We start from the raw sequence: 144,179 nt of genomic DNA on the forward strand, positions 1-144,179 counted from the left end.
ACCCTTCCGTGGCCAGCTTGAGCACTCGCTTCTCCAACTCCCGCCTGGGTCTTTTCTAGAACTTACTATGTATCTGGCATTGTTCTAAGAGCTTTAAAAAAGTCAATTCATGTAATCCTCACACAGGAAGTGCTATTATTTAAATAGAAGAACAGACATTATCCACTATATCTATTCGTGTACTCTATGTTTACCTGCAGGGCCAAAGTCGTTTACTTGGGTGTGGGCCCTCTGATTCAGTTCTGCCTCCAATTTCTTCTACACTGGTGATCTATCCTCAATGACTACTAATTTGGGTTTGTTAAAATAAAGCAGGAACGAGACATTTTAAAAGCAAACTGAGTGTAGAATCATGCTGAGTTTTTGAATCTCTTACACCTGCCATTTGATGGCTTCTTTTTTTTTCTAACTTGCTTTTGTCGAGTCTTTCCAAAGCATTTAATTTCATTTCTGTAAACACAACTCCTTCCGCCCCCAACACTTATACTGTATTACTTTGTAATGTCTAATCAGATTTTATCATTTCAAAGACAAGACAACTACTTGGGGATCAAACACAACAGTTGGGGCTGAGGAACAAGAAGAAAATATACAAGGAAACAAACAGGTGAAAGAGGTAATATAAAGAAAATAGAACTTACTCGGTATATAGAGTAAGTTGTAGATATGTTCTAAGAGCTTTACAAAAGTCAATTCATGTAATCCTCACACAGGACGTGCTATTATTATCCCCTACTTTACTGCCGAGAAACCGAGGCACACAGAGGTCAATTTATTTATTTTTTGCCAAAAGTCTTTTAAAACAACAAATGTTTAAAACCTTTTTCTTACTGAGATATATCTAAGATGTATTACCAATACCTGCTTTTCTTTTAAAAAGTCTATTGAATGTAGTGTTACCTGTCTCTGAAGTGATTTAACTAATAAAAATAGGCCAATGAAAATTTAATGTGGATTCCCTTTTGGGTTTCACAAGAAGGATTCCTCTTCGTTCTCAGGGAAGCCAGAGAAGTAAATTTAGCTAAAGCAGGAAGAGATCCTTCTGGGGAGAGAGAGGACTTAATTGTTGTTGTTTCCATCCCCTTTTTTTTTTTTTTTTTTTTTTTGCTGGTGAGGGTAACCATAGCAAAGAGGGTAACCATAGCAAAGAACCAAAGTCTGACAACTGAGCAGTCTTTGTGGAAGATTTTTCTTTAAAAGTGGCTACTGCTGTAGGAGGAGATACCCAAGGCAGCAGTGGAACTGGGGCAAGCCTGCAAGCAGCCAGCAATCTGCTCTCAGTAGGTAGAGTCCGAGCTACAGCCCTGCTGAGCCCAACTCCCTTCCACCTTGTTATCCTCTCCCCTGCCCGGTTCTCCTTTCTCCTCTTTTTCTGACTACCACTCTGGAAGCTTCCCTCCAGTTCTTGAGCAGGGGCAGCAGCTGCCATAAGAGGAGCTGCATTTGACCTGGGTCTTGCTTTAATTGCTCCTTTGCTCCAGGCTGGAAAACTGTGACTGCAAGGGCCCAGCCACTAGGGGACACCATAACCCTCCGGTGAAGTGGAGTCTGTGAACTCCAAGAAATCAGATACAGTAAGACCCCTACATAAGAATGAGTTCCCTTCCGAGAGCGCGTTCGTAAGTCCCACGAAATTAGCCTAGGTACCCAACTAACACAACCGACTATATAGTACTGTACTGTAATAGGTTTATAATACTTTTCACACAAATCATACATAAAAAACAAACACAGAAAATAAAGAAAACATTTTTAATCTTACAGTACACTACCTTGAAAATACAGCAGTCCAGTACAACAGCTGGCATACAGGGGCTGGCATCGAGTGAACAGGCAAGAAGAGTTACTGACTGGAGGAGGGAGAGGAGGTGCGAGATGGTAGAGCTGAAGGATCGTCAGCAACAGGAGACGGAGGGCAAGCTGCAATTTCACCCACGCCTGACGTTGATGGCACAGGTCTGGTTCCTTGCCGGATTCAATTCCACCCTCCTGAAAAAAACGACCCCGTGATGTTTGGGAAGTAGCTCTTTTATTCTCGTCGTAGATGACATGGTAGCACTGGATTGCATTCTGAATGGCTGCTGCAACCTTTGTGTACCGTTCTACGGTCGGGTGCTGTGCCTCAAAAACATTGCCTCCTCAAGTAAAGAATATCCCCTTGCCATTTCCTGTGTCATGAATCTCTTCGGTTCTTCAGTTACTTCTTCTTCCTCTTGTCTCTCTTCGTCCATTCTCTGGCCCTCCAATCTCATCAGGTCTTCATTAGTAAGCCCCTCGTGTTGCACAGCAAGGAGTTCAGTGAAGTCGTCGTCTTGCAGATCTAGCTAGGGCTTCTCGCTGAGGGTCACTAAGTGGCTGAAGACCTCTTTGGATTCCTCATCCACCTTCTCAAATCCACAAAAATCACGAACAAATTGCGGGCAAAGCTTCTTCCAAACCCCATTCATGGTGACGGCTGTAACCTCACGCCAAGCAAAGTCAATGATTTTATAGCCTTGTAGATGTTATAGTCCTTCCAAAATTGTCACAAGGTTGTTCCTGATTCGTCACTTGCCTTAACTGCCTGACGAAAAGTGTAACGTAAATAATATTTCTTGGAAGTCGCTGTAACTCCCTGGTCCATAGGTTGGCTGAGTGACATAGTATTCGGTGGAAGATACACTACTTTGACGTTGGGATGAAAGTTGTCCATGAATGGGGAGTGGCCCGGAGCACTGTCGAGCAGCAAAAAAACACTGAATGGGATGTCTGTCTCCAAGCAACATTTCTCTACTTCCGGGATAAAGTGGTGGAAAAACCCGTCCTGGAAAATGGCTTGGGTAACCCAGGCTTTGGGGTTACTCTTCCACACAACAGGAAAAGAGCCCTTGGCTATGTTTTAAGGGCTCTTGGGTTCTCTGAATGATAAACTAAGAGAGACTTCAGTTTCATATCACCGGAAGCATTTCCACCAAACAACAGAGTTAGCCTGTCCTTTGCTGGTTTATAGCCTGGCATCAACTTTTCCTCCTTACGGATGTAACTTTGGTCTGGCATCCTCTTCCAGTACAGTCCTGTCTCATCCACATTAAAAACCTGCTTGGGTGAATACGTGCCTTCATCAATAATTTCTCAAAGCAATTCAGGAAATTCCCTGGCAGCTACTGAATCTGCACTCGCTGCCTTGCCACTTAATTTTACATTGTGAAGGCTGGCTCTAGCCTTGAACTGATGAAACCAGCCATGGCTGACATTAAAAGATGTGCCCTCTGATTCTTTGCTGTGTTCCTTCTTCAAGTCTTCAGAAAGGCTTTTAGCTTTCTCTTGAATCAGCATTAAGCTGAGCGGGACTCGACGCTGATGCTGATCTTGCATCCGCACACTGAGAAGTTTCTCCATCTCCTCCATCACTTTTATTTTCCCCCCCACACATGAACATTTATTAAACATTTTTGAGTATTACACACAATTTGTTTCTTTTACTTAGCAATTTTTGGCATTTTTCTGTCAGTACTTCATGCTTTTGAACTGCTGCAGCTGTTACATTTTATAGACATATTGGTTAGTTATTTCTTATTAATCAACATTTGGGCCGTTTCCAAGTTTGAAAAAGAAAGTTGCAACAGATACTCTTGGGTCCATTTCTTTGTTCAGGATTAATTTCTAGAAGTGGAAGTTCTGTGTCCAAACCCAGAACATTTTGAATTTTAATTCATATTGCTAACTTACACTCTAAAAAGGTTGTACCAATTTATAAGCCAGAAAATGCTTTTTTTTTTTTTTTTTGGATACTTAGTCTAAATCGTTGCTAACGTGATGGGTAAAACATGTTTTAATTTTTATTTTTTAATTCTGTGAAGTTTAGTTTCTAACTTACTAATTTTGGTTTCTAGCAATATTCATTCTCAATTTATTACCTCTGAATTTTTTAGTTTAGCCATTATGCTTGATATTAGATTATTCTTTTTTGTAAAGAGCAGCCGATTCTTGTTCTATCATTGTAACATCCCATGCAATCTCACTGAAGATCAGAAACAAAGTTTTTTAAGGTCTCAGACCTTCTCCTTTAACCACTGAAATGTAGACTCGTACCTGCCTCTTTACTATCCCTGCGGAATATCCTGGAGTTTACCCCCCACCCCCCACTCCCCTTTATTTATTTATTTATTTATTAACATCCTTATTGGAGTATAATTGCTTTACAATGGTGTGTTAGTTTCTGCTGTATAACAAAGTGAATCAGCTATACATATACATATAGCCCCATATCTCCTCCCTCTTGCGTCTCCCTCCCACCCTCCCTATCCCACCCCTCTAGGTGGTCACAAAGCACCAAGCTGATCTCCCTGTGCCATGCGGCTGCTTCCCACTAGCTATCTATTTTACATTTGGTAGTGTGTATGTGTCCATGCCACTCTCTCACTTCATCCCAGTTTACCCTTCCCCCTCCCTGTGTCCTCAAGTCCCTTCTCAACGTCTGTGTCTTTATTCCTGTCCTGCCCCTAGGTTCTTCAGAACCAATTTTTTTTTGGATTCCATATATATGTGTTAGCATACGGTATTTGTTTTTCTTTTTCTGACTTATTTCACTCTGTATAACAGACTCTAGGTCCACCCACTTCACTACAAATAACTCAATTTCATTTCTTTTTATGGCTGAGTAATATATTCCATATATTCTATATATGTGCCACATCTTCTTTAACCATTCATCTGTCGATGGACATTTAGGCTGCTTCCTTGTCCTGGCTATTGTAAATAGAGCTGCAATGAACAATGTGGTACATGACTCTTTGAATTGTGGTTTTCTCAGGGTGCATGCCCAGTAGTGGGATTGCTGGGTTGTATGGTACTTCTATTTTTAGTTTTTTAAGGAACCTCCATACTGTTCTCCATAGTGACTGTATCAATTTACATTCCCACCAACAGTGCAAGAGGGTTCCCTTTTCTCCACACCCTCTCCAGCATTTATTGTTTGCAGAGTTTTTGATGATGGCCATTCTGACTGGTGTGAGGTAATACTTCATTGTATTTTGATTTGCATTTCTCTAATGATTAGTGATTTTGAGCATCCTTTCATGTGTTTGTTGGCAATCTGTGTATCTTCTTTGGAGAAATGTCTGTTTAGGTCTTCTGCCCATTTTTGGATTGGGTTGTTTGTTTTTTTGATATTGAGCTGCATGAGCTGCTATATCCTGGAGTTTTCAACTTATTGACTCCTGGTCTGAGTGAACAGAATTTTTTTCAGAAGTGTGATATAAAGTAATTCACAGTCCCTCTTTTGATCTAATTTTAATAATTGAATGCTAGCTCTTCTGTTTATAATCCATTTCTGACCTTTGGACCCATTTGCCTAGCTCCTAGCTCTATGGGCTCTGGTTGTTTCAATACATGCTACCAGGGGACTCTCCCACTTTGGGCTGTCTTGGTAGATATTCTGCCCTAGGCAGGTGCTGGTCACCTATTCTTGACTCCTGATGGGTATTCAGGCAGTTACAGCAAGAAATGTTTCACAAATGGTATCTTATGGAGTCTAGTTAAGATTAATGGGGAATAAAAGTGCTTTGTTTAGAAATAATTATCCATGGATCTAAAATCAACAAAAGTCTCTATAACAAAAAATACATATTTTTTGGGGGGTGGGGAGGGAAGAGGAGGCTTGAAATAGATCAGAAAACATTTTCACATTAATTGTTCTCTTCATATACTTCAAATATTTACTTAATGCCTTTCTCCTCCTGGACATCAGAAAGAACACCTCGATATTCTGGGATAAGTTTATATTTTTCCAAATCAATTTTTGGAAAAAATGTGTCACTTTCAAATTCCTGCATGATTCTTGTCACAAATAGTCTAAGATGGCCTGGCTTGTTCGTGGCTTCCTTATAAACAGAACTGCCTGTCACTATCCAAACCATGTCCACTTTATCTGTTAATTCTGGTTGCTCAATAAGTTTTAAGGCATCATTCAGACTTTTGGCAAGAAAATGAGCTCCCTGTGGAGGTTCCTTGAGTTCTCTAATGAGAACTATATTAATTCTGTCCCTTAAAGGTCGATTCTTCTCTGGAATGAATGGCGAAGCAGGGTTTCCTACCCATAATCACCAAATTCTGTTTACCTTCTACTGAAGAGGTTGTGGTCATTCTTTGGAAATACCTGTATTCATTCCTGACCAGGGCCCAGGGCAGGTCCCTGTTCTTGCCGATGCCCATGCTCTGCCCATGTACACAGCGACCATGCAGTTTAGTGGACGAACCACGACAGCGGCAGAAAACACTTCCGAGCTAGCATGTCACACTGACGCGGGGATTACCCGCCAGCTTGGCGCGAAATTCCTCCATCACTTTTCCACGCTTCTTCTGTATTATTGTTGACATCATCGGCATGGCAGACTTCACACATTCCATGATCTTGTTCTTTAGAATCATGCCGGTGGTTGAACGATTCATGTTATAAGAATGAACGACGTCTACCATCTTTTCACCCCACTCCACTCTCAATTATTTTCACTTTTGTTTCCATTGTTATCCCTTTGTACTTCTTAGCAGTACCAGCTGCAACATCGCTGTTTTTACGCTTGCTTCTGGACATCCTGCGCTTAAAATAAAGGTACTGTACTCTATACAGTACTGTACAGTAAAGTACATAAAAGCACAACCACTTGTAGAGGATGCACACATGTGACAGTGTGCTCCAGACACGTGAACTAACTTATGTGATTGGACATGCGAATGCATGTTCACATTTTGAAAGTTCACAACTTGAAGGTTTGTATGTAGGGGACTTACTGTATCTTATTTATTTACTTGGCATTGTAGACTCAGTGCCGAGTAGAGTGTCTGATACCTAACAGATGCTTAACACATATTTATCGAATATATGAATGGATGAATGAATGAATGACTTGTGGGTTCCAATCCAATTTATTTACTTAGTTCACCAACGTCCTCGATACTTGTGGATCAGTCTAATGAAAATTAATTTCTGTAATAAGGCCATTTTTCTGAAGAGTCTTGGCATGTTTTTTTTTAACCCAGTTCTACACGCCACCTTTTTCATTTCTGTGTGTTTGTTTCCAGCTAAAATTTCCAGTCTTCCTCCTCTTTCATGTAAAAAAGTCTTACCCATTCGTCACTAACCACCTCAATGGCTCAGTCTCCACCAACCCTCCTCTGATGACCCTGGTTAAAAATGGCCGCTCCCTCCCAGAAACACCAATCAAATTGTGGTGGTAACTCTCTTCTTAAGTGTATTGTACAAATTACTTCCATATTCCTTTTTTTCCTTTTTTCATTTTTTTTTTTTTTTTTTTTTTGGTACGCGGGCCTCTCATTGTTGTGACCTCTCTTGTTGCGGAGCACAGGCTCTGGATGTGCAGGCTCAGTGGCCATGGCTCACGGGCCCAGCTGCTCCACGGCACGTGGGATCTTCCCGGACCGGGGCACGAACCCATATCCCCTGCATCGGCAGGCGGACGCTCAACCACTGCGCCACCAGGGAAGCCCCCTTTTTTCATTTTATCCTTACAATTTCCCTGAGTCAGAATGTTGGACAAATGTTACTCCCCTTCCACAAGTAAGGAGAGATTTGAAGCAGTTAATGGGTATATTCAGGAACACAAGCCTAGAAAACGAAGGAACATGCACCAGAACTCAGATCTCTTCTATCCTCCTAGTCCCTTCCTCTTTATACTGCTGTATGATGCATATAGTCTCATGCTCTGGAATACATTATAATCACTTGGTATTAGTTTTATCTTCCCTACTGGATTGTAAAATTCCTCCAGGCCCTAACTTCTTGGGCTTGCTAATAATATTAACTAAATCAATAAATTAGTAGATCCTCAAAACTTTTAAATCAGGAATTAAGAAAAAAAAAAGAAAAGATTTGTAAGCTGCTTTTGCAATGGGTATAAAAGGCAAAAGAGCTGCCAAGTTGGTACAGGAGTTGGAAAGCACTACACTGGCTTCATTTGTTGGTTAATTTTTACTCCAAAAGGCTTTACTTAAAAAATTACTAATAATAGGGCTTCCCGGGTGGCGCAGTGGTTGAGAGTGCGCCTGCCGATGCAGGGGACACGGGTTCGTGCCCCGGTCCGGGAGGATCCACATGCCGCAGAGCAGCTGGGCCCGTGAGCCATGGCCGCTGAGCCTGCGCGTCCGGAGCCTGTGCTCCGCAATGGGAGAGGCCACAACAGTGAGAGGCCCGCGTACCGCAAAAAAATAAATAAATAAAATAATAATAATAATAATAAATCAGAAAAATAAAATAAACAAAAAAGAAAAAAACGAATAACGAAGTGGGTCTTTCTATATCCAAGTCAGTACAAAACCATTTGTGGGGTGGAAGGTTACAAGTTTCTTTGTAATTTCATCTTACATATAGCCAATCATATGGCGGGAAGGGGTGGAGTAAGCAGATTGCCACTTCTGTTGCCCTCATGGATGGGAGAACCGTGGTCTTATGAAGTATGATCAGTGGTTGGGCGGGGTGTGTGTGGGAGGGCAGGTTTAGAAAGGTCTGGTGTGGGTCTCAGGGAACGTCAGGGAACTTCGGCACTGCACTTAGACTCTCTGGGTCTCTCCTGGTCCGGCATCTGATGAAACCAACATCAGATCTAACATCAGACTGCAGGGCTTAAACCCAGGCTCTCAGGTCGGGATAGGGGAAGGAAGACAGGCCCCATCACGCTTTGCCCCACGAGTCCCAACGTTGGCTTTAGGCCTGTAAATCTGAAACAAAGAAAAAACTCCTCCACAGCCTAGGGGCCCCAGCTAGGATCTGACCTTTGGCTTGAGGGGACAAGTTGGTCTGAGCCTGGGTGAGAACGAGATCCCCTGGGGCCCCGCCCTCCACTAGCGCAGCGGGAGAGGCATAGGTAAAACCCGCGAACGGACCGCCCTAACTAGTTTGTCCCTGAGGCCGCCTCGTAGGCAGCGGGGCGTTCCAAGTGCCCCGCGCCGCACTGCTATGGCTGCCCGTGGCGGCGTCGCCACTGCCGGCGAGGGCCTTCGCTACGCTGAGTACTCGCCGCCCCCGACCAAGCGGTCGGACGCCGACATTGACCGGAGACTGGTGAGTCTGCCGGCTCTCCTGCCGTTCTCCCGCTCCAACCTGCCCGAGCCTACCTGCTAGCGCTCCCCAAACCATCCCCCTCCCCCGCCCAGTCCCTGCCTCACCTCTCTGCACCCTTACCTCCGAACCGGGGTCGTCCCGGTGTTCATCCACTATCTTTGTCCCACCCCTCATTTATTCAGAGTTGATGCTCCTCGGTGCCCGGCGTTGACGAGTAGGCGTGTTCGGAGAATCTCTGGTCCCTCAAGGAGCTTTCATTCTTGTCGGGAAGACAGACCAGAGAACAGGCAATTGCAGATGCAGTGTGATAAGTGCTGTAGGATGGGTGTTCCCATCATGTAGGAGGAGACCCCAGTCGAGTCTTTCGGGGCTAGGGCGTGAGGCCAGGGGAGGCTTCTAGGAGAAAGCGCTGTAACCATCGTTGTAAAACTAAGGCCTGAAGAACGAGTAGCGGCAGACTCGGTGAAGAGGAAAAAGCGTTTCAGGCGCCAGTAGTATCATCTACAGAGTCGTAGGCCAGGTAAACAGGGCCCAGGCAGACATAGTAAGGGGTCTCTTCAGGCAGAAATGTAGAGCTGGGAAAAGAAACTGTCCAGTGGAAACATAATGCGAGCCGCATACGTGTTTTTAGATTTTCAGTAGCCATATTTAAGAAGTGAAAAAAATAGGTGGATTTAATTTTAACAATGCATTTTTATTTAATCCAGTATGTCCACAGTGATATTTTGACGTGAAATCAATATAAACATTATTTTTTAAAAAAATAAATTTATCTGTTTATTTTTGGCCGCGTTAGGTCTTTGTTGCTGCACACAGGCTTTCGCTAGCTGCCGCCATGGGGGGCTACACTTCGTTTCGGTGCGCGGGCTTCTCTTGTTGCAGAGCTCGGGCTCTAGGCGCGTGGGCTTCAGTAGTTGTGGCACGCGGGCTCAGTAGTTGTGGCTTATGGGCTTAGTTGCTCCTTGGCATGTGGGATCTTCCCCGACCAGGGCTCGAACCCGTGTCGCCTGCATTGGCAGGCGGATTCGTAACCACTGAACCACCAGGGAAGTCCCAATGTAAACATTATTAATGAGATGTTTTACTTTTTTTTTTTTTGGTACTAAGTATTTGAAATCCAGTGTGTATTTTACACTAACAGGACGTCTCGGTTCGGACTAGACACATTTCACATACTTAGTTGCCACATGTAGTTAGTGGGCCACCTTACTGATCTGTGCTGTTCCCAAACGGGGGCCAGAACATAGGAAGCTTCTGGTAAATCACGTGAAGAGGTTGGGGTATCCTGAGGTACCATTTTGATGAGCTTTAAGCAGAGGAGTGACCTGTTGGACAATTGTAAAGTTCTCTCAGGCTATGTGTGAGAAGAATGGATTAGTTGGAGAAAGTCTGTTTTATCCCTTTTCCACACCACCTTCCGTGTTGATCCAGCCAACAGTGATATGTCTTGCCCTTAGATGCACAGCACTTGTTGTCCATACTGTTCGTTGACTAGTCATACACAGTCTTGTGACATCTTTTATGTTGACGTGTCATTTTCCAGCATTTTTTTGTTTCCTAAGAGCAGAGACTGGGTGTTTACTTCAAGTAAGCACTCAATTTGTAAGCACTCAGTTATCGTTACTCAATTGATAAATTTCTGGAACAGTCAGTGGGCTGGAAAGGTTTCAGAAAGCAATATGCTTTTGTTCAACAGACATTTCTTGAGCACTGCTGGATACCAGCCAGGTATCATCCTTGGAAGAAGTAAATGAACAAAACAGATAAAAAGTTTGAAGTAGCAAACTCTTTGAGTTCCTGCTATGTCTGATTCATTCCGTACCACAGCCCTGTGAGGAAGGTCCTTTTCACTTGTCACTTAAACGAGGAGACGGAGACTCAGAAAGTGGTAACTCATCCGGGTTCATTCTCCTAATAAGTGGTGGGCCTAGGGTTCTAAATCCTAACACTCTTTCCACTGTGACTTGCTGACTCCTTAGAAATAAGGCTTTCTTTCTTTTTTTTATTATTTAACTTTTTTTTTAATTGAAGTATAGTTGATTTACGATGTTATGTTGGTTTCAGGTGCACAGCAGAGTGATTCGGATATATATATATATATATATATATATATATATCTCCAGGTTCTTTTTCCTTATAGGTTATTACAAAATATTTCAAAATATTAAGGATAGTTCCCAGAAATAAGGCTTTCTGAATAGAGTGTTCAGTCTGTGATGTAAACTGGATAAGATATTAGGTTAGGCAGAACTCATCTCTCTATGGAGAGTTGTAAAAATCTCAGTACTGGACTGATTTGCAAGGCAATTGGAGCCCTACGGTATTTTGAAGATAGAAATGATATTGGTGATTTTTTACATCTGTAGTTACTTTTCTTTAGAAAAGGGAGTGTATAGAATCCAAACTATCAGTTAGGAGACATCTTTAGTAGTCTGGGCACATGAAGGCTAAAGTGTAGGCCAGTGCTTCTAAACCTGTCCAGCCCAGAGCCCCCTTTTTATAATAAATATTAAAGTTTCCTGTAATATCCTAAAGATTTATAGGCAATAAAAATATCCATAAGCATAATTTTAAAAAATCAGTGTACTGCTCTAATTGAAGCATAAAGGTAAAATAAGTATTTTATTAGAAAATAACGTGTCTACTATTTAAATATGTAAGTACTCAGGCATGATTACATTAGAAGACACAATGAAGAACTGATCAGTTGCTGGCATATTGCACCAGTGCAAAGAAATCATTGTGATTGGGATGGCTATAAATGCAGGCTGATTTCAGATGTATTACATTGGCAGTTCAAATACCATAAGGGTCATTGTCATCGACAAACTAATTTTTCCCAAGTTGTGAACAATTTTTGGTAAAATTTTGAATGAAACAAAGTGGAGTCTTACCTCAATTTACATGATAGCTGCAATTCTGGAAAATTCAGTCTTCACTAAAATGGTGCAAAAATGATATATTTTATATGTAGTAAAGTCCTAGACTAAGATGATCATACATAGGCTTTTCACCTACTCAGTGTCCAGTAGAGTCTTTTAAAATCTTGAGGGATGCAGGCAGTTGTTTGTTGTCCTGTGTTGTCTCATATATTTTAGGACTTCTAGGATCCATAGTCCTCAGCCACTAAATAGCTTCCTTCCTATCCAGCTTATCGTGACAACCAAAAAATGTCCTTGCAAATTTTCAGAAGGTCCCTAAGGGTCTGTTCTGCTTCTGTAGGGAATCACTGGTCCAGGCAGTGACCAATGATGAGGTGGAACATAAGAGAGTTGATAATAATAACTTTGGGGAAACTTAGAAGTACTGAAAGTGATGGGAAGTTGACAAAGTGTAGGATAACAAAGAACAAATGACCTAAGTATGGGATGTATTTGCTAATCTTATTGAAAATAGTAGAAAATCAAATGTTTGTCAAGGAATTGAAGAAGACATTTTTCATACCATTTTTTACAAAGATGCAATTTATTTTAAAGTTTTTGAAATATATATCTGCAGTTGTAGATGTTAAATAACTGTCTCATGTAAGCTTTCCTTTAGGGATTAAGAATTCAGGTTCATTAGCCTGTTTGGGAGATTAAAAGGTAAAAAGGTAGGAGGAAATACCTGCATAGTACTTTGAATAAAATACTATCTTACAATTAATTGTTTAATAATCACAAGTCATGATCAGACTTTGCTTTAGCAAAGCTGCTCCTCATGGACAAGTAGAAAAGAAACTTTAAAGTCAAGAGGAGAATATTAATTTTTAAAGCAGTTTGAACAAAACTCAGTTTGTATGACTTGGTAGCCTTTCAATTTTCAGTACTTTCCTGAAGAGTGTAACTCCTAGTATTATTAGGATGATGTAACATATAAGAAAATTAGCCACATATATGTTTCAGTGTAAGCAAACCTGATACATGAAAATCAAAACCTATCAAACGTGTAAATTATCAAGTGCTTATTCATTACCAAAAAAAAGAGACCACTTTTATTTTTCAATTCCAATTGGAATTTAAAATATTTTACCTTGAAGCTTACCTTTGAAGAAATCACATGGATTATGAATTGTATATCCATATTTTTAACCTTGCCCTATTCTTTTCTTTTTTTTTTTTCTTTTTTTGCGGTACGCGGACCTCTCACTGTTGTGGCCTCTCCCGTTGCGGAGCACAGGCTCCGGACGCGCAGGCTCAGCGTCCATGGCTCACGGGCCCAGCCGCTCCGCGGCATGTGGGATCTTCCCGGACCGGGGCACGATCCTGTGTCTCCTGCATCGGCAGGCGGACTCTCAACCACTGCGCCACCAGGGAAGCCCAACCTTGGCCTCTTCTTTCCTCACTGTTCCTTTCACTGTAAAACAGTGTTCCTATCATTGTTATCATAAGAGGAGGCTAAAATGTAAGCTCCCTGAAGAGGGACTTTGCTGTCTGTGTATTTCCAACATTTATCGGTTTTTTGTTTTTTTGTTTTTTTTTTTTGGCTGCACCTCGCAGCATGCGGGATCTTAGTTACCAAACCAGGGATCAAACCCACATCTCCAGCATTGGAAGCACTGAGTCTTAACCGCTGGACCACCAGGGAAGTCCTATTTCCAACATTTATAAACGTGCCTGTTATGTGGTAAGCACTTTAAAAAGAAATTGTTGAATGAGTAGATGTTATTCTGGAATGGGAAGGGACGAGAAGAATGGAGTTAATAAGAATTTTCAGTTGTCTACCAGTGAGTCCTACAAATAAAAATACAAAATGCAGCTTATCTAAAGTGTAGCTCATTATATCCCCTCCGTATGCATGGTGATTCTCGCCTATCCACTACCTTGAATAATGCCATCAACACTCCACTTTCTCCCTTCTCACTGTTATTCTGTTGATCTTTAGCATCTCTCCTCTGACCTGTTGTATTGATAATAGCCTTTAAAAAACAGGTCTCTTTGCTTCTGGTCCTTTACCCTTTTTACACTTCACACAGCCATCAGTTATTTTTCTATACTACACACCTAATTACGGTACCATAATTTTTTAAATTAATTTACCAAGTTCCTTTCTATAAATTTACCAAGGTCCAAACTTCCCATGGTAATTATATAAATTGTATAAATATGCCATTGTGATATACAGGACTGTTCATGAACTAACCCCTAAATGACTGACTTACACAGCTTCATTCTCCATCTCCTTCACTGTACTGTACCCTGTGCTATGACTTTACTTACTGTAGTTTTCTCCTCTGTCTGAAATTCGTTGCCTGGCAAACTGCTGTTCTTTTTTTTTTTTTTTTTTTTAATATATTTACTTTATTTATTTTTATTTTTGGCTGCATTGGGTCTCCGTTGCTGCGCGCGGGCTTTTCTTTTAGCTGTGGTGAGTGGGGGCTACTCCTCCTTGCGGTGCGCAGGCCTCCCATTGGGTGGCCTCTCTCGCTGCAGAGCACAGGCTCTAGGCACGCAGGCCTCAGTACTTGTGGCACTCAGGCTCAGCAGTTGTGGCTCGCGGGCTCCAGAGCGCAAGCTCAGCAGCTGTGGCGCACGGGCCTAGCTGCTCTGCGGCATGCGGTATCCTCCCGGACCAGAGCTCAAACCCCTGTCCCCTGCACTGGCAGGCAGTGATTCCTAACCACTGCGCCACCAGGGAAGCCCCTGCTGTTCATTTTTTAAGACTCAGGTTACTGATGTGAAGCCTTACCTGACTCGAGTTCCCTTTCCCTAGTAGAATAAAGTCGTTTTATCCTAAGTACTTCCTTAGAAAGTCATATACAGTTTTTTATTAAATTATTTCTTATAATATATCAAAATTATTTATATATGTATAAGCACCTAGGTTGTGAAGTCTTAAGGGCAAGAACTTATATGCTTGCTTCTGTGATTGGCATTGCAGTCGATACATGGTAGTTACTTAATTGTTTATTAAAGGAACAGCTATTAACTTTTATTACTACTGAGTGGCTTAATAAACATGGATGTTTGGTTCAACATATTGATGCATGTATTCCTTTTCTGTTGGATTTCTCCTTATGTTAGTTTCTAAGGGAGAAGAGTCTGTGTCTGTCTTGCTCACTACTCTGCCCAGAATTTAGCACAGAGCCTGTCATAGATGCTAAATAAGTATTTGTATATTTATAGATAAATGCTAAACAAATGTTTGTTGAGTGACTAGTCTCCATATTTCTCCATCACAGCTACCATTTTGATGCAGAATTTATTATTTTTTAAAAATTTTCCTCTGGTACAACTGCTGTCTATCTTGAAACTTAAATGTTGCAGTCTCAAGATAGAAGTTTTAGCATTTTATAACACTTTCAGGCAGTTCATATTTATCTAGAAGGTTATTTACTGCTTTTGCTGTTTTGGAAGAATATAATGCCTTAGGGAATTTGTAAACAATTTTGATGCATTTTTTTTCCCCCAGCAGTAGCAGCTATGATGGAGTGGGCTGTTTTCCCAGTTCTCAGAAATTATTTGATTCAAGATGGTGGAACATTTAAAGTAATGTGTGTTTGTGTGTGTGTGTGTTTCTGGTGGATATTTGAAACTAGGTGATAGTAACAGATACCTGACTTGGCCCACTTGTTGATTTGCTGGCATTATTTAAATAGTGCTTCTTCTCCTTTTTGAAACATGTCTTTTAAACTAAAATTAGATATTCTTTACAGGCAAGGACCAAGTTTTAAGGATCCTTGTTCTCTCAGTTCTCAGCATGGTACCAGCCTTGGTTACTGCGCTATAAATCCACTGAATAATTAAATTAACAAAGGAATGAAACAACTAGATGGAAGAAAAACAGAGGATTAGAGGACATGTTTTACAGTATGGTGAACTGATGGCCTTAAGGAATAAAAAAGACTAAGATAAATGATATTCTCTCTCTGATTTTTTTAATGGTAAAGAGAGGCATAAAATATAAGCATGTATTAAATATTAGGTGTAGTCAGAGTACACATGATGCTCTGACTTCTTCTGACGTGCTTTTCCAAATTTTGGTAACTTTATTGCTTGATGCCTCTGATAACACAGGCAGTCTCCAACTCTGTTTTTAAAGTTTGTCGATTCAATTCAGTATAATAGATTTTTTTTTAACACCAAATACATAGAAGCTATATATGTGGTGTGTGTGGGGAGGAGATGAGTGAGCCAGGATTGCCACCCTCAAGGACAGAGGGCAGCAAGCTTCTTTTGTAAAGGGCTGAATAGTATTTTAGGTTTGCAGACCTTATGGCTTCTGTCACACTACGAAACTCTGCTGTTGTAAAGCAGAAGCAGCCATAGACGTACAGCCTAGCTGGAATGATGTTAAAGTTTTAGTCACCAAGAACTTTATTACTGCATAGTACTTACAGTATTTCTAGAAGTGTTACGTGCTTTTGGTAAAGATTTTTTTTTAATTAATTAATTAATTTTTATTTTTGGTTGCATTAGGTCTTTGTTGCTGTGTGTGGGCTTTCTCGTTGCAGAGCACGGGCTCTATGTTCGTGGGCTTCAGTAGTTGTGGCACGCAGGCTCTAGAGCGCAGGCTCAGTAGTTGTGGTCCATGGGCTTAGTTGCTCGCTGGAGGTAAAGAATTTTAAGTAAAAGTTTTAGTAAGTGCCATGAAATGATACCTAATTTGTATATTTCCATTTGGGGTAACCCATTTCATTCTTTCCTTCCAGGCTAGAAAGCTTGTGATATTCTACTATTCAGAAACAGTTTAGAATCGTTGACTCATTTACTCTCAGTTTTGTGTCAATGGATCTATTCCTAGCACTAAGTTTCTTGTCTATATTTGATCAATATGGTAAGGTTTCTTAACTGAGATTTTGTAGGGGATTGTTTCAGGTGCTTGTAGTATAAAATCAGTTTTGGCCAGTACAAAAGCTGTGACCATGTGGGATCTTCTCATGATTTTTGTTTTTTAATAACCTTTATTTTTTTTCTGAGTTTGTTTGTCCTCAAACAGTGCTTCCCAATCTTTTAAACTTTTTATAAGGTAACAAGTTTCATACCTGTCTCTTGCCCCCATAATATTAGTAATATTTTTTATTTTAATCATTGAATATATAAAAATAAGGTAAAAATATGCATGAATGTATTGAGTTTATGATATGCAAACAAATAGTTAGGGAGGAAATGAACTAACATTTAGTGAATGCTGTTTACCAGGCACTGTATTACATTCTTCCGCTTCTCATAATAACCCATGAAGTTAGATGTTACTTTTCACCATTTTACATATAAGAAAACTGAGGATCCAAGAGGTTAATTAACTTTCTTAAGGTCATATAGCTAGTAAGTGGCAGGACTAGGATGTGAAACCAATTTTGACTCTAAAAGTCCTTGACTTTTATACTGTACCATATTATTTCTCCATCATTTAGATATCAGAAATTGATGAAATTCAACTCCAAGAAATGATATACAGTCTTGGTTTTTGTGGTACTTTTCATAGTCTTCAGAAGCTTCAAGATATGTTTTAAAATTCTGTTTTTTTAAATAAATTTATTTTATTTATTTATTTTTGGCTGTGTTGGGTCTTTGTTGCTGTGTGTGGGCTTTCTCTAGATGTGGCGAGCGGGGGCTCCTCTTCTTTGTGGTGCATGGGCTTCTCACTGCGGTGGCTTCTCTTGTGGCAGAGCACAGGCTCTAGGCACGCAGGCTTCAGTAGTTGTGGCATACAGGCTTAGTAGTTGTGGCTCACGGGCTCTAGAGCGCAGGCTCAGTAGTTGTGGTGCATGGGCTTAGTTGCTCCACGACATGTGGGATCTTCCCGGACCAGGGCTCGAACCCGTGTCCCCTGCGTTGGCAGGCGGGTTCTTAACCACCGTGCCACCAGGGAAGCCCTGTTTAAAAATTCTTAAACTTCAAAGCAGAGTTAATTTTATTTCACCTTAACTCAGAAAGGAAGAAAAGAATACTGTTTAATGAAATTAAGCTATAAGCATTGCTACTGTAAGAAATTACAGCCTTAAAGTAAAAGACCCTATTGTAAGGGAGTAAAAGTAGCTTTCAGGAAGTGGGATGATTTCCCAAGCAAGAAGAATAACCGAATTACAAGGTGTTGCAGGTAAGCCGAAAGAGAGAGTTTAAGGGGTGCTTGCCAGGGACTTCGAAGTCAGTATAGTAAAAGCTTGTAAGAGTACATGATAGGAGATGTGACACATATATACAATGGAATATTACTCAGCCATAAAAAGAAACGAAATTGAGTTATTTGTAGTGAGGTGGATGGACCTGGAGTCTGTCATACAGAGTGAAGTAAGTCAGAAAGAGAAAAACAAATACCACATGCTAACACATATATATGGAATCTTAAAAAAAAAAAAAACTGGCTCTGATGAACCTAGTGGCAGGACAGGAATAAAGACGCAGACATAGAGAATGGACTTGAGGACATGGGGAGGGGGAAGGGTAAGATGGGATGAAATGAGAGAGTGGCATGGACATATATACACTACCAAATGTAAAATAGATAGCTAGTGGGAAGCAGCCGCATAGCACAGGGAGATCAGCTCTGTGCTTTGTGACCACTTGGAGGGGTGGGATAGGGAGGGTGGGAGGGAGACGCAAAAGGGAGGGGATATGGGGACATATGTATACATATAGCTCATTCACTTTGTGATAAAGCAGAAACTAACACACCATTGTAAAGCAATTATACCCCAATAAAGATGTTAAAAAAAAAAAAGTACATGATAGGGAGGAGGCTAGCTAGAGACACAGCAAGATCGCTTTTATGATCAGGGTGCAAAATTAAGCGCAGGATTAAAAGGGAGATACCAAAGATGAGGTATATTTGTTTCTGTTGAAGAATTTGTTTTTAAAGTTTATTTTAAAGTAGACAGATCAGAGGGTTTTCTGACTTAAGAAGTTATTTATTAAACCCTTCTGACTGGTGGGATCTTCCACAACTTTTCTTTTTTAACCTTTATTTTTCCCCTGATTTTAAAAGAAACAATTGTATAATAATATCATATAGTAATTGAAGTAGGTACCATTTATTGAATGTTTACCACATGTAAAATACTAGGTGATGTATATGTATGTCCTAATTTTTAAAAATTCATAGCAACCCAAGGAGGTAGGTATTGTTTATCTCATTTTACAGATGAGGAAGCTCTAGTATAGAGGTTAAGTAACTTGGCCAAGGTTATGTTGCTGACATGTAGAGAGCAATTCAAACCATATTTCTTTGAATTCCAAAGTCTGTGATCCAAAGATTTTGTTTTAGTGATAAAAGGTAGGTAATAAGAATATATAACTACTGTTAATGTTTTGTTTTATAGCATTCCATTTTTTTCCTGTGTGCGTATATGCTGAACGTTCTGTCATATAACTTGCTTTTATTCTCTAACATGGTCTATAAACATTCCTCAATATATTATTTAATTGTGGATGCATATTTTAGATGTGCCTTAATTTATTTAATTATTCCCCTATTGTTGGATATTCAAATTGTTTCCAGTTTTATATATTATAAATAATGCAGTGATGCATATTCTCATATAAAAGTTTTTATGCACCTCTCTGATTATTTTCTGAGCCTAATGACATGAATATGTTTAAGGCTGTTGATTCCTATGGTGAAATTACCTTCAAGACAGATTGTCCCAATTTGAATTTGTAGCATCAGTTTGAGAATGTTCATTGAACCACTCCCTTGACAATTGTAAGGCTTTGAGTTGTTGGCTAAATGGATGCCTCTCATTATTAATGGCCTTTATACTGGAGTGTGACAGATTGCCACGTGGCCTCATCCAGAAGTTGAAGGAGGTACTAGTAATCCTACTTTCATACTTAACAAACTGGTTAGTTTTATATTAAATGTAGGAGTTTTGAACGTACAACTTCTTGTTGGAGATTGAGGGAAGGTAAAATTTTGTGGAAAAAAAAATAGGGAATTATATAAGGAGTGAGGACATCAAGGACCAGTGCTAGGATCTGACTTGACATTAGACAATTAAATGACACTATTTTCTCTGGATAATTTATCAAACTACCTAGTAAGAAGTTGTACAAGGCAAAAGGTTTGTGAATGGGCACTAAAGTCAGTTAGGGATGTTTCATTGAGTATGAGCTCACACTGGAAAGATAACTGAATGATTTTTATAATCTATTAAAAGACTGTAGGAGATTAAATTGTTGCTTGAAGACCTGGGCTCTGGTCTGGAATTAGGATACCTGTGTTCCAGTCCCAGTGCAGACACTGATAACAATTGCTGTGGCGCTTCCCTGGTGGCGCAGTGGTTAAGAATCCGCCTGCCAATGCAGGGGACACAGGTTCGAGCCCTGGTCCAGGAAGATCACACATGCTGCGGAGCAACTAAGCCTGTGAGCCACAACTACTGAGCCCATGCACCACAACTACTGGAGCCCATGCACAGCAACGAAGAGTAGCCCCCACTTGCCACAACTAGAGAAAGCTTGCGTGCAGCAATGAAGACCCAACGTAGCCAAAAATAAATAAATTAAAAACAAAACAAAACACAAACAAACAAACAAAAAACAATGGCTGCAACTTGGACAGGGCATGTGACTATTCAGGATCTCAGTGTCTTCCTCCGTAAAAATGGAGGAAGTGGAGTGGGTTTTGGCTAGATGTTTTCTGTCATTTCTTTCAGCTCTAAAAATGCCAACAAAACATTGGACATCTTATGGAAAGTATTGAAAATAAAACAGAAACATATCTTTTTTGTGCGTGTGTGTGTGTGTGGGATCTTAGTTCCCCAACCAGGGATCGAACTGGGCCCCCTGCAGTGGAAGCACAGAGTCCTAACTACTGGACCACCACGGAATTCCCAAAACATATCTTTTCTGTATAAAAGTATAATGTGTCTGTTCCTAGAGTACTGTGTGTACTTCTGTTTGCACCTTTCAAAAGTCAAATAGAAATGGAACATTTCCTGAAAGAGAAAATATATAAATTAATTGGCGGGAGAAGTGTGTGATTGTGTGAGGGGGAAAGAGGCAGGGAAGGCTCATTTGAAGGTAGGCTAAAATAGTTTAGAACTTAATTCAGGAATAGTGTAGAACTCTTAATTCAGGAAGTTATTGGACAAAAATAATTTAATAAAAGTCAGTACAATAACAAAATGATAAAGGATATCTGTTAGGTAAAAAAAGTCCCTTTTCTCCAAATTTTAGATAATAGAAAGAACTAAGGAAAATCCTTAAATTTGAAAGAGAGAAGTTTAGGGCCAGTGAATAAAATAGCAGTGACGAACAAGTTAAAGAAACTAACTCCTAGAACTAAATGAACCTTGAATTGCCCAGAAGACCAAGCTTTTTAGAGCAGATATATCTGAAGCTTCAGGCCAAAGAACACGTCTCACAAGCTTCACTGATAGACTTGACACATGTAGCATGAAGAGCCACAGAGCACGGATGTAAAGTTTGCCATAGTTCTTACTTCCTAACAGATATCTTCCAAACACTGAAGTCACCTTTCAGTATCATTCTGGTTTAATTTTCTAATTAGAATTTGGCTTTGAAAATCTTGCCCCTTTTTGGCCTGTCTGCTTAGGGTTATTATCTTGAGATGATTCCATATTGTTAAATAGATGGAAGTTGACCTTATATTTTACAAGTTGTCTGCTCTGTGTTTGAAATATTTCATAGGTTACTGGTCTAGTCTGTATTTAACATATTCTGTAGATATTTAACATACTCTGTAGATGATTCCTGCCCTCCAATATACACGTATATTCAATTGCAATAACCTAAGGTCACCGTGAGTTAAGGGCAGATTCTCAATCAGAATTCAGGTTTCCCAGCTTCTAACCTTTGTTCTCTCCTGTATCCTCCCTTTTCCCTCTTGGTCTAGCATTGACCCTATCCTTCAGTTTTATCTGGACTCTTCTCGGAAGCCATCTATGACCCAGAAGCAGAGTACTTAGCAACTGGCCACCTGTCCACCTAACCATCTACACACACATTCATCCATCCAGTCAATTAACACTAACTTTTATTTAACCCATACGTATTCTAGGAATACAAAGATGAATAATGCCTGCTTCTTGCTCTCTAGAGGCTCACAGTTCAGTAAAGGAGACAAGTTATGAAGTTGTGGTCTGGAATTACAATAGACAAATAAACTGGGATGTAGAGAGGTGGGAGTACTTGAATAGGGGAGAGGGTACTGTTGGCATTGATTTCTTTCATATTTGGAAATTTACTTGTTCCTGCTGCCTATCTAGAGTCATTCCATTTTTCTTTGTTATTTAGTAACTGAGAAGCCATATATATACCAGGCATCCTTCTGTGTTAGGGACTGGGGTCAATAATACTATCTTTTTTTTTTGTTGTTAGTTTCTGCTTTATAACAAAGTGAATCAGTCATACATATACATCTGTTCCCCCATCCCTTCCCTCTTGCGTCTCCCTCCCTCCCACCCTCCCTGTCCCACCCCTCCAGGCGTTCACAAAGCACCGAGCTGATCTCCCTGTGCTATGCGGCTGCTTCCCACTATCTATCTACCTTACGTTTGGTACTGTATATATGTCCATGCCTTTCTTTTGCTTTGTCACAGCTTACTATCTTTATGTGAACAGTGGTGAAACAGAAGGGTGGAGACATATTAGACTCAACTGAATGAGGGTAGTAGGGATATGACTCAGATACCCCAACTCCCTTACTCAGAGCCAGCAGCCTCAGAGGATGGAGAGCTTATTTTGGGAGGTGACCTGGTCCAGACACAGGTAGGGACCAGCTCACAGGGAAAACATGTAAGGGTAAGTGCAAGTTTCTTATTGGCAGCCTCTGATCAAATATCTGCTGAAACCATCTTTCAGCGTCTTACTTCCACTATGCCCTACTAGCACTGACTTACTAAATAGTAGTAAAGATAGAAAAATGGAATCTCTCCCTCAGGTTAAACCTAGTGTTAAAGTGAAAGTTTTTACCAATTAAAAAAAAAGTCAATTACTATATTATTATAATCGTATACACCTTAAAGAGAGTTTTTAGTTAGTGCATGCTTGTTTCAAATTTGTTGGAATGTGTTAACACTAATTAGTAAAATCTGTGCACTAGATTATTCTCAGCACATTGGTTATCTCAGTGTAGCTGTATAAAGCAGTGGATCTTAACTCCAGTGTCTCTGCACATTGATGAGGTATCATGAGGTAACATGACAAAGGGATGGGGTTACAACCATGTGCCTTTGCAAGTAGCCTAGAGGGAATCTTATCTATGGTCCATGATCTGATTTAAAATCTGGTCCTAAGAGAGGGTGTGTCATGTGTCAACTTCTGAGAGTCATTGACAACTAGAATAACCATCCCTTTATTATCCTAAGAAATATTTCTGGCTAAAAATCTAGTAAGTTCTAAAAGAAATTAGATAAATTTATGGAGAAATAAAATATAAAAGCAAACTAGTAAGTTTTTGAGGACTCACAGGTTTTGTTTTGAGATTGTGAATCAGTTTGTAACCTTTGTGAGGTGACCTTGTTGATCCATATCTCTACCCCTAGTACAGTGCCTGGTTTGTAGTAAGTACCCCGATTAAATGTTTAAATAAATGTTGAATTAGTGAATAATGAATGAGTTAGGGCGATATACCTAAAAACATTATTTTCTGGTCCTGAAACACAGTAGAAATATGTATCAGCCAGGGTTCTCCAAAGAAACAGAACTAAGTAGAATGTATTATTTATCTGTTTCCAGGAATTGGCTTACACAGTTGTGTGGGCTGGCAAGTCTAAAATTTGTAGGGCAGGCCTGCAGGCTGGCAACTTTCAGACAGCAGCTAAGTCTTGAGGCAGAATTTCTGCTTCCTCAGGGAAATCTCAGTTTTCTTAAGACCTTTCAACTGATTGGATGAGTTACACCTATGCTATCAAAGATAAACTGCTTTACTTAATCAAGTCAGCTGATTATAGATGTTAGCCACATGTACCAGATACCAACACAGCAACACCTAGATTAAGGTTTAATTGACTGAGCTAGCCAAACTGACACATAAAGTGAACCATCACAGTATCCTTGGGTTTGAGAACTTGAAGCCAAATGTGCAGCCTGGTTTGGCAAACCTGTGATGAACCCAGGGACTCCTGGTACTCTCTGAGGTGACCAGGACTAGGTTGGTGTAGGGACAGGACTTTCTGACTAGTCACATTTAACGTGAACAAAGAAAGCTGCGTGCGTTATTAGAGACAAGCTTTGCATCAGTGGGTCACTGAATAAATGCTAATATTCGTAAGATCATCAGTTACAGCAAGGATTTAAGTTTGGAGAATTTTTTGTTCATTATATTAGAGTGGAGAAGTACTCATTTGTTCTGAGCCTGAGAGTTTTGTTTCTTATTATGTTTGCTTTTGGATTTTGTTTTACTGTTTCAGTTTGGTTTTGTTTTGCCCTTTTATTTACTCTCTAGTCATGCTGTAGATATTAATGCTTGCCTATGGTTTAAAATAAATTAAGTGACTTTAAAGTCAAGCAAGTAAGATGTAGTTAACATAGCTTTTTCTTTTTACTTAATTAAAAATTTTCACTTAAATTAATTAAAGAATTGGTGCTTTGAGAGAAGTTCAAGTGTATTTTTTTTTTTTTGGCAATGGAACAGTAATGGTAAGGGCCAGGTGGATTTAGATATGAAAATCTGGGACATTCATGCCAGCTTGAAAATTTTAGGGAAGGATAATTGTAAAAATTCTCTTCCTAATGTCATTTTATCATGTCTGACACTTTTTCTGGAATATAAATTCCCTTGCTCTCCTTCTGTTGATCTGCATGTTCACTACCTCTCTTTCTCAAATTCTGATTTGCCAAGCAGTCTTTCTTGTTTCTTCCTTTTTTTCTCCTTTCCACTTGCTGTTTAAATTCAAAGAGCTTTCTTTGTAGAAATTGAACCAAATAATAAGGCAGCATAAAACACTGAGTTCAGCAGAAAGTGGTTTGCTTGTGATTAACCCTTGAGAACTGAGCCACTGCAAGATAACAAAGAAAGGATGTATTTTGAGACAACCTGCTCATTCTTCTTTTCCATTAGTAGATGAGACCGTTCCTTCCCTAGGTGTTAGGAATTCCTGTACAGCTTTGCTTGAGTTTCACTTATCACACTGAGGGTGGCATGTTTTTAGAAAAGCAAGACCGAAGGAGCTTATGACAGCCCTTCCCTCTGCCCCACTCCCTCTCACAGACTTTCCTCCCAGCAAAAGGCAACTCCATTCTTCCAGTTGTGTAAGGCAGTAACCTTGACATTCTTTCCCCCCAGCTTTACTGAGGTATAATTGACAAATAAAGATTGTATATATGTAAGGTGGACAACACGATTTAATAGACATATACATTGTGAAATGATCACCATAATTCAAGCTAATTAACACATTGGTCACCTCACATTGTTACCTTCTGTGTGTATATGTGTGTGTGCGTGCACACACATGTATGTACACATACGGTGAGAAAGCTTAGGTCTACTACTCTTAGCAAATTTCAAGTATAAAACTTACTCATCTTACAGGAACTTTGACCCACATCACCCCACTTCTCCCACCCCAGCCTCTGTTGACTGCTGTTCTACTCTCTGCTTCCATGAGTTTTTTGACTTTTTTAGATTCCACATGTATGTGAGATCAATCAATATTTGTCTTTCTATGTCTGGTTTTATTTCACTTTGTGTAATGTCCTCCAGGTTCATCCATGTTGTCACAAATGCTAGACTTTCCTTCTTTTTATGGGTGAATAATATTCCACTGTACATAGGCACCACACTTTCTTTATCCATTCATCATCTTCTCTTTCTTTTATACCTCACATCTGGTCTCTCAACAAATGTTGGCTTTTGAAAAATTAATTTATTTATTTGTTTTTATTTATTTATTTTTGGCTGCGTTGGGTCTTTGTTGCTGCGCATGGGCTTTCTCTAGTTGCAGCGAGCGGGGGCTACTCTTCATTGCAGCGTGCAGGCTTCTTACTGTGGTGGCTTCTCTTGTTGCAGAGCATGAGCTCTAGGCACGCGGTCTTCAGTAGTTGTGGCGCACGGGCTTAGTTGCTCCACAGCACGTGGGATCTTCCCCGACCAGGGCTCGAACCCGTGTCCCCTGCATTGGCAGGTGGATTCTTAACCACTGTGCCACCAGGGAAGTCCCCACACGTAATTCTTTGGCTGCTTAATTTTCTTCATAGCACATGTCACTTTCTGTTGTATACTTTTCTGATTTCTGTTGTTTATTGTCTATCTCTTTGAAATACTCAGAGATGGGAGAGTCTCCAAATGGCTGCTTGAAAAAATGCCTGACTTTTTTTATTTGGAGTTTTGTTATTTTTCTTTGTTTAACAATTCAGTTACTCCATCATGTTTTTCTACATGGATCTGTGAATTATATTCATTTCATTTTTGTAATGAAATTTACCTGGCACAGGCCCTTAACTTCATTTTGTTTTTCTTCTGTGAGACTTTTGGATATATATACCTGGTCCAGAATATTTTGAGACATGATTATGTGTTAATTTCTTGATTAAATTTAACTATCATTTTCCATTATATTTTCCCATTTCAATCATAATTCCATCCACTAGCAGATACCAATACAGTACACAAATAATTCAAGTTCCAAAAGGCATCTGGATAGTGGGGATGCTTCTTAAGATCATTTTCATCCCATTATATTAACTTTTGAGAACGTACTATGTACTAGGTACTTTGTTAGATTTCAGAAATCCAAAGAGGTAAACAGTCCCTACCTCCAGAAGCTCACATTTTAGCAAGGGTTTGAAATAGGTAAGCCATTATTAAATAATGTGCTATGTACTATAATAGAACTGCTAAGTACCATGGGGTCACTAAAAAGTTTTACTTGAGTGAGGAGATGGGTGGTGTAAGTTTTACCTGGAGGTGACCTTAAAGCTATTTGAAATAAGCAGGGATTTTCCAGGAGGAATGAGCAGAGAACAGAAATGATTAAGAGTAAAATTGTGGGAGTGAAGAAAGAACTAACAGACATCTGCCATGTTTACACAGTGCGTTGGTCATTTTTCATAATCTTTTCTCATAAATCATTTTGAGCATGCTGTGATTAGGTTTTCACATTCCCACATTCCCATTTTATAGATGAGGAAATGGGCCTAGAGAGATCAGCTTAGGGTCGCAGATTTGGTAAATGTTGAGCTGGAATTGGAGCCCAGGCCTGATTAACTTTGAAGCACATGGATTATACATTCAGGGGTGAAAGGGTGGAAGATTGAGGAAGTTCATGCTTGCTTCATGGGTGAAAAACATGAAGGCTAATGAAAAAAGTAAAATTTAGAACAGTAAGGGCAAAAAGGAATGGGGAATGGTATGAATCAAGGTTGAAGGAGATGATGATACTGAGTGGATTTGAAAGGCCAGCTGCCATCAGAAACCATAATTTTGTAATGGTGCTATGTAGTGTGTTCATAAGACTTTTCTCCAGTCAGCTTTAGCAGTCTAGGCAGAGGATTCTTTTTTTTTTTTTTTTTAATTATTATTTATTTATTCTATTTATTTATTTGGCTGTGCCGGGTCTTATTTGTGGCACGTGGGCTCCTTTGTTGCAGCTTGCAGGCAAGCTGTGGCATGCATGTGGGAGCTAGTTCCCTGACCAGGGATCGAACCCCGGCCCCCTGCATTGGGAGTGCAGAGTCTTAACCACTGTGTCATCAGGGAAGTCCCTAGGCAGAGGATTCGTTATGGTAACTCTCCAACCATTTTAAATCAGTCAGTGATTTCACTGGGAATTTACTGTTCGTTAATTTCTGCAATGCTATTATACATATGCTTGGACATTTTAAAATCTAAAATATTCATGCATTGTGTATGGTCAAAGGGGATGCAGTGAAAACTATGCTTTTTGGCATTTTTGAGAAATATAATCTAAAGTTGTCATGAATTTTTAAAAACTTAATTAAATACCATTGGCCAATAACACATAAATTAGTTATATGTGTACACATCATCTTTGTTTTCTGTGGTGACTATGATGAGATTGTTAAAAACTGAATGTCCAAATTTGGTATGAATGGAATTTTTCTATTTTTCTTATATTGACCACTTTCCCCAAACACTGGTCTGGACCAGTTGTAAAAGAATTAGTTGGTAGAATTTTTAACTGATTTGTAACTGTATTAGTTTTTAGGTATATATGTGCACATATATACCTTTTTTATAGAAAGATCAACTTGTTATAAATACGTGCTCACATAATTTTATATAGAAAAAAATGTATCTAAGAATTTATTTAGATCTTCTGCAGGCCTAGAAAGTGTTAGCTACTTTTCTAACCATCTGAACCTTCAAAGAAAAAGTTTCAAAACTAAAACTTCCTGAAGGCAGCCTTGTGGATGTTTAAAACAACAACAAAAATACCTTGTATGGCATCCACATTTACCATCTACTGTCTCCTACATATGTTTGACACCTATGGCCGTTTTAGCTTAGGCCAGAGTACAGGTGTATACATATCTGTCTTTTTAAATCACACGGCCTGTCTTATTTTCAGCCCATATTCTAATTTCCCTAAGTCAAGGAAGTAGCAACATTTCCCTAGTTTCTGTAAAAACACAGATGTAACGTGATATCAGTCTAGTTGCATGAGCAATCATAGACAGTTAACCTGGTTATTGCCTAGTTGGTAGACAATGACAGTACTTATTGTACTAACACTATGCCTTACTCTCCATTTTGCTTTTAAATTGTCTTTTCAATGTTGCTTTTGTTCTGTTACTGGCAATTTAGTTTTAAAGCATCATTGTTTAAAAAAACATTCAGAATAAAAATTGAAGCACATCATTGTGCTTGACATAGATCAAATATGGTGTTACATATATAAAAGAAATAAAATAGATCCTGTTAGCCTGAAGCTACAACACTGAAGTTTAAGTAAATGTGAAATAGCATAGTGATAAAGCATATGTGAAATTTTTTTCAACAGTAGTCAAATAGAGAAGATGTTGATGAAATTCTCTGATATTTACACAGTTATGCCAAATGAACCATGAGCTTTTTTTTTTTTTTTAAGCCCCAGTATGCTTTAGATGTTATTTTACTTAAAAAAATTTAAGGTCAGATAAAGGTATGGCTGAGAATTCTGCATGAACTACTTGCTCAGATTTCAGATGGATTTTCCTGTGCTTCCTGTTTTCTGTATTTGCAACTAGATGATCTCTTTTTTTCTGTTTGGGTCATTCACATATGTGGAGAGTTGGTGGAATTTGTTGATTTAGAGCTCTCTAAATTTGTGTCTGAAAAAAAATACAAATGACTTTCTAGTGACTGAAAAACAGGTAGTAGATAAATATTTTTCTCTAGGAAACAAATAATATTCTTATTCTGGACCGTTTGAGGTTAAAGTTTTAACTTATTTGCTTATCTCTCTGACAGTATTTCCATAGAAAACTTTATGCAGAGGACCTTTATTCTTATTACAGAGTACAGAAATCTGGTAGTGCAGGATGCATAATAGTTTTAAAATTTCCAGTTGAGTTCTACTTCCAAATAATAGATTTTTGTTATCAATTGTTTATGCTCAAAAAGTATAAACTATTTTAATATCAAATTAATTGAAAATACTATTAAAGAGGTAAATCAGATACAGTCCCCTTCCAATAAGTAATTTAATTCCAATAAGAAATGAGTTGTTGATTAGCTATGCTAATACTTTGTCCATTTTCAGTGTGGATGAGTAAGACTTGATTGCACAGTTTGGGGTCATGTATTGAACATTCTTATTTGCTCCAATGATCTACCTAATTTGGGTTTGTTTTTGTTGTTTTTAAAGGTTGCAAGGCCTTTAGTGTTTATCTTTCTATAAAGTTAGTCTTCATAAATAGAGATTAATTCTGGCATTAGCATTATTTTTCTTATTGTACTATTGTTGAATGAATGAGAAATGATATGGGAACATAAGTATATGTATAACTGATTCACTTTGTTATAAAGCAGAAATTAACACACCATTGTTGAGCAATTATACTCCAATAAAGATGTAAAAAAAAAAGAGAGAAATGAAATATAAATGGCAGGTCTTCTGATATGCTCTAGGAACTCAAAGTAAATGAAACACCCTTCTTATTTCAGTGGGCATTTGTTTATTTTTAATTTTTCTTTTTTTTTTTTTGGCTGTGTTGGGACTTCATTGCTGCGTGTGGGCTTCCTGTAGTTGTGGTGAGTGGGGGCCACTCTTCGTTGCAGTGCGTGGACTTCTCATTGCGGTGGCTTCTCTTGTTGCGGAGCACGGGCCATAGAGTGTGCGGGCTTCAGTAATTGCGGCGCATGGGTTTCAGTAGTTGCAGTGCACAGGCTCCAGAGCGCAGGCTCGGTAGTGTGGCGCACGGGTTTAGTTGCTCTGCGGCATATGGCATCTTCCTGGACCAGGGATCCAACTCGTGTCCCCTGCATTGGCAGGCAGATTCTTAACCACTGCACCACCAGGGAAGTCCACATTTATTTAAAAAAATTTTTTTTAATTAATTAATTTATTTTTGGCTGTATTGGGTCTTCGCTGCTGCACGTGGGCTTTCTCTAGTTGTGGTGAGCAGGGGCTACTTTTCGTTTCAGTGCGCGGGCTTCTCATTGCGGTGGCTTGTCTTGTTGCGGAGCATGGGCTCTAGGTACACGGGCTACAGTAGTTGTGGCTCGTGGGCTCTAGAGTGCAGGCTTGGTAGTTGTGGCACTCAGGCTTAGCTGCTCCACGGCACGTGGGATCTTCCCAGACCAGGGATCCAAGCAGTGTCCCCTGAATTGGCAGGTGGACTCTCAACCACTGTGCCATGAGGGAAGCCCCACATTTATTTATTTTTTAGAGGTTCTCATGTTGGGGTTTGTGAGCTGAAGGGCTTCAGGGAAACCCATGGATTCCCTCAAATTATATACAAAAATATTTGTGCTTTTCTAGTGTGTATATATATATATTTGTGCTTTTCTAAGGTGTTGATCCATAGAGTTCATCACATTTTTTAAAAGCTCTTGCTATCTAGAAAAGCTTAAGGAGACAGAACACATCTAAGCATACATTAGTGAAATAAATGCGATAGGTTAAAAATAAAGATCTTTCGGAGATTAGCATAAACGTTGGAGGCTCACCATGTTTAGCATCCTGTAGAGGACCCATTTGATATAGGCCTCTGCCTTGTTGTGTAGAGTGACTGGTGTACAGTCATGCTTGTATCATTGAGGGTCCTGGTAGTAATGGATGTTTTTTTGGAACATAGTTTAACGAAGGGACTATTTGCAGAGTTGTGGGCATAGTTTAAAGTAACCAAAAAGGGATGATGAATCACGCAGGGACTAGCACCGGTTGGAAACAGTTATCCACTCAGGCAAAGAGGCAAGGGGTTGGGAACTATGCTCCAGAACCCAGTGAGAGTTACAGGTATGGAAGAGGAGCCACTCAACAAGAGCCATGGCCAAAGAGGAAATATAGCAGGGAATAAGTTGTACTATTGTTTCTACCTCCTTCCACTCTTTGCTTTTCTGCTGATGCTTCCTGTTGGGAAACAGTTTCATGTGCATAGCCTTTCAACCCCTCTTGGCCTCGTAAGAATGGGTCTTGGACTTGGAACACTTCCTTACCAAGAGATGAGGAGCTCACACAACCTGTACTTTGTGGGATTATCGTCCCCTGTTTCAGGCTTGCCCCCAGCTTTCAGTATTTCACACTCTAGGGATAGTGTGAGATAAAGAGGGGGAGGGTGCTCGTGGGCCAATTTCCCTTTGTCCGCTGGCTGGCAGCCACTAGCCGTATGAGACTAGTGCACATGACTGGAGCTGATCTTACTTTGTCTCTTCTCTATGTGAGTAAATCATTGTTCTACCTAGTGCTTGACTGTTGTGTTTTCCTTCACAACCTTGATACCAAGATATAATGGGCAGAAATGTATAGAGTCCTTTTCTGGGATTGGTAACCAGTGCACGGTGTTCTGTTCAACACTTCCTCTCATTGGCAAAACCCAACCAGAAGCGAGAGAGGGCAAGCGAGGACTGGATAATGTAGTCTTTTGAGATAAGGGAAGACAGAGGGAAAGAGCAAGGCAGAGAAGGGTGGAAAATGAATCTGGAGAGACAAATGGAGAATAATCATCAGAGTACTCAATACTTAATTTGTTAAATTAAATTGAATTTTTAATTATTAAACACAATTGAGCCTTACCTATTGTTAGATTGAAGTGAAAAATAATCAAATGTCTGATGATTTAATGTTTCTGATATAAATACCTTGACATAAAAATCTCTTTAGAATAAAGGCAACTATTTGTCTCATATATATATATTTGAATAGTAGAAATAATAAAAATGATGCAGTAATCAACCTATAAAATTGTGAAATTAAAATAACTCAACTTTTCAAGACTTTATGTTTTTCAAAGATGCATTTTTCAAAATGTGAAAATTTGGATTATCTAACCTAGAGAAGACCAATTCATTTTCCACGGCCTACTTCAAAAACCACTTCTGTGAATCTTTTACTTGGACAAATTTAAGAGTTTGTGAAACATTGTTCGTATTTCTGTTACACCACTTACATTCCTGATAGCTAGTTATTCTTATTGATAACATTAAAGTGGTTCACGTTTACTGCCTGTTTACTATATGCCAAGCCACTGTGCTAAGTCCTTTACATACATTATTAATATTATCCTCAGAACAACCCTAGAAGTGTAGATATTATTGCTTGGTGCTTGATGCATCGGTGGATAGAACAAATTCCACAAAGGCCAGAGGTCTTTATATTCTTGTATTAATATTTCTACAACATTTTGGTTTTGTGGTTATTGTTAGTATTCATATGTTTATTAGCCATTTAGATTTTTTTCTATGAAGTCCCTGACCTACTCTTTTTTTTTTTTTTAATATTTTATTTATTTATTTATTTTTGGCTGTGCTGGGTCTTAGTTGTGATACGTGGGATCTTCGATGTGGCATGTGGGATTTTTCTTTTTCTTTTTACATCTTTATTGGAGTATAATTGCTTTATAATGGTGTGTTAGTTTCTGCTTTATAACAAAATGAATCAGTTATACATATACATATGTTCCCATATCTCTTCCCTCTTGCGTCTCCCTCCCTCCCACCCTCCCTATCCCACCCCTCTAGGTGGTCACAAAGCACCGAGCTGATCTCCCTGTGCTGTGCGGCTGCTTCCCACTAACTATCTATTTTACGTTTGGTAGTGTATATATGTCCATGCCACTCTCACGCTTTGTCACAGCTTACCCTTCCCCCTCCCCATATCCTCTTAGTTGTGACACATGGGATCTTCGATGCGGCACGTGGGATCTTTCGTTGCAGCATGTGGGCTCTTTGTTGTGGCACGTGGGCTTAGTTGCCCCGTGGCATGTGGGATCTTAGTTCCCCTAACAGGGATCAAACCTGTGTCTCCTGTATTAGAAAGCAGATTCTTTACCACTGGACCCACCAGGGAAGTCCCCCTGGACTCTTTTGTTCATTTTCTACTGGATCATCTGTCTTTCTAATGTGGAAGAATTCTCTGTATTTTTGGGTATGTGCTTATCATTATGTGTTGCAAATGCCTTCTCCCATTCTGTGGCTGGTTCAAGCTGAAATATTAAGAATACATCAGATCTTGATAGGCAAAGATAAATATTTCTAGTCAGATGAAAGAATAAACAAGTTTTATGAGGAAGGAAAATAAATTCACACATGAAATTGAGTTGAGTACATTTAAAAAATAAATAAATTTATTTATTTATGGCTGAGTTGGGTCTTCGTTGCTGCGTGCAGGCTTTCTCTAGTTGCGGTGAGCGGGGGCTACTCTTCGTTGCGGTGCGCAGGCTTCTCATTGCGGTGGCTTCTCTTGATGCCGAGCACTGGCTCTAGGCGCGTGGGCTTCAGTAGTTGTGGTGCCCTGGCTCAGTAGTTGTGGCTCGCAGGCTCAGTAGTTGTGGCGCACGGGCTTTGTTGCTCCGTGGCATGTGGGATCTTCCCAGACCAGGGCTCGAACCGATGTCCCCTGCATTGGCAGGTGGATTCTTAACCACTGCGCCACCAGGGAAGCCCCAGTTGAGTACTTTGGTTGGACTGAGGATCCTTAAAGTAAACCAACGGAAAATAAGACTGGAAAACTCAAAATATGTAGCCCCTGGGAAAATCTAGAAAATAGCAAAAATATACCTCAACAGAACATCTTCTTGAAATCAATACTCGTTTCCCTTCAGTTCAGGAGTAATTACGTCTAGACCACCTGAAGGGAACCTCAAAGACTGTTTGGCCTCTTGCTAGCTAGCTCTAGGCTTGTCCTTCTCTGCCAGGGAAAGAATCTTCCTTTCCTGAGATTGCCCTGGTGCTCTGCCTGGTGAAAAGGTGAATCTTAGAACTGGAGCCGAGGACTTCCCTGGTGGCGCAGTGGTTAAGAATCCGCCTGCCAACGCAGGAGACGGGTTCCAGCCCTGGTCCAGGAAGATCCCACCTGCCGCAGCGTAACTAAGCCCGTGCGCCACAACTACTGAGCGTGCAGTCTAGAACCTGCGAGCCACAACTACTGAGCCCACATGCCACAACTACTGAAGCCCGCGCGCCTAGAGCCTGTGCTCCGCAACAAGAGAAGCCACCGCAATGAGAAGCCCGCACGCTGCCGCGAAGAGTAGATCCCGCTCACCGCAACTAGAGAAAGCCCGCGTGCAGCAACGAAGACTCAGTGAAGCAAAATAAATAAATAAATTGGGGCTTCCCTGGTGGCGCAGTGGTTGCGAGTCCGCCTGCCGATGCAGGGGACACGGGTTCGTGCCCCGGTCCGGGAAGATCCCACATGCCGCGGAGCAGCTGGGCCCGTGAGCCATGGCCGCTGAGCCTGCGCGTCCAGAGCCTGTGCTCCGCAACGGGAGAGGCCACAACAACAGTGAGAGGCCCGCGTACTGCAAAAAAAAAAAATAAATAAATAAATAAATTGATTTTTTTTAGAAAAGTCTAACTCTTTTTAAAAAAAAGAACTGGAACTGAGGAGGGGAAACCTAGATGAACTTTCCTCATCTCGTCTATGAAGGGCTCTAGACTTCTAAGAGAGAGTTACTGGGTGTTAAAGTTAGAGCACCTTCATACAGTTGGCCTTTGTGTCTTGATGTTTATCCTTATAGAGTCTCCTATTGAAGACTTGGGGCTTTGATTTCCTAAGATTTGCATTCCCTTACAGAACTTGAAAACTGATGGCTATAGGGCTTTCCGGTTTTACTATCCATCTAGTCTCAGCCTCCATCTTATGATTTCCACTGTACTGTTGTGAAATGACTCCATTCTATTCCCTAGTGAGATTATTGTAGCTTTTTTTTTAGTTTTTGGATCTTATGGGTTTGCCTCTTTCACCACTAACCAGACAAAAACCGTTTCTATAGTGTCTCTCCTTAATTCTGATCCCATCAAAATTTGATTTGGCTGCAAGTACCTGAAAACTGAAAATAGTAGTATCATCTTAGGAAGACAATTTTATTTATTTATTAAAAAAAAATTTTTTTTTGCGGTACGCGGGCCTCTCACTGTTGTGGCCTCTCCCGTTGTGGAGCACAGGCTCCGGACGCACAGGCTCAGCAGCCATGGCTCATGGGCCCAGCCACTCAATGGCATGTGGGATCTTCCCGGACCCGGGCACGCACCCGTGTCCCTTGCATCGGCAGGTGGACTCTCAACCACTGCGCCACCAGGGAAGCCCAATTTTTATCTCATGTAAATAGAAGCAGTCCAGGGGTGCTGTGGCAGCTACATTATCATCCAGGATGCAGTCTCCTTTCATCTCATTGTTCTTCCTTCCTTATCTGACATGGCAGCTCCTGGTATAATGTCTACATTGCAGCCAGCAGGAAGGAGGAATGGAAAGGGAGAAGGACATTCCACCGTCCCATGAAGGACTTCTCTGAGGCTGCACACACCACTCGGCTTATATCCTATAAGCCAACACTTAGTAAACATAGCTGTACCTAAGTCTAAGTGGGGGCTTGGAAATATGTGTCTGGCTAAAAATAGGAATTTTGATCCTGTAGAAGAAGGGGAAAATGGATCTTGGGGGGCAACCATTGATCTTTGCTACATAAGACCTTTTTCTGTTGTGACAAATATTTTCCCAAGGTGGTTAAGGAGAAAAGCATAGACTGATATGGAGTATATAACTAATTTAAAATTTATCAGGATGAGCTCATAACTTTAAATTCTGAATTCTTGGCTCTTACTGTAAAATTTTTACATTGGTCTAGAAAGGTAGAAATAAGCTAGCTCTTAAGTTATTCATCACTTTTACTAATTTTTCGCAGTTTGACTTCTTTTCTAAACATGGATACATTTTATCAAGTTTTTTAAGTATAGCAGAGTCCATTGAGCATTGCATATGTAAATGAGGAGGAAATATTTACCTTTTAGCTTTATAGAAGATAGATACATTAAACCCACTATTAAGAATAGTCCATAGGGGCTTCCCTGGTGGCGCAGTGGTTGAGAGTCCACCTGCCGATGCAGGGGACACGGGTTTGTGCCCCGGTCCGGGAAGATCCCACATGCCGCGGAGCGGCTGGGCCCGTGAGCCATGGCCGCTGAGCCTACGCGTCCGGAGCCTGTGCTCCACAGCATGAGAGGCCACAACAGTGGGAGGCCCACATACCGAAAAAAAAAAAAAAAAAAAGGAGTGGTCTATAGAAAACATTTTAGCAATAGGTAACATAAAAGCTCTTCGTTAGAACAAATTCAAATATATGGAAATTAAATGAAATCTAGAATTATTTTAATTCACTGAAAATTAGCTGTAATCCTGCAGATTTTTAAAAATTCTACACCACAGAGCTTGAGGAAAATGTGTTATTAATCATAATTATTCTCATTATTTAAAATGATTTACTTTAAAAACCCAGTATGTAACACTATAAGTGATAATCATTTTTTCCTCCATAGGCAAGAGGTTTGATAGCTGTGGGACTGGGTATTGCAGCTCTTGGATTTGCAGGTAAGATAAATAAAGGATATATATCAATAAATGTTGCAGGGGAAATATTTCCAAGTAGCTTCTATAGTGATTCATGAGAAGACTCTTAGCATTTTGAGGTTTTTTGATTTTAAGACATATGTTCCCATTCTTTGCAACATTTATAGTCACTGAAAATTTGTCAGCGCAGCAAAATCTAGATAAACTTTGTAGTGAAGGAAATTAACGATACAAAAGCTAGGAAAACTAGCCCCGATAATAATTGATCTTCCTGACATTTTTTTAGTTTGAGCTATAGTGTACTATTAAAAAATAAAATCTCTTTAATATGAAGCAGTGTAAGTGATAATGGGGCTCTTTTATTGTCCCATATTTTTTTCTTACTGATAAGAATACACATTTTCTGAGCTGTCAGTTCTTTCTGATGAGCGTAGCCATTCTTTATAGTATATTTATCATTCATTTTAACATGTTGGTGTAATTTCTTTGAGAAACCCAGGAGAATTTCTTTTACTGCCAAAATCTTTTTAGAAAGAATAGTTATAAAGATTTAAAGTAAAGTTGCTGTCTCTTCTAACCATTAATTTATAGTTTTAAATTGCATAGCTATTCTCTAATTAAATGTTAATCTCAGAGCATTTCCTTGTTGATAAAGATTTACATTTTTCATTTAGCATTTGTGTCTCAAGTTCCATGGATTTGATCTTGTTAATTGGATCTTCTTTTTAGGTGGAGCTACATTCCATTGTGGTTATATGCAGTGAGATCCAATAGAAAAAGAGACATAAAAGATTTTGTTTTGTTTTGTATAATATTTAATTCCACACAACTCTGTTTAAAGCACCTTACCAGTAAGAACTTTAAAATCAGGAAGATCAGTGGTTCAGATTCTCTTGGTTCTTGTCAAAGTCTTGTGTCTCATATAACTATAGTTAACTACTTACTGAGGTTTCATGAGAAGAGTATCATGTCTGAAAAGGAATTCAGACAAACTTGCCCATAAACATAAAACAATTTTTGTATTAATTACTGTAGCAAAATAGGCATAGTTATTTCAAATTCAAATGTAAGATTTTTATTTGAAATTAGAGAAAGATATACTTTTGCCAACGTCTTGTTTCTACAATGAGAAGAATTGGTGTATGTATTCTATACATACTACTCTGTTGCCAAATTCAGTTTACTAACTAGAATATTAATAGCAGGCAGTTCTCTTTCAGGGTCAAATACGACTGAAGAGTAGAATTTAGGAGAAAGTACCCCTAGACTATTGGACTAGATTTTCTCCTTTATGGTTAAAGTAAATGTCCAGATGTCACTTCTTTTTTTTTTTTTTTTGCGGTACTCGGGCCTCCCACTGCTGTGGCCGCTCCCGTTGCGGAGCACAGGCTCTGGAAGCGCAGGCTCAGCGGCCATGGCTCACGGGCCCAGCCGCTCCGCGGCATGTGGGATCTTCCCGGACCGGGGCACGAACCCGTGTCCCCTGCATCGGCAGGCGGACTCTCAACCACTGCGCCACCAGGGAGTCCCCAGATGTCACTTCTTGAAGCCATTAATTGCTTTTTTACATTGAGATTGCATGATTGTGGTTTTGAAGGAATTTTGAGGCACTTTAAAAGCCATATTTTATACTGTTGTAGAATCAAATGGAAGTTGATATTTATATAAGAGATTTAGATGAGTTAGGGTTTCAGCTTCATTTAATTTTACTTTATTTAATGTTCTACTTGATCTCAAGAGCTTTTTATCTCCCACTTAGATTGGCTACTTCACATCTTCCTATGTCTAGCATCCTTTGTTTTTCCCTGTAACATGTTGTTTGCACAGGAATGACAGTATATTTAGACAGGTTACTTCTTATAAAACATCTGTGTAGTTGAACTTTCCTGGTAGAAATCTTGATTTGCAAATAATGTTATGGTTAGAAATTGAATTTAAGTTCAGAGGGTCATAACTGGTTTTCTAGCAGAGCTTTGGGAAAAGAGACCCTAGTATTAGTAGACACACATTCTGATTAGGGAACAAAAGGTAAATTAGTCAGATAATATTTTATTCTTGTTCTATGCCCTCAAAACAATTTAGGACCTGTTTTGCTATTGATACTTAGTTGTCCAGACTCAAAGGAGTTTTGATTATTAGGATGCCTAAGAAAGGAAAGCACTAAAATAAAAGAAGCTTTTAGGAGAGTAGTCATCCTCAGCGAGAAATTGAGTACTAGGATGTTATTGTTTTTATGACCTGTAACATTGTATAAAAGTAGGATTTTATACATAACCATTGAAATTTTCTAATTTTATAATTATGAACTAAAGCTTAATTTAATAGCTATGAAAATTATATTAAAATGAAATCTATCCTCCATTTAATAAATTAGAAATTTGAAAAAATGTGACTGTCTTTCTGGTAGATTTTGAGATAGTTATTAAAATAACATATATAAAGTAAACTATTAATAAATACTATGGTGAGCACTTTGTGGGTGTTGGCTTTCATTATAGAAAATATATTTGCTTTTTTTTTTTTTTTTTTTTGCGGTACGCGGGCCTCTCACTGTCGTGGCCTCTCCCGTTGCGGAGCACAGGCTCCAGACGCGCAGGCTCAGCGGCCACAGCTCACGGGCCCAGCCGCTCCGCGGCATGTGGGATCCTCCCGGACCAGGGCATGAACCCGTGTCCCCTGCATCGGCAGGCGGACTCTCAACCACTGCACCACCAGGGAAGCCCCGAAAATATATTTGCTTTTATTCCTGTTGCTATTTAGGTCGCTACACATTTCAAATCTGGAAACCTCTAGGACAAGTAATCACAGAAACTGCAAAGAAGATTTCAACTGCTGTAAGTTAAAAATGGCTTTAGTTAGAAATCTAACCTTGCTTTGATTTTTGTTTATATGCCATTATTGATAGTAATTCAGAAAAATGTTTTGGATTTTCATACAAATGTTTGTATCATTGGCAACTTTATTGATTTAGTTTCTTTTAAGTTTCTTGGTCATATTATTTTATATCTAAGCTTATTCCTGACTTTGACTTTTAATTATCGTATTCCTTTTAGTAGTATTATGTCAACTTTGAGGTAATTTATTTTCCTTGTTTAATTAGTATTCATTTAGTGATTGTCCTGTGCCAGGGGCTAGGCATAGCTGGTGAACAAAACAGACATGGTGCCTGTCCTGATGGAGCTTACCCAAAAGTTTATTTCATCTTCAAATTTGAAACTAGTTCCCTCGTACCACCACACCTGGCTATCTCAAACATAAAATTATATGATTCCAACCTTGAAACCTATAGGGCTTATAAATTCATCTACCAGCATTACAGCTACTCTGCTGAGCTGAATATAAGTAAAAAATGAATGATAATAGGTATCTAAAAAGCTATAGTGTGGTGAACTGTGGTTTGTGACCACTGGAGACCATGCAAAGAAAACTCACTGAAGCAGTACAACATAAACATTGATTTCTGGGAAACAGAAGATCTGGGATAGATCAGCTTGGCTTACAGCAATTTGAGAATGAATGGCTTGTTTTAGCAAAGGCATTATAGGCTTGTGAGGCTTAGTTAGTCACGAACAATAACCACACTTTCAAAGGATGACATACTATATTATGACAGATAATTAAACTCGGGGTCAAAAGAACTGCAAGTGATTTTGCAGACTTATAAATGCATGTCTGTGATTAGAGGGAGCATGTGTTTATTTTCTGATTTCCTGTTTATATTTTATTTGACTAAAGTATTAATAGGTATTTAGCATTCATTCAATAAATGTTCATTAAGCACCTACTACATACTGGACATTATTGTGGGAAGTGGGAGGTAGTCATGAACCAGACAAAGACACTGCCCTCTAGGAGTTTACTTTTTAGTAGAAACAATTAACAAATAAATAAGCTACATAATATGTAGAGGTGTTGAAGGTAGAAGTTTAGTTTTCTTTAGAGAACTAAATCAGCGTAAGAGATTGATTCTTTAACAGCAGAGAGGAATCTATATTAGATAGGTCCGGGAAGGCGTCTCTGAGAAGATGAGGGAGCAGGCCATGTGAACATCTGAAGAAAGAGCTTTCTAGTGGGAACACTGCAGAGGTCCTGAGGTGGAAATGAGTTTAGCAGCAAGAGTAACTCCAGTGGAGTATGTGGAAGGAATAGTGGTAGTTCGGGCCCAGACCACTTAGGGCCAAATAGACTGTGACAAAGACAGCAGATTTTGGTTTAAGTGTGATGGAAAGCCTTTGGAAGGTTTTGAGCATGTGGGCAACATGATTACCAATTTAGGTGATCACTCTCCCTGCTGCAAAGAGTATAGACTAGAATGAGTCAGAGGAGAAGCTGTCAAACCTGTTAAGAGGGTACTGAGATAGTCCAGGGACTTAGGTGATGGTGGCTTGACATAGTTATTTAAATCTTTCCATATGTTTATGTATAGCAAATTGAGAGACTTTCAGAAATCATTTCTCTCCTGTTATGCTGATCTTCAGTAGGTATATTTATACCATAAATAGACTTGTGTTTTGTAGAACTACATTATTTAACACTGAAAGGAAAAGAGTGAAAGAAAATGAGAAACATTTCACTGCTCTGTGCAGGCTCACAGATAAGGTAGAATAGTTTAAGAGATTATTATGGGTATCCTGAATGCAGCCCCTGCATTTCTTTTTTCTTTTCAAAGGTGTCTCTATTTATTTATTTATTTATTTATGGGCTGCGTTGGGTCTTCGTTGCTGTGTGACAGCTTTCTCTAGTTGTGGCGAGCGGGGGCTACTCTTCCTTGCAGTGTATGGACTTCTCATTGCGGTGGCTTCTCTTGTTGTGGAGCATGGGCTCTAGGCACGTGGGCTTCAGTTGTTGTGGCATGCAGGCTCAGTAGTTGTGGCTCGCGGGCTCTAGAGCGCAGGCTCAGTAGTTGTGGCTCACGGGCTTAGTTGCTCCGTGGCATGTGGGATCTTCCTGGACCAGGGCTCGAACCTGTGTCCCCTGCATTGGCGGGCAGATTCTTAACCACTGCACTACCAGGGAAGTCCCAGCCCCTGCATTTCTTAAGGAGACAAAAGTGATACGTGCTCCCTTTCCCTCCCTTTTGTGGGCTTCAAGTTAAGACAAGTGCCTTTTGATAAATCTGGCCCCTTTTCCACAAAGTACTACTCTTGCAGTTTGCAGTGAAACATCTTGGAATATCTTTATCATCATCATAATTATACCTCAGTGAAGATAGGAGTTTTTAAAATACTTCTTTAAATATTAATTGTTCCAGGGAAATTGAGGAATGAAATATATACATACTTTCTCTTGGCACTGATTCCAAAAAGCCAAATTCATAAGCACAGCATTTACAGTGTTTTGATTTTGTAACTGTGTTCATTATTGAATCAAATAGAGTTACTAATAAATAGGGACTGTAGTCGTGTGTCAATAAATCCCTGTCACTCAAAGGAGAATGTACAAGGCTCAAGTTCCTATGGGTTCTCTTTTCATTTTTTCTTAAACTTTGTTCGCTTCTTTGATGCTTTAACACCATCTTTTTCTTAAATCTCATCTTTCTTTTTCTCATACTTTTTTCCCCATTCTTCTGGAATACTGCCTAGAATAATTTTGTTCACATAGAATGCATGGAGAGTTTGTTTCTTTCCCTCTCACTGTTGTCACATAGCTGCTGGCTCCTTGGAATCTGGTGGAGCCAGTATTAGAGGGATACTACAGAAGTCTCTGCTCAGACGGAATCTCCATGCCCACCTTTATACTTTCCTGCATACTCTCAGCCACATTTTTTGGTACTCTCAGACTTAGCCAGATTTTCTGGTGTTCTTTTTCCTTTGTACTCTGCTTGTTTTGATTTTGATTTTCTTTTGTTTGTGCTTTTGGTTTTTACGTTGGGGTGATTTTTGTTTGTGTGTTTGTTGTTTAGTGCTGGAAATTTGGGGGATTTTCTCTTTATTATTGATGTTCTGAAATTTCACAGGAATTTTTAGCCTTGGCTTATGTGAAAATTGTCTATTTTTTGTTCTGTAAGATCCTCATATATTTTTTCTTTAGTTTTTCCTTCCAATGTGTCTCTGCTCCTGGAACTCATATAAGTGGCCTTTCTTAGCAGTTTGGTAGATTTACTTCAACAATTTAATTGAATGAGAAGATTGGCAGTGTGCTGTGAGCACGTAGGTAGCTTATATCAACAGTCATGTCTCTTCCAAATCAAGGAGCCCAGAGGCAGTCTTGGAACCTCCAGAATGCAGGAGTGGTTGAGTACTATGTGTATTTTACTGCTTCACATAACTGTCCCCCTCTTCAGCCCTCTGGGTTCAGTGTGATCTGTTGGTACTCACCTTTGCTTCTCTTGGGACCTACCACTCACAGTTGGGTGCATCCCAGGCATATGATTCTCTTTCTTGGCCTGAGGGCTGAAGTGGTAAGTGGCAGGCCCTTATGCCCTATGCTAATGGAGTTAGGAATCATCTCTCTCTGCTGTTCTGGTTTAATTAATTACCCTGATGTTATTTTTTGTATTTGTTGACTCTGAATTTAGTCAGAGGGGCTGCTAGATTGAGGCTGCTGTGATTTTTTCTATATGTGCAGTCTTACCTGTTTTCAATCTTCCAGGATTTCTTTAAACTTTCTGGTTTGCTACTTAATCCATTTCTTGTTTTCTAGGCCTCTTATGGATTTTTCTTGTTTAAAATATCTCTTTTCTCATTTCAGAGGCACTTTGGAAAGCAAAAGACTTTTATTATTCAGTCTGCTGTTTTGAATCAGTACCTTTTACTTGATTTTTTTAAAGTATTAATGTATATTATTGACCCAGCTATTGTCTAATTACTCCTAATTTTTTCTTGGGGGAAAAAACCCAAGTCATTTATCTTCTTTTGAGGCTTTTATTTTTCTATTTGTTAATTTTTCTTTTTACTTTAATACAAGTTTTTAAAATTGGACTTACATTGTTTTATGGTTAAGTGAAATTCATGGAAATAACACTAATTAAAATCATCCTGTGGCTCTATAAATCAAATAGATTATTATACATAATCAAAGTTTATAGTTTATGGTAAATGTGTTTCTTCTCTTAAGACTATGGAATGATATATTTTCCTGGTTGTTTGGAGGGCTTTCATGTTTCAAGTGATTGAGTAAATTAGCTAATGAAGACTTTAGCTTGGTTCATTTCACATCTTCTTTAATAATATATAGCACTAGAGCATTCAGTGTTAATTTTAGAAGGAAAATTGTTTTGATTTTTGTTTATATATATATACTTTATAAATAAAATAATACAAAATAATAATTTGTAAGGTTCAGGGTGTGTTTCTAATAGACAGCAGAATAAATCCCTCTATTTCTGTTCTTGGAAATTCTATTAGAAAAATATAACCATCTACTCCATCTGTTTGGTGATATACTTGTTCCTTATTGTAATCACATTTTTTTGAATTTAAACATTTCCTTGACCCACCAGTGTTGTCAGAAAATAGTTCTGCATTGCCTATGTCTGTATATCCTAATATAATGCCGTATTGGTGTATTACTTGTAAGCTTCAAAGGGCTTACAATTTCTGTTTTAAATTATGTAATGTAAAACCTAAATTCCATATGAGTTTAGAAGGCATGATTTTCTGAAGTAGCATGAGCAGTTTTTTTTCATTGTTTTCTCTGTCTGCCTTTCTGTATATAGCCCCCAAATATTAAATGTCTATCCTCAAAAATGATACAGTTCCTTTAGAAGGATTATGATAATTGTATATTTACTTGTAAGCTTATTTGTAAACAGGTCAGTGTTTTAGGGTATGAGCCTCATCCAGATGCTGGACTTTAAGTAACCTTTTCTTAGTCTCCTTTTCTACCTGGAAAAAACAAAGTAAAAAATTTGCTTAGATATAATCGCTACTTTTAGGGTTAATGAGCTTTGTGAATATAGTGGAAATGACAGTTCATGAAACATCATCAATTTGTGTTTATTATGCTGAAAATTTGAAAATTTGGAGCTCACAAAGGTAGATACTCATAGAAATATTAGGGAGTAAGGTATGCATCTAGTAAAAATTTTGATCACCTGAGAGAAACCTTAAAACCAGCTGTTCTTCCTCTCTTAAGTTTTCTATTCCTTTATATGTATTCCCCTATATATCTCTTATTCCTTTATATATTCCCCTGTGTGTGTGTGCTTGTGTATATATACATAATTTGTCCACATTAGTATGTGTACTTAAACAATTTGATTCCCTTCCTCCCCTCACAATTTGGAGGAGGGGGTTGTTTTTTGTTTTCTTACTAGATTGTTAATTACTTGAAATTTGGAATAGTACATCATATTCCTCACAGTACTGGTACATTGATAGATTAGCATCTATGTGATAAAGGACAGAACTTCACTTGTCTCATTTGAAAAGTTCCTGGCACGTAGTAGGTGCTAATGTATTTGTTGAATGAGTTAATTGCCAGGGAATTATTACCAATGGAAATTTATGACAAGCTGTTCAAAGAGAATAGCTTATACAAATGACCACATCTGGCTCCTTAGGACTCACTTCTTAAGCTCTAATAATTTACGTGGTTTCCTTTTAGTCCTTTTTTTTTTTTAATTGTATTTGTAACTGTGTTTATTGTTGAAAATTTAGAAAGTAAAAATAAACATGAAGAAAATAATTATTCATAATTCCACCACCCCAAAATAACATTTTAGTGTGTATACTTTCAGATTTTGTTTTATGCAAGCACACACTTATTTGTTTTTCCTTAGAAAAATATGGGTTCACGTTTTAGAAACATGCACACATTCAATCGTGTGTGATTTTTTTTCCTTCTAAAAGTTGAGTTCATGCATCCTGTTTTCTCTAAGAGCTGCTGAAGAGTTGTCTCTCTTTGCTGTCTCCCATTCCTTTCCTCCTGTTCTTTGTTTTTTTGTTTTTTTTTTAAATTTATTTTTGTCTGCGTTGGGTCTTTGTTGCTGCACGCGGGCTTTCTCTAGTTGTGGTGAGCAGGGGCTACTCTTAGTTGTGGTGCGCGGGCTTCTCATTGCGGTGGCTTCTCTTGTTGCGGAGCACAGGCTCTAGATGCACGGGGTTCAGTAGTTGTGGCGGGTGGGCTTAATTGTTCCATGGCATGTGGGATCTTCCCGGACCAGGGCTCGAACCCATGTCCCCTGCATTAGCAGGTGGATTCTTAACCATTGCGCCACCAAGGAAGCCCTCTCCTGTTCTCTCTTAAACTCACTCTAATCAAACCTTCACTTCCAGTACCTTCACTAGACTTAGATTTACCAAAGGGTAAATCCAGCCGTCAGCCCTCAGTTCTTGTCTTACTTGACCTATCGGAAGCATTTGAAACTATTTTTCACTTCCTCACTTTTGACATCTGCTTTTCCTCCTCCTGCACCGCTAAGCCGTCACAGTTTCCTTTACTGATTCCTCTCCATCTCTGTGCCATTAAATGTTGCAGTTTCTAGGGCTCAGGCTTTGGACTTCTTATCTACACTAGCACTCTAGGTGACCTCATTTAGTCTCACACTTTTAAATACCATCTGTGTACTCATGACTCCCAAATGTTATCTCCAGGTCAGACTTTTCCTCCACTTACATAGACTTTTTTGAAACTTAATGTAACCAAAACCAATCTCCTGATATGTGTTACCCACAAGAAACAAATAACAAATAACCACGCCTTCTCTAAGTCATTAATGGCAATTTAGGCCAGAAACCTTGCAGTCATTTGCAGAGTGAGACAAAGTTTAGCAAGCTGTTAGTTTATTAGAGAATGCTCTTAGGATCAACAGCTCCAGAAGGCAAGAGAAGGAAGAAGAATGGAGGGATAATTTAGGCTGCAGTGCAGTCTTAGTAAAAGGCCTGAGACAGCCAGCCCCCCAGGGAGCTCTGACACTCAGGTGACTCATCGTGATTATCCTGATTTGGAGCAAGAGGCCATGAAGCTAAGTGACATCACCTGGGAGGTAAATATAGCTAAGAAGTCCAAGGACTGAGCCCTGGAGAAGCACAGTGTTTATACCCTGACGTCAGCCAGTCATCAGCTAGAGACCCTCCTGAGAAGGGGGCGTGAGCTTGACATTCTTCAGCCAAGGCAATTGCTGGAGTTTGACAGCTGAGTGCTGTCTGCCAGCGGCAGCCCTAGTGTCTGAGGAGTAAGTGCCTCAGCTCTGAAGGGGGATCTGTGCAGTGTATAGCAGCGTTTACTGCATCATCTTTAGTTCCCTGCTTTTTCTCATATCCCATATTCAATCCAAGCAAATGTTATTTCTGCTTTCAAAACACATCCAAAATCTGACAGCTCTCACCTCCTCCTCTACTACCACGTTGGTCCATACCAGCATCATCTCTTGCCTAGATTACTGTTATGTCATCTTAACTGGTCTCCTGCCTGCACTCTGTACCTGTCTTTCTATTCTCCACACAGCAGTTAGAGTAATTCTTTTAAAACCAAGTCAAATCTGTTACCCCAGTGCTCTGGTTCTCCTACCACTGAGAATAAAATCCTAAGTCATTTCCATTGCTTCCAGGGCCCTCCACAATCTGGCGCCTGTTATCTCTCTACCACTTCTCTCCTCCTTGCTCAGGCCTCTCCAGCCACATTGACCTTTCAGTCTAGGCTTCCGGTCTCTTGGCCTCCCTGTCTAATATCCTGGTGTCCTCCTCACCTTGTCAGTTTCTCCTCTTTCTCAGTCAGCCGGTCTAGTAGGTTAAAAAGATGTCTGTCGGGCTTCCCTGGTGGCGCAGTGGTTGAGAGTCCGCCTGCCGATGCAGGGGACACGGGTTCGTGCCCCGGTCCGGGAAGATCCCACATGCCGCCGAGCGGCTAGGCCTGTGAGCCATGGCCGCTGAGCCTGTGCGTCCGGAGCCTGTGCTCCGCAACGGGAGAGGCCACAACAGTGAGAGGCCCGCATACCGCAAAAAAAAAAAAAAAAAAAAAAAAAAAAGATGTCTGTCATCTCTACAGTAAGTGACTTGGTCAAGGTTATCCAAAGAGAAAATTACTGTAGAGCTTAGATAAAGTTGTAGCCTTTTGCTTCTACTGACCTGTTTTATTCCTTCAGTATAGTGTTTATCTTGGTCATAATTTCTTGTAGAGGATTATTGTTTAGTGCTCTCCCTCCCCACCTCCCACAATTCCAAGTTGACTTCTGGAAAATGCATTACTCTTATTGCAGCTGTGTGATGGGATTGAGGTCATGCCACCTCACATGTGGAACTAATTATTTCTTGCTCTTTCTTTCCTGTATAGAGTTTTTCATCCTACTATAAAGGAGGATTTGAACAAAAAATGAGTAGGCGAGAAGCGAGTCTTATTTTAGGTGTAAGGTAGGTGTGCTGCATAAGTATTATTTTGTTCTGTGGCTAAGTTTGTCTTGAAAAAGAAAAAAATGTGACAGTAAAGTTATCCTTATATTTTAAATTATGAATAGGAGGCAGAGGAGAAAATATCAAATTTTTACATTTTAAAACCTCAAATCTAAGAGATTATCCTACCACCCCTAAAAAAAATCAGGCATATTTGTGATGTGCCTTTATTTCTTAACAAGGAGCTATTGTATTTGAATACTAAAGTTCCAATGCAGTTATCAAAATAACCTTTATTGTGACAATGAATTCTTTCTGGATTCAGTTTTCTAATTTGGTATGTATCATATTTTCAATTATAACATGGGATCTGTTTCACAATTCTTTCCTAGTTCCACAATTTGACATCTAGCATATTTCATTATACCTGTTTTACCTTAGTATCCATTTATTGTCTAACTCTGGACGGCTTGGAGAAAATTAATGATATTATGTGATTGCTGTATATTATTTAACACTTAAAGTTAATAATACATCCCCTACCATAGATTTACCAGTATCTGTATTTGTTTACCTTATGTTCCCTTAGAGCTCACTCAAATTTTTATGGGGGTTGGTTACAATATGTTACCTACAACACATCTATGGTGACTTAGTCAACATAATTAAGGAGAATAGATCATAAAGTCCTATATCAACAGAATTTTTAAATCTCTTTTAGATTAGCAGATATTTAAGGCCAAACATTTTGTAATTTCTTATGACTAATCAAGAAAAAACAAAAAGGTGGGTAGGGGAGGAACAGCTCAATTTAGCTTGGTGCTTCATTTAAATATAAGAAGAGATGGGGGCTTCCCTGGTGGCGCAGTGGCTAAGAATCCGCCTGCCAATGCAGGGGACACGGGTTCGAGCCCTGGTCCGGGAAGATCCCACATGCCGTGGAGCAACTAAGCCCGTGCGCCACAACTACTGAGCCTGCACTCTAGAGCCTGTGAGCCACAACTACTGAGCCTGCATGCCACAACTACTGAAGTCCATTCCCGTAGAGCCCATGCTCCACAATAAGAGAAGCCACTGCAACGAGAAGCCCGTGCATCACCATGAAGAGTAGCTTCTGCTCGCTGCAACTAGAGAAAGCCCGTGTGCAGCAATGAAGACCCAATGCAGCCATACATAAATAAATAAAATAAATAAATTTATTTAAAAAATTAAAAAATAAGAAGAGATGGGCTCTCTCACTGAGAATACAAAAAAAAAAAAAAGAAATGCAGGGGAACCAAACTAGGAAATTAGCTGTATTGCTAACTATTCTTTTCTTTAATATTATTCAGAGTGGCATTGTTATTTTTCTTGGGCCCTCATATCATCCCATTCATAGTGCTGAAATGTGAATATGATGCACATTATTAAACCAAACACAAAAGTTTTTGAGGGTATCATTTAATATCATCCAAGGTACTCCTGTTTTTAGGAAAGATAATTAGGAGTTGACTTAAGATACATGGTTATAAAGTTTTATCCCATTGAGCTGGAAGCTGTACAAAATTTCACAAGGAAAATTGAGTGGCTAACAGCACTGACTCTGATAACAAGTGAATCTGGGTACAAATACCAATTTTACCACCTGTTAGGTGCGTGACTTCAGTCTCATCATTTGTAAAATAGAGAAAATATTAGTTTTTACTGCATAGGGTTGCTGCGAAGATTAACACATATGAAGTTTTAGCATAAACATAGAACTTGGTAACTACTCAATAAATATTAGGTAAGCAGACAGATCCTCATCCTGATTCTGTCGCTGAGACACTTATTGTTAGCTTTTCTGCACTTCAGCTTCTTCATTTTTGATTTGGAATTAATAATATCTGCCTTGTCGGAATTTATAATGACATGAGTGATACCTTTTTATCAAAGTGCCTACCAAGTAACAGGTGCTGAATAAATGTTGGCACTGCTCTATTCCCATCTCTATCATGAATGCAGAAGCTAAAATTTTGCCCTTAACACATTAAATAGAAAGGTGGAACTTATTTGCTTTCCTCTAGCCCTTTCTTTCAGTCAGGCAGCTTTGATTTTGAGGAGATTCTTTAAGGTGTGAATACATTGCTGTGGTTCCACTTTCTGTGATAAGTGAATCCAAATGATTTAGACTACATAACAAGTAGGTAAAGACAAAATGGAGCTGACTCTGTTGATACTCTATTTAAAAACAAAGAAACCTCTATGTTACTAGATGACTATGTTACTAGATGACACTCTATATTCTTACATATTGTGTAAGCCTGAAATATTTTACTGAGCTGCCCAGGAAAACTTAATATACCTGATATATTCTGAAATTATGCACACATTTGTGATTTTCAGACTTTAAAAAAACTTCTGTGGAACTCTGTTTAAATGTTATTCAGTAGACTAGTAGTAGAAAAAGATGAGACCAAAACTGCTCCATTTGCTACAGGATCAGGGAACACTACTCTGTTCTACACACCTCACCCACCTACTCCCAGTCAAATGCATTCCAGGGAGCAGTTTGAAATCCCTGATCTAGGCAAAATGATATTTAAAGTTACATTTTCAATTTGTGGTGGAATTGTCTATACTGGAGATATATCAGAGCTACATTTAATTTTTAATGCTTTGTTTAAGAACTAGGATTCTCTCATCTTGCTTAATCTTTACAAGACCAATATCAAGGAGCTTATCTCCTATATTTTCTTCTAGTAGTTTTAAAGTGTTACATCTAAGTCTTTAATCCATTTTGAGTTAATTTTGGTGTGTGGTATAAGGTAAAGGTCCAGTTTTATTCCTTTGCATATGACTGTTCAGATTTTCTGTTCCCAATAAACACCATTTATTGAAGAGATTATCCTTTCCCTCACTGTATATTCTCTATTCCTTTGTTGTAAATCAATTGACCGTATATGTATGGGTTTATTTCTAGGCTCTGTTCTGTACCATTAATCTATGTGTCTTTTTATGCCAGTACCATACTGTTTGATTACTAGAGCATTTGTAATATATTGATAGATTGAAATCAGGAAGTTTGATGCCTGCAGCTTTGTTCTTCTTTCTCAAGATTCCTTTGGTTATTCAGGATCTTTTGTGGTTGGTTCCATACAAATTTTAGGAATTTTTGTTCTATTTCTGTGACAAATGCCTTTGGAATTTTGATATAAGTTGCATGGAATCTGTATAGTGCTTTGGATAGTATGGGCATTTTTAAAAAATTACTTCTTCCAATCCATGAGCACAGAATATCTTTGCATTTTTTTGTGTCTTCAGTTTCTTTCATCAGTGTCTTCTGGTTTTCAGTGTACAGGTCTTTCACCTCCTTGGTTAAATTTATTCTTCGGTATTTTATTATTTTTGATGCAATTTTAAATGGGTTTGTTTTCTTGATTTTCTGATAGTTTGTTATTAGTATATAGAAACAATAAATTATTGTAGATTGATTTTACAGCCTGCAACTTTACTGAATTTGTTGATTAGTTCTAACAGTTTTTTTGGTGTAGTCTTTAGGGTGTTTTATAGGTAATATCATGTCATCTGCAAATAATGACAGTTTTACTTCTTCCTTTCTCATTTGGATGCCTTTTATTTCTTTTTCTTGACTAATTGCTCTGACAAGGACTTCCAATGCTATGTTGAATAAAGGTGGTGAGAGTGGGCAACTTTGTCTTGTTTCTGATCTTAGAGGAAAAGCTTTTAGCTTTTCATCATTGAGTATAATGTTAGCTGTGGGCTTTTCATATATGGTCTTTATTATGTTGAGGTTCGTCCCCTCTATACCAACCTTGTCAAGAGTTTTTATCATTAATGGATATTGAATTTTCTCAAATGCTTCTTCTACATCTATTGAAATGACTATGTGTTTTTATCCTTCGTTTTGTTACTGTGGTATATATCACATTGAATGACTTTCAGATGTTGAACCATCCTTGCATTCCTGGAATAAATCCCACTTAATCATGGTATATGATCCTTTTAATGTATTGTTGAATTAGATTTGGTAACATTTGTTGAGAATTTTTGCATTTGTGATCATCAGGGATATTGGACTGTATTTTTCTTTTCTTGTAGTGTCCTTGTCTGGTTTTGGTATCAGGGTAATGCTAGCCTCATAAAATGAGTTTGGAAGTGTTTCCTCCTCTTCCAAGTTTTGGAAGAGTTTAAGGATTGGTGTTAATTATTCTTTAAATGTTTGGTAGAATTTAGTGACGACATCTGGTCCTGGACTTTTCTTTGTTGGAAGTTTTCTGATTGATGATTCAGTCTCATTAGTAGTAACTGGTCTGTTCATATTTTCTATGATTCAGTCTTGGTAGATGCTTTGTTTCTAGGAATTTATCCATTTATTTCTCCTAGGGTGTCCAATTTGTTATTGTATAGTACAGTTCACAGTAGTCTCTTATCCTTTGTATTTCTGTGGCATCATTTGTAATCTCTCCATTTTCATTTCTGATTTTACTTGAGTCCTCTATTTTCTTGGTGATCTAGCTAGTGGTTTGTCTGTTTTGTATATATTCTCAAAAAACTAGATCTTAGTTTCATTGATTTTTGGTTTTTTTGGTCTTTTTTGTCTCTATTTCATTTATTTTCACGGTGATCTTTATTTTCCTTCTACTAATTTTGGGATTAGTTTGTTCTTTTTATACTTCCCTGAGGTATAAAGTTAGGTTGTTTCTCTGAGTTCTTTTTTCCCCCCTGAATGTACGCTTTTATGACTATAATTCCTCTTAGAAATGCTTTGGCTTCATCCCATAAGTTTTGGTAGGTTGTTCATTTGTCTCAAGATATTTTTTGATTTCTCTTTTGACTTGCTTTTTGACTTGACTTATTTATTTTATTTATAGAAGAATGTTTATATGCTTATGTAACAATTGATAGTGTATTTTAACATGTTTGATGATCTGTTATTTAACCCCAGGAGATTAGAAGTAGCAAGTAACTGGCAAGTAATAGCTAGAGACTAGAACACTGGCAGAACTGAGGATTGACTGACAGCAAGGAAGGCAGTGTTCAAAACAGACAGAAGAAGTTAAAAATGGATAGCATTTTATGACCATTTAGGAGAAGGGCAAGCAAACCTCTGCAGACCTTGAGAGTTTCTTTGCACTTAATTGTTACTCACTATAACGCTTTTTGAGTCATTCAAGATATGCTAGATTAGATTATTTATACCCCATTTTTTAAAAAGTAAGAAATGTAATACATTTTCATAAGCATTCTTTATGTTCATGATAATAACTACTATTCTTTGAACACTAACTGTATGTCAGGTCATGCTCATCCTTTTGCTTATATAATCTAACTTTTCCTTAAAATAATCCTAGGAGGTATGCTTATGAGAAAATTTTGCTTGTGAGAAAATTATAAGTCAGAGAGTTCAAGTAAGCAAGACAAAGTGTTTTTTTTGTTTGTTTTTGCCGCACCACATGGCATGTGGGATCTTGGTTCCCCCACCAGGGATCGAACCTGCGTCCCCTGAAGAGGAAGTACGGAGTCTTAACCACTGGACCACCAGGGAAATCCCAAGACAAAGTTTTATAGATTATGAGTGATGGATTTAAACCTGTGTCTGAATATCTCTAAAAGTTCCTGCATTTAGCCCCTACAGTGTGGTTCATCCATATAGATTATTTTGAGTTTCACAGCAACCACTGTGTACTTTGAGTCAGCTACTGTTATTTCCATTTGAGGCCCAGAAAAGCAGCTTAGATAAGCTAGTATAAATATTAAGTTGGAACACCAGGATCTTGTTATTATTAGTGTTAATTTTTTTCCTTACCTGGAAAATGTACTAGAGAGAAGGAGTTCCAGTACTGGATAAATTAGATTTTGCAGGAATAATTTTAGGTTTATTTAACTTTCTCCTTTAATTTTTGTTTAGAGCATAGGCTCTAACAGCCAAGCTTTTCCCATAGGCTTCTCACAAAGCTAAAGAAATTATGAGCTATGAAGGGTTTTGAGATGTTCTGTTGAAAGATAATAATAGTAAAAGCTAACTACTATGGAACATTTGCTATACACCAGGCACTGCTGTAGCACTTTGTTGGCATCAACTGATTTAATCCTTGTAATTGCTCTATATGAGGACTATGTTGTTTCTAGCCCTGTTTCACAATGAAGAAACTGAAGCTCAGAGAGGGTAAAAAATTTGACCAAGGCTACCCCATCTTTCATGGCAGTGCTGGGATTAAAATCCTGAAGTCTGGTAGCCCTAGAGTTCAAATACCTGTTTGTTACATTATATATACTGCCTTCCCCTCAAAGAGCTTGAAGCATAAATTTTCAAACTCACAGTAGTAGTCTACAGGCTATGATTCTCCTATCCTATATATTATGTATATGTTTTTTTTTAATTGAGAATAAGGACTGAAGGAAAGTACATGCAGCATTGAATATGATTTATTTTGATGGTTGGTAGAATGAAGTGACAAGCTGTAATTTCATATTTATCCACAAGATGGTGAAATTCTCATTAGTTTTTAATTTCTTAAAACTCATATAAACCATTAATTTATAATCTGCATTTGACACTATTTGTTACAAGCACTTTAATTTCTTTTTACAGCCCATCTGCCGGCAAGGCCAAGATTAGAGCAGCTCACAGGAGAATCATGATTTTGAATCACCCAGATAAAGGTAGGTAAAATTCCTGTTATATAGCTGAAATGGAAATTTATGTGTCACACGTGTTGTGATTTTTCTTATAAATAAATGAGCCTCTAGACTGGGGTTCAGTGACCCACCGAAGTGATGCATTTATAGTTATCAGTTTTGGAAAACTTAGTTAGCGATTTCTATATATGAGTATCTAACCCCTGTTTGAGGCTCCTAGCATTTTTTAATCTTTTTTTAAAAAATATTTATTTATTTTACTTATTTATTTTCTTTATTTTTTTGGGTGCATCAGGTCTTAGTTGTGGCATGCAGGGTCTTTTGTTGTGGTGCGCGGGATCTTCTTTGGGGCACGCGGGCTTCTTTCTAGTTGTGGCGGTTGGGCTCCAGGGCACGTGGGCTCTGTAGTTGTGGCGCACAGGCTCTCTGTCGAGGCACATGAGCTCAGTAGCTGTGGTGTGTGGGCTTAGTTGCCCCGCAGCATGTGGAATCTTAGTTCCCCGACCAGGGATTGAACCCATGTCCCCTGCATTGGAAGGTGGATTCTTTACTGCTGGAGTACCAGGGAAGTCCCGAGGCTCCTAGCATTTTGATGGAGAAAGAAAAAACATGGATTGTGGACTCTTTGACTGTATTAACTGATTTGGGCATCATGAATTACATTTGTTTAACCTTACACATAAAAGTACAAGACTTAGAGGATATTCTCTAAATCTCTTAATGTAGTATGTCACAGATGATTCTGAATTTCTTAATTTTATTCTGGAAGGCTCTGAGGCTGAGCTATTTTTTTTTAACTGGCCAGGTTTTCAATGTAGATTTATCTTACAGAAAGACAATTATTATAACTTTAACTGCCCTACAGCTGCTTGAGAGAGAAAGCCCATATGTTTTTCACTGTTTCTGCTCTAAAATAACAGATGGCAGAAGGTTACACTGTATTTCAGAGGTCAGAAGTGGGGGAGTAGGGGGGGCAGAGAGGATTCTTGGATTCTTACAGACTTTCAGGTTTCTAATTAGTTTGAAAAAACTTAGAAACAGAGTTTGGATTTCTACCCATCCTGACTCTAAAATCAGGCATTCTTCTTCAGCTTTCTCACTGAATTACTTACTATAAAAATTCTTGGGCCTCCCTGGTGGCGCAGTGGTTGAGAGTCCGCCTGCTGATGCAGGGGATACGGGTTCGTGCCCCGGTCTGGGAGGATCCCATATGCCGCGGAGCGGCTGGGCCCGTGAGCCATGGCCGCTGAGCCTGCGCATCCGGAGCCTGTGCTCCGCAACGGGAGAGGCCGCAACAGTGAGAGGCCCGCGTACCGCAAAAAAAAAAAAAAAAAAAAAAAAAAAAAAAAAAAAAAAAAAAAAATTCTTTTCACTAAATACCATCTCCTTTGGTTTTTGCGCTTGCTATTCTTTAGTGTGAATAAACAAGAGAATAAACTTTGAAAAGAGGTTTTGCTTAAAATTTCTAAACAGCTTCAACAGTTACTAAAAGAGCCGTTCAACTAATTTACTTCGCATTGTGGGCTTTCAGAGTAATTGACTCAGAAAGAAATGTGTTTAAATGGTTCTGATGAACCTAGGGGCAGGACAGGAATAAAGACACAGACATAGAGAATGGACTTGAGGACACGGGGAGGGGGAAGGGTAAGCTGGGACGAAGTGAGAAAGTGGCATGGACATATATACACTACCAAACATAAAATAGATAGCTAGTGGGAAGCAGCCACATGGCACAGGGAGATCAGCTCGGTGCTTTGTGACCACCTAGGGGGGTGGGATAGGGAGGGTGGGAGGGAGACACAAGAGGGAGGAGATATGGGGATGTTGTAGAGTAATTATACTCCAATAAAGATATTAAAGAAAGGGAGGGAGGGAGGGAGGGAATAAAGATATTAAAGAAAGGTAGGAAGGGAGGAAGTAAGGAAGGAAGGGAGTGAGGGAGGGAGGGAGGGATGGAGAGGGAGGGAGGGAGGAGTTTATCAAGTGTATGCTCTTCTCTCGTTGATTGCAGTGGGATCAAGCACTCATGTATTTCAGATGATTGACAAGTTGTTGATTGTGTCTACTGGCAAGGAAGTGAGCTCTAAGATGTGTCTAAAAGAATATATATTTTTAGATACCTTTAGTAAAATATAGAAAATGTTTATATATGTTATGAGCCAGTAGTGTTTAAAGAATTACTTGATTTATTCTGAGATTGTATATTTATCAGAATTGGGGTTGTTGGCTGCCCTTAGTGTGCTTACTAGTATCCTCTAGTCTGGCCTTGCATTGGTGGCAGAGTGGGAGGGAATGGATCCGGAAGTAGGAGCCAGCATTCTTCTTCTTCATCTTCTGCCTTTTAGCTAGCAGCATGGCCTTGAACACTCCCCTAACCTCTCCAAATGTCAATGTTATCATCTACAAAATGAAAGGATTTATTTCTAAAGCTTTTTTTATATGATATATAATGTAATACTTTTATATACCTATTCAATTAGTTAAGAACCCACCCGTACCTTGTATTTCTATTCGGATCACATTTTTAACCTAAGAAAGATGCTTTTAATCAACAGTTGTCAACAACAAATGTGACAACTATAGACATCTTGTCCATATAATTGCTCATTCACCCAAAATTTTATAATATTTGGAGTTTCAGAGAGTTCATAGACTTCTTAAAACCCATCCATATTCTCATAGTTAAGAACTCCTGCTCTAGTACAAGTATGATGATTTAAGGAATATTGCAACTACTTGAGGGGAAAAAATTCATGTTTGATGGAGTTGGGAGATGATAGCTCATAAATCTGGAAATTATCTCTTGAGAAGGAAGGTTGTTTTGTTTCGCTTCATTTTTAACGGGAAGAAGATAATGGATTTTGTTGTTGTTATTTATTTTCACAATGGTTTATATTTTCTGATTTCTAACTCTACAGTAGTTATATTTAGATAAGGGTATTCCTCACCTGGTACAATCTGTCTCTATAAGAAGATAATAGATTTTAAATGAAAATGTCTGTCCTTGCAGAGAAAAAGCCAGGAATATTTGGGGAAGTATGAGAACGGGCAACTCTCAATTTTGCCTGCTCTTTTTACAATTCTTTACCGTATTTACTTGGCCAGGTCACCACTGAGTGTTATTTACAGGTGGTTGCAAACACTTGACTCCTCCATCCAGTGCTTCTGAAATTCATGCATATTCTTTCTCTCACCACCCCACCCCCACGTGACTTTTCTCTTGGTTTTGCTACCAGCTGGTAAAACAAAGCAGAACTTCAAATGTGTGATCAAGATAACTTGTTACATATTTCATTATTAGCTTGTGCAAAGAAAGTGACACCAGAAAATTAGGTGTGGGAAATAACTGGAAATAAATTTTTTGTAACCAGTTTTAAATGAGCATTCAGATGTGCTTTGGTAAAAAGTAAATTTTGGGGAAAAAAAAAGTAAATTTTGCCTTTTTTTTTAGTGAGATAAAAGGTTAATGCAGTAAAAATGTCTCAGCTCTTTGATCTAGTGCTTTTAGAATATCTTTTAGCTTATACTTTTTTAAATTACTGGAGAAAACGATTAGTTGTAATGAAGTCAGTAGTTTGATATTAATGCCTAATGAAAATAGGAAGACAGACTAGGTAAGTTTGAAAAACTATAGAACCTCAGAGATCTCTCATAGACTGTCTAATCCAGTGCTTCTCAAAGTGTAGTTTGCCTGTTCATACCAGGCCAGTTTGTTACCTGTGTGCAACAAATCAAAAACTGAAATCAAAAGTAAGCATTCAGAAATCTTTATAGCCATTTGACATTGCTGTGACATCCAAGAAAATTTTTTAAAAAGTGCTTCACCATAGTTTGAGGACACTGATCTAATCAATGCTGCCTACTAAATCTTTCTGCTCCATCCTGGGAAAAATGCCCTGTTAGCTTTCCTTAAAGATATTTAGTGATGGAGAGCTTCCTGCTTTGCAAAGCAGTGCTCTGATAGGCAGCAGTAACTACTAAAAAGTTCTTCCTTACACTTAGCTGAAATCTGCCTGCCGCAGCACATTCTCAGTCTTTTTTCCATGTATGTCCCCTTTCAATAAACATATAATGCTCTCTCTTCTTTAATAGTATTTAAATCAAAATTAAATTAAATATTGGGATTAAAAACAAGTCAAAGTAATTATACTGTTGAATGGGTTTTCCTTAATTACCCTTATTGTAAAAGAAGCCAAATTTAACATGAAGCCCTGGTAATAATATATTACAACTTATTACAATATACTGCATTTAAAAGGTGTATTTCAAACATTTAGTAAAAGGAAGATATGATCACTAAGAGTCAACATGGAATCACTAAGAAAAAGTGATGCCTAATTAGCTCAATTTCCTTTTTGATAGATGTACTAGACTATTATTTGTTTTAGAGGGCTCATCTTTCATTTCCCTTCATTTCAACATTTTAATTAGATTTAAGACTTTGTATAAGATAATTTTGTTTTCTCACATATTAATTTTCCTTGATAAGTGGTGAGATATTTAAAAGTAAAGAACATGGCTTGGGCTTACCTGGTGGCGCAGTGGTTGAGGGTCCTCCTGCCGATGCAGGGGACGCGGGTTCATGCCCCGGTCCAGGAGGATCCCACATACCGTGGAGCGGCTGGGCCCATGAGCCATGGCCGCTGAGCCTGTGTGTCCAGAGCCTGTGCTCTGCAGTGGGAGAGGCCACAACAGTGAGAGGCCCGGGTACCGCCAAAAAAAAAAAAAAAAAGTAAAGAACACGGCTTATTTATCTTTAGAACCTATGTGTTTGACATTTAATAAATTCTAATTTTTTTCATGAGTGAATGAATAAGCAAATCAATAAAAAGAAGGCATACAAATAAATGCACAGGTAAAATGGTGTTGTGAAAATGAATATATAATGATCATATCAAAATTTTAAAAGACTTATTAGCTTGATGTGAAATGACCTGAAACTATTCTTTTATTCATTCAGAAATTATTTATTCAACTTCTACAAGGTGTCAGAACGTTGTGCTAATAAATCTTGGGATTTAAACTGTAAAACAGGGCGGGTTTTCCCTGGTGGCGCAGTGGTTAAGAATCCGCCTGCCAATGCAGGGGTGTCACGGGTTCGAGCCCTGGCCCGGGAAGATCCCACATGCTGTGGAGCAACTAAGTTCGTGTGCCACAACTACTGAGCCTGTGTGCCACAACTACTGAAGCCCACACACCTAGAGCCCGTGCTCCTCAACAAGAGAAGCCACCGCAATGAGAAGCCTGCGCGCCGCAATGAAGACCCAATACAGCCAAAAATAAATAAAAATAAAATAAATAAATTTAAAAAAAAACCCAAAACTGTAAAACAGGGCAACTAGATCCTTGTCCTCGTGGAACATACATTCTAGTGGAGGGACAGACAAGAAACAAGTAAACCTATTTCAAATTGCAATAAGTGCAATAAAGGGCACAATGGCCTGAGATTATAGAATACGGGAAAGAGGCAACTTTACATGGGATGATTGGGGAGGCCTTTCTGAGGAGGTCTAAGGGATGAAAAGAAGCTAGCCATGTGAAGAGTGGTTGGAAAGTTAAGGAACTAGCATGTTCCTAGGAGGAAAGAACTTATTGTGCTTAAGGGAGAAAACTAGTGTGATAGGGGTGTAATAAGCAAGGGGAGAAGCTGCATGAGATGAGGTGGTGCCCAGAGTTTGAAAACAGTCTGCTTTATGGTAATGAAACACTATAGGTTTTGTATAATATTAATATTCCGTAAGATGTCACAGAAAAACCCGAATGACCCAATATTTGGGTCATTTTTGGCCGACCCAATATTTGAACTTTATTCTAAATAGAGTGGGAAGTTACTGTCAGGTTTTAAGCAGTAGAGTGATGTAATTCGATTTCCTTTTTTTAAAGAGATTATGTTTCTCCTCAATCTCTTTTTATTTTTAGGTTCTCTTTGTATTGAAGTAGAAAATACAGGCAGAAAAGTTCACATCATAATATGTATCTAAATAAATTTTTACAAACATACTCATATAAACAGCCCCCAGATCAAGGACGAAAACATCACCATACCCCTAAAAGTTATGGGGTACTTTCAAGACCCCTTTCAGTCTACCTCAACCTTAAAAGGAACCACTATCTTGATGTGTATATCATAGGTTAGCTTTGTCTCTTTTTTTTTTTTTTTTTTTTCGGTACGCGGGCCTCTCACTGTTGTGGCCTCTCCCGTTGCGGAGCACAGGCTCCAGACGCGCAGGCTCAGCGGCCATGGCTCACGGGCCCAGCCGCTCCGCAGCGTGTGGGATCTTCTTGGACCGGGGCACGAACCCGTGTTTCCTGCATCAGCAGGCGGACTCTCAACCACTGCGCCACCAGGAAAGCCCTAGCTTTGTCTCTTGAATGTCTAGTCATTTGCATCTGGCTGCTTTGGGTCAACATTATCTTTGTGCAATTCATCCATATTGTAATGTGGAGCAGTCATTTGTTCATTCTCATTGATGTATAGCAGCCTTAGCAAGGCGTGCACTGTGGACCCCCAGGGGTTCCTAATACTCCTCTAGGAACTTATTTTCTCCCTTTTCAGGCCTTCTTTGGGTATACAAGGTAATTATTTTTTTGAATGCCATGTATTTTGTATGAAAGCAACAGTTTTCAAACTTTTTCGTCTCAGACCAAAAAGTGTGTCAGTGGAAATGATCAACTAGAGAAATCGATGAATTAGAAGAGATTAAATTTAAATTCAACAGGGTTAAATGTAATGTTCTTTTAGGTCCCCCAAATCAATTTTGTAAATATAGGGTAGAGACTTGGCAGTGTTACAAATGAAAAAGAGCCATGGGGGTATATTTGATCTTAAAGGCTATAAGTTTCAACGGTGTAAAAGCCACTAGAAATAAGCCAGTGCATTCTTAAGCTGCATTAAAGGGCACACAGTATCTGTATTATGAGACTGAATATTACCACAATCTTCTGTACTTGTCACTCACTTTTTCAACTAATATTTATTACCCAGCTGTACTGAGCTGAAGTTAGATCTTGTCCAGAACTTTGTGTCCCTTTCTGGATGCTAGGTTTTGGAAGACATGGACAAACGAAGTAGTGTTCAGAGGAAGCCAAACAGGATGTTGAGGAGCTGGAAGCAGTGTCATATGAGTAGTCATTCACTCATTCAACAAAACAGAATATAGCAGAAGTAACATTGTATGAATTCTGAGTCTAGGCCTCAAGAAGCTTTGCAGCTTCAGCCGTTCCCCTCTTAGAACCTGGAGACTACCATGTGAAGAAGACCAGGTTGGTCTATGCCTCCTGAAGGATAAAAGGCCAAGTTGAGAGTAAGGACTAGCCATCCCAGGTGAAGTCCCAGTGAGGCCACCCTGTACCATCCAGCCTAGCTAACCTGACCCAGCTCAGAAGAACTGCCCAGCTAATCCATGGAATAGTGAGGGGGAAAAAAATATTGTTGTTGTTAGCCACTAAGTTTTGGGAGTAGTTAGGCAGAAAAGGCTAGTATGAAAAATGTCACATGATAATAAGAGCTTTTAAGAAAAATGAAGCAGAGTGGGGGAGGGGTAGAGGTCAGCAGCTGGAGAGGAGGCAGCTGCAGTATTACTTATATCATCTTAAAATTCTCTGTAAGGGGATGATATTTGAGCAAAGACCTGAGGGAGTAGGAAGTCATGCAGAAATCTTAAGAAGAGTATTTTAGGCAGAAGGACCATCAAGTGCAAAGGTCTTGGAATGAGAACATACTGTGTATTTCTGGAATTGTAAGGAGACTGGCTAGAGTGTAGTGAGAAGGAGAAAAGTGGTAGGAAATATGATTGGAGAGAACATCCAGGGACAGATGATGACGTAGCTGGAGAGCTAATGCTAAGAACTTTGGCTTTTACCTTTAAGTGTAATGGGAATGATATGATCTGATTTACAATATCAGAAAGTCTGCTTTGGCAGCTATGGAGAAAAGATAGCTATAGGATGTCAAGAGGGGAAGCAAGGAAGTTAGTAGAGAAAATTGTTACCAAAGAAAGAATGACGTTGATTTACACTATGGGTTTTGTAACGAAGGAGGTAAAGAATGGTCCAATTCAGGATATATTTTGAAGATAAGGCCAACAAAGCTCATGGATTGGGGGTACTAAAAATGAAGAAGGGTAACTCCTAGGTTTTTGGGTGAAGGAATAATAAATAAGAAGCCTTGCTATCGTGAGAAAATTGGAGGACTTCTATGCAATATCTAATACTTAAAATGTTGCATGAATATGTGAAGTCTCTCTTCTGTGCCTTTATGGAGGCAGAATTATGTTCACTTAGAAGAAACTATGAGCAGTGGAGATTGGACCTCTATAAGGAAGACTGTGCTTGTAGTTGGAGCTATCCTAGTTCCCCTTCATGAGATATCAGTCAACTAGTAATTAATTACAAGTACGTACTGGGAGCTAGGCGCTGTTCTAGGCACTGGAGCTACAGCAGTGGAAAAAGTGACGTTCAAGCAAAGCAGTAAAGGTAATCTGAGATCCCAAACTGTTGGAGGACAGTTTGTTGGTGATGTAATAGGAGGTATTGATGTATTGTGTAATAGGTAAGAACCCTTTAAGACTCTTCCAGCCCTAGGTTTCTGTGATTCTCTATAAGGGTCTGATAAACTGAATCAGACTCAAAGTATTCTTCAGAGCCTTCTATCTGTTGTTTTTTTTTTTTAAACAGCTATATTGAGATAGAATTCATGTACCATATGATTCATCCATTTAAAGTGTACAATTCAGTAGTTTTTGGTATATTTACAGATGTGTACCACCATTACCACAGTCAATTTTAGAACATTTTCATCACCTCAGAAGGAAACTTTATCATCCTTTAGCTCCACCGCACCCCATCTCCCAATCCTCAGTTCTGTTCCATTGATCTGTATGTTTGTCTTTGGTGCCAGTACCACACTGTCTTGATAACCTTTGCCTTGTAAGAAGTTTTAATTTTTTGAAGTGTGACTCCTCTTACTTTATTCTTTTTTATAGGATTGTTTTGGCTATTCTGGGTCCCTTGCAATTTCATGTGAATTTTAGAATCAGCTTGTCAGTTTTTACAAACAAGTCAACTGGAATTCTCATAGAGATTGTGTTGAATCTGTAAGTCAGCTTAGGGAGTATTGCCATCTTAACATTAAATCTACTGATCCATGGACGTGGGATATTTTCCATTTATTTAGATCTTCTTTAATTTCTTTCACCAATATTTTATAGTTCTAAAGTGTTTTATTCTTTTTGATACTGTTGTGAATAGAATTATTTTCTTTTTTTAAATTATATTTTATTTATTTATTTATTTTTGGCTGCATTGGGTCTTCGTTGCTGCGCACGGGCTTTCTCTAGTTGCTCCAAGTGAGGGCTACTCTCTGTTGCGGTGCTCGGGCTTTTCATTGTGGTGGCTTCTCTTGTTGCGGAGCCTGGGCTCTAGGCACACGGGCTTCAGTAGTTGTGGCTCTCAGGCTCAGTAGTTGTGTCTTGAGGGCTGTAGAGTGCAGGCTCAGTAGTTGTGGCTCACGGGCTCTAGAGTGCGGGCTCATTAGTTGTGGCTCACGGGCTTAGTTGCTCCGTGGCATATAGGACCTTCCCGGACCAGGGCTCGAACCCAGTCCCCTGCACTGGCAGGTGGATTCTAAACCACTGGGCCACCAGGGAAGTCCCTAGAATTATTTTCTTAATTTCATTTTTGAATTGTTCATTGTGAATGTACAGGAATATCATTGATTTTTATATATTGATCTTATATCCTTCAACCTTGCTGAACTTGTTTATTCCAGTAGTTTTTTTGGTAAGTTCAGTAGGGTTTTCTATATATAAAACTATGTCATCTGTGAATAGAGTTTTTTTTACTTCTTCCTTTCCAATCTGGATGCAATTTATTTCTTCTCCTTACCTAATTTCCCTGACTAGAAGCTCAGCACAATGTTGAGAAGAAGTTGTAAGCAGGGACATTCTTGTCTTGGTTCTGATCTTATGGAAAAGCACCCAATCTTTCCCCCATTAAGTGGGGTATTAGCTGTGGCTTTTTCATAGATGCCCTTTGTCAGGTTAAGAAGTTACTTTCTATTCTTAGTTTGTTGAGTGTTTTTATCATGAAATGATGTTGGATTGTGTCAAATGCTTTTTCTGCACGTATTCAGGTTATTATGTTATTTTTGTTTTTTGCTTTTTATTCTGTTGATGTAGTGGGTTACATTAATTGATTTTTGGCTGTTAAACCAATCTTTCATCCCTGGGATAAATCCCACTTAGTCATGGTGTACAAAATTTTTTAGTATGTTGCTGGATTCAGTTTGCTAGTATTTTGTTGAGTTTTTTGTATTCACATTCATAAGAAATATTGATCTATAGTTTTCTTGTGATGTCTTTGTTTGGTTTGTTATCAAGATAATATGGGCCTTGTAAAATGAGTTAGGAAGCATTCCCTCCCCTTCTGTAAACCATCTAGACCTGGGTTTTCTTTGCATAGTTTTTTGATTACTGATTCAGTCTCTTCACTTGTAATAGATCTGTTCAGATTATCCATTTTTTCTTCAGACAGTTTCAGTAATTTGTGTCTTTTGAGGAATTTGTCTAATTTTATATATGTTTTCTAATTTGTTGAAATAGTTATTTATAGTACTCCTTTATAATTACTTTTATTTCTGCAAGGTATGATAGTAATGTCCTCTCTTTGATTTCTGATTCTAGTAATTTGAATCTGTTTTCTCTTTTTCTTGGTCAGACAAGCTAAAAGTTTGTTTTGCTAATCAACAAGCTAAGGACTTCTTTTCAAAGAACTATCTTTTGGGCTGGTTGATTTTCCCTTTTATTTTTCTATTCTCTCTTTCATGAATTTTTGTTTTAATTTTTACTATTTCCTTTCTGCTTCCTGCTTTAGGTTTAGTTTGCTCTTCTCTTTCCAGTGTCTTAAGGCTGATGTTTAGGTTAGTGATTTGAGATCTTTTTTTCTTTTCTTTTTTATTTAATTTAATTTATTCATTCATTCATTCATTCATTTATTTATTTTGGCTGCGTCGGGTGTTAGTTGAGGCAGGCAGGATCTTCGTTGCAGCATGTGGGGTCTTTTGTTGTGGTGCGCAGGCTTCTTCATTGCAGCGCATGGGCTTTTCTCTAGTTGTGGCGTGCGGGTTTTCTCTCTCTAGTTGTGGTGCACAGGGTCCAGGGCTCATGGGCTCTGTAGTTGTGACGTGTGGGCTCTGGAGCACGTGGGCTCTGTAGTTTTGCAGTGCTCGAGCTCAGTAGTTGCGGCGTGCAGCTTAGCTGCCCTGTGGCATGTGGGAACCTAGTTCCCGGACCAGGGATCGAACCCACATCCCCTGCATCGGAAGGCAGATTCTTTGCCACTGGACCACCAGGGAAGTCCCTAGATCTTTTTTCTTTTTTAACCCAGGAACTTACAACTATAATTGCTCTCTAAGCACTACTTAAGCTATGGCCTGTAAGTATTTATTTCCCAAATTTGACCTTGCTATTGATTTCTAATTTTATTCAATTGTGGTTGGAGAACATAATGTATTGTTTCTATCCTTTTAATTTATGGATGTTTGTTTTATGGCCTATCATATGGTTTCTCCTAGAAAATGTTCCATGTGCACTTATGTATATTCTGTTGTTGGGTGGAGTGTTCTGTAGATGTCTGTTAGGTCCAGTTGGTTTTAAGTGTTGTCCAGGTCTTCTGCTTCCTTGTTGATCTTCTGTCTAGTTCTATCCATTATTGAAAGTGGGGCATTAGTCCTTATTGTTGAATTGTCTGTTTCTCTGTTCATTCTTCTTAGTTTTTGTTTCATATATTTTGGTGCTCTGTTGTTAAGAGCATACATATTTATAGTAACACTTTTTTGTTCTAAACTCTATTTTGTCTCATGAGTATAGCCATTCTTGTTTGTCTGTGGTTGGTGTTTCATGATACATCTTTTTCCATCCTTTTACTTTCAATCTATTTGTGTTTTTGAATCTAAAGTCTGTCTCCTGTAAACAGCCTTTAGTTGGGTCATGTTTTTTTTAATCCAACCCGACAACCTAATGACAGATTGGATAGTTTATTCCATTCACATGTAATTTTATTATTGATATAGTTGGATTTATGTCTACATTTGCTCTTTTTAAAAATTTTATTTATTTATATGCTGCATTGGGTCTTTGTTGCTGTGTGTGGGCTTTCTCTAGTTGCAGTGAGCGGGGGCTACTCTTTGTTGCAATGCACAGGCTTCTCATTGCAGTGGCTTCTGTTGTTGTGGAACATGGGCTCTAGGTGCGTGGGCTTTGGTAGTTGTGCTGCGTGGGCTTAATAGTTGTGGCACACAGGCTCTAGAGTGCAGGCTCAGTAGTTGTGCTTCACGGGCTTAGTTGCCCTGTGGCATGTGGGATCTTCCTGGACCAGGGCTTGAACCCGGGTCCCCTGCATTGGCAGGCAGATTCTTAACCACTGTGCCACCAGGGAAGTCCCTGCATTTGCTTTTTGTTTTCCATGTCATGTCTTTTTTACCCCTCTGTTAGTCTTCCTTTATTGCTTTCTTTTGCACTGAATATTTTCTAATGTAGCATTTTGATTTTATTATTTCATTATTTTTGAGGGTTTTTAAAAGTGATTGCTCTAGGGTTTACCATATACATCTTAATTTCTCAGAATCAGCTTCAGATTTATACTAGCTTAACTCTTATAATATATATGGAAATATTACTTCTATATAGCTCTATTCCCATTTTCCCCCTTTTGTGGTATTATTGTTATACACATAACATCTACTAATGTTACAAGCTGAACAGTACAGTGTTAGAATCATTACTGTCTGCTGTTATTTTCTTAATCTATAACAGCTTTGCTCCTATACACCTTTGTGCTATTACTAGCATGTGTATTATGCATGTATTATATTTCTGTGTTACAGACCAAACAGTACATTTTATGCATTTTTTTATAGTTACCTTTTCAATCAGTTAAGAGAAGAAAGCAAAATAGGCATTTATATTGTCTTTTATAATTACACAGTTACATTTACTAGTGCTCTTTGTATATGTAAATTCAGATTACCATCTGAGGTCACTTTCTTTCAGCCTAAAGAATTTCCTTTAGTATTTCTTCTAAAGTGGATCGGTTAACAATAAATTCTTTCAGTTTTTGATTATCTAGGATAATGTTTATTTCACCTTCATTTCTGAATAACAGCTTTGCTGAATGTATAGCATTCTTGGTCAACAGTTTTTTCTTTGAGGACTTTATGTTATACCACTGCCTTCCTGGCCTCCATTGTTTCTGCTAAGTTAGCTTTTTATGTTATTGGGTTCCTTTATAAGTGTGACATTGTCTTTCTCTTGCTACTGTTAAAAGATAAACTGAGGCATATTAAAAAATTTAAGAGTTCGTTTGAGCAAAAATTGATTTGAATTGGGCAGCACCAAACCGAAAGTGGTTAGGAGCCCTCTAGTGGAAAGATTTTTATAGAGAAGAGGCAAAATCAAACTTGATTGGCTGTAGCGTAAGCACTTGCTTTACTTGGAAAAGTCTATTTGGCCGTTGGTGATTAGTTGTCCTCAGGTTTTAATTTCTTAATGTTGAGAGATTTATAGCCTTAGGTTTTAGTTTGATTATGTAGTCTACTAAGGCATTAAAGCCACCTCAGTCTAATGGCCTCATTTTTTAATTAATTTATTGCTACCTTCTATATTTTCTCCTTGTCTTTGACTTTTAGCATTTTTTAATGATGTGTGTTTTAGGCCTTATTAAATTTATCCTACTTGGAGTTTGTTGAGCTTCTTGGATGTGTAGGTTATTGTTTTTCAATAAACTTGGGAAGTTTTTAGCCAGTATATCTTTACAGATTTTTTTTCTCCTTTCCTGTCCTGGTACTCCCATTTCATGTATTTTTATGGATTTTATGATGTCCCACATTTCTCTGAGGCTCTGTTTTTTTTCTCCTTCATCCCCTTTTCTCTCTGATCTTCAGTTTGCATAATCGCCATCATTGTATCTTCAAGTTTGCTCATTCTGTCTTATGCCAGTTCACATCTACTCTTGAGCCCCTCTAGTGATTTGTTTGTTTGTTTGTTAATTTTAGTTCTGTGAATGTATAATGACTACTTTGGAGTCCTTTTCCATAAATCCAGCACTTGGTCCCTCTCAGAGGTGGTTTCTGTTGCTCCTTTTTTCCTGATGTGTGTGTGGGTCATACTGTCATACTTGCCTGTTCCTTTACATGCCTTGAACTATCTTGTTGGAAACTGAATATTTTAGATTATGTATTATAGCAGCTCTGGGTATTGGTTTGCCACCCCCCACCCCCCAGGCTAGCTTGTTGTTATTATTTGTTTATTAACTGGCTGGATGATTTTAGTGAAGTAGCCAGAGGTCTTCTCGGCTTGCCTCTCCTGGTGTGAAACCACCATGCCTTGTGGGCTGGGAAAAGAGCTGTTGAGGTCCCAGTATTTATTCTGAGGGAGCCGTGTCCACGGTAGAGCCTCTGTTCCACTGCTTTCCTGTGACTGAGCCTCAGCACCAGGCAACTGGGAGTAGGAAGAGAAATACGAAGGTCCACCCTGCTCCTCCCAGAAAGAAAGCCCTCTGTCCAGGAGCTGGGGAGAGGTGGAGGCCTGTGTTCCTGCTAGAGCAGTCCAGCATGGAGTCTCTGCCTTGCTGAGCTGGGAGGGGCATAGGAGGGAGCCCTTTACCACAGGTTCCTGCCTTTCCTACTGACTTCTCACAGATCTTCTCTAGTAGATTTTTCTTCTTTCTCTTTGTTTTTAAGACAGTTTTTAGAGGTTTCAAATGGTTGGGGGTTATTATATAGTTTTCACCAGTTTCACTGGGGAGCAGATCAGTGGAACTCCTCTGAAGTTCAGAGAAGTGAGTCTCCTATGTGTTTCTATGTGATTTTAACATCTTTCTTTTGAGAAGGGTGGGTGGCTTTTAAGAACCCTTCAAATCAGAAGATGGCAATACTTCTTACTTCTGTCTTACAGATTTGGGATGTAGACATTCATAGGTTTTAACGAGAGTTAAGGAATATATGGATCTGCATAAGGAAGACCCAAGGGAAAAAGGAACTTATATATTCTTAATCCTCACATTGGTGTACTTTCTGTGAAACTCACAGTAGTAATAAATTATACAGGCATACCTCAAAGATACTAGGTTCAGTTCCAGACCACTCCAATAAAGTAAATATTGCAATAAAGCAAGTCACACGAATATTTTGGTTTCCCAGTACATACAAAAGTTATGTTTACACTATACTGTTGTTTGTTAAGTGTGAAATAGCATTATGTTTAAAAAACAATGTATGTTCATACCTTAATTAAAAAATAAACCTGTTGTAAAAATGGCACTGATAGACTTACTTGACACAGGGTTGCTGCAAACCTTCAATTTGTAAAAGACTCAGTATCTACAAAGTGCAATAAAACAAAGCATGAGAAAACAAGGTATGCCTGTACCTAACTTTGTAACAATTGTTAGTTGTAGAATATTTGCTTATTTTCTCTTGTGCTGGTTAGGATTGTTTTACCCAGATGTTTTGCAGATATTTATTTTTAAAGCACCCACTCGTAACACACTTGTTTATCCTGTTTTCTGTCTCTCTGGAGTGATTTTACTTTTCTGAAACTGGTACTTGTTGCAAAAAAATAAGGGAATAGTGATTCATCACTTCCTTCTCCCCGTCAAGGACACGTCTTGACTCCCTTCTGTGTACTCAGAACTGTACTGATAGTACAGAGAGATCTAAGACATGATTGCTCTTCAAGGTATTTATCATCTAATGAGTAGATAGACATATACTTTAAAAGTAAACCACAAGGCATGATTTCAATCTTCCTAAGAAGGAAGAGGACCTGGGATGGGGTTACCGGCTTGAGGAAAGTAGAAAAGGTTTATAACAACCAAATGTTTAACATGGTAGGAATTTAATAAGCAAAGAAGTTTGTAAAGAGAGTGAGAGACAATGTGGTGTGGTAACCTTCCTGGGAATCCTGACTCCACCTCATTTTAACTCTGTGGCTAGTGTTGGGCAAGTAACTAAACTTTTTTGTGATTCAGTCTCTTTATGTAATGAAAATAAGAATTGAGCAACTACAAAGGATAGTTGGAGGAACCAAATGAAATACTATATTAGAATAATGCCTAGTTACTATGCTCATCACAGTGGTTTTGATCATGGGTTTGCTGAGCCCCAGTGATTTTTGGACACTATGAATTGATAGTGTCATCAAACTTCATTGAGGTCAATGTATATCCTGTGTTAGTTTTTCGATAAATTTTTTTAAATTAATCAATTATTTTTTAATTTTTGGCTACGTTGGGTCTTCGTTGCTGTGTGCAGGCTTTCTCTAGTTGCGGTGAGCGAGGGCTACTCTTCGTTGCGGTGCGGTGGCTTCTCTTGTTGCGGAGCACGGGCTCTAGGCGCATGGGCTTCAGTAGTTGTGGCAGGTGGGCTCAGTAGTTGTGGCTCGTGGGCTCTAGAGCGCAGGCTCAGTAGTTGTGGCACACGGGCTTAGTTGCTCCGTGGCATTGGGATCTTCCTGGACCAGGGCTCAAACCTGTGTCCCCTGCATTGGCAGGCGGATTCTTAACCACTGCTCTACCAGGGAAGCCCTGGTAATGTAAATTTTTTACATTTTTTGTCATTTAAGATTTTTTGGCTATGTTTGGCCCTTTACATTTTATTATGTTAGGAACTGTCTCATCAATTTGCATGTGCACATGCACAACTCACACACAAACCTCCTAGGTTATGATTGGGATTGCTGTGAATCTGTAGATCTGTTTGGGTCAAATTGACATCTTTACAACAGTGAATTTTTCCAATCCGTGAACAAGACATCCTTTCATTTATTTAGCTCAGCTTTAATTTATTTCACTGAGATTTTTCAATTTGTAGTCATATGCATAATTTGTTAAATTTAACCGTAGGTATTGGTTTTTCAAATGCTATTATAAACTGTGTTATTTTAAAAGTTTATATTATATAGTTATTTATTTCTAGGGCATGAAATTTAGTTTTTGTGTCTATTGCTGTCATATCCACCATTTTGTTAAATTTGGTTATTAATTCTATGATTTTGTCTTTAGAGCCTTTTGGTTTTCTTGCATACTTAGTCATGTCATTTGTGAAGAATGACAATTTCTTTCTTTCCAATCCTTTGCAGGGGCGGGGGGGCGGGCAATAGAGGAGGGCATTTATTTCAATGGCTAGAACCTCCAATGAAGTGTTAAATAGAAATGATAATAGGTATCTTTTTCTTGTTGCTGATATCAGAACCAAAGGTTTCAACATTTTACTACTAAGTATGATATTTGCTATATTTTTTTAAGTCCTCTCACATAAAAGAAGTTTCCCTGTATTCTTAGCTTACTGAAAGTTTTTATTGTGAATGTACGTTTTCTGCATTTGTTGAAATGCTTATACATGTATTCTTCATTCTGCTAATGTGATGAATTACATTGATTAATTTTCTAATGTTGAAGCCAGTGTTGGATTTCTGATATAAACCTAACTTGGTTGTGAATTTAGTCTGATTTGATAAGCTGATATTTGTTTGTTTTTGCATCATTCACAACACGTCTGAATACCTTCCCAAAGTTTTACAGTTTTTGAATGTGGCTTGGGCCGTTTAAAAGAAGGTGTATTCTGCATTTGTAGAATGGAGACTTTTAAGTATGTCATTTAGATCAAGTTTGTTCATCATGTTATTCAACTTTTTGATATTCTTATTAGTGTTTGTTTTTGTCTAATTCTGCTAGTGGTATATTAAATCTTCCACTGATTATGGATTTGTATATTTTCCCCTTTAGTTCTGTGTTTTCCTTATATATCTTGCAGCTATGTTATTAGGTATGTTCAAATTTAAGATTGACTCTTTTAACACTATGAAATTTCCCACTTTATCTGTAGTATTGCATTTTGCCTTAAAGTGTACTTCATCTGATAATGAGCGTACCAATGCCAGCTTTATTTTCATTAGTGTATGCCTTTTTATACTCTTTAATCTCTTATAACCAACATATAGTTTGCTGGTTTTAATTCATCAACTATATTTAGATATAATTTGCGTACAATGAAATGTATATTTAAATGCACGGTTTGATGAGATTTGACAAATGTATACACCCATGTAACCAGTAACATACTGAAGACATAGAACATTTCGAAACTCAAAAGGTTCCTTGGTGTCCCTTCTCACTGCCAATCCCTACCCCAACTTGGACAATCACCATTCTCCTTTCTCACTCTATAGATAGGTTGTGTCTTTTCTAATGTTTCATGTAAGTGGAATTGTATAGTATATACTATTTTGTGTCTGGTTCTTTGAAGAGATAAAGCAGTGCAGAATATTGGGCTCATCACAGTGCATTTCCTCATCTCCAGTATCTTGGCCCTCAAGACCTGGAGGACTTGGTAGACCTCCCGTGCTTTCATACTGATGTGTTTGAACATTATTAAAGTCTTCTAGTTGGTGTTAATGGGAGGGTTGGTCTAAAACCTGATAGTTCATGATAGCCCAAAGCAGAAGAGCTCCACTCGTATTTAGTGAAAGTACAAAGGTTCAGAGATCAAGAATGAGGGTGAGTATTCTTTTTTTATTATTATTATTATTTTAATTAATTTATTTATTTATGGCTGTGTTGGGTCTTCATTTCTGTGTGAGGGTTTTCTCTAGTTGTGGCAAGCGGGGTCACGCTTCATTGTGGTGCACGGGCCTCTCACTATCGCAGCCTCTCTTGTTGTGGAGCACAGGCTCCAGACGCGCAGGCTCCGTAGTTGTGGCTCACGGGCCTAGCCGCTCCGCGGCATGTGGGATCTTCCCAGACCAGGGCTCGAACCCGTGTCCCCTGCATTGGCAGGCAGATTCTCAGCCACTGCGCCACCAGGGAAGCCCAGAGGGTGAGTATTCTAATTAAATGGAATCTAGATGATTCCCCCAAGAAACTTAAGCAGGATCGAAAGATTCAAAACTGTGTTGTTTCCATTAAATAAAGGATATGTATCCTATATATTTTATATTAGTCAAGATTCAGTGCCAGAAACCAGAGGTTTTAAGCAGGAGAGCATTTAGTGCAGGGAATGAATGGTTACAAACTGTTGGGAGGTCTAAAGGAGGAGTACATTTTAGACTTGGCTTACAAGAATGGCTCCCCTAGTAATTACAGAGCTGCCCTGTCAGGAGAGCTACTCATTGACTACCTCATGGACTGCCACTAGAACTGTACGGAAAGCACAGTTGCGGCCATCACTACTACACCATGATTTCACTTGCTAGCAGCAGTAATAAAGAGGCCCAGCAAGAAAACCTTTCTCTTCAGCCTTTCAAACCTCACAAGACTGCCTCTCATTGATAGATCCTAATTTGAATCAAACACTACTTGAAGAGAATGTAGGAATCGTAGTTTTAGGCTTAGGAGCTTTTCTAAGTTTTAGGAAGGTAGAATGAGTGCCGAACCCAAAGTTTCTACCATGCACATAATTGAAAAGTCCAGTGTCCCTCTAATTAAAAGAAGATGAAGGGTAATTCAATGTTATTCTGAATAAACTGTCAATTTTTTTCCTCTAATATTGCCATCAATAAATATAATGTTTAATGAGACTTTCGATCTTCCATGCCTTTGATTTTTTTTCTTTCTGCTAAATGAGCATATTGTGGCCAGTGATTTAAATATCCAGAATGCATATCAATCAATTAAAGGTTATGTTTGAGTTCAATTAATATTTTAGTATTTGTTGAGGATATACAAGATGCCTGGCATTACATTGGTAACTCTCAAAATTTAAACAGCTTGTTACCAAGATTGACATTACCTAATTGTGAGATCATTTTCAAAGATAATCCTTAAGTCAGTTTATTTCATAATCAAGTTCATATGGAAACTTGCATCGATTTCATTTGTAATTCTTATTGTATATTCAAGGGCACTCTGTGATATAATCCGTACGTGTTTATAGCCATTCAGATCTTGATGTGAAAATGTCAGTGAAATCCTCAAGGGTAAAAAGCTAAATATAGCTCCTTCAGCATTGCCCTTATGCTGTTCTGTTTCCCTGCTTTCTTCCCCCCTACCCCCCCTTTTTTTTTCTTTTTCCTTTTTAAAGTGGGTGGTATGATATCAGTAAAAGGCCTGGATAAAGTCAGGACAATATACACACCAATGCTATCTAGATGTTTTTGGTTTGTTGTGAGCTACTGAGATCTTATGATGTTTTCAACAGCTATAGATCATTTGTACTCAAGGGGAGAAAAAAAAATAAAAAGAAACACAAAGGGACTCATGAACTGTAATATGATTGTTAGTTCTAGTGTTAAGCAATGAAAGTGTTCAGGACTAGAAGTTAGAAGGAGTATGATGCTTAAATAGCTTTAACGTGACAGTTTTGGGGCCAGTATTTTTGTATGTCAAATAGCGTCTGTTTGTGATTTATACTGATTCTGAATTTGAAATTCACCTCAATTTTCCTCTTGCTCTTTGCATTAGCAGTAATTCATTGTGAAGAACTCTAAAAAAGAACTGACAATTTTATGTTAGGGCACAGTGACTCTAAGTCTGTACTCCATAAGCATTATATTTCATTTGAGACTTTAAAAAATGTCAATAATGAAGTGTGTTTTAATCCATTTACTTTTCTTTGTCCTCTCAGGTGGATCTCCTTACTTAGCAACCAAAATTAATGAAGCAAAAGACTTGCTAGAAGCAGCCACCAAACATTGATTGATGCTCAAGGACCACTCTGAAGGAGAAAAAGGGGGACCTTATAAAAAATGTCCTGCAAGTTAATCTAAATCATGACCTTCATAATTTTCATACATGTAGTGACCACAATCATTTCTTCCACTACTAAGCTGTATAATAATAAAAGATGAACAATCCATCTTTGTTTTATCTTTCAGAGGAACACGTTAAAACTCAATCACTGATCTTTCCCCCTTATTTTCTTCCTCTCTCTGATAGTCATACATTTAAGACTTCTGTTAGTCCCAAATTCCTCCCACCCACCCCCAACCCCCCATACAAGTATAATCATCGGTAATATAATTGGAATTTGTGAGCGATGGGTAGAAAATTTCTTGCTGCTTATATTTATGCTCATGTTGTCCCTTGTTTCCTCAGAGGAATTTAGTACTCTGCCTATGTAAGGTGCTTTAAATATTTTGAGACCAAACACTGACTGCCGTCCTGGGGAAGTGATTTGAAAGTTGATTGAATTTACTAAATGGTGTTTTGTAAAGCAGTGGTTAGGAAAGAACTCTGCTCTCCCTGAGACCCTATAGCTGAAGCATGAGAACTTGGAGAGCTACTAAAATGATTAAAGGTTTACAAAATGAGCCCTGTGAGGAAAGCCTGAAAAGAGCTGGGAGAAGTCTGAGGGATTTGTATTTAATTATAGTCTTCTGGTACTGTATATTTATTCAATTATTCATTCTACAAATATTTATTAACCACCTGTAACGTGTGAGGCACTGAAAGGTTCCTTGAGAGTTACAGGTGTGAACCAGTCATGCATCCTGACCCAAAGGGACTTACATTTAGGGAAAAGATAAACCACACAAATACTATTTGAGAGACAATGCTAAAGAAGTTCAAAAAAGAAAACAATATTTTAAATTGAGCATCAGGGGGAGCTTCATAGAATCACGAGTAGCATAGACCTTGGCTTTAAAAACAATGAGATATACCATGTGATTGGTGACTCTTTTGTTTCCCCTGAGATCAGTCACAATTAACAGAAATAGGATGTATTAGTTAGTTTGATTAGAGTGCAGGGTTTCTCCAAAGCAGGGGATGAACACATGGTCTGGAAGTCCTGGCCCTGAAACGTACAGTGTGTTAAATTATTTTCTCAAAACAGTCCCTGGTCATCATCACTTTACTATTCAAAAAGTGAAAAAAGAGAGGCAGAATACCAGCATTATTTTCTAGTACTCCTTCATAACCCTGGGTTCATCCCAGATGAGCTGAGCTATTGTATTTCATCTATCTTAAAATGCTTTCTTAATATTCTAGACAGATTTTTCAATTTGTGACATCCTGTAGTGGGGGAGTTTTCTTTTTTTTTTTTCTTAACACCATTACTGGAGTATAATTGCTTTACAATGGTACATTAGCTTTTGCTTTATAACAAAGTGAACCAGCTATACATATATCCCCATATCTCCTCCCTCTTGCATCTCCCTCCCTCCCACCCACCCTATCCCTCCCCTTTAGGTGGTCACAAAGCACCGAGCTGATCTCCCTGTGCTATATGGCTGCTTCCCAGTAGCTATCTGTTTTACAGTTAATAGTGTATATATGTCCATGCCACTCTCTCACTTCGTCCCAGCTTCCCCTTCCCCTTCCCCATGTCCTCAAGTCCATTCTCTATGTCTGCGTCTTTATTCCTGTCCTACCCCTAGGTTCCTTAGAACCTTTTTTTTTTTCTGTTTAGATTCCATATATATGTGTTAGCATATGGTATTTGTTTTTCTCTTTCTGACTTACTTCACTCTATGACAGACTCTAGGTCCATCCACCTCACTACAAATATCTCATTTTCGTTTCCTTTTATACCTGAGCAATATTCCATTGTATATATGTGCCACATCCTCTTTATCCATTCATCTGTCGATGGACACTAAGGTTGCTTCCATGTCCTGGCTATTGTAAATAGAGCTGCAATGAACATTTTGGTACGTGACTCTTTTTGAACTATGGTTTTCTCATGGTATATGCCCAGTAGTGGGATTGCTGGGTCATATGGTAGTTCTATTTTTAGTTTTTTAAGGAACCTCCGTGCTCTTCTCCATAGTGGCTGTATCAATTTACATTCCCACCAACAGTGCAAGAGGGTCCTCTTTTCTCCACACCCTCTCCAGCATTTATTGTTTATAGATCTTTTGATGGCCATTCTGACTGGTGTGAGGTGATACTCATTGTAGTTTAGATGTGCATTTCTCTATTAGTGATGTTGAGCATCCTTTCATGTGCTTCTTAGCAATCTGTATATCTTCTTTGGAGAAATGTCTATTTAGGTCTTCTAACCATTTTTGGCTTGGATTGTTTGGTTTTTTTGATACTGAGCTGCATGACCTGCTTCAATATTTTGGAGATTAATCCTTTGTCAGTTGTTTCATTTGCAAATATTTTCTACCATTCTGAGGGTTGTCTTTTCGTCTTCTTTATGGTTTCCTTTGCTGTTCAAAAGCTTTTAAGTTTCATTAGGTCCGATTTGTTTATTTTTGTTTTTATTTCCATTTCTCTAGGAGGTGGGTCAAAAAGGATCTTGCTGTGATTTATGTCATAGAGTGTTCTGCCTATGTTTTCCTCTAAGAGTTTGATAGTGTATGGCCTTACATTTAGGTCTTTAATCCATTTTGAGTTTATTTTTGTGTACAGTGTTAGGGAGTGTTCTAATTTCATTCTTTTACATGTAGCTGTCCAGTTTTCCCAGCACCACTTATTGAAGAGAGTGTCTTTTCTCCATTTTATATTCTTGCCTCCTTCATCATACATTAGTTGACCAGAGGTGCGTGGGTTTATCTCTGGGCTTTCTATCCTGTTCCATCGATCTATATTTCTCTTTTTGTGCCAGTACCATACTGTCTTGATTACTGTAGCTTTGTAGTATAGTCTGAAGTCTGGGAGCCTGATTCCTCCAGCTTCGTTTTTCTTTCTCAAGATTGCTTTGGCTATTCGGGGTCTTTTCTGTTTCCATACAAATTGTGCAACTTTTTGTTCTAGTTCTGTGAAGAATGCCATTGGTAGTTTGATAGGGATTGCATTGAATCTGTAGATTGCTTTGGGTAGTATACTCATTTTCACAATGTTGATTCTTCCAATACAAGAACATGGTATATGTCTCCATCTGTTTGTATCATCTTTAATTTCTTTCATCAGTGTCTTATAGTTTTCTGCATACAGGTCTTTTGTCTCCTTAGGTAGGTTTATTCCTAGGTATTTTATTCTTTTTGTTGCAATGGTAAATGGGAGTGTTTCCTTAATTTCTCCTTCAGATTTTTCATCATTCGTGTATAGGAATGAAAGAGGCTTCTGTGCATTAATTTTGTATCCTGCTACTTTACCAGATTCATTAATCACCTCTAGTAGTTTTCTGGTAGCATCTTTAGGATTCTCTATGTATAGTATCATGTCATGTGCAAACAGTGACAGCTTTATTTCTTTTCCGATTTGGATTCCTTTTATTTCTTTTTCTTCTCTGATTGCTGTGGCTAAAACTTCCAAAACTATGTTGAATAAGAGTGGTGAGAGTGGGCAACCTTGTCTTGTTCCTGATCTTCGTGGAAATGCTTTTAGTTTTTCACCTTTGAGGACGATGTTGGCTGTGGGTTTGTTATATATGGCCTTTATTATGTTGAGGTAAGTTCCCTCTATGCCTACTTTCTGGAGGGTTTTTATCATAAATGGGTGTTGAATTCTGTCAAAAGCTTTCTCTGCATCTGTTGAGATGATCATATGGTTTTTCTCCTCAGTTTGTTAATATGGTGTGTCACATTGATTGATTTGTATATGTTGAAGAATCCTTGCATTCCTGGGATAAACCCCACTTGATCATGGTGTATGATCCTTTTAATGTGCTGTTGGATTCTGTTTGCTAGTATTTTGTTGAGGATTTTTGCATCTATGTTCATCAGTGATATTGATCTGTAGTTTTCTTTCCTTGTGACATCTTTGTCTGGTTTTGGTATCAGTTTGATGGTGGCCTCCTAGAATGAGTTTGGGAGTGTTCCTACCTCTGCTATGTTTTGGAAGTTTGAGAAGGATAGGTGTTAGCTCTTCTCTAAATGTTTGAAAGAATTCGCCTGTGAAACCATCTGGTCCTGGACTTTTGTTTGTTGGAAGATTTTTAATCACAGTCTCAATTTCAGTCCTTGTGATTGGTCTGCTTATATTTTCTATTTCTTCTTGGTTCAGTCTCAGAAGGTTGTGCTTTTCTAAGAATTTGTTCATTTCTTCCAGGTTGTCCATTTTACTGGCATATAGTTGCTTGTAGTAATCTCTCATGGTCCTTTGTATTTAAGCAGTGTCATTTGTTACTTCTCCTTTTTCATTTCTAATTCTATTGATTTGAGTCTTCTCCCTTTTTTTCTTGATGAGTGTGGCTAATGGTTTATCAATTTTGTTTATCTTCTCAAGGAACCAGCTTTTAATTTTGTTGATCTTTGGTATCATTTCCTTAATTTCCTTTTCATTTATTTCTGATCTGATCTTTATGATTTTTTTCCTTCTGCTAACTTTGGCGGTATTTTGTTCTTCTTTTTGTAATTGCTTTAGGTGTAAGGTCAGGTTGTTTATTTGAGATGTTTCTTGTTTCTTGAGGTAGGATTGTATTGCTATAAACTTCCCTCTTAGAACTGCTTTTGCTGCATCCCATAGGTTTTGGGTCATCGTGTTTTCATTCTCATTTGTTTCTAGGTATTTGTTGATTTCCTCTTTGATTTCTTCAGTGATCTCTTGGTTATTTAGTAGTGTATTATTTAGCCTCCATGTATTTGTATTTTTTACAGTTTTTTCCTGTAATTGATATCTAGTCTCATAGCGTTGTGGTCGGATAAGCTACTTGATAAGATTTCAGTTTTCTTAAATTTACCAAGGCTTGATTTGTGACCCAAGATATGATCTATCCTGAAGAATGTTCCATGAGCACTTGAGAAGAAAGTATATTCTGTTTTTTTTGGATGGAATGTCTTATAAACATCAATTAAATCCATCTTGTTTAATGTATCATTTATAGCTTGTGTTTCTTTATTTATTTTCATTTTTGATGATCTGTCCATTGGTGAAAGTGGGGTGTTAAAGTCCCCTAGTATGATTGTGCGTTACTTTCGATTTCCCCTTCTATGGCTGTTAGCATTTGTCTTATGTATTGAGGTGCTCCTATGTTGGCTGCATAAATGTTTACAATTGTTCTATCTCTTCTTGGATTGATCTCTTGATCATTATGTAGTGTCCTTCTTTGTCTCTTGTAATAGTCTGTATTTTAAAGTCTATTTCATCTGATATGAGAATTGCTACTCCAGCTTTCTTTTGATTTCCATTTGCATGGAACATCTTTTTCCATCCCCTCACTTTCAGTCTGTATGTGTCCCTAGGTCTGAAGTGGGTGTCTTATAGAAGCATATATGTGGGTCTTGTTTTTGCATCCATTCAGCGAGCCTGTGTCTTTTTTTTTTTTTTTTTTTTGTGGTATGCGGGCCTCTCACTGTTGTGGCCTCTCCCGTTGCGGAGCACAGGCTCCGGATGCGCAGGCTCAGCAGCCATGGCTCACGGGCCCAGCCGCTCCGCGGCATATGGGATCCTCCCAGACCGGGGCACGAACCCGTATCCCCTGCATCGGCAGGCGGACTCTCAACCACTGCGCCACCAGGGAGGCCCGAGCCTGTGTCTTTTGGTTGGAGTGTTTAATCCATTTAAGGTAGTTATCGATATGTATGTTCCTATTACTATTTTCTTAATTGTTTTGGGTTTGTTATTGTAGGTCTTTTCCTTCCCTTGTGTTTCCTGCCTAGAGAAGTTCCTTTAGCCTTTGTTCTAAACCTGGTTTGGTGGTGCTGAATTCTCTTAGCTTTTGCTTCTCTGTAAAGGTTTTAATTTCTCTGTCAAATCTGAATGAGATTCTTGCTGGGTAGAGTAATCTTGGTTGTAGGTTTTTCCCCTTCATCACTTTAAATATGTCCTGCCAGTCCCTTCTGGCTTGCAGAGTTTCTGCTGAAAGATCAGCTGTTAACCTTATGGGGATTCCCTTCTTCCCTTATGGGGATTCCCTTATGGGGATTCACCAGGGAGGGCTTCCCTGGTGGCCTACTGGTTGAGAGTCTGCCTGCCGATGCAGGGGACATGGGTTTGTGCCCCGGTCCGGGAGGATCCCACATGTCGTGGAGCAGCTGGGCCCGTGAGCCATGGCCGCTGAGCCTGCGCGTCTGGAGCCTGTGCTCCGCAACAGGAGAGGCCACAATAGTGAGAGGCCTGCGTGCCACACACACACAAAAAAAACTGAATGAGATCCTTGCTGTGTAGAGTCATCTTGGTTGTAGGTTTTTCCCTTTTCATCACTTTAAATATGTCCTGCCCGTCCCTTCTGGCTTGCAGAGTTTCTGCTGAAAGATCAGCTGTTAACCTTATTGGGATTCCCTTTTATGTTATTTGTTGTTTTTGCCTTGCTGCTTTTAATATTTTTTCTTTCTATTTAATTTTTGATAGTTTGATTAATATGTGTCTTCGCATGTTTCTCCTTGTATTTATCCTGTATGGGACTCTCTGTGCTTCCTGGAGTTGATGACTATTTCCTTTCCCATATTAGGGAAGTTTTCAACTATAATCTCCTCAAATATTTTCTCAGTCCCTTTCTTTTACTCTTATTCTTCTGGGACCCCTATAATTCGAATGTTGGTGTGTTTAATGTTGTCCCAGAGGTCTCTGAGACTGTCCTCAATTCTTTCCATTCTTTTTTTGTTATTCTGCTCTGCAGTAGTTATTCCCAGTATTTTATCTTCCGGGTCCCTTATGTGTTCTTCTGCCTCAGTTATTCTGCTATTGATTCCTTCTAGAGAATTTTAATTTCATTTATTGTGTTGTTCATCATTGTTTGTTTGCTCTTTAGGTCTTCTAGGTCCTTGTTAAATGTTTCCTGTATTTTCTCCATTGTATTTGGAAGATTTTGGATCATGTTTACTATCATTATTCTGAATTCTTTTTCAGGTAGACTGCCTGTTTCCTCTTCATTTGTTTGTTCTGGTGGGTTTTTACCTTGCTCCTTCATCTGCTGTGTGTTTCTCTGTCTTCTCATTTTGCTTAATTTACTGTGTTTGGGGTCTCCTTTTCGCAGTCTGCAGGTTTGTAGTTCCCGTTGTTTTTGGTGTCTGTCCCCAGTGGCTAAGGTTGTTTCAGTGGGTTGTGTAGGCTTCGTGGTGGAGGGCACTGGTGCCTGTGTTCTGGTGGATGAGTCGATCTTGTTTTTCTGGTGGGCAGGACCGCATCTGGTGGGGTGTTTGGGGCTTTCTGTGACCTTATTATGATTTTAGGCAGCGTCTCTGCTAATGGGTGGGGTTGTGTTCCTGTCTTGCTAGTTGTTTGGCATAGGGTGTCCAGCACTTGTCGTTGAGTGGAGCTGGGTCGTAGAATTGAGATGGAGAGCTCTAGGAGAGCTTTCGCTGTTTGATATTTGGAGCCTGGAGGTCTCTGGTGGACCAGTGTCCCTGAACTTGGCTCTCCCACCTCAGAGGCTCAGGCCTGACACCCAGCTGGAGCAGCAAGACACTGTCAGCCACTCGGCTGAGAAGAAAAGGGAGAGAGAAAGAGAGAGAAGAAAGAGAGAGAGTGAGGGAGAGAAAAAGAAAAAGGAAGGAAGGAAGGAGGGAAGGAAGAAGAGAGCAACCAAACCATAAAAAATAAATCCAAAAGGGAAAAAGAAAAAATATATATATATATATATATATTAAAACAAAAAGGAAGAGAGCAACCAAATCAATAAACAAATTTACCAATTGTAATAAACGCTAAATACTGAACTAAGATAAACATAAAAATAGAAACAAATTAGGTGCAGAAAGCAAACCCTAAGCCTGCAGTTGCTCCCAAAGTCCACCACCTCAATTTTGGGATGATTCATTGTCTATTCATGTATTCCACAGATGCAGGGTACATCAAGTTGATTGTGGACGTTTAGTCCACTGCTTCTGGGGCTGCTGGGAGAAATTTCCCTTTTTCTTCTGTGTTTGCACCGCTCCTGGGTTTCAGCTTTGGATTTAGCCCCGCCTGTGCATGTAGGTCGCCTGAGGGCATTTGTTCCTGCCCAGACAGGATGGGGTTAAAGGAGCAGCTGATTCGGGGGCTCTGGCTCCCTCAGGCGGCGGGGAAGGGAGGGGTACGGAGGCGGGACGAGCCTGCGGCGGTAGAGGCCGGCGTGACGTTGCACCAGCCTGAGGCACGCCGTGCTTTATCCCGGGGAAGCTGTCTCTGGATCCCGGTACCCTGGCAGTGCCAGGCCGCACAGGCTCCCGGGAGCGGAGGTGTGGACAGTGACCTGTGCTTACACACAGGCTTCTTGGTGGCGGCAGCAGCAGCCTTAGCTTCTCATGCCCGTCTCTGGAGCTCGTTTAGGCGGTGCTCTGAATCCCCTCTCCTCGCTCACCCCCAAACAATGGTCTCTTGCCTCTTCAGCAGCTCCAGACTTTTCCTGGACTCCCTCCTGGCTAGCTGTGGCGCACTAGCCCCCTTCAGGCTGTGTTCACGCCGCCAACCCCAGTCCTCTCCCTGCGCTCCAACCGAAGCCGGAGCCTCAGCTCCCAGCCCCGCCCACCCTGGCGCGTGAGCAGACAAGCTTCTCGGGCTGGTGAGTGCCGCTCGGCACCGATCCTCTGTGCGGGAATCTCTCCGCTCTGCCCTCCACACCCCTGTGGCTGCGCTCTCCTCCGTGGCTCCGAAGCTTCCCGCCTCCGCCATCCCCTGTCTCCGCCTGCGAAGGGGCTTCTAGTGTGTTGAAACCTTCCCTCCTTCACGGCTCCCTCCCACTGTTGCAGGTCCCGTCCCTATTCTTTTGTCTCTGTTTATTCTTTTTTCTTTTGCCCTACCTAGGTATGTGGGGAGTTTCTTGCCTTTTGGGAAGTCTGAGGTCTTCCTCCAGCGTTCAGTAGGTGTTCTGTAGGAGTTGTTCCACATGTAGATGTATTTCTGATGTATTTGTTGGGAGGAAGGTGATTTCTACGTCTTAACTCCTCCATCTTGAAGCTCTCCAGTGGGGGAGTTTTCAACATGGGCAATACGGACTTATTGAGCTGAATAATTTCTCTTTATGGGGAGCTCTCCTGCACATGATAGGATGATTAGCAACGAGGTGCCTGTACCTGTGAAAGGCCAGTAGCACCCCCTCAGTTGTGACAATCAAAAATGTTTGTGAATGTTGCCAAATGTTCCTTGGAGGGCAAAATTGCCCTGGGTGGAGAGCTACTGCTGTAAATGTTAACTGTGTCTTTTTTTCTTTTTATAAATTTATTTATTTATTTTTGGCCACATTGGGTCTTCGTTCCTGCACGTGGGCTTTTCTCTAGTTGTGGCAAGCAGAGGCTACTCTTTGTTGCAGTGTGCAGGCTTCTCATTGGGGTGGCTTCTCTTGTTGCAGAGCATGGGCTCTAGATGCACGGGCTCAGTAGTTGTGGCTCAAGGGCTCTAGAGCTCAGGCTCAGTAGTTGTGGCACTCGGGCTTAGTTGCTCCATGGCATGTGGGATCTTCCCGGACCAGGGATCGAACCCGTGTCCCCTGCACTGGCAGGTGGGTTCTTAACCACTGTGCCACCAGGGTAATCCCACTGTGTTTTCTTGTGGTATGTAAAATTATGGATGGCTGACTTAATTGGTTTATTCTTAGAGTCACTAAAATATGGTTTTTAAAATCCCCCTGTGTGTCCTAATTTTCTTGTGCTTTAGTTTTTTTTGTTTTTTTTCTTTCTGCTCACTGTTACCCCTGTACCTCAAATACCCTCCTAATTCTCCACATGCCCAAAGCCTCGGTATAGTTTAAGGCCAAGCTAAAATCTCTATCCCTCCTTTTCTGGTGCTTCCAGCAAAAGTAATATCATGAATCATCAGTTCTTTGAGAGCAGGGACCATATCTGTCTTGGTCACTGCTACACTGGCACCCAATAAATATTTCTTTAATGAATGAATAAATTCCCACAGCACTTTATTCCTCACTTATGGTACCTTGTGAAACAACTCTTTGTGTAACATGACTTATTTCTTCTACAAAAGTGCAAGAGCCTTTAGAGCAAGAATCTTGTCGTTCGTCTTTGTAACCTCTTTAGTGTGGAGCACTTGCCACTTAGTAGACATCATAAAGTTGTAAGTACTAAAACAATGTTGTTTTCTGAATACTACGCTTCAAAAAATGTTACCACTGGGCTTCCCTGGTGGCGCAGTGGTTAAGAGTCCGCCTGCCGATGCAGGGGACACGGGTTCGTGCCCCAGTCCGGGAAGCTCCCACATGCCGCAGAGCGGCTGGGCCCGTGAGCCATGGCCGCTGAGCCTGCGTGTCCAGAGCCTGTGCTCCACAATGGGAGAGGACACAACAGTGAGAGGCCCGCGTACCGCAAAAAAAAAAAAAAAAAAAAAGAATCCTATCTAAAAAGGTTGTTATAGGGAATAAAGTTGTATAAAGCATTTAGTCTTATAGCAAGTGCTCAAAAAATATAATTATTCCCTCTTTCAGTGTCCCATCTGGTAGAATACCTTGAATTAAGGTTTGGTGTGCCAGTAACCATTTATTTTACTCTTGAATCTGCAGTTTGGTTAGTGCATGCTGGAGACAGCTCACCTCCATTCCATGCAGCATCAGCTGGGGCTGCTGGCTTGGAGGTTAACCAGGAGTGTTGGCCTGGAGCCTCAGTTCCTTTGTACAGAGGTTTCTACTCAGAGCTACTAGGGCATCATCACACCACAGCAGCTGCAGTCTAAGAGACAGGAAGTGGAAGCTGCAAACTCAACCTGGGTCTGAAAACTGGCAGTTTTAATAGAAAACTGTTTCATGGAGCCCCCCTAGGTTCAAAGGGAGAGGATATAGAGGATTGTGAAAGAATTAGGGGCCATCTTTAATATGTAGCAGAGCAGGGTCTGGATTTTTTACCCCCTTAATCGAATCAGTTAAGGCCTTGTCTTTATTTATTTATTTTTAATTTTTGGCCTTGCAGTGTGGCATGTGGGATCTTAGTTCCCTGACCAGGGATCAAACCCACGCTCCCTGCATTGGAAGCACGGAGTCTTAACCACTGGACTGCCACGGAAGTCCCAACATTGCCTTTAAAAAATTCTTCAGGAATGTAGAATTTAAGTTCAACTAGCTGGTGTAGTTTCAGATGATACAACTATTTTTTTTTTTTTTTTTTTTTGCGGTACGCGGGCCTCTCACTGCTGTGGCCTCTCCCATTGCGGAGCACAGGCTCCGGACGCGCAGGCTCAGCGGCCATGGCTCACGGGCCCAGCCGCTCCGCGGCACGTGGGATCCTCCCAGACCGGGGCACGAACCCGTGTCCCCTGCATTGGCAGGCGGACTCTCAACCACTGCGCCACCAGGGAAGCCCCGATACAACTATTTTTTTAGGTAGATATTAATTCGGTACTCAGTCTCTAAAAAGCGGAATACTTATAAAATTGGATAAACAGCTACCCAGTCAACTCCTTATTATCTATAAAAAGCTTATTTGAATGGTTACCTATCTTCAGTAAAGATTGCTTTTATGTATTTGCTCTCATTGTATATTCTTCTTAATTAAGTTCTTTGTTGATGTTGCAGTTTCTGTTTATTCTTACATCTTAGATGCAATCTGAGGGATTAGGAAAGACCTTTTAAAAACAAAGCAGTTACTTCCCAGATTCCAGAGAAAGTGTAAGTCAAGTAGACAGTTAATTAAAGGGGGAGCACAGAATGCCATTTACAGTATAGTTGATGGTGCCAATCTCCAGCATGAAGTCAAAAGTGGAGAGAAGTTGGGCTTCCCTGGTGGTGCAGTGGCTAAGAATCTGCCAGCCAATGCAGGGGACACAGGTTTGATCCCTGGTCCAGGAGGGTCCCACATGCCACAGAACAACTAAGCCTGAGAGCCACAACTACTGAAGCCTGCACGCCTGCAGCCCATACTCTGCAACAAGAGAAGCCACTGCAATGAGAAGCCCGCACGCCACAATTAGAGAAAGCGCGCGCGCAGCAACGAAGACCCAACACAGCCAAAAATAAAAATAATTAATTAATTAATTTTTTTTAAAAGTGGAGAGAAGTTTAGTAAGGAAAAAAGTATGTTCACTGAGGGAGACATTGTTTTATTTAATCTTCAAATCATTTCCTTTATTTAGTTTGAAGTGCATTTTGGTTATTCAGCAAATATTGAATACTTACTATATCAGTCAGGCAGTAAAGATACAAAATAGGTTCATCCTTAAAATGTGTTGTATGCTCAAACTAAATGGAAGAAAAAACCAGATTCTTAAATATAGAGAACTTTTTTTTCCTGATACTTTTGAATTAAGAAATATTAAGAGTTGTATTATTGGGTATGCTTGTGATTACCCAGCAGGGTTATAAGAAGTAACATACTTTATCCAAGTATAGAAATCCTCTGCTTGTCATGGGGGACCTTGAAAGAGCTTCTAATGATGAATCTGCAACACATTCGGCAATTAGCTTAAGATAGTTTAATGACATTTGTGGGGAAAGATGAATTAGCCAGGCCCTTAATGTCAAAAAATATGAAGTTTCTATGACTCAACCCACTTAGGATGAGCTACAGAGGCTGCAGCAAGAAGTGAAATATACTAGGAGGCCAGCTCATTTCTCACAGTGGGAACCACGCCATTCACAGAGACTCTGCATCTTGCCCAGCACCTCCTGGACAAAGGCCTCTGGCTACAAGGAGGATTTAATGGCAGTGAGTAAATGTGTCAGCACTGAGCCTCCCTCCTAGTGGAAAAAGAGCATATCCAAAGAGCATATCCTGTTAATACTAGGTCAGTATCATCTACTTGTCAAAAATATGCCATGAATTATGAGCCAAAATTTTATTTATGGTGGAGTTAGACACATTAGGAGATTAGATGATTTATTAGCTGGAAAAGTTGAGAAGGTTCTCTGGACTCGTTTTTTTTTTTTTTTTTTTTTTTTGTGATACTTGGGCCTCTCACTGTTGTGGCCTCTCCCGTTACGGAGCACAGGCTCCGGACGCACAGGCTCAGTGGCCATGGCTCACGGGCCCAGCCGCTCTGCGGCATGTGGGATCTTCCCGGACGGGGGCACAAACCCGTGTCCCCTGCATCGGCAGGCGCTCTCTCAACCACTGCGCCACCAGGGAAGCCCAAGGACTCGTGTTTTAGGTGGAATCTAAGTGATCTGGATCACTGCCCACTAGTGAAATTGCTGGGTGTGGTAGACAAAGAAAATGTTCCTTCTCATGACTTTTACGAGCTCTGTAGCTCCCGTTCCCAGCCAAATGCTCTTTTCCCTTTTTTTATTGTTGCTGAGCAAAGAATTTATAAAAAGCTTTTTCTTCCTTTTTTTTTATTTTTATTAAAAGCCCTGCTCAATTGAAATGGAAGTTCATTAAGTACTGTTCATTTCTCTTCCTGTCGTAATAACCCTGTCCCCCTCCGCTCTATTCAGCAGTGCCTGGCAGCACTGGCCAACATTTTAAGTCTGAACAGACTATTACATAGATACAGATACGCAGTCTCCAACATCAAGAGGGAGTTCAGTGCCACATGGGCAGAATGTGATCACTCAGGCTAGATGTCGACCGTAAATTTCAAATTAGCCCCTCACCTTAGAGGGGCACATGCCCTGGACAATTAAATCAGCAGTCGGGAACTGCTGTGCCAAGCGGCCTGTTTGCGTTCTCCCTCTTAATTTTCATGGCACCCCTGAGAGGCAGCTGCTATTGCTGTGCCCATTTTAGAGATGAAGAGACAAAGGCCCAGAGGAGCTTAGGAACTTTGCGAAGAATACACAGCTAGTAAGAGGTGGGACTGGAATCCGAGTCCAGTTTGGCTTGACTCCAAAGCCCATGTGCTTTACCTTTACTGCACTAATTGTAGACAGTGCAGGAATCATGGTAGAATTAAGGGGGCTTGTGTGGCTCTCGGCTCCTTTTTTTTTTTTTTTTTTTTTTTTTTGCTGTACGCGGGCCTCTCACTGTTGTGGCCTCTCCCGTTGCGGAGCACAGGCTCCGGACGCGCAGGCTCAGCGGCCATGGCTCATGGGCCCAGCCGCTCCACGGCATGTGGGATCTCCCCGGACCGGGGCACGAACCCGTGTCCCCTGCATCAGCAGGCAGACTCTCAACCACTGCGCCACCAGGGAAGCCCTCGGCTCCTTTTTTGACAGCTGTGCCCTTGGGTTATAATTTGGGAACTAGGTTTATGGCAGGATGCAGTGTCACTTGGCATGAGCAAGGAGTCCCTAATGTCCTTCCTTCTGCTCCGGAAGCCTGTGATTTCCATCCGACCGCTCATAGCGAAAGTTCAGTCGTAGAGTTTAGCAGTGTGAGCTTCTCTGACTTAGAGTGTGGCTGGAGGAAACTTTGTTGAGATTTTATTTGAAACACTGCTGGGTAAGAGCTTTCAAGGAGAACATCTAGAGCAAGGTTCAGAAAACAGCTCATGAAAGTGAAGCAGCAGATCTTGGGAAGAGAAATGGAGAAATTACTCGATATAATACAGATGAGAATAGGAAGCCTGCATTTATTGAAAGAAGTAGAGAGGCAATGAAAAAAATTAAGGTTAAAAAGAGAGAGAACTGAAATAAAAAGAGGTAACTTGCATTTGAAAGGGAATTGAGTGCTCAGAAGAAGTTTTGAAAATTGCTTTCCAGTATTCCCAAGTGTGGACTGGGTTATTGGTTCAAGCCATGCTTTTATGCCAGATTCCAAAATTAAATTTTGCACAGAGCGTTGTCTAATAGAGCCCATAGAACTGTAGTCACCAACCTAAGGCTGGGTCTTGAAGGTTGTCACGTAACTCTCTGTTCTTTCACCTGCTCTAATCAAATGGTGAAAAGGTTTAACTCTTGGAGATTTCTACCTCCTCATGACTATAATATTAATAGCAGACTTGTGAGTTCCATGAACATAGATATACCTATATTCAAAACATAAGTGCATTCCAAAGCCAACTCATCCATCTTCCCATTTATCTACTCTAGCTTTTGCTGTTTCCTTCTATGAATGTGGATAACCAAGAGCTGACTTTAGAAACTGTTATATTTTGGCTTCCATGCCTCAGGAGTAGGATGAAAATATCTAATAATATTTTTCCTCTGGTGGTGAGATGTCAGACTGTATTTGCAGTCTGCATCTCCCAGGCTGGCCTGGAATGTTGGATAGCAGTGTTGCAGAAAGAGCAGCGTGTACACACAGAAATGCAGCCTTCCCTAATTGACCCTCCTCGGACCTGATGTATGCTTTGTTCCTCAGCTTCTTGGTACTTAGGTATTCAATTTGCATTCTGTTCCACTGCATTTTATACTCACTTATATACTGTATTTTTGTTGGGCTTTTTTTCCCCTCATAAACAGATTTTTTTTTAATCCTATCTGTGAAAATAAATAATAATAAATACTGCCATGTTTGTTTTGCTTTAAAATTATAAAGGATAAACTATAAGATACTTCTATGTATTTAGTTTTCCAAATACAATTAAATTAAAGCTGACTTGATAAAATTGAATTTACACTAAATTTTTTCCGTTGTGCAACTCTTGCAGAAAAGACACTAACCTTATGTGTTATGTAACTTCATCTGCCCTGTGAGCCCTCGTACAGGCCCTGCTCTAATTTCTTTTTAGACCTCCGTGCTGGAGGAGATGCCCTGCCCCTGTGTCCCTCAGGGCACAGTATTGATGGCTTCACTTCTTTTTTTTTTTTTTTGCGGTACGCGGGCCTCCCACTGTTGTGGCCTCTCCCGTTGCGGAGCACAGGCTCCGGACGCGCAGGCTCAGCAGCAATGGCTCACGGGCCCAGCCGCTCCGCGGCATGTGGGATCTTCCCGGACCGGGGCAGGAACCCGTGTCCCCTGCATCGGCAGGCGGACTCTCAACCACTGCGCCACCGTGGATGCCCTGATGGCTTCACTTCTAAAGGCAGCTATCAGAAACCAAAATCATAGACGTAGATTTTCTCAGAAGCCTTTAATGAAACTTGGGTTTTCACCTCTCATACCAAAATAAGCAAGGGAAAGAATAGAAATCAGCCCAACAGTACTTTAAAATTGATTTTTGTATTTATCTTCTAATGCAAATGCCAGAGAAAGTGCCTGCTTCCTGGGTTTGTTTAGTTGTTTTTTTGCCTGAGGTACCTTCATGTCAATTTTTGACCCACAGCACTTTCGACTGCATAAAGAACTCTAAACATAAGCATTGGTAATAGAAATGCTGACACAACCCAACTGTCACCCCTGGAATATGTCATTGAAGGTCTGCACACGTGCCAGGATCCCGTACTTGGGGTAAGTGAAGAATAAGGCCACTGTTCAGTTTCCAGCATCTAACGGGGAGAGTATGGAGGGTCGTGCCCTCTGTTTCTCGTCTCCCACCCTTTCATCATCTCCCCCCACGCACCGTGCCCTGGGGAATGGTCACATCTTAATTATCTTTTCCTCCAAGGCCAGTTAGACCTTCAGAGGGCACAGTGTGTGTTACCATCACTCACGCTGTCGTGAGACTCTGTCCTGTGATCAAGTGTTTTCAAGTCGGTAGAGAAAGGAGGACTGACAGTGTTGGGCCAACATAACATGAAGACTCTGTTTACCATCAGATGTGAGCTTGGATCTTGTTTCATCAGGGGCAGAATATGTTTTTCACAGCAGTCTGGTGAATTAAGAACAATATACAGAATCACGCAGTGAGTCTGTTATATTTGACTCTGTTAATGGGATTTACGTATGGAACATCAGTTTCCTCTACAGACATAATTGAGTACATAGTTACCGTGATAGGAAAACGGCAAGCATATGTAGGGTGTGTGTGATGTTAAATTTTAAGAAACGTAATGAAGAGGAAAATCAGAGAAAACCTGAAAGTATGCAAATAATGAAATTATTCATTTGATTTTTTTGCTCAAGATATATGTGAAGCAGCTATGCCCTCCATATTACTCTGTGGAAATACAACAACAAATAGATGATTTTAACGTGTTACCATCTTCCTTTTGGATTAATTTTTTAATAGAGCCACAATGCCTGAAGGGCAGTTCCTAGGGTCTGGCGTGTGGTTCAAGAACGCTCTGTCGAATATAGCTTCTTCCCTCAGGGCTCTGAGTGGTGTCTGGTGTCAGTAAGTCGTCAGTAGGTCTGAGGGCCTCTTGTATTTATTAATACCAAGGGAGTAGGGTGTTTTCCCCCAAAGCCTGGCTGACAGTTACTCCTGGGGAAAGAAGAACAGTCGGGCTAAACCGACCAGAAATATCTGGAGGCACGAACACCTCGTTAGTGGAGGTCAGCAGGTCAGGCGGTAACTGCTCAGAGCGTCATTCTTGGGCAGCGGTGGGATTACCATGGTATAAATTGGCTTCGGAGGTCAAATCGATCAACCAAAAGAGGTTTAACGATTTTTAGTGTTCAGTTACAATAAGGGTTCCGACTTTCTGGATTCAGTGAGGGGATGCGTGGCAGTCGACTCTGCTTAATTCTAGGCTGTGCGTCCCCCATCCAACCCCCAACACCACCATTTTTTGTTCCCAAGGCTGCCTTAGCCTAAAACAGCTTTTGATCTTTGCTGTCTGGGAGTTAGAAATCCACAATGGCAGTGAACGTTTCTCTTTCTCTTAGTGAGCCCGTCGGCTTTGCCCTCTCCTATTCTTGGCCTCTTTTTCACTCTTGCACCAGTGACACCTCGGGACCCTCGCAGCCTCGGGGCGCCTGGGTGAGATTCCTCCCAGACCATCCGTGAGCTGCGGGTCAAAGCCTAGCGCCCCAGCCTGCCTCGCCTTGCTTTCTCCTTCTGGAATACCACCCACCTGCCTGCCCACTGAGGGAGACAATGAGACTAATGAGAAAGGAATGGGAACCAATGGGGAGAAATGCACTGAATGCTCTGGACTCCTTGGAGAGAGGTGTTTGTTCAAGGCATTATTCATATTTTTGCGAGGAAGAGCAACATTGATTTTTTTCATCCAAGAGCCATTCTGCCTTTGCACGGAGTCACCGGAGCACTGAACCTTCCCCTTTCATAAATGGGCAAAGTGCCTCACCCATGGCCTAATAGCACGGGCTTTGAAGCTAAATTTTTTATTTCCATCTCCAGGCATGAATTGTTGCTTCATTTTGCAGGAGACTGGGAGATCTTCTATTCACTGGAATCTGTCTTGGGTAATACTGCATTATTTTAAACTTTCTCTCTGGGGCTTGGTGTATGAGTTCGCCAGTGTCAAGCACATACCCCATTACGCATAGAATGCTCTGCATGGACTCCAGGCTGCAAACCTACCACGCTGCTGTGTTTAAAATTTTCCTTTGCAGCCCAGCCAATCAGGTGTCCAGCTAAACCTTGAAGCCAATTAGTGTGTTTCACAGAGCCAGGTGCAGAGCTGCCAGGTAGCACCTGCAAGTGAGTTGCATTGCTCTAATGGGATCTGCACATGTTTGGCTCTATATGAAGATGTTTTCACTTGACATGGAGTCATCTTTGGTCTTGTTCTCCAACCACTCCACTAAGCAGACACACCCACACATGTTACCAACTTGATCCGCTTTCAGAGGAGGATAGTACCTAGTCTTTCTCTTTCTGCTGCTAATATTTATGCTGATGCCCCTTGGGAAACTGTATTCTCCCATCCAAAGTGCTTTCAGAGGGGAGGGGACCACAAATCTTCGTTATTATCTTCGTTATTGTCAGGGCATTTTCTGATAACACTGCATGTCTAACTTAAATTAGCCCATAAAGACTTATTTGAGATTTTTGTGCTTTCTTTTTCAAAAATATGTTTGAAGATGGCCATTTTTCTCAAAGAAAGAACACACCTGAGTTCCTGTAATTTGGGGACTGAAGACATGGGCTCTGGTCCTATAGCTCTGCAGCTAATGAGCTGTGTGCCTGAGCAAGACACAGCCTTTTCTGAGCCACTTGGATTCACTATTCTCTAAGGAGCATGGAATCTGTAGAAGCAGCACATAGACCTAAGTGTAAATCCCTGAGCCACTTTCTATTAGCAGAGTGACCTGGTCAAAGTTTTGTAGCCTCTCTTTTGGTCTCCTGACCCATAAAATGCATATAATAATATGTACCATGGGTAATTTGGGGAGTTTAATGATTTCATAGTTACAGATATACCAGATTAGTGCCTGTACATGGTAGCTTTTCCAAAAGTGTTCATTTTTACTTGCCTATCTCTTTGGCTTTGCTGGTTTTTTATTTCAAGTACTATACAGATATTACAACAATAAGTGGATTTTTAAAAATAATGAATAGCAATACAGTTGACCACTGAACAACGGGGGTCAGGGGCACCAACCCCCATCCACCACCCCACCCCCCAGTGGAAAATCCTCATATAACTTTATAGTCAGCTTTATACAACTTTATAAAGTTGTATAAAGATTTAAATTCTGGCTCATATACTTACTTGCTGTGTGGCTTTGGACAAGTTATATAGCCTCTATGAGTCCTCAGTTTCGTCATCTGTAAAATGGGGATCGTTTCACTTGCTTCACACAATTGCAGTGAGGATGAAATAAAGCGATGCGTGTAAAACATCAAGCATGGGGCCTGGTGCATAACTCCACAACTGTGCACATAACTGATTTCTTTTCACTAAGCCAGTGATTCTCCACTTTGGCTGTTCCTTGGAAATCACCTCTGTAGCTTTTACAACTCCTAATGTCCAGGCAGCACCCCAGACCATCAGACTTTCTGGAGTGGGAGGCAAGCAACACTTTTTTAAAGCCCCTCCGGTATTTCCATGTCCAGCCAAGGTTGAGCATCCCTGCACTAGATGCACCCTGTGTGTCTCAGCCTGTCTACACGGGCTCAGCAGGAGCACAGCTCAGGAAGGCGGCAGGACTGAGGTCCAAAGGGTGGTGTGGGAGGGACTCTGGGAGCTGCTGGCAGGGCCGTCCCCACGGCCTGACAGGTGAATCACCCTGGGGCCTCTCCTTTTCCCACAGCATTTTTTATCTAAGTGAAGCCAGCTTAAAATGGAATTCTGGGGGAGCCTAGAGAGGAATCATGTGCAGAGCAGGCAGCTTCAGGAGAGATGGTTAGCAGAAGGGGGAAGAGAGAGCAAAAGGAGATGGTGAGAGCAAGCTTATAACGCAGGTCCTGAACGGGAAGGCGCTCTGACCTTCAGGACAAGATAGCCAGAGTTCTCTCTTTCTCCTCCAGGAGTCAGATCATCAGTGGGAAGTGCAGTGTGGTCAGTCCCAGAACCAGCAGCAACAGTGTCACTAGAGAGCTAGTTCAGAAGCGCAGACTCTCACACGCCCCCCACAAATCTTCTGAATTAGAATCACTAGGGGTGGGGCATAGGACTATGCATTTTAACAAGGTTCCCAAGTGATTACATGCTCGTTAAAGATCGAGAAGCGCTGCTAAGGTGAAAACAAAACAAGCTTTCGAGGCAAACGGTGCTTCTGAGAGAGTTCTAGCTCTTTCACTTACTCTGTGATCTTTGAAAATTTACTTAACTTCTCTGAACTCCTGTTTCCTCATCTGTAAATTGGGAATGAAAGAATTTACCTTAATCATAGACTGCCAAGGGAATTGTGGATGGAATACAGGGGGTCCATGGACTTGGATAGGAAAAAAAAGTCATTTTTATTTTCACTAATCTCTAACTGAAATCTAGCATGCCCTTCAATTATGAACGTAGGCAAGGAATCACAGTAGTGTTAGTAGCCCATAACTGTCAGCAGTAGAAATCACAGATATTTTCATATCACATTACAGTTCTCTGCAATTACAGATATTTACAATATCTCTACATATCATTTGTGTTCATCTACTTAAAAATTATAGTTTTTTTGGTTGTTGTTTTGTTTTTTTGCGGTACGCGGGCCTCTCACTGTTGTGGCCTCTCCCGTTGTGGAGCACAGGCTGCGGACGTGCAGGCTCAGTGGCCATGGCTCACAGGCCCAGCCGCTCCGCAGCATGTGGGATCCTCCCGGACTGGGGCACAAACCCGTGTCCCCTGCATCGGCAGGCGGACTCTCAACCACTGCGCCACCAGGGAAGCCCCAAAATTATAGTTTTTAGACTTGCCAGATCTCAATACTTAATGTACTAATAATGAGGCACATACATTACTCTATCATAAATGTTTTAGTTTTATAAGAACTGTATTTTAAACTAATTGGTTTCCTTTGTAATTTTATTTTTTATTGCCTGCATTTGAAAACTATTCTGAAAAAGGGTCCAGAGGTTCAAGGCACAACAAAAGGTTTAAGAGAAGCCTCTCTTGCCTTGCAAGTTGTTGTGATGATCAAACAATGGAATCAGATGTGTCTAATACTTGGCAGATACACAAATAACAGCACTCTGATTGCCCTCCTCCGCATCATCCATCATCGTGTTTGTCCTCAACCTGGACCAAACCATCCTTCAGCCTTTTCTGGGGGTCCATCAGAATGCACAGTGTCTAGTCAATGTCCCCCACAGATATTTTTCTAGCTAATTCTGGTTTTATTGAATGAGAGTTAGTGTTTACTGAATGGCTGCTCTGTGACAGAAATGGGAAGTAAGCTGTTTGGAATCACACAGCTGGTAGTGGGAAAGGTGGCATTCAGTCTCCACACTGCCATGCATATGCCTACATCCAGGTGTAGAGGCACAGATGAAGGGCTCCTGCATCCTCCTGGTTCAAGAAGACAATACAGGGTTATCGTCTGGCTCACTAAGCACCTATAATCTCTTAGTTCTTGTACATTCAATAAACATTTATTGAGCACTTACTATGTGCCTGGCTCTGTGCCAGTTGCTAGGATACCCAGCTGAGTAAGTCATGAGCCCTGCCTCTAAGAAGACACTATGTGCTCTGGAAGCACAGAAAGAAAATCCCTAACCCAGCGAGGGCAAAATGTAGAGACAGAAATGAGGGGAGTTTCCCCCAGTCACTTGGGGACAGTGTGAAGTTTAAAATGGTTAATTTTTCGTGTCAACTTGGCTGGGCTATAGTGCACAAATATTTGGTGAAAGGTTATTCTGAATGTGTCTGTGAGGGTGTTTTTTTTACCTGAGTCTAGCATTTAAATTGGTAGACTTTGAATAAAGCAGTTTGCCCTCCATAATGTGGGTGGGCCTCATCTAATCAGTTAAAGAAATTAGTATAAAGACTGACCTCTCCTAAGCAAGAAGGAATTCTTCCAGCAGATGACCTTCACATTTGACCTGCAACATTGGTTCTTCCCTGGGTCTCCAGCTTCCTGGCCCACCCATCAGATTTTGGACTTCCCAGCCTCCATAATCACATGAGCCAATTACTTAAAATAAATCTCTCCATATATACATACATATCCTATTGGTTCTCTTTCTCTGGAGAACCCTGACTAATACAAAATCCAACTGGAGCAGGATGGAGGAATAAGACATCTCTCAATTATATCTCCCCTTCAACAACAATTTAGCATCCACCTACAGACAAAAGTGCTTTATGGGAGTGGTGGGATTCAGCATCACACAGCAAGGGACCCAGGAAGAGTCTAGCCCACCCATGCATCAGGGTCCTTTGTCCTGCCTTGTGAACCCTGAAGTGGTTCATGAACTGGCTAGAGCTCTTCTTGGCCACAGTACAGGAGCCCCTGATTTAGACAATCACCCATGGGCAAGACAGCCTTAGTGGAAGTCCAGTGGAGAAGGTCCAGGACATCATTGGAGCAAAGAAATCAGATTGGATGCATTAGAAGGGGTAAGAGGACCAAGTTGACTTTATCCCCATCCACCACCACCCCTGCCCTGGGTGGGCACAGCTTGGGGCCAAGAGAGCCCTTCTTGGCCTGTGATTTCCCCCCGCAGGGGAAAGTGAGAGCATGTGAATGAGCGTCTGGCTTCTCCAGCTGTGCAGGATGCTGCCACAGAGGCCCAGTTCTCTCTCACTCCATCCAGAGTGCTGAGTTGTGAGCTGCACACTAGGGTGCTGTGAGCAGCTGGGGGAACAACATGAAGCTCATAGGTCTCCAAACAAATTCAACTAAAAAAAATCTCTTCTTGAAAACATATTATAATGAAACTATCAAAAATCAAAGACAGAAACTTAAAAGCAGCGAGAGAAAAGAAGCTCATTGCTTTCAAGGGAACCCCCAAAAAGCATCAGTGAATTTCATAGCAGAAACCTTGCAGTCTAGAAGATAGTAGAATGATATATGTAAAGTGCTGAAAGGGAAAAAAAAAAAACAAACCAAAAGAACTTGCCAACCGAGAACACTTTATCTGGTAAACTTGTCCTTCAGAAATGAAAGAGAGAGAAAACATTCCCAGACAAGCAAAGGCTGAGAGGAGTTCATCACCACTAGATCTACCTTACAAGAAATGCTAAAAGGAGTTTTTCAAGCTGAAATGAAAGGATTAGTAACTTGAAAACATGACAAAATACAACACACTGGTAAAAGTAAGTATATAATCAAATTCAGAATATTCTAATACTGTAATATGGTAGTGTGTTAACCACTTAACTCTAGTAAAAAGGTTAAAGAACAAAAGTGTTAAAAAATAACTATAGCTACAATTACTTGCTAGTGAATACACAATAAAAAAGAGGTAATTTGTGACATCAAAAACACCAAAGGGGGAATAAAAAGAGTTTTTGTGTGAGATCAAAGTTAAGTTGTTAGTGGCTTAAAATAGACTGTTAGGGGCTTCCCTCGTGGTGCAGCAGTTAAGAATCCACCTGCCAATGCAGGGGACACGGGTTTGAAGCCTGGTCCGGGAGGATCCCACATGCTGCGGAGCAACTAAGCTGGTGCTCCACAACTGCTGAGCCTGTGCTCTAGAGCCTGTGAGCCACAACTACTGAGCCCGCACACCACAACTACTGAAACCCACGTGCCTAGAGCCTGTGCTCCACAACAAGAGAAACCACCACAATGGGAGGCCCGTGCACTGCAGTGAGGAGTGGCCCCCACTCGCCGCAGCTGGAGGGGGTCTGTGAGCAGCAGTGAAGACCCAATGCAGCCAAAAATAAATAAATTAAACAATTTTTTAAAAAGTGGACTTTAACTCAAAAGCTGTAACAAGAGAAAAGGAAGGTCATTATGTAATGATAAAGGTGTCACTTCATCAAGAGAATATAAATAATATATGCAGTCAACATTGGAATTCCTAAATATGTTATTAAGCAAATACTAAAAGGGAATTCCCTGGTTATCTAGTGGTTGAGAATCCACCTTCCAATGCAGGGGACGCATGCTTGATCCCTGGTTGGGGAACTAAGATCCCACATGCCACAGGGCAACTAAGCCCGCACACCGCAACCACTGAGCCTGCATGCCGCAACTACTGAGCCCACACACCTGAGCCCGTGTACCACAACTACAGAGCCCATGTGCTCTGGAGCCTGCACGCCGCAATGAAAGATCCCACAGGCCACAACTAAGACCTGACGCAGCCATAAATAAATAAATAAATAAATATTAAAAAAAAAAAAGCCACGTGCTTCTATTCAGGTTTCAATTAATATGCTATGAGATTCAAGTAGGAGATATGAGATAAAAATTGGAGCTAAATGTTATTTATAAAAAAAAGCAAATACAAATCTGAAAGGAGAAATAGACAACAATACAATTATAGTAGGGGATTTCAATACCCCAATATATCAATAAATAGATCATCTAGATAATAACCTTTGCATATATGATCAACTAATATTTAACATGGGAGCCAAGAATACTCAATGGGGAAAGAATAGTCCCTTCAGTAAATGGTGTTAGGAAAACTGGATAATCATATACAGAAGAATGAAATTGGACTCTTATCTTACACCACTCACAAAAATTAACTTGAAATGGGTTAAAGACTTAAACATAAGACCTAAAAAAACATAAAACTCCTAGATGAAAATAGAGAGAAAACTTTTTGGCGTTGGTCTTGGCAATGATTTTTTAGATTTGACACTAAAAGCAAAAGCAGAAATAAACAAGTAGGATTACATAAAACTAAAAAGCTTCTGCACAGCAAAGGAAACCATCAACATAATGAAAAGTCAACCTACCAAAAGGGAGAAAATATTTGCAAACCATATATCTGATGAGGGGTTAATGTCCAAAATATATAAAGAACTCAAACAATAATAGCAATAGCAATTGATAGCAATAAATAAATAAATAAATAAATAAATGTTTAAAATAATTTTAAAATAAATAAAATTTAATTTAAAAAATAAATAAAAATTTTTAAAAAATTTTTTTAGAAAAAGGGACTTCCCTGGCAGTCCAGTGGTTAGGACTCCACGTTTCCACTGCAGGGGGTGCGGGTTCGATCCCTGGTTGGGGAATTAAGATCCCGCATGCCGTGGAGTGTGGCCAAAAAATTTTAAAAAAACAAATCTTATTAAAAAGTGGGCAGAGAGGGCTTCCCTGGTGGCGCAGTGGTTGGGAGTCCGCCTGCCGATGCAGGGGACACGGGTTCGTGCCCCGGTCCCGGAGGATCCCACATGCCGCGGAGCAGCTGGGCCCGTGAGCCATGGCCTCTGGGCCTGCACGTCCGGAGCCTGTGCTCTGCTATGGGAGAGGCCACAGCATGGGGAGGCCCGCGTACCGCAAAAAAAAAAAAAAAAAGTGGGCAGAGGTAGACATTTTCCAAAGACGGCATACAGCTGGCCAACAGTTTCATCAGGGAAATGCAAATCAAAACAACAATGAGATATCACCTCACATCTCTTAGATATCTTCAAAAAGATAAGTGTTGCCGAGGATGTGGAGAAAAGGAAGTCATTGTGCACTGTTGGTAGAAATATAAATTAATGCAACAAATAAGGAAAACAACATGGAGGTTCCTCAAAAAATTAAACATAGGACTACCATATGATCCAGCAATCCCATTTCTGGGTACATATCCAAAGGAAATGAAATCAGGACATCAAAGAGATATCTGCACTCCTATGTTCAGTGCAGGATTATTCACAATAGCCAAGATACAGAAACAGCCTAAGAGGCCATCAGTGGGTGAATGGATAAAGAAGATGTGATGTGTGTATGTGTGTGTGTATATTTATAAACACATATAAGTGTACATATTTATATATATACAAAATGGAATATTTTTCAGCCATGAGAAGGAAGAAAATCCTGCTGTTTGCAACAACATGGATGGACCTTGAGGGCATTATGCTGCGTGAAATAAGCTAGACAGAGAAAGACAAATACTATATGATCTTACTTATATGTGCAATCTAAGAAAAGCCAAACTCATAGAAACAGAGAGTGGAATGGTGATTGCCAGGGTCTGGGGCATGGAAGAAATGGGGAGATGTTGATTAAAGGGTACAGACTTTCAGTTATAAAATGAACAAGTTCTGGGGATATAATATATAGCATGGTGACCATAGTTAACAAAGCTGTATTATATATTTGAACGTTGATAAGAGAGCAAATCTTAAATGTTCTCACCACAAAAATTAAAAATGCTAATTATATGAGGTGATGTAAATGTTAACTAACCTTATTGTGGAAATTAGTTTGCAACATAAGTGTATATATATATTATATATAAGTATCAAATTATCACATTGTACACCTTAAACTTATACAAAGTTATCTGACAATTATATGTCAATAAAGGTGGAAAAAAATAAAATTAAAAATTAAACAAACAAAAACCCAAAGTCCAACTGGCTCTATCCACTTGTGATTATGCTTCGGTGTGCTTTACTTTTTGTCTGAATACGTCTTATATTACAAGGCTCCTGGTCTGGGATTCTGAGTCCCCAAGAGATTTTTGTTTCATTACACACCCTTTGTGGCAGTGTTGTATCTAAGCTAATATAAGCAGTGCTGGGAAGCCTGGGGTTAGGAAGGAAAGGAAATAACATTTATTGAGTGCCTACTGAGTGCTGGGCACTGTGCATTTTACATTCATTCTAACCTCTAATTATTAGTATACAAAAAAGTAAATGGAATCGTGCCCATTTTAAAGACAAGGAAACTGAAGCCTGGAGAGAGTAAGTGACTCTTCTGTGATCACCCAGCTAGCAAGGAGAATCAGAGCTGGCATCCAAACCTGAGTCTGCCTGGCACCCAAGACAACCAAGGCCAGGCTCTTTAAGACACAGGGTGTCACCTCCCACAGAAAGTGCTAGGCCCAGGGAATAAGACCTCCAGCTCCTCAGAGACCTCACTCCCTCACTGGCAGAGCTTCCTACCCCCAAGGGGCCCCTGCAACCACACTAGCCCCTCCCATGAGAGATTACTCTATGCCCTGCTTGAAGCCCATGCAGAAGATCACCAAATCACCAAATAAAGGAGCCCTTTGGTTTCAGTAGAGTCTTTGAAACATCCCACTTTGACGTTGGCCCCAGAGCTTGGGTTTCACCCAGACTCTCCGGGTCTCAGTCATGTTGATCATCAAGGGCCTCTTGACTTACTTCCATATGTCACTCCACCAGGACCCTGCCATTTTGCTCTACTGATGAGAACATCACGTGGGCAGAGTCAAAATCTCTCCTGCAGCCGCAGAAGATGGCATCTATTGCTGGTTTCCTTATCTGTGTTCCCTTTCATCCATCAGACAAGGAAATTAAATTGGTCTGGCGCCATTAGCTCTCCAGAAAGCTCCTTTGGCTGCTCAATCTACCAAAGAGGGTGGATTTTATTTTTTTAACATCTTTATTGGAGTATAATTGCTTTACAGTGGTGTGTTAGTTTCCATTTCCTTCCATTCCCCCATTCCATCCAAGCCACTGTCCTTGCTGCAGGACACTGAACCTGGTTCTTCTGCCTTCTCAGTGATTCTGTGCACCTGTCAATATCCCTGTAATGAGTTCATTTCCTGCTTAAATCAGCCTGAGTTGGTTCCAGTTGTCGCCAGAAAGAAACTGTCTGATGTACGGAGCTCGTCTAATCTGCCTCTCGCCACCGACACCCAGAGGGAAGGAAAGCCAAACCGCCGTGAAGATCGGGGGTGCATAAGGACATAAGGACACAATCTAGGTCGGCCCACAGACAGTCACTAAGAGGCATAGATAGGGAAATGGAACCAAGGGAGACTGTTCCAGTGCTGGCCCCCTGGAATCTCAAAGCCTGGAATTACATTGTCCGATATGGTAGCCAGCAGCTACATGTGGCTGTTTAAATAGAAACTTAAATTATCTACAATTAAAATGAAATACAATTAAAATCTTATTTTCTCAAGTGCGCTAGCCACATATCAAGTGTTCAATAGCCACAGTCCCCTAGTGGCTACCATTTTGTACAGCAAAGATATAGAACATTTCCATCGTTGGAGAAAGTTCCATTGGGATACACTGCCCTAGAACCTCGAAATTCCAGACTGAGTGGCAGGATTACTGCCTTATTTGGTCACATCTGTCCTTTCTGGTGTTTGATGAGGCTCCAAGTACAAAGGCAGTGGGGCAGCAGTTCTATGCTGCTCTATCCTGGTGGACCTTAAATCCACACCAGCTGGCAGGACCAGGAAACCCTGGGTGTGCCCTGTGAGAAACAGTGGGGTCATGGGGAGCCACCTTTACCCTCCTGTATGTTCGTCTTACGTTCCCTTTATACTGCTTGTTGTTGGCTGCACCGGAGGAAACAAAAGTAAAGGCAACTTTGAATCTAGTCCGTGACATCATTCTCACCTTTCCAGGACCTGGACCGGGCTCTGCAGCCTAGGCCAGTGTAGAGGCTGCCTGAGGGATGCAGGATGTGTGTTAGCGACGGGGGCTACATGCTCACCCAGGACCTAGCATGGTGCTCGGCATATTGGAAGTACCCAGCAAACATTCACTGGATTGACGTGGATCTAATGCAGACTCTAAGGGACCTGACTTAGGACAGTCAGATAATTTTCATGCCAGATACCTTTCATCCAACGGTTGAAGGAGACACTAATAATGATGATATGATGGTGAAGGTACGAAAAAAAATGGGACTTAAGAGTATAAACTCATTATAATTGGAATTAGGCAAAAGTAGGGTACACATGTGAAGATGTTTGGAGCTATGGGAATGTTTCTCTTTTAAAATTCCTTAAACATTGTAGATATCAGAGTGATTAAGAATGTTCAGACAGTTGTGATCCCTTTGGTGAAACGGCAGTAATAGTACCTACTCATGGGAACTGGGGCTCAGAGAGATGTCATGATTTGCACACTCTCGCAGACTTAGTTTCACTGCCCCAGGACCCAGAATACTCATCTGCTAGGGACCTTCAGCCCTGTCGTTCCCCTCCACACCCCTGTCAGCTCTAGGGCTCTATGATTCCCAGCAGAAATTGCAAACCACTCAGATCAAACTTGCCCAAGAGAATCTGTGTGGCTTTGATGCACACGGTGTCCTCTATAAATCACAGTCACAGCCACAGATGCTCCTGGGGACTCCAGGCTGAATGGCCACTCAGAGCTCTAATCACATTCTGGGTCTTAGTCCACTGTGTTGAATCTTACAGCAGAGCAGCGAGTGCTAAAGCAGAAACCCTGGTGACAGAAGGAGCTCTCTGAGGGTTTGGTGGAATAAATTACTCAAACAGTTGGATTTGTCTAAAAGCAGTGAAACTGAATTCCTGCTATGATACTGGGGTAAACAAAATGTAATCTACAGCATTGTCCTAGCTCATCCAAATCGTGTCTTCCTTTTTCATGTAAGTAATTGAAAAAAAAACTGCGGAGACCTTTAGGAGCGTTATCTTATTTGGATCCGATTTTTTTTTTAACATCTTTATTGGAGTATAATTGCTTTACAATGGTGTGTTAGTTTCTGCTTTATAACAAAGTGAATCAGTTATACATATACATACATTCCCATATCTCTTCCCTCTTGCGTCTCCCTCCCTCCCACCCTCCCTATCCCACCCCTCTAGGTGGTCACAAAGCACCAAGCTGATCTCCCTGTGCTGTGCGGCTGCTTCCCACTAGCTATCTATTTTTACGTTTGGTAGTGTATATATGTCCATGCCACTCTCGCCGGAGATTTCATACTGAAGGCGAGTGCAGCATTGCTGTAAACGCAGGTGAACTTCAGGGGGAAGGAGCGCCCCTGTACAATCACAAATGCAAATGTTTAAAGCGACTCAAAATTTTCCGCTTGCAGCTGCCCGTTTCATCTCTCGCAAAACTAGTAATGATACAAGCAGTTGATTATGGTTTACAACAGCAATAAACCTCTCACAATTGGTTGTTTCCAAAATAAATAGCCATTCTGTTAAATGTTAAATAACAAGTCATAAACGGCGGAGAACAACCAATTTCTTGTGGATTATTGCCTGAATAAATTTCAACAGGAATGGCAGATCATTAAGCTATAAACGCCACAGATCAAAGCCATTGAAAATTTTTTTTAAAAATCAATCAAGGAATTCATCAAGGACTCCCATTTTACAAACCAAATCACACCACACATTGTAAGGTATTCTTTGGAGCTTTTCCTTTGCTGGTCATGGTTAGCTCTATTCTTGCCCAAATCCTTCCAAACTTTTTCAGAATACCTTTTTTTTTTTTTTTTGGCCGTGCTGCACGGCTTGCAGGATCTCAGTACCCCAAGCAGGGGTCAAACCCATCCCTCACCCCACAAAAAAGAGAATACCTAGCCTGGTAGTTAAATTGGCCCATTCTGAGAGCATGCAGTTTCACTCAGCTGCATTCTATAAGCCCTACATTTAACATCGACAATATTCCAATTGATAAAACACAGACCTGTCCACTAAGTTAAACATCTGAGTCAAAGCTCAGTGGCAAATATATTCAAACTGCAGCTCTAATAGAGGCTGTTCTTGCAAGAGGAGCCAACTTCATCCGGGTGATTGATAGAAGATTCCTCGCCATAGCAACCGGGGTTATCTCTCTGGAATAACAACACTAACCTCTTTCATAACCAGCTTTTCATCCTTAAGTTTCAAAGGCAGTTGCATGCATATTGTGTGATCCTTTATTTTTCTTTTTGAGTGAACAGTTAGCACTTAGATAAAAATAGAACAAGATGCAGGGAAACCAAATTAATTTCGCATTCTTCCTGAAAAAATGCATTACAATGGGTCTTGTAGGCAGAACAGTTAAAGGGCAGGAAGTGTCCCTGTGTCTTCTGAGCACAGAGGGATGGCAGAGAGATTTCGATTCATCTGCCGCCTCTGCAATAGCCCTACTGCACTGATTTGCTTTGTGCTGTCATGGGATCAGGGAAAAGAATTTTTTTCAGATTTTATTCCTGCCTCATTATTTGACCTCATAATCCCTAATACACACACACACACACACACACACACACACACACCCCTTAGGTATGATCCAGTGCAAAGCAATAAATGGTCTGTAGAAAGTGGTAGAAAAATGTATATTCTCTCTGGAAAAACATGCATATTCCATCACCTTTTTGAAAGAAATTGCTAAATGAATCTCAAACCACCTCCCCTGCCTTATATCTAATGTTCTAGGGAAGCCATAGACATCAGTGTCTTTCAGTGTCACTGAAGTATCTCACCAGCCCCTCACAGGGATGCTGTGATAACGTTCTGGACCAGACTTCTAGTCAGAGACTTCAGTCTCTGCAAGTGAAAAGCATGGCCCTCAAGCCTCGAGGAACACAGAGGCCGTGACGAGGAGAGACAGACCATAACCCTAGATGGACCACTGCCACATTCTCCCCCTCTCTTGTCCCAGCTCGGATCCATTTCACATTGGAGCCAACTTGATTGCAGTTGCTCCCTTGAAAGTTTGAGTGATCCTTCTCCAGTCTTGTATATCATTCAGAGCCACAGTCTTGAAACCTAGGGCCTCACTGTAACCCTGGAGACTCAGTCCTCTGCTGAGGAGAGAGTAGGCAGGAAGTAAAAAAGGTGCCACTAGGGCCAAAGCAAGAGGAATCTGGGGATATGGTTTCTAAAAAGAGCCAAATAATGTGGGCCCTAAGAGGGGGAGGGTAGCCATCCAACAGAACCGCTCCAGGTGAATCTCTGACCTGGTTTGGATTTAAGCAAAGAAACTAGCCAGAAGGCATCACAAATGGATTCCAAAAGATGTTCTGTATAGCAGTTTTATCCTAAGTTTGGAAGTAGGAAGAACTCTTTGAGACCTCCATTGTGTTGGACACAAACACTGCAGGCCTCCTAAGAAACCCTTCGTGGCCACCTGGTTTCCAAAGATGAAGCCCAAGTTGTTGGCTGCTCACAGAGAAATGGTGTCCAGGGCAGCACCACTGTATCACGTTGCTTCTTGTCTTCCCTCCTTGTTTTCCCTCCTTGTTTTCCCCCTTTTTTCCTCTTACTCTCACCTCTCCAGGGTTTCACTTCCCAAATAAATTAGCTGCACTATAATCCTTGCCTCAAACTCTGGATGGAGGGTGGGGTGCGGAGGAAACCACCCGGATGAATCAGACTCAGGGCTGGGGCAAGGTTCTCTAGACACTTATAGGCAAAGGAGTGGGTGATGAAAAGCATGGCCCTTCTCTTTGAGGGAATACAAAGATTCCTTCATTTGCTAAATGATCCATGACTTTACAGCCACCTTGCGAAGCTGCTTCCCAGAGGCTGAGGTTTGAGGAAAGGTTGCTTAATTGCTTTTCAGAAATAGGGTAATGGGCCTTTTTTTACTCATCAGCAAAGGGTCGAACTGGGAGCAAATTAAGCCTCCTGGCACCCAAGGTGTTTGCAATTAGTTTCTCCTAAAACAGAAGAGAACTTTCTTTTAATAGTCAAAAGAACAATAGCAACAGCAGCAAACCCCCACAAACTGCCGGTCATCAGACGGAGGAGACCTCATGCCCACCTTGAACCCACATGGAGGTGGCGGTGCCCTCCCGGCCCAGAGGGAGGAAAGCCGGTGTTCTACTCGGCGCTCAAGGCCTCCTCACGAAGTCTTGCTAAACCCTGCGGCACCTGTAAATATTTCATTATTTACAGGTGTGCTGGTTTATTCATGCGCTGGCCCAGCATCCCGTGATCTCTCTCTGCATTGCGGAGTCTGTGTGGGGCTGGTTGGTTGCAGCTGGCGCTAATGAGGCCAACGTGTGATTCAGTCCCCACGGGGGCCAGTTAACTTCAGTCCGCTCCACGGCCGGAGGCAGCACCCAACCACGGAGCTTGCGTGCACTTCCGGCCAAGGGTATCCAGGGAAGGGGGCGTGGCTTAACACTCCGTCCCCACCTCTGCTGGAGAAAGTTACTGCCCATGGTGCCTTCAGCCCTGCAGAGGTCAGCATGGTTTTCTCCAAGATTACCTCTTTGATCCTCTCTCAAGAGGTATGTATTTTTTAGAATCTTCCTTTTCATTTCAATGAGTGGGTATTTACCAAGCACCTGTTATGCGTTAAGAGCACACTCCTTTGAGTCCCTTGCTCATTTATTCTTCATCCACTAGAATGCAGTCTCCTAGGGAGAGAGGCGCTCTGTGGACCTCAGGAAATAAACTAGGTGGCGTTACAGATTTTTGTATGTTTCTATATAATGTTAATATACTAGAAAATATTTATTCACTCAATAAATAGTTATTGACTATTATGTCTTTCTTGGACACCTAGGGATACAACAGTGAAACAAAACAGCTTAAACAATTCCTATTCTCATGGAGTTTATGTTTCAGTGTGGCGAGTGATAGAGAGTAAATAAGAAAAGCTAGTTAAAAAATATGTATGTTCCCTGATGGTAAGTGCCAAGGAGGAAAATAAAGCAGGAGCAGGGATGGAGGCTGCTGGGAAGGCTACTGCGATTATAAATGCTGCGGTCGGGGTAGACCTCGCTGAAGCGACATTACGCGAGGACCCTTTGCCACATGCCCTTGGCCAGAAGTGCACACAAGCTCCGGGTGTCGGGTGTCGGGTGCAGCCTCTGGCCGTGGAGCACATGGAAGTTAACTGGCTCCCGTGGGGACTGAACCCAGACGTTGGCCTCATTAGCACCCGCTGCAATCTAGGGAGAGAGAGTGAGCTGTGTGGGTAACAGAGGGGAGAACGGTCCAGGCAGAGGGAACAGGAAAAGGTGGAGACCACGAGGAGGGGGCATGCGTGGCCAGTTGGAGGAACAGCAAGGAGGCCCTAGTGGCTGGGACAGAGTGGGTGAAGGTGGCAGTGGAAGATGCACCGAGGAAGAGGGGAGGGAGGGGGGCTAGGGAGGGTCCACGGGCGCTCGGAAGGGCTTTGGCTGCTTTTGGAAGAAATCAGAAAAGGCTCGTCAGAGGCGTTACTTTGGACCTGGGTGGTACAGGCTGAGCCGTGTTAATGTGTGCGTCTGCACTCCCCTGGAGGGGGCGCTGCGGGACCTCGCGTGCGATTCGGGAGATGACCGTGCAGGTGCCGGGGTTGCCTTTTCAGACTTGAGGGCTGAGCGGGGTTCGCGCTGGCTCCCTGCCCCACCCTCGCCCCGCCCTGTCCCCCACGTGCTACAAGCCTGGGAGTCACGTGTGGTCGCATGTTGGGAGCCCACACAGAGCCTGGGATTACTTTACCCACCAGCCAGGCAGGTGGGAGCTCAGAACAGACGTGGGAGATCAAAGGGTTGAGTCATTTTTACCTTGTAGATTACAGTTATCGTTCCCACCTGCCAAGACACAGGACAATTGCCTAGCACGTGACCCAAGGAGAAAGCAGAGGCGTCCCAAGTGCCAGGAAGGAAGGTGTTGCCTTGGGGTTATCGAGGGTGGGGGGGGAAGGGGTAACTGTAGAACGCTTAGAGGAGGGGTGAGATTTAAGCGGGTCGTGAAGCATGGGAGCGATGTGGGTCTGTGGACAGGAGGAGGGAGGGATTTCAAGTCTTTGTCCCTGAGCGAGGAACGATAGGACGTTTTGGACACGTTCAGGGATCAGGAATAGGGTGATGTAGGCTAGAACGGAGAGGCCGTGCTGGGAAAGAGCGAGAAAAGGCTGGCAAAGAGTGGGCCACACTGTGGAACTCATGGCATGCCAGCGGGAGAAGTTTGGACTTTTCCTGGGGGCCATTTGCTGCATTAGATGGCAGGGCTGTAGCAGACAGAGCCGTCTGTCTCCTTTACGCCTATATATGTGTACGTGGTAGTCTTGCCAGATATAAAATATGGGAGACCCAGTTAAATTTGGATTTCAGATAAACAATGAATAATTCTCAGTATAAGTATGTCCCATGAAATATTTGGGACATAAATACAGGACACCCAGGTAAAGTTAAATTTCAGATAAACAACGGACAATTATTTTTAGTGTAATACAATATGTCCCATGCAGTACTGGGGAGGTACTTATACTTTAAAAAATTCATTGTTTATAAGAAGTCCAATTTTTTTTTTTTTTTTTGCGGTACGCGGGCCTCTTACTGTTGTGGCCTCTCCCGTTGCGGAGCACAGGCTCCGGACGCGCAGGCTCAGCGGCCATGGCTCACGGGCCCAGCCGCTCCACGGCATGTGGGATCTTCCCGGACTGGGGCACGAACCCGTGTCCCCTGCATCGGCAGGCGGACTCTCAACCTCTGCGCCACCAGGGAAGCCCCGAAGTTCAAATTTAACTGGACATTGGGTATTTTTATTTGCTAAGTCTGTCAACCCTAGTATGTGGAGCTGAATCAACGCTGCTTTACGATGCTGTGGACTCCAGGCCAGAACCCCCCTCTTGCTACACTAACTGGCCTGGACAGCTCTGCCACCAGGGAGCTGATTTCTTGGCCACCCTCGGTGCTGGCTCAGCTCTCTGATGTCTCCAGCCTATGAGTTACCCCTGAGAACTGTGGGGCTCCCAGCTGCCTCCCCAGGGACCAGCTGCAGCTCTCCACACCTGCCTCTCTAGACATGGAATAGGAACCCTGACTTTGCCAGCAGAGCAGTGGCAGCGCTGAGAATCAATATCAGTCCCGTTGTGTAGGGTGAGGGGACACAGCCTGCTACCCTAAGTCAGTATTGATTATGCAAGCGGGCTGCCCTCAACCAAGCAGGCGTGCTGAGACAGGATGCTGGTGGCAGCCTGCCCTTTCATGGGGAACTCTCCAGATATCCCTCAAAGTCTAACAGGCTCAAAAGGGAGGAGCAGCAGAGTTCTTTCCTTTCACTAATGCAGTGCCTTAGGGAGCTACATTGTATTCTTTGTTTTTTCTTTTTTTCAAAGGCAAACTTGAGGTGGGGGGGGAACCCCATAGCGGTCTTCTCTCCTTTGGGACTCTCTCTTCTTAAATGTGGTCCATCATTCAGTTCAAGAAACAGAGCACAAAATATAAAAACTTGGACTTTCCTGGCGGTCCAGTGGTTAAGTCTCTGCGCTTCCAATGCAGGGGGCACGGGTTCCATCCCTGGTTGGGGAACTAAGATTCCACATACCATGTTGTGTGGCCAAAAAAAAAAAAAACACCTAATAGAAGTTGCATTGAAAGCCTAGAATGTGTTGGGCTCTGTAGTGAGCATTTTGTATGTGTTGTGGGGTTTTCTCCTTATGAGAATTCTATGAGAGGGCTATTACTCTCCCATTTCACAGATTCAGAACTAGAGACTCGCAAGGCTCAGTGATTTGATCAGGGCCACACAGCCTGCCAGTGGGTCAGAACCTCGGTTCAAACCCAGATCAGTTTGACTTGTAACACAACTGCTGGCCCAAGGAGCCAGACAAGCCACATACACCACTGGTTTGTCATGAAAATGACAGCTTGTCCTTGAAAATTCCTAAATGGGCATTCCCTGGTGGTCCAGTGGTTAGGACTTGGCGCTCACCCATGGGCCCAGGTTAGATACCTGGTCGGGGAACTAAGATCCCCTCTCTGTGCGGCCAAAAAAAAAATAAAATAAAAAATTCCTAAGTGATCAACATCCTCTGAGAAACTGTCCCTGGCTGCTCTGAAAACCTCAGCTACTTCTCTCTGCTCTTAGATGATTTCCATTCCACCTGTGCTGCAGAACCTCTGTTGTTGTGCTGTAAAAACACTCACCTTGGTACATCCCCACTTATCCCCGAGGTCCTTAAGGTCAAAGTCTTTTTTCTATCCATTGTGTCCCTCTCTGTCTTCAGGGGCCAGAATATTGTTTGGCACACAGTAGACTCTCAATATATATCTGCTCTACTATTATTTCTAATTCTCTTTTCCCAGTTGTTTAGGGAGCCCAAGGATGCTGTTGTGTTGGTGTGTAGCATTGTGACTGCAGGTCTTCTGCATGCCTATCTATTTTCTTACACTGAGTTTTCTATTCTCCTGTCTTCATTGGGGACTCAGCTAACTGGTCAACACCAATTCTGATAGAAGGTTCTTCTGTTGTCAAAAGATTGGACCAGCGTGGATGCCAAGACGGTATATTTGCAAAAGTCCAAGCTGGTCTCTTCAGTTGTTCTTCCCTGTGATTTGGTGGAAGGGTTGAGGGCAAAGTGAGCCCAGTGGAAGGCCTGACTTCCCAGACTCAGGGTCTTAAGGCTGATAAGTCACAGTGATACAGGGATGGAGTATCAAGAGAAGGATAAAAAATATGCTATTGAATGAGGATGACAGATTGGCTTTGATCCTACCTTCTCACAAAAGCTTCTTAGAAAAGTCACCCTGTTTTTGAAAAGCGTACGTATTCCCACAAAACCTCTTTCAGGAAGTAGATAGGTACATTTTCCCATGATTCTGCTTCCAGAAGGACATGTGGGTATAAAGGGAAATGTGGGACCCCACGTGTAGTCTGGCCCTTCAGGGATGAATGGGCCGTGGAGCAGGTAGTTGGTGCTCCTGGACAGGCATTGGCTGAGAGGGCTGGATGAATACCCAGCCTAGCCACCGGGAGCTCAAGCACGAAGGAAGTCTGTAAATGGAGATTGCAGCACTTAAACACTCCTGATCTTTGTGTTCTTCTGCACGTCCTTCAAGGGGTCTTATGACTAACAGTGATTGTCCTGCCACATTAATTCATCTCCCATAGGCTATTTTTCTTTCAGATCCTATCTGGGGCAAAGATGACTGCGTTAAAAATCTGGGCTTGTTCTTGCTGACAGAGTTAAATTTGGTCTGTGTTTCTTCTGCACAAGAAGAAAAGCCTGAACTGCACAGAACAACTGTCTTGAGGGCACGTCCAGAGCTGAGTTTGTCTCTCTCATCTTCATCTTTTTATTGTTTTTGTTATGGTACACATGGTACAAATATGGTACATATTTCAGTGGTGTCAGGATGTTTTAAGGCTCTACCTTGGGAGAAGCTCAAGAAATGGTCTGTGTTAGCATTGGTGAGGCTATTTATTGATCCCATGGAATGAGTAACCACTTGGAAAATCCTGGCTGTGAGAAATCTAACCCTTGACCAGCCAAAGCCTTTTGTCTCCCTCCCCTGTTGAGAGAAGCACATTTAAAATTCCTCACCTAGGAGGAACTTCTTGGAAAGAATATTTCATGCAAACGAATACACTCCTTGGACTTGCATTGCAATTTGGATCAGAAAATATGAGCTCGTTATGCCTGGGCATACATTTTGTTAGAGGCCATCTTGAGAATGAGAGCGTGGATCATTCCGGGAGTCTTGTGTAGGATCTATCGTGGAGTAGGTTGGGGATGTATTGGGCTCCACATCTTGCGTGAGGGGTTTGAATCTTGGACTGCTGCTGCTTTTGGTTTAATGCTATATGTTGCTAGGGAGGAGGCCCAACAAAGTTCAGAATTTTAAAACAAAGTGTTGCCATCTGCTGGGAGGAAATGGAGAACAGTTCTCAATTCCCATCTTGAGAGCTTTATGGATAGTTACTGGGGGAAAGAGAACCTCCAAAAATTAAAGTCAGAGATTTATATTTTGTACACATTTTGCATTTGGGAGAATGTTAGGTTTTCCTCCAGAGGTTTGGTTTTGTTTTTTAAACTAGCCAGAGTTCTGTGAAATATGTTCTCTAAAGAATATCGAAGAAACTTCCAATCAAGAATTTTAATTTCTACTGCTTTGGGGGCACTAATCGTGCCCCAAACGTTCTGCCTCACAAGCTTCCATCTTTGAAGGCCTGAGCTTGGAAGGCAGCCGACTGAGTGGCATTTGAGTATCTTATTAGAAAAAGAATTTGGACAGCCCTGCCTGCTGTGAGGTAATGTGGGCTGTGAGCCCTGATTGGGACTTGGTTACACATCTGTTGCAGCTGTGTGCTTGGCCAAAGATGGATTAGGTACACAACTACAGAAACTTTAGAAATTGAATATATATATATGTGTATAAAAATTATAAATGTGTATATTATTTATAAATTTATAAATATACTATCGATATATAATATTAAATAGAAAGTTTATATCATAATAAATTATATTATATTAAATATATAAATATAGTATATTTACTATAAATTTATAAATACATATATTATCTATGGATATTTATACGTATACTCATCACATGGATTTTGAGAAGCTGCTGTACAGAGAATGACTGAGAGGGGTAAGACTACCTTGAACGCATGGGCTCACACTCAGCGTAAGGGATGTAGGAAGTGCTGTCCGCCCTGGTGCTCACCTCCGAAAGTCACGGACATCATCATCCAGGGCATGTGCTAAAAGCAGATTTCAGCCCCTTTCTGGTTTTTGCCTCTCAGATGCTGTGTGTTCATGGATCTCCACAATATCTAGGACAGAGTGCATAACTCTTCTGGTTACTTTCAGGTAATAACATACATTCTTATTAACAGATATTAAAAACCCCCAAATAATCTGATATTAAAACTGTAATCAGGGGCTTCCCTGGTGGCGCAGTGGTTGAGAGTCCGCCTGCCGATGCAGGGGACACGGGTTCATGCCCCCGGTCCGAGAGGATCCCACATGCTGCGGAGCGGCTGGGCCCGTGAGCCATGGCCGCTGAGCCTGCGTGTCCGGAGCCTGTGCTCCGCAGCGAGAGAGGCTACAACAGTGAGAGGCCCGCATACCGCAAAAAAACCCCAAAAAACAAAAAACAAAAAACCACTGTAATCATTCATCCTGTTTAAAGCTCCCCTACCCACCCACTGCCATTTAGCTCAGGCCAGACTCAGGCTCAGAAACCTGCAGGAAAGGAAGATGGAAACAGTTCCTTCCTCTCTGGGTTAGGCTGGGCTGAGAGTGGGAACAGGAGCAGAGAAGGGGGCTAGAGATCTTTTCCACCAGGGCTGTTGGTCTCTGCCTTTAGGGCCCTCCCCGTGGCCTGAGTCCTAAGCTCTCTGTCTGCTGGTTCCTTGTGGGGAATTTCAACAGGAGCATTTAGGCAGTAATGACAGCACTGTTCTAGGTGCTACAGAAAATGAAGTTCATCAAAATAACCCACTGATACTTATCAGAGTTTGCAAAGTGCTTTTCTCTTTCTCGATCTCATAAACTCTTTTCCCTCAAGGAAAGCTCTTGTTCTGAGCCTAAAAGAGGGCCTCCCCTGGAAGACTAGTATGAAGGCCTGAGGTGACCATGGGCAACCAGGTCCAGATAGTCCTCTTTGCTAAAAACTTCCTGTAACTTCTCACTCTGTGCATCCATCCTTTTCCTGAGTTCTTGGATCATCTTTACGATCATTACTCTGAACTCTTTCTCAGGTAGATTGCCTATCTCCACTTCACTTAGTTGTTCTGGGATTTTATCTTGTTCCTTTGTCTGGAACATATTCCTGTGTTTAAATTTCTATTTGTATTTTTATGTATGCAGTAGGTTAGTTACATTTCTTGACCTTGGAGAGGTGGCCCTCTGTGGGGGATGTCCTGTGTGTCCCAGCAGTACACTCCCCTCTCGTCACCCAAGGGCCAGGGACCAGCTGGTCCCAGGGTAGGCTCTGATCTGCTTTTTTTTTTTTTTAACATCTTTATTGGAGTATAATTGCTTTACAGTGGTGTGTTAGTTTCTGCTTTATAACAAAATGAATCAGTTATACATATACATATGTTCCCATATCTCCTCCCTCTTGCATCTCCCTCCCTCCCACCCTCCCTATCCCACCCCTCTAGGTGGTCACAGAGCACTGAGCTGATCTCCCTGTGTTATGTGGCTGCTTCCCACTAGCTATCTACCTTACGTTTGGTAGTGTATATATGTCCATGCCGCTCTCTCACTCTGTCCCAGCTTACCCTTCCCCCTCCCCATGTCCTCAAGTCCATTCTCTAGTAGGTCTGTGTCTTTATTCCTGTCTTGCCCCTAGGTTCTTCGTGACCCTTTTTTTTCTTTTTTTCTTAGATTCCATATATATGTGTTAGCATACGGTATTTGTTTTTCTCTTTCTGATTTACTTCACTCTGTATGACAGACTCTAGGTCCATCCAACTCACTACAAATAACTCAATTTCGTTTCTTTTTATGGCTAGTAATATTCCATTGTATATATGTGCCACATCTTCTTTATCCATTCATCTGTCAATGGACACTTAGGTTGCTTCCATATCCTGGCTATTGTAAATAGAGCTGCAATGAACATTTTGGTACATGACTCTTTTTCAGTTATGGTTTTCTCAGGGTATATCCCCAGTAGTGGGATTGCTGGGTCATATGGTAGTTCTATTTTTAGATTTTTAAGGAACCTCCATACTGTTCTCCATAGTGGCTGTATCAATTTACATTCCCACCAACAGTGCAAGAGGGTTCCCTTTTGGTTCCGCACGCTGCTGGATCGTAGTTCTCTTGCTTCTCTGTCTACCCCCTGGTGGGTGAGGCTGGTCTAGAGGCTTGTGCCGGCTGCCTGGTGGGAGGGGCTGGTGCCTGCCCACTGGTGGGTGGGGCTGGGTCTTGGCCCTCTGGGGGGCAGGGCCGTGTCTAGGGGTGTGTCTAGAGGTGGCTGTGGGCTCAGGAAGTCTTTAGGCAGCCTGTCTGCTGATGGCTGAGCTGTGTTCCCATCATGTTGGTCACTTGGACTGAGGCGTCCCAGCACTGGAGCCTACAGGCTGTTGAGTGGGCCAGGTCTCCATGTCAAGGACCCAAGCAAGACGTCTGCCTCTGGCCGGAGTTCACATAGATGAACACTCCCCGATATTGCCACCCCCTGTGTCTATGTCCCCAGAGAGAGGCACAGCTGCCTCTCCTCCACCTCCAAGAGACCTTCCAAGGCCAGCAGGTAGGTCTGGCCCAGACTCCTATGAAGTCACTACTTTTGCCCTGGGTCCCAGTGCATGTGAGACCCTGTGTGCACCCTCCAAGAGTGGAGTCTCCATTTCCCCCAGTCCTGTGGAGTTCCTGCACTCAAGCCCCACTGAAGTTCAAAGCTGAATGCTCTGGGCAGTCCCCCTCCCAATGCCAGACCCCCAGGCTGGAGAGCCTGGCTAGGGGCTCAGAGGTCTCACTCCTGTGGGAGAACTTCTGTGATACAATTGTTCTCCAGTTTGTGGGTTGCCCACCCAGGGGGTATGGGATTTGATTATATCTCGCACGCACCCCTTCTACCATCTTGGCGTGGTTTCTTCTTTATGTCTTTGGATGTAGAATATCTTTTTTTGGTAGGCTCCAATCTTTTGTAGCGATGGTTGTTCGGTAAGTAGTCGTGATTTTGGTGTGCTCGTGAGAGGAGGTGAGCTTAAGGCCCTTCCAGATAGCCCTTTAGTTCCCATAGGAAGTCTCTTTGTCCTGCAGTCACCTGCCCAACAAGTCTGCTCACAACAGGCTTCCCCACACACTTTTGCTCAAATCAGCAGTCTACTGGAACTGAAAAATGTCAAGGCTCCCTGGTAAGAATTGCTTGGTTAACGTTGAAAAAGTACATTCTAGGGTTTAGAATAAGACGCCACTGGGGAAAGAAAGAAGGAAGAGAGAAACCAGAGGTCCATGGGCCGCAGCGGTTAGACCTCAGTGGTTTATGGCAGGGCTGCCCTGACACTCAGAGGACAAAAGCCTGACCAGAGCCAGTGTGAAATGCTGACCCGTTGTCAAGAAGAGTCAGGTTGCATTCATGCCTTAAGTCCTGCACACAGAGTAAGGTTAAGCCTTAACGCCTTTCTCTCATTCACAAGAGCACATCAAGTTTTAAAGATCCATCTGTTATGCGTTGAATTGTGTCCCTCACAGAAGGGATGTTGAAGTCCTAACCTCCATACCTTGGATATGACCTTATTTGGAAATAGCATCACTGCAGATGAATTTGGTTAAGATGAAGTCATATTGGAGTAGGGTGGGCTCCTAATGTAATATGACTGGTGTTCTTTTTTTTTCTTAATTTAATTTTAATTTTTGGCTGCAGTGGGTCTTTGTTGCTATGCGCGGGCTTTCTCTAGTTTTGGTAGCGGGGACTACTCTTCGTTGCGGTGCACAGGCTTCTCACTGCGGTGGCTTCTCTTGTTGAGGAGCACGGGCTCTAGGCACGCAGGCTTCGGTAGTTGTGGCACACGGGCTCAGTAGTTGTGGCTCGCGGGCTCTAGAGCTCAGGCTCAGGAGTTGTGGCTCATGGGCTCTAGAGCACAGGCTCAGTAGTTGTGGCGCACGGGCTTAGTTGCTCCGCGGCATGTGGGATCTTCCCGGACCAGGGCTTGAACCTGTGTCCCCTGCATTGGAGGCGGATTCTTAACCACTGCACCACAGGGAAAGTCCTGACTGGTGTTCTTATAAGAAGGCCATGAGTAGACAGAAACACACAGGGGGAACACCATGTGATGACCAAGGCAGAGACTGGAGTGATGCACCTACAAGCTAAGGAGCACTGAGGATTGCCTACAACAAACAGAAATTAGGAAGAGAAAGAAATGGACCCTCCCCTTGGGTCTTCAGAGAGAGCATGCCCTGCTGGTACCTTGATTTTAGACTTCCAGCCTCCAGAATTCTAAGAGAATAAATCTCTGTTGTTTTAAGCCTCCCAGTTTATGGTACTTATTACAGCAGCCCTAGCAAACTAATGCACCCTTTTATGATGCTTACAGCAGAATCGTAACAGCATTTACTTGTGAGCTCAGGAGTCTGGGAGCTCCTAAGCATCCCTAGAGCCTACTGCCTAACACAGACCACAGTGCATGCTAGTAGATATGGGTGGAATGAACACATTTTAGGAGTTTAGATCTCAATGGCATATTAAATACAAACAAAATATAAGAATTAACAAGGGAGAAATGACTGCCTAGATTGATGTGTGTATCTTATTTATAACATTATATAATTTCATTTACGATTTGCATAAATGAACTATTATGCCATAATCTGAAAACCCCAAACAGTCGCTTTCCTCTGCAACATGAATGAAACAAAAGTCTACGTCTTTTCTCTATAGGTTAGAATTGATTGTTGTGTTAGTCAAACAATAGACCCTGGTCTTTACCACCTCTTAACTTCTTAGCATCTTTTCTGGTTTCTCACTGGGGCTGGAATGGCTGCTGAGGGACCCTTCCTGCCTGTGAGATTTACATTATTGGAGATTTAAAGCAAACACTATTTCAAAACTAGCAGTAGCTTCAATAACTGACTGAAGTTGATGCCCTGAGGCAGAATCTCAGATCATCAATTTAACTTACCTGGTTCCTAATGGCTGGGAAATAGCTGGCATCTGGATAACTGCTGTGTACCTGAGAGGCCACGACAGAAGGGACCCAATGCCTTGGAAGAGATTTGTGGTATTAATCTCATTGGGTCTTTATTTCTGAATAGCAATTTAGCAGATACACAATTGAGAGGGACAGTTGCACATATGTGTTTGCATGTGTATCCCTGCATGAACCAGAACCAGCAGAGGTAAATGATTAATAAGGATCCATATTGCAATCACTTATGGAGGATGTACAAGAAAATATATGGGGCATAAGAGAAAGAAAAAACAAACTAATTAGAGAGGGTCCCAATTCCTTTATTGTCTCTCTTTTCACAGTTTATCTATTCTTTGTACTTAAAGATTCTGGTTCCACTGGGTAGTGTCATTTACTTCTTATTCAAAGGAGATCAGCAGTGACATTTTGGGGAATTTCTTTTTTAGACCCTGACAGAGCCCATGCCATCAACCTCATCCTTAAATTCATCATCCGCAGGCACATCTTATTCAATCCAGGCTTTAATTCAGTGCAGTAAATATAGTGATTTCCTACCTTATGCCAGGCTCAATGCTTGACAGTTAAATACAAAGATAAGTAAAGCATAGCTCCAGATTATGAGGAATTTATAATCTAGAGAAGGGACTAGATGCATTATGTAGATATGGAAGGGTCCCTTCATTTTCTATTCTTAAGGGTGACCTTGGCCAACCCTTGGAGGGCAATCAAGAAGTTAAGTCACATTGTCTCCCAAACCTGGAGTCTGCCCTAGCATCTTCTGGTCATGAGTCTCTTCTCTTCAGCTGAAACAACAGGTAATCTCAGAAGTAGCCCACTCAGAGGGCTGGACCAGGTCCACCTCTCCCTGGACCACCCTATGCTTCAGCCCCCACGAAGTCCAATAACTCAGAGGACAATGTAGATGCATGGAGTCCTTTACTGAATGGTTAGAGGTTTGGAGGTCTCATTTGGGTTCTGATCAATCCAGAGATGGTATAGGTTTACACCCTGGGGAAACGAAGTTGGGATCTACTTGACTGTGGGCCTAGAAAAGGCTCAATGACAAGTACAGGGCTTCTGGGCCACTCAGGACTGCAGCACTGTGGGCACCCAGGGCCAAAATATGCCCTCTTGCTCCCTCCCCCAGAACTGAAGTTATGAGGCTCCCATTGAGGGCCAGCCCCGCCTCCCCAGTGAGTCACAGATGGAGGAGAAGGAACTAAGAGGGCAGATACCTACCTGGCTGGACCTCCCAAAGCAGATCTGTCTGGTCTGTGACCCCCATCTCCACCCCCAGGGAGCTTGGGGACACAAAGGACCCTTTGGACTGAGAGCAAGGGGCTGAGCTTGTTCCCCACTTTTAAGGCCAAGCACCCCAACCCACTGGAATGGGGGGTATGGTCCCAGGAGTTTCTTCCTCTCGCCATTCCTCCAACAGGCCAATTCCTCCTCCTTTGGCCAGAGGGTGGGGAGGGTGAGAAAGGGAACCAAAGTATGTGTTCCGATACTTCCTTCTGATCTTGGAGTGGAAATTCCCTTTCCTCCAAGAAAATGGGCATGTGCTTTGGGTGCAGAAGGCAGCTAAGAATGTTCCTGGCAATGGGGCAAGAGAAACAACTGCCAGACAAACTCTCCAGAGTATTCTAAGTACGTAGAGAAGATGAGAGTTGAAATTCCAGGTAGACATTTCTTTCTCCCACACCTTCCAGACTTGGGCCTGTGCAAGGGAATTGTCCCTTCACACCTCCTCCCCTTCTATGACGAAAGCTCAGCTTCTCTGTACACCAGCGCCAAGTCGAATCTCAGAGACAGAGTTTTGGGTGAAGCAGAAAAGGAGAGCTTTATTACTTTGCCAGGCAAAGGGGAACAGAGTGCACTCCTGCCTTGAAAAACTATGTGTCCCAACTTGGAGAGGGTAGGGAGACGTTTTACAGTAATGGTTCAAAGAGGGCATGATCAGCTTGTGGACATTCTTCTGATGGGTTGGTGGTGAGGTAAGTGAGAGTCAGCATCATCAACCTTCCGGTTCCAACTGGTCTGGGGTCTACATGCTTGTGGGCAGCATACCATGTTAATCGTTAACTTCTCCCACCTGGAGGGGGTTTCAGTATCTGCAAAACAGCTCAAGGATATTGTGTGTGTCCGTTGATGGGGAACCAGGACCTTGCCCCAAGGCTGCACTGTTGTTTCTCCTTTGTTTCTCCCTTGTCTCGCATCCCCTCCCTTCCCTAATGAACAACTGCTTGAATCTGCCCCGTTGGAACTCAGGGAAGGTCATGGAGGCGGAATGAAGGCTGTTTCCTGTAATCAAAGCAATGGGGGACACAGAAAGGCTTTGTGCCCATCAGCCCCACAGGGCCCTGCTTGGTGTCATCCTCCCCCCATCAGCTCTGGTCTTGAATTTCCTCCCCCTGGTCATCCCTGCAGTGACCTCCCCAGGTCTCTCAATACAGGGACCCCATACTGGCGTTAGGAAAATGCTATGCCTTTTTTTTTTTTCTTTTAAATATATTTATTTATTTTATTTTTGGCTGCATTGGGTCTTTGTTGCTGTGCACGGGCTTTCTCTAGTTGCGGCGAGCAGGGGCTACTCTTCGTTGTGGTGCGTGGCCTTCTCATTGTGGTGGCTTCTCTTGTTGCGGAGCATGGGCTCTAGGCACGGGGGCTTCAGTAGTTGTGGCATGTAGGCTCAGTAGTTGTGGCTCATGGGCTCCAGAGCGCAGGCTCGGTAGTTATGGCGCACGGGCTTAGCTGCTCTGTGGCATGTGGGATCTTCCCGGACCAGAGCTCGAACCTGTGTCCCCTGCATTGGCAGGTGGACTCTTAACCACTGCGTCACCAGGGAAGCCCCTGCCGTGCCTTTCTGAAGATTTCTTTGGGAATCTTTTAACCTACATCTTAGCCTAGGTGTGCCATGATGTTTCCTTCTCCACCATCACGACTGCTGGTCAGGGTGGGCTGAGGACTCCTGGCTGTGGACCCGGGGGAGATGTGGGTGGGCTAACCACCTTACTAGTTCATTCATGAAGTTTACCGAGCAAGACAAGCACAGATTTTCCTCAGAAAGCACACAGCCTCACCTTAGAATCCTGCATGGAGAGAGGGGCGTGTTTTCCATTTGTCTGCTTTGGGCCTTGACTCTTAGGAAGAGTGGACGCTCACTGCCCCATCCCTCCCAGGCCCTGTGGCCTTCAGGAGGCCATCAGTGTTACCGAGTCCAAGCTCGCTCTGCTCGCTGCAGGACAGGCCAGTGAATCGGAGACAGGTGTTCAGGCAAGGAAGACGACTTTATTTGGAAAGCTGGCAGACCAAGAAGATGGCAGACTAGTGTCTCTGAACAGCCATCTTATCAGGGTTTGGATGCCAGTTTCTTTTATAGAATAGAGAGAGGGAGGAGATAAGGAAGTAAAGTAAAAAGGCCATAAGATTTTCAAATGTCCCCTGGAATGGCCAGCCTTGGGGAGGGGATGTGTTCATTTCTTCTTCTTTTTTCTCCCCCCACTTTTATTTATTTGTTTATTTATTTATTTGGTGTTTAAATAATGAATGATTACCAACAGCGTGTTGATTACAAATAAGAGAGAGGTGCTAGAGGTGATGAATTTTCCAAATAGGGCACCAGGATCCACAGATGCAGGGCCCAGCCAGCCACTGGGGCAGGCAGTTCTATAATAAATAATGGAGTGGGGGCAAAGGGGCAGGGCTGTTCCTACTTCTTCTTAACAGAAATCCACTTCTTCCTTGCCACCAGCAACTCTAGAAGGGGCCCGTGCTCACAGCTGCCTGGATGGACTTGATCCACTGATCCTCCTCCTCCTGCACGGGGGCCGAGATCTGGTACACCACATGGTTTCCCTCAACCATCCAACCATCTGCCTCCATTTTGCAGGCTTTGATGAGCTGCTCCTTGTTTTTAGGGATATAAAGCTCAAAGCAGTTAGGTTTCTGGGTGTCATCCACCTCTCTGATGCTCAGATGCTTCATTTCTTCTTTCTTGCAGCCACGCGCAGGTGGACAGGGTCACGATGTACAAAGGCACTTGGGTTTAACAGTCCATCAGAGGGGCAGGGTTCCCGGAGGCAGGCCCTTCTGTATGATTATAATAACAAAAGGAAGGAAAAGCAAAGGTTTAAGTCAAAGAAACAGACCGAACATGGAGTCTGATTTAGCTCTTCCCTGTAAACATCGGGAGATGCTCGCTGTCACAGTGGGAGACGTGGCACCAGGCCTGTTGCACTGCCTCAGGGAATTGTTTTGATCCAGGTTTATCCTGAGGAGAGCCAGCAGGAACGAGGGTCTCCAGGTTCACTCTGGAGGCTTTGTGCCCAACAATGTAAATAAATGAGTGTATTCGGGGGAGAGAAGAGTAGGGACTGCATGGGGAGTATTGAGAGTTTTCAAGGTTTCCGAGACTGAAAAGCTTAAATGTAGGCAAGGACCAGAGGATACGGCCGGGAGGCAGCCCTGGGAAGGGAAATACAGGGGGGAAAGGAAGTCACAGGATCAGATGCCTGGAGGTATAAAAGCAAATCTAGCCCATGTTTGGGGAAAATGAGGTTCACCCTTTGGCTGTGGTGTAGGGGGTAAGGAGGGAGCTGGGACGACTGGCGAAGTATTGATACCAGGGCTGAAGGCCAGGCTGTGGAGCTCCTACCTCACCTGGAAGGCATCCTGCCGTGATGGAAGGTAATGGAAGAGAGTGCGCTGATCAAAGCAGAACTTTAGAAGATTGATCCCACAGTGGCATGGAGGAGGGACTGGAGGACAGGTTAGGATGATGATGGTGGTGATGAAGAAGATAATGGTGGTAAGATTCATCAAGACAGTCACGATTTTAAGCGCTTCACATCCGTTATCTCCTCTAAGCCCCAGACACTCTTATGAAAGGAGATGGCCATTTTCATCATTTTACATGTAACGAAACTAAGGAACAGAGAAGTTTAGTAACTTATCCAGGATCACCCAGCTAAGAAGGAAGGGACTGGGGTACAGCGAGGGGCTCTCATCTGTTCATCCAGGCAAACCACAAGGAGGGCCTGAGCAAAAGGGGGGTGGTGGCACCGGAAAGGCAGAGACGGTTGCGCTGTCACGGAATCGGAGGCCACCTGATCGTAGTGACAGCAGGAGACTGGCAGAAGGAAAGGTGGAAAAGATCCCCCAACTTATTGCCATGGGTTTCCGGAAACAGTGGTAATATCACTGAAATAGGGGCGCCCAGAGGAGGAGCTAGTTTCCAGAACCAGATGGGGCCCTGATGTAGCCACCAGCATCTCTGCTTCCAGCCCTGTCAGCCCTGCAATCGCCTTCCCACCGCTTTCCCTCCTTTCTCCTTGTCCCTCACCATCCATTCTTTACAGGGGGATCTCTCCCTGATGGAAAGCAGATCACGTTTCTCTGCTGAAATCCTCCAGTCTTCACAGTTCACCAATCTAAACTCCAAGTTCCTTACTCTGTACGACAAACCCTACCCGAAGTGGCTGCAGCCAGTCTCTCTGACAGCATCTCACAGCCCTCTGCCCTGGGCCGCCTTGCGTCTATCTCCCTGGCTTCCATTTGCTCCCCATGCCCCCGGAGCCCCGCCCACCTGTGAGCCACCACGTGGCCGCCGTCCTGTCTCTGCATTGCTCCGGGCTCACAGGCTTTTGCTGAAGTGCTCGCTGCAGAGCGGCCTGCCTGCACCGTGTCCTCTGAAGTGATTTCTCCGGTCACCGTTGATCACATCTCCTGGTCGCATTGATCGCCACTGATGTAATCATGCTTATGTGCGCGTGTCTGTGTTACTTTCCTAGTGCAGCTGAAACAAATTACCGCACTCTTGGTGACACAGAAATGTATTGTTTCACAGTTCTGCAGATCAGAAGTCCAGAATCAGCACCACTCAGCCAAAATCAAGGTGTCGGTCGGCAGGGCCACACTCCCTCTGGAGGCTCTAGAGGAGAATCTGTTCTTTTTTTTTTTTTTTTTAAATGAGTGAATTGTTTTTGTTATTTGGAAAACTTTTTTAAAGAAAGGTTTATTTATTATTTTATTTATTTATGTAATTTATTTTTGGCTGCGTCGGGTCTTAGTTGCAGCATGCAGGATCTTTCATTGCGGCACGCGGGTTTCTTTCTAGTTGTGACGCGTGGGCTCCAGGGCTCATGCGCTCTCTAGTTGTGGCACACGCGTTCCAGAACTCATGGGCTCTGTAGTTTGCGGCATGCAGACTCTCTAGTTGAATCACGCGAGCTCAGTAGTTGTGGCGTGGGGACCTAGTTGCCCCGTGGCATGTGGGATCCCACTTCCCTGACCAGGGACTGATCGAACCCCTGTCCCCTGCACTGTAAAGCAGATTCTTTTTTTTTTTTTTTTTTACATCTTTATTGGAGTATATTTGCTTTACAATGTTGTGTTAGTTCCTGCTGTATAACAAAGTGAATCAGCTATACGTATACATATATCCCCAGGATTCAGTTTTGTTTTTTTTTCCTATTAACTTTGTTCTTTTTGTTGTTGTTGTTGTTTTTAACATCTTTATTGGAGTATAATTGTTTTACAATGGTGTGATAGTTTCTGCTTTATAACAAAGCGAATCAGTTCTACATATACATATGTCCCCATATCTCTTCCCTCTTGCGTCTCCCTCCCTCCCACCCTCCCTATCCCACCCCTCTAGGTGGTAACAAAGCACTGAGCTGATCTCCCTGTGCTATGCGGCTGCTTCCCACTAGCTATCTATTTTACGTTTGGTAGTGTATATATGTCCATGCCACTCTCTCACTTTGTCACAGCTTACCCTTGCCCCTCCCCATATCCTCAAGTCCATTCTCTATGTAAAGCAGGTTCTTTACCACTGGACCACCAGGGAAGACCCTGGAAAACTTTTTAAGGAGGTATTATTTTATCACTTTTACATTTGTGTTTTTTTGCTTTATTTATAATTATTATTTTTTTAAATTTATTTTATTGAAGTATAGTTGATTTACAATGTATTAATTTCTGCTGTACAACAAAGTGATTCAGTTATATATATATACATATATATGTATACATTCTTTTTCCATTAGGTTTATCACAGGATATTGACTATAGTTCCCTGTGCTATACAATAGGACCTTGTTGTTTATCTGTTCTGTATATAATGGTTTGCATCCGCTAATCCCAAACTCCCGGTCCATCCCTACCCTTCCCCCACCTTTCCCCTTGGCAACCACAAGTCTGTTCTCTATGTCTGTGAGTCTGTTTCTCTTTCATAGATAAATTCATTTGTGCCATATTTTAGATTCTACATATAAATGATATCATATGATACTTGTCTTTCTCTGTCTGACTTACTTCACTTAGTATGATAATCTCTAAGTCCATCCATGTTGCTGAAAATGGCATTATTTTATTCAAAGAGAATCTGTTCTTCCCTCTTCCATGTTTTGGTGGCCTCTGGTGTTCCTTGGCTTGTGGCTGCATCACTCCAGTCTTCAAGGCCAATGTCTTCTCTCTGTGACATCCTCACATCACCTCCTCCTTTGTGTGACACTGTCAAAATCTCCCTCTGTTTCCCTCTTAGAAGAATACATGTGATTGCATTTGGGATCCACTCTGATAATCCAAGATGATCTCCCCATGTCAACACCCTTAATCTAATCACATCTACAACGACCCTCTTTCCATGTAAGGTGACATTTACAATGAGATTTCTGTATGGGGAAGGAGGTTGAGGCAAATTATCTCCAAGGAGTCCTCCGAAACTCAAGTTCTATGAAATAGTGAGTCCATGAAAAAGGAAGTACAGGGCAAAAAATGAGGCAAAACACGCCACTCTGCTTTGACATATATTCTGGTCCAGGGATTAGGAACTGATATCTTTTGGGGGCCATTATCCAGCCTCCTATAATTTCTGTTTCCCTCCACTTGCTCAGTGGAAGAAATCTGCTGTATCTCAGGCACCTAAAACTGTGCCTAGAACATAGCAAGTGCTCAGCTGTTATTTATTAAATGATTAAATAAATTAATATAACCCAGTGTATTTTATTCTAAAAAGTATTTTTCATTATATGTTCATCATTTAATAATAATCCACCATACTATTCTAACTTCTATAACAATAAAATTGCTTTGATATAACAGTCATCTTACGTAAATGAAAACATGGTTTAATGAAATGGCACTTTATGAGCTTTAGGCAAGCAAACATTTGAATTATCTTGTTTAAATTAAATGGCTCTTTTGTGTTCAGTAGTAAGCATCACTAAGTGTGTCTATCTTGCTAATACAGTGGCATCATTATATTCTGAATTATACAATTTAATTACATGTAACTTGAAATTTAAACTGAAACATTGTTGAGGTACAAGCCTGACCTGCACATCCACTCATTACCGTTTTTTTCAAATGATGTGACACTCAGAAACATTTAACAAAATCGGAGCTTTTCAGTTGCTTAAATAAACCTTAAGAAAGGGACAACCCCAGTTCTAACGCTTGCTTTGCCACTTATAGGCTGCATAACCCTGGGCAAGATATTTGAGCAGCTAAGATGCTCAGGTCCCACTCTATAAAATGCAGTTCTTGAGAAGCGTGAGATGAGTTAAGATAACCACCTCCAATGCTCCTCTTGGCTGTCAGCCAGTACTAGCTCCCCCTTCCTCCTTCCTTTCCCACAAACATGCCAGGAAAAAAAAATCTATTTTAGATCTGGTAACTCCTCCAACCCACACTACTATATGTAAACACATTGGCTTAAAATATATAGGCACATAGCATGAAGCGCTGACTCTCCCAGCATGAGCTGTGCTGCTTTGCTTTCCCATTGCATTGTGAATTGAGACACAGCCGTCAGCTGCTCTGTGGGATGTGATGCCTCCCCCAGAGAGATCAGGGTCCAGGAATGAGAAGGAGTGAAGCTGAGCCCTTTTCAAAGAGGACACTCTCCTTAGAGCATCTGGTGGTTAACAAAAGCTTCATACCACAAATCAGGCTGAGTGGGCTGGCAGAGGGAAGGGGGGATTTGCCATCAGAACTGTCCAAGGGACAGAGAGAGAGAGAAGGAGACTGAAGCATGGCGATGGCCAGGTTTTCTTCAAGGAGAAACAGACTATATAACTGGGTATGTTTTTTGGAACTTAAAAAAAAAAAAAGGGCCAGTTTACCAACCTGAGGCTGAGCAAGCAGTGGTATCAGAAGTCACAGAATATATATCAAAGCAGAGTGGTGTGTTTTGCCTCATTTTGTCCCCTGTACTTCCTTTTTAGGGACTCACTATTTCATAGAACTTGAGTTTTGGAGGAGTCCTTGGAGATAATTTGCCTCAACCAAGTTCCACATGCAGAAATCTCCTTTATGACACTCACAACAGATGGCCAGCCTTTGCCTTGTGGCTTTTGTTATAATTTGTTTTCTTCAGTAATTGGTTTTTATAGAACACCATTAAGTTAAGGAGTTTATTTTTCAAGTCCCCATTGAAATTCCTCTCTCTCTCTCTCTCTCTCTCTCTCTCTCTCTCTCTCTCTCTCTCTCTCTCTCTCTCTCTCTCTCTCTCGTGTGTGTGTGTGTGTGTGTGTGTGTGTGTGTCTGTCCCATATTAGAGTCCGCCCTGGGACTTTCTGCCCCCTGGTGGCCCCAACTATTAAGGGAAAAGGACTTGACTTTTCACGTAAGACTCCTGGGCAGGATTCAGTGCCAGGGAATGGGGAGGCAAGGGCAGGAATAATTAAAAAGAAATCTCCTAGCTTGAGAAAGATCTTTCTGACATTTAGTGGTGGTGGTGTTTTTTCAAATAGTGCCAATCGAGATTTACTCCTTTTACAAGTAACCCAGGTTCAAAGAAAAAATTTAGAAATACAAAAAAGGCACACAAAAGATAATAAACATTTGAGAATCCCAAGATTATGCTTTTTTTTCTGTTTTCATATTCTGTTCTTTTCATGGTATATTGTGGACATTTTTCATGTCATTATTTGTTCTTCTGCAGTGTAACTGCGAATTATGCATCGTGTTCTATTGTATGGCTGTGGAATTATTTACTTGACCAGACCCTTCTAGTTCCCCTCGCGTCCTGCCTCCTCATGCCTCTCAGGGAAGCTGCCTCTGACATAAGCCCTTCTTAATCTTCCTTGACTTTCATCCAGACACATAAATGCTCATCCCAGTGCATTTGGATGGGATGATACAATTCCAGTGTATTTCCTGGGAGTCATCGTGGCGTGCTGTGGACTCCATCTTTGGGCTTTGTGTGGATGATATGTTAATTACACTCTGTCAAGCCACAAACTTCTATTCTCCAAGCCTCTCTCGGTGAGCACAATCGCTTGTGTTTCATGCCGCAAGTGAGAATAATTCTAATTGGTCTTTTGAAATCAGCCGTGGCTGCTAACTTTGGCTCCACTGACTTGCTACAGTCAAGGCTCAGGCAATGGGAGGGTCATTGGACCAGGCCTGTATTAGACCAGGATGGGCTACGGTAGAGCCACTAGCCTCGTATTCTATGACAATCGACCCAGGCCAAAGGGTGGTACCAGGGCTCCCACTCCAGGACCGGGCAGTACTTGCATGCTCTAGTCCCACCCCACCTGGCTCCCCACTGTCCCTCATCCAAATGAGGCAGCGTGCTGCACTGTGGCTGCTGACGAGAAGTGACACAGGGCCTGATGACCTGATGCTTTGAGAAGGACATCCAGAGTCAGAGATTCTAAAGTTACAGAATCTTGAATCCATCTAGAGCTGACTGGCTTATTCACTTGGATTATTCAGTCCCGTAAGGACACACACACACACACACACACACACACACACACACACACACACACGTCAACCCTTTAAAAGAAATCCTGAGCCAATAAGACTCCACCTGCTGGTTTGACCTTGACTTTCCAACTCTCTGTCTCATTTGGTGCTGCCTGAACAGCTGTCCTTAAGGGTAGCTTTGGTACGTGGTCCTTGACCTTGTTCTAATAACTTTCACCTCCTCCTCACACAGATCCATACCCTAGACATTGGCACCAACTTACTGCAGCCTCCTCCCTCCCTCATCCTGTGCTACACATAACTGCTGACTTCACTGGGGTCCTTGGGTATCAGACTATGAGTTTTCGCATGAAAGAACGCCCTCCTCTTCTGGGTGATGTGCTCTGTCACCTGGGCCTTCAGCTCGTGCTGTGGGTCTTATGGTGGCATTGGCACTGACGAGGCTTTACCGTGTGGCTTTGGAGGCAGTGGACACAGACACACAGAGAGGATGACAGAGGAAGACACATGTGTAGTGACCTGTGGTGGCTACTGATCTGGGCTGTCACTCTCTTTCTCCCAGTACCGACTTTGCCTCCTAGCTGCAGAAATGGCCATGTGCTCCCTTTCCCTGGACACAATGATCAGCCCAGGCTTGGGCATGAGACGCACACAGAGTTCATCAGAGTCTGTCCCTGGGGTTGATTCATGTAGACATGTTCTGTGCCAAGTGGACGAGGAGAGAAACTGAAGCCAGTACATAAATGAGAGCCAAGACAGCAGAAATGAGAGACAGGAGCAAAGAGAAGTGTCGTGGGGGCACTGAACACTGCTTCTGGTCCTTGAGGTCCTGGACCCTCCACTGCTACTTCAGTTACGTGAAAACCCTCAGTGTCCTTCTTAATAACGGGAGCCACTTATTCTCTTGTCTTCCATAAGCTAGTTTGTGATGGTCTCTGACACATATGGCCAAAATGGCCCGGACTAATACTTTGTGATGCCAGCGGGTGCCAGTTTGATTTGTGAATTTAGATGAGACATCCCTCTAGGGACTTCTGGAAATAGCAGGAAGGCACTTTGAGAAAGAACTGTTTCCTGCAGGCAAGCAGGATGAGGTCTCCTGCCATAATAATTTGGATTATAAAAGGCAAGTGTGACCTTGTTTTATAATCACAGGCTAATGAAGCCAGGAATATGTAGGTTATACCCTCACAAAGTCACACAAACCTTTTAGCCAGACTGGCTCTGGCTGGATCTCCCCCACTTGCCTGGTGCCCCAGTGTCCCGGACAAGATCAGACACATGTCTGAAATGTAGCTGTGAAGATCGCTTGATGATAATTTCACCCAACACTCTACAGAGAGAAGCTTCTAAGGGAGAGCACAAGGAATAATCAAGGGTAACATCAAGGTTTAAGGCTGGGGAGGCAGGTGTTTGGCGATGCCACTGACCTAGATTAAAAAATTATTGAGGGGAGACTAGGTATGTGGCAGAGATCAGTTCAGTGCTGGACACATTACCCAGACAGTGCATGCAGGGCACTGAGATCCATTGGGTCTGCTGGAACTTGGAACCAGTGCTTGGAAACCAGATCTAGAACTCAGGAGAGAGCTCCCAGCCAGCACTTAAGAACTAGATGTCACAGGCATGTAGATGGACTTGCAACCTTGAAGATTAAATTAAATTATTTAAGAAGGTGGTTGTGTTCGTTTCCTAGGTTTACTGTAGCAAATTATCACAAACTGGGTGGCATAAAACAGTAGAAGTTTAGTCTGTCACAGTTCAGGAGGCTAGAAGTCTGAGATCAAGTTGTCACGAGGGCCACGCGCCCTCTGAAGGCTCCTGAGAATTCTTCCTTGCCTCTTCCTACCTTCTGATAGCTGCTGGTGTTGAAAAACAAAATTCAACTGACTAAATTTTCAAGACCTTTATTGGCTTTATTCAGTGATTCATGAATGGAGCAGCATCCCATGCAGCAGACAGAAAGGAGCTTTGAGGAGATGTACAAAAAGAAAGACTTTTATAGGCAGAAGGGAGCGGGAACAAGGAAGTTATACCAGACAAAAAAGCGATTGGTTATTGCAAGGTTACTTTCTTTTAGGGGAAGGCAGGGGTCCGCGTAACAGATGACCTCACTAGAGCTGAACAGGTGATCCCTGATTGGCTGGTTTAAGATTCCATTTCTGGAAGAGGCTGAAACTGCAATTAAGTATTAAATCTCTTTTAAGTGACATAGGGTTTAGCATAAGTGACTCCATTTGGGGCCTGTTGTCTTGTTTTTAACACTGGCAATTGTTGGTGCTCCTTGGCTTGCAGTGGCTCCACTCCAATCTCTGCCTCTGTTGTCACGTGGCCTTCTTCCCTCTGTGTCTGTCTATCTGTGTGTGTCCTCTCCTTTTCTTATAAGGACATTAGGAGGAATTCCCTGGCGGTCCAGTGGTTAGGACTCAGTGCTTTCACTGAGTGCCCGGGTTCAAGCCCTGGTTTGGGAACTAAGATCCTGCAAGTGGCATGGCATGGCAAAAAAAAAAAAAAAAATTAGTCATCCTGAATTTAAGACCCTTCCTAATCCAGTATGACCTTGTCAACTGAAAAATAAATAAATAAAGAAGCACAACCTAAAAGTTGTGAGTTATATTCTACTCGGGGACCTTACTGAGGACTTCAGCCTGGGAGACAGCCTCTCAGACAGCTCTGAGGAATTGCCCCCAAGAGGAACAGGGGAAGCAGCCAGGATATAGAGGAGTGGTTGCCGGAATGAAAAATATAGTCTGACATTAAAAGATGACTGCTAATGACAAAAACCAGATATCTCAACTGAATGATTTTAGTGCTTTTCTGTGTGTGAGAAGATGCAAGAATCTGGGCTCATTGAAATTATTCCTTTGATCTGCACCTTAACTATCTAGGACCAGTGTCCTGTTTTACTCTATCCTGAGTTCCCCTCAGGGTGCAGCACCCGGGGTGGCACCATTCTTTGTCCACAACCTCATCTTAACTAATTACATCTGCCAAGACTCTAGTTCCAAACAAGGTCACATTCTGAGGTTCTAAGTGGACAGAAATTTGGGGGGACACCATTCAACCCAACAGGAAGTGAAGAGAGAAAGAAAGCAAGCTAAGGACAGAATCATGAGAAGCACTGGCATTGTAGAGGTTGGAAGGGAAGTGTCAGCAGAGACAGGAGGTAAAGGAAGGAGAGATGAGAGAGGGCAGGGGCAAGGAATCCCAGGGGCAGAGAGGCTTCTCGAAGCACAGGGGCTAACACACATCCAGAGCTGCTGAGAGGGCACGTGTCCATCGGAGAGTACTGGGAACCTCAGTGGGGTGACCGACCATCCCAGTTTGCCCATGACTGGTGGGATGCCTTGGATGCAGGATGTTCAGTGCTAAAACCAGGACGGTACCAGGCGCACCGGACGGTGGGTCTCCCTCCTTCAGCATCCGCTGTTATTTAGAGCTGAGGGTGGAAAGAAGACAGGGATGCAGAGTAAAGGCTGGGGAATGAGCGGGAGTTCACACATGTGCTTCCCTGAGGCATGGTTGTGGCTCTGATGGTGCCTGGGTTGTGTTTTTCTGAAAATTTCACCACGCTGGGAGTTTTCTCGGTTAAGATGTGGACTGGAGTTTTTAGTCCAAAGTAAAGGTCTTCAGGTAAGGTCAGCTCAGTCTCTAACCACCTGACATCATGGAACAACCAGATTATTGGAGATCAAAGTGTCCATCAGATGCACTGAAAGCCACTCTCACCCTCCTTGGCTGGTGAGACATTCTAGGGCACGCTATTTAAATGAACCCACTGGATGTGATAGCTACCTTGCTCTGCCTTCAGAGAACTTATTTTCAAAGCATTCAGCACCAGGCAAAAGCCTTAATTTTTCCTTAAAAGGAACTCATCAGGATGTCTGATTCCATCCAGACCTTTGGATGTGTGATTTCATTATTCATGGTTGACACCCCTCTTCTGGCTTTTGATCTGTAGTTTACAGAATATGTGTATAAGGAGGCTCTCTTTTCCATAAACTGATCTCTTTACCCTCTCAGCCCAGAATACCTTTCCATGTATTCCTCTGATAAAGTGTTGATGCCGTGAGCCAGCATATATTAAAACTATTCTTATACAAACACAGCACTAGACGTATATCCAGCCCAGACCGGCATCCAGTTCACTGTCAGGGCTCCTCAAGTGTTTGCTGGTGATGAACAGCAGAGGGACCTGGGGGATTTTCCACAACCATCAGATCTGGAGAAGGAATCTCTTCTGAGAACAGTTCTCACAGTCTATCACCCATCTCCCAATTCTGTTGCTAGCTTGCCAAGGTAGCTAAATAATCTCAACCTTAACTCAATAACAAGCATCTTTAAAAATATATTTATTTATTTATTTAGGCCACACCCCACAGCAGGTGGGATCTTAATTCCCCCACCAGGGATCGAACCTGGGCCCCCTGCATTGGAAGCGTGGAGTCTTAGCCACTGGACCACCAGGGAAATCCCAATAATAAGTATTTTAAAATACACATTAAAGCACCAATTAATTTAAATTCTTCAGTGGCTTTCTTCTGATGAAGACTGATATTGTTAACGAGGCTTCCAAGGACCCTGCCTGCCTCACCAGCTTCACCTGCTCCAGACTATTCCTCCCTTCAGCGCTCGGCCCTGCTGCCTGTCTTTCAATTCTTCAGAGGTGATACTGACCCCTCTTCTGCCTCCTCTGAGTTTACTGTTCTTCATTCTCCCTTCACCTGGACATCGCCTACTCATCCTTCTCCTGTCACCTCAATTATCACTATCTCAGGGAAGCACTTCCTGACCCACCCCATGTCCCACCCACCTCCTCATCTCCATCCCTAGGCTAAATCAGAGTCCTTTATTTGCTTTCACAGAATCTCTACCAAGTCAAGATAGGCTGGATATGTGAGCATAGCAAGCACCACCGAAATCTCAGGGGTAGATAAATGAGGATCCACTTGACACTTGACACACATCCACACATGAACTTGACACTCACCCTCCAAAGCTTGATGCCAAATCCTCTCTTGGGAGCTCATCTCTCTCTCTTGGGAATTCATCTCTATCTATCTGTCTATCTATCTATCATATCTCTATATAGTTTTTGTAACACAATTATTTGTTAGGTATAGACATCCATCTTTCTCATACTTTATATTATTTGTGCTGCTCTACTGACTGCAACTAAAGTTACAAAGAATTTGTTTTGCTACAAGTAGCAGAAAACCTAAATAGCAGGGGCTTAAGCAATAAATATGTTTTTATTTACTCACCAAGAAATCTGGAGGTAGGTAGGTGGGTCCTGGGTAAGCATTTAGCATTTCTATGACATCAAGACACTAGATTGTCATCTCATCTGTTTTTGGCTTTCTCCTCATGGTCACAAGATGGCTGCCACAGCTCCAAGCACTATATCCTCCCCTGACCATGTTCAAAAAGCAGCAAGGAGGGTCACATAAGAGTGTTCTCCTTGTGTGCCTCCCTCCTTTGATGAGGGAGGGAAAATACTTCCCGGAGACCTCCCAGCGTAGTTCTGTTAGCACCACCTTTAGTTGGAAAGGGGGCTTGGAACATGAGTCTCTAGCCTTTTCACTCTTTATAGTGGGAGGCGGGTAAAGGGAAGAGGGATTTGGAGTGTAGCCAGATAGCAGTGTTTGCCATGGGATCATGTTTGTTGATCTTAGTCCTTCAACCTCCGACTTGGAAACAGATAAACCATCTGTTTTCCCTTCCTGGGGAGTAGCAAGTTATTAATAAATTATGCTGCCAGAGCACAGAGAGTCCTTAAGACAAAGCACTGTCAATCCAGGGCCCCCGTTTCATTAAACCCATATTAGTTTCTATTGCTCATTTGGTGGCCTCTGATCGTTCCCTAGGATGGGAAGTATTAGCAGTAGAGGAGAAGGGGAGAACGGTCCCTCACATCTACTCTCCCACCCCCTGTCCCCAGTTGCCGGATATTCATAAGACCTCAGGCCTTCCAGCCATTGTTGGGTAACCAGGGAACTAAGGCTACAGGTTCAGGGCAGGGGGATTGATATGTTCCAGAAACCTCTGTGCTAGAGCCCTGATGAAGGCCACTGGAAAGAGGATACATTTCTGATAGAGCAACGGTAGCCATCGGTGAGGAAGCTGGCAGTGCTGGGCAGCACTGGGCTTTCATAAGCCCCTGAGATGACTCCTGTGCCAAGCCCACTGATCTACCTCCCCGCCTCCAACGCTATTCTCATCTCACTATAATTTCATCTTCCCAATTCTCTTAATCTCACGATTCTCAAGAGGGTTTTAAGAAACGCTCCTTTCATTTCCAGAGGACACTTCCTTTGGAAGCAGGGTTGGCTGATGGCCGATTGTGGACCCACAGGTCTAAACCGGAAAGCTTGAACACGCAAGAGGTCAAGCAAGGCAGGGTTCCTGAAGAATCAAGTGCAGCCACGTAATCACCGTTGTCACTCCTGACCTGAGCCTTCCTACGCCAAAGGGCCAGAAACACAAACACCTTGACCTCGGCATGTCCCGTACGTCTGTCTCCCATATCCCACCCACACCCTTGTCTTCCTCTTCTCTCCTCAGATCCTCACTGCTTTGCTGGTCTGACTCCACTACATCTCTCTGATACAATTTGTCTCCTGTTCCCTGGTGTTTGGAGGCACGTGCTGTGTCCCCCACTGACCACTCCAGGCTCCTAGGGACCCATCCTGCTTTGGTTGGCCTACTCAGGTTTCCCAGGTCCATCATTCCAAGCCAAGAAAAGAGATCCTAGCTGTGAACACTGTGTGGATCTTGGAGGTTAATCTAAACTTGAACAGGCTTCCTTGGGAGTTTTCTGGATCTGGTCTGCACCTGTCCTAGACCACGATCAGTTCCTCTCTTTCCCCTCATACTCTGGCCAGTGCTGGTCTGGCCCCCAGAAATGGGAATGATGCATGACCTTCATGGAAAAGCCATCCCAATGGGCTCTCACCTCCACGGGCTGCTGGGGCTTGTTTGTGAGACCTGTCTTGACATCTGGTTTCCAAGAGTACCAACAGACTCACAACAAAATCAAAATGTGGCCTGGCCCCTGACTCCATTCGTGTGAAAACAGTTAGTCACAAGAAATTTGCAGCCCACATGTCAGCTGGGATCCTTGTGACTTTTGAGATTCAAGTGGCATTGGCTTCAGAGCACTGTGAACAAAAATGTGGGCCCAAGAGTCCATCTGCCCAGATCCCACATCCGGGTACTCTGACTCACTGTGTGATCTTGCGCAGGTGACTTAACCTCTCTGTTTCTTTGTCTGTAAAATAGGCCTAATAATACTTTTATAAATTGGGGGTGATGATTCAATGAACCATTGCACGTGAAGCACTAAGAACAGGGCCAGACATACAGTGTTACCATTAGCTCTGCCGCATTTCTTCCATCAACCGTGGCTCTGAATTCCTGCAGTAGCTAAGGGGCCAGTTCCGGGGACTGTCTTGCCATCTCGTGCTCTCTGGTTGTTCTCTACACTGCCACCATGCTCAGTGCCACCCCGTGCTCCGTACCACCCTACTTTCTTTACTTCCCCAAATACCTCTGATCTCTAAGGTTGGGTATGCAGATGGCTTTCTGCTGTAGGGCAAGGAGGGGGATTTATAGTACAGGGCTACACAACTTAGATTGAAAGATGACACCCAGTTCCTAAAAGTTCTTTGAACTCCACAGTCCCTAGCCTCACCACCTCTCTTTTCTGATTGCCTCTCTCCTTACCCTTATTCCTCTGTCTGCTTATGACAAAGTCCTTGAGGCTTTACCTCTGCACCAAATATTCCCAGTAAGGTATTTTCTTGAACACAGACAGCTCTTTTGTTCTCAGAGGAACTCAAGGTGCAGCTTTTTAAAGAAAAAAATTCTCCTCTTTATATGTTTTTCATGATAACTAATTGTGACAAGCAGAGATTTTAAATGGGCACTAGTAATAAAATGGTAACGAACAACTATCATTAGCTTGTGTGTTACAGTTTACAGAGTATGTTCAAATTCCTTATTGTCTCATTTGGATGAATTTCCTTTTCTATGCCTGAAGGGTTTACAAATAAGGGCTTCATAGCAGAGGAGGGACACACACAAGTACCCAAGAATACACACATGCACACATGCACATAGCTCCCCGTTTTGCGCAGGCTCTGTGATTCTCACATAAAGCTCCGTGAGGGACAAGGCCCCAGATCAATCTATAGACAAAGTCATTGATGCAGTGTCTATTGATCCCAAGTCCTGGGCTGGAAACTTCTGACACCATGGGCCACCGTGAGGAGCTATTACAACCTTGTTCTCCTAACGGATACACGTATTGAGTTTCTGAAAATTCAGAGAACAGTTGGGCTCATCTTCCTCTGGGATTAGTGGGTCATTTCTCAGCATGTCTGAAGTCTGAACAGGAGTGAGACCCTGATGAATCACACTCAGCGTCTACAGTTCAAGCAGGAGAAATCTGAAATTTGAACAAAGATTTAAGTACTTCCGAGCACACAGCCTTTCATCTTCAAGGACTAATTCACAGTGCCCATTTTATACATCTTTATATGGTCATGTTGCCATTTCTGGACCCTTATTTCTTAACAGTTGGTGGGTGGAATGACACTTATAAGTGAATTCATTCAGTGGAAGAGCTTGCTTTGACACGTATTTCGTTGGCAGAGGCCATACTTTCAGCACATATGTCTGTATATCCGTGTGATGCTTCATTTTGGAAAGCAACAATAACAACTGCGTCATTAAGCGACAGAGAGGCTAATGTTTCAGCTGGCCTCATAGAGAAGACAAACAAGAATTATCTTGTCAGGTCATAAAATGGATTGTGCTTTGCCATAAGGTGTCTGCTTATTGCTGGATTCTACAATTCCAGGACTTGAATTTAACCTGTTTTAACTTAAGCTATCACCATGACCCCAGGCAACTTACCAGTTTCTCTCTGGCCTCTGGGGTCCTTACCATGACTGGGATGGGAAGTTGCTGGAAGTCTACAACTTGGATCAGTCATTGCTCAGGCCTTTTCAAAGTGTCCCTGAATAGTTGCAGAAATGGAGCACAGTGACTTGTCAGGAGTGTCCTTAAGGCTCTTTGCCACCATCATAGCTTTGAACACACATTTAATGTTGTAATTGGCTGATCACTTTTCAGTCTCCTGGAGACTGAAAACTCCAGGCAGGGACTGTATCCTATTTATCTCCATATGTCTAGCATCTAACATAATGCCTGGAATATAGTAATGAATTAACAGCTTTGTTGATTGAATAAATGAATGGCCCTGTCCCAAGGGGATAAAGGAATTAGTTTTCTCTGAACTGAATGATTCCCCTATGACAATGCTCACCTCTCCTAATTTCCTTTGGATCTCTTTATGTCTCTTGTGTGGTGCCAACTAAAAATTGTCACCTGCCCTCTGGTTCTACAAGGATTAAGTCACTAGCCACTGCAGTCGCTGACCCTGAAAGGAGTTCGGGGGGGAGATCAGGAAGGAGGCGCTCTGTGCTCTGGGAAAAACAGGCAGAACAGACCTTCAGATAGATATTTTTAAGAGCAGATTTTATAAGCTCAATTTCTGGTATGTTCTCACATCTAGAAAAACACTAAGGGACTTCCCTGGTGGTCCAACAGTTAAGACTCCATGCTTCCAATTCAGGGGGCAAAGGTTCAATCCCTGGTCAGGGAACTAAGATCCCACATGCCACACAGCACGTCCAAAAATAATAATAATAATTAGAAAAGCACTAAAATCATTAAGGAGACATCTGCTCCTCGTGACTAGCAGCAAGCTTCTGCCAAAACGTGTGCTTGATTGCATGGATCCCCTCTTCACTAAAATCATATGTATATACTAACCTCCCCCTATGTCTTCAAAGCAGTTCCTCAGAGCTCTCTGAGAGGCTGGCTCCTGGGCTACAGTCCTCATTAGGCCCCAAATAAAACTTCACTCACAACTCTCACGTTGTACGTTACTTTGTTTTTTTTTCAGTCGACAGTTGCGTGCAGGTAATGAATACTGATTGAGAACATTTACACTTTACTTATTCACTATCTCCCTCAACAGACATGACAGTGAATAATTTTATCATAAAATCAAATATAAGGTCAAAGGGAGGACTTCCCTGGTGGTGCAGTGGTTAAGAATCCTCCTGCCAATGCAGGGGACACGGGTTCGAGCCCTGGTCTGGGAAGATCCCACATGCCGTGGAGCAACTAAGCCCGTGTGCCACAACTACTGAGCCTGCACTCTAGAACCTGCGAGCCACAACTGCTGAGCCCGTGTGCTGCAACTACTGAAGCCCGCATGCCTAGAGCCCGTGCTCCACCACAACAGAAGCCACTGCAGTGAGAAGCCCGAGCACTGCAGCAAAGAGTAGCCCCCACTTGCCGCAACTAGAGAAAGCCCACACACAGCAATGAAGACCCAATGCAGCCAAAAATAAATAAGTAAATAATTTTTTTTAAAAAAAGGTCAAAGAGAGGCATGATGGGTTGGTACCATGGGAGAAGAGATGCCAAAGCTCGTCCCAAGGCCAGGGGATGTATGAGCGCCTTCAGCTGAGAGTGGGGCTCAGCCACCTCCTGGGGCAGTTTGAAATGTGTTTGTCATGATGAGAGAACAAGCAGCCCTTAATGTGTGAGGCTCAAGGATGCTAAATATCCTATAACATTTGGGTTGGTCCCTATAATGAATAATTTTCTGCCCTGATGCCATTAATGACTCCCAAAATGGTGAGTCATCTTTTCTACTGTAAGTTCGTTTCATTTCAGGATATGATGTTTCTTTCCTTCCTCCACCCTTTCCTTCCTTCTTTTTCTTCCTTCCTGCCTCCCTTCTTCCAATACTTACTAAATATCTACAGGAAATGAATGGTGAGGGTTATGAAGATGAATCAGGCATGGACTGGATCTCAGGGAGCACAGCCATGCAAGGAAAGATATGACATGTGCTTAAAAAGCAAGAGAACTGGGACAGGAAGTCCAGTGGTTAACACTCTGCACTTCCAACGCAGGGGGTGCGGGTTTGATCCCTGGTCAGGGAACTAAGATCCCACATGCCACGCAGCGTGGAAAAACAAAAACAAAACAAAACAAAAATACCAACCAATCAAACAAACAAATAAAAAAACAAGAGAACTGGGCAGAAAATAATAAGTGGAGGGCAAGTAAAGGTAAAATGTTAGAGGAGATCAGAGGGAGAGATGTGCTTGGTGTTTTCAATGAAATGCATCTTATAAATCAATACCCAGTCATGTTCATAGAACTTTACAGTTTACATAGGCCTCTCCTATAGAATTTCTCGTCCATATTCATCCTCACAATAACCCTATAAAGGTACTTTGTTTGTCCTTAGATAGATCCCTCACCAGTTCTCTGCTCTACTCTGTGTCTCCAGGGCCCTGACCATGCAGGCCATGCCCCGCTCCCTTAAGAGCCCGTTTCCAACAGGGTTTGATTAATGGGAAGCACGGGTGGGAGCTGGGAGCTTCTCCATTAAGCAGTGAGTGGCTCTTTCTTTTCTGCGACCCCACCTCCCACCAGACAGGCCTTGGTGCCTGGACTCCAGAGTTCTGCCTCCTTCCCCTTTCCTCCTCCTGCTGTTGCAGGTCTCTGGTTTCCCTTGCCCTCCCTTCCTGAGTCTCAGAACCTCCATCACCTGACTAAGCAACTCCTTGCATGAAATTCCCTTGGCTGTAAATATTTGAAGGGGATTATGTTTTCCTAATTAGATCCGAATTAGAAGGAAATCATTTTTCTTTTTCTTTTCTTTTTTTTTTTTTGGCGGTATGTGGGCCTCTCACTGTTGTGGCCTCTCCTGTTGCGGAGCACAGGCTCCGGATGCGCAGGCTCAGCAGTCATGGCTCACGGGCCCAGCCGCTCCATAGCATGTGGGATCCTCCCGGACCGGGGCACGAACCCGTGTCCCCTGCATCGGCAGGCAGACTCTCAACCACTGCGCCACCAGGGAAGCTCAGGAAATCATTTTTCTTAACATTTAGAGACAGGGAGAGGAAAGAATTAAAGGACTTTCCCAAGGTCAACCAGGTACACGAGGCAGAGCCCAGGTCTGTCTCCTGACTCCAAATACAGGCCTTTATCCACTGCGTCATGCTCCTTCCCATAGAGAAAATAACAATGAAAAAGTCATACAAAGATTTTTCCAAGGTCATATGAAAGACATATCAGGGTTTTCTTTCTTCCTCTTTTAAGCTTTTGTGATATGGCTTTTGTTTTGATTTGTTCTTGGAAAAAGTTAATATAATAGCTAGTTTAGGGGAATGCCACGCAAGTGCTTATGGATATTAGCCTGACATTTGGCAAAGTCGCTTATGATAGCCTCATGGAATAATGCATGTTGGTACAGTCACATGGATTAGCAAATGACTGGTGCAAGATAAAGTCCTCATAGTACTTTATGCCCTAATATCTCAGCATATTGCTATGATTTTCATGGTTAGCTCACCTTGGAAGAAGAAGAAAAGTAAAAATATTGAAAAGGGGGCTTCCCTGGTGGCGCAGTGGTTGACAGTCCTCCTGCCGATGCTGGGGGACACGGGTTCGTGCCCTGGCCCGGGAAGATCCCACATGCCGCGGAACGGCTGGGCCCGTGAGCCATGGCCGCTGAGCCTGCACGTCCGGAGCCTGTGCTCCGCAACGGGAGGGGCCGCAGCAGTGAGAGGCCTGCGTACCGGAAAAAAAAAAAAAAAAAAAAAAAAAATATATATATATATATATATATATATATATATATATATATATATTGAAAAGGCTTTGGGTTTAGAAACATTTTGATAAATATATGAATGAGAGATACATTTGTACAGATTACCATACCCTGACAAGAATATTTTCATTCCTCAATATTACTAAATTAATTACTAAATGTTACTAATCAATTGATTCAATAATAACAAATCCCTGTTCTCTGAAAAGGCCTCATGAGGAAGCGTCTGCATCTGAAGTAAGGGTCTTGGGGGATATGGGCCAGTGGGGTGCTGACCTGGGAGGGATGGACAGGAAGTGGGGCTCTACAAGAAGGCTCAGTTTGTGGAGGCTGCTTAGCCAGAAGACTCATTCGGGGTGGGGTCTCATTGTTCAGATAATGCCATGACTTGAATCCTATTATTTCTCCGATAGAACCAGCAACTGAAAATAAGAGTCTAGAAGCGTCAATCATGGTTTATCATGGACCATGGACCATATCCATCTCCAGGCAAATCTATCCTGCCTTGAATGCAGAGAAGGAGTAATAGGAGAAAAAGCATTTGGTGGTGCTATTTCCTTCTTTGCACATGAGACCCCCAAAATAGCCTCTCTCTCTCTCTCTCTCTTTCTTGTTTTAAGTGCAAGGCATTGAATGCTAAATTATCAACATCTTTGAAGGATTGGGTTTGGATGAGTTTACATATAAATCCCAGTGATTCTCGATTGTGGGTTCCAGTGGACAATTGGAAAATTGTGGGTCATTTTTGTTAGACACATTTGCTAGGGGTCATTTTTTTTAGACACATTTGCTAGGGGTCATTTGGTGCATGTTGGGGTAGTAAGGACAGTTCCACACAACAAAGAACTATAGTAAAATTATCGCATCTGGGGAGACCTTCAAGATGGTGGAGGAGTAAGACATGGAGATTGCCTTCCTCCCCACAAACATGTCAGAAATTCATCTACACGTGGAACAACTCCTACAGAACACCTACTGAACGCTGGCAGAAGACTTCAGACTTCCCAAAAGGCAAGAAACTCCCCACGTACCTGGGAAGGGCAAAAGAAAAAAGAAAAAACAGACAAAAGAATAGGGACAGGACGT

At 41.7% G+C, this 144,179-nt stretch overlaps 1 protein-coding gene and 1 pseudogene across 2 annotated transcripts; one reads left to right on the forward strand and one right to left on the reverse strand.

Annotated features, from left to right (window-relative positions):
• Positions 1-5,696: 5,696 nt before the first annotated feature.
• LOC307065173 (dihydrofolate reductase-like) lies at positions 5,697-6,192 on the reverse strand (annotated as a pseudogene). Its single transcript has one exon. The product of its transcript is annotated as a dihydrofolate reductase-like (transcript).
• A 2,742-nt stretch (positions 6,193-8,934) lies between these two features.
• Positions 8,935-75,607, forward strand: DNAJC15 (DnaJ heat shock protein family (Hsp40) member C15). Its single transcript, XM_079721854.1, has 6 exons — positions 8,935-9,055; positions 36,857-36,908; positions 39,648-39,721; positions 48,102-48,178; positions 54,732-54,802; positions 75,396-75,607. The coding sequence occupies exons 1-6, from the start codon at positions 8,951-8,953 to the stop codon at positions 75,464-75,466; spliced, it is 450 nt and encodes a 149-aa protein (XP_079577980.1). The 5' UTR covers positions 8,935-8,950; the 3' UTR covers positions 75,467-75,607.
• Positions 75,608-144,179: the final 68,572 nt, after the last annotated feature.

Source organism: Hyperoodon ampullatus (genome assembly GCF_949752795.1).
Source record: "Hyperoodon ampullatus genome assembly, chromosome: 16".
Classification (NCBI taxonomy): domain Eukaryota; kingdom Metazoa; phylum Chordata; class Mammalia; order Artiodactyla; family Ziphiidae; genus Hyperoodon; species Hyperoodon ampullatus.

Bases quoted from the DNA above. Each gene is read 5' to 3' on its own strand.
- DNAJC15 (XM_079721854.1), top strand. From the start codon at position 8,951: ATGGCTGCCCGTGGCGGCGTCGCCACTGCCGGCGAGGGCCTTCGCTAC. The intron at 36,909-39,647 runs GTAAGATAAATA...GTTGCTATTTAG, and splicing joins TGCAGCTCTTGGATTTGCAG to GTCGCTACACATTTCAAATC. The intron at 54,803-75,395 runs GTAGGTAAAATT...TTGTCCTCTCAG, and splicing joins TTTGAATCACCCAGATAAAG to GTGGATCTCCTTACTTAGCA.